The following is a 144,179-nucleotide window of genomic DNA, read 5'->3' as shown; positions in this document are numbered from 1 at the left end:
TATAGGAAGTCCGCTCATTGCGTCTGTTTGGGGATTAACAGGACATTTCAGACATTTCATCAATGACTTTGCCGTCAAAACAAGGCCGCTAGTGCGCATAACGCAGAAACAAGTTCCTATTGAGTTAAATGACGAAATTGAGAGAGTCTACCGAGATGTGGAACACAATCTCTCTGCTGACCATATTCTACGAAAACGAGATTTCGCTTTACCTTTTAAACTCAGTGCCGACGCCTCACACTATGGGACAGGTGCAGTCTTGTATCAGAAATGGCGTCTATAATTGATTCTTAAGTGCAACCGGTGGAGCTGAAATTTAGCTTATCAGCAAGTACGAGTATACAGCAACTTGAATACAAGGTATCAAACCCATTATTCCTTAAAAATGTTTCGCGATTTGCACCTGCTAGCAGGAATTAACAATGCTATATTACGAGCTATGCCATCAAAAGAAATTGTTGATAATTTCCGATACATAGATTGCTCCCATTTGAACAGTCTTGAACAACATTTTCTGGACAATTGCACGATGGCATCTATAGGACACATCACCAGCGCTGTTGATACAACGTCATCGAATTTCAATGCTGTGCTTCGTAGCTTTGTAAACAACCACCTGCTGGCTGAGTGAAAATTCTTCATTTGACGGTGCGCAAACATACCGCCAAAGCTAGCTTATCAAGCAACAGCATATATGTCGCAAGCGACCCCATTGCTTCAGACACTGCTGTGTGGATATGTTGACATGAACTCTTTCCCCTGTGAACTTCTTCAGGCAGTTGAACTTCAGGAAATAATATTTCTAATGAATCTTCGGGTATGTGCGTCAGCACATGGCACGTGCATTAAAGCAACGCTGGGAGCAACTCACCAACAGTGTCATACATGCGAATGCAATGACCTCTTTGATACATCACTTTAGTGGCTACATAGATATATGGCTAACACGTAGAGCTTCGCTAGATTTACGCAAGTCACTGTTTTTCTAGGGCCCCATATATTAGAATTGTATTGATCTCTTACCCATCGGATGAAGAGTAACACAGACTCCTTATTCTGAGGTAGCCCAACCTTCATTGCACGTTTGAGCGCAATTACAACCTTAGTTTTATTAGGAGTCGTAACATCACATCTATGGCATAAATATAGGTGTGGCTACTAAAAGAAAGGAACGGTTGTTTTTTACAAGCACTGAAAAAGTCACAAAAGGAGCCGAATACATTATGGGATGCTTGAAAGGGTCAACAATATGAGGTCGGTTAATAATTTCGAATGGCTGTAAAAGTTCAATATGGTGTTGTCATAAATAGAAAATGTGCACTTCTCACACGCTGCGGCAATGGACGTTATGGGCAGCATTTTCCCAATACCTGGCTACCTAGCATTGTTTGTGGTTCCTAAAAGCTATACTTGGTGTACCAAAGTGCTGATGTACATGTGAGTGGTGTTGTTCACGGGTCTAATGCATACGTGTTTGTAATGAAAGCAGCATAAAGACGGCCCCGCCGCTGCTGATGGTATGATGGCGACGCTTTTATTTTGAAGTTCATGTTGGACCCGTGTTCAGGAAATCGCCACTGTTGATTTCTCTGCATGTAGTGTACGAGCGTAAACGAAAAAAAGCACAGTTCAGGACATTGTGATACAATCGCACCTGCGATTGCGCGATGCAATTATGCGATCCATTATATTCGCGACAAAGCTTCTGTACATATTTTAATTTCTCTGCAATGTGACATATATAATTCGAAATGGGCCAGTTACAAAAAAAAGTGCTTTGATAATTCCGTTGTTAAAGTAAAATTCTTCATATGCATACCTAATCCCCCGCGCCTATACTTCTTATGAGAAAGCAATGATGCTATGAGAAAGCAGTAAGCATTATTGCGAAAGCATTAACGTTAATTGCAGTACCTTCTCCGGAACCCGCAAGAAGCAGCAGCCTCCAGTGCCGACGCCACACGGCAGGGCAGCAGCCTGCGATTGCGAAGGCGTGAAGGTGACGTGTCGACGCTGCCAAGACATTTGCGTGAAGCAACACCTGTAGCGCTAGCGCTACAGCAAGTATTCCGTTTGGCCCTCTCGGCTCCGTCGAGGCGCGCTCGTGATGTGGCAAACTCAATACTTGGCGACGCAGCCAATGGGAATAGAGGTGCTGCTTCGCAACCACCGACACTGGTTTCTGCTTAACTTGAATTTCATGCTATCATCAAATGAAATGCGGACTGGAGAGAACCTCGGGATGAACATATCAAGGTACTTCACTTGGTACCGCAGATTCCGGCTACAAAACTGCCAAACATGGCTGTATGTGTGTGTATCGCCAATGTTAGCGTACGGAATTAAATATGTCAATCTGAAACTTTTCTAAGATGAACAATTACGCAGAGTCCACCTGCCTTCACGCTAGAAAACAAGGGAATGGGGATGTCCTGTGGCCTTTGGTTAGGAAAGCAACCATTCTCCGTAACCAGAGCATAATAACGAGTCGAAAATGTGTGAGAACTGCAAAGGCCTTTATTAGCGGCGTTTGTGACCGACTCTTAGAGCAGGGCACGGGCTCTCAGTACGAGCGGAATTCACAAGCAAAAGCGCTGAAGAGCACGAACCACTAGAATGCGCTGGGGAGGACGACCAACTGTATCGATTCAATCCTTCCCTGCAATTATCAGAGGGAACGGAAAAGGAGCCACCCGGCGACCTAACCGCTTGTCACTATGAGTGGGTCATCGTAGGTCTTGAGGCCATGAACTTTGAGAATGTCTCATCCACGAAGGCGGGCTCGATCTCGTAGTTGACTGGAGATGTGTATTTGATGACGTGGCAGGGGCCTCCACACTAGGGCCGTTGTTTCAACGAGCGCACAGGTGCAGTGCACGAGGGCGAGAGCCACACAAGCGATTGCCAATGCCTCGCCGCAATCTGACGACCAGAAAGTAAGGGGCCCGCTGCTTCCAAGGAGCTTCATGAGGGGCGATATAATGGTGGTGAAGTTTCGCGTGGAGCTTCTAAAGTAGGAACACAGACCTATGCAACTCCGCAGGTATTTGACGGATGTAGGTTTAGGGAATTTGGCAAAGGCCCGGGAAGAATTCCATACTTGAAGACGACGTAACTGAGTATGATCAGCTGCCGGGCTGAAAATCGGAGGTGTTCAAGTTTAGTTGTAGGCCGGCGTTTAGAAAGCACGTCAAAACATGCCGAAACGTCGACAGTGCGCGAGGAAATGCGGAGCGAAAACAAAGACGTCGTCAAGGTAGCACAAGCGCATATTCCATTTCAACTTTGCGCACAACGGTATCCCTCATGCGCTCAAAAATTGCGGGCATATTACAAAGTCCATATAGCACGACGTTAAATTCGCACAAGCGGTCGGGCGTGACAAAATCTGTCTCCGGTCGATCATCGTGTATCATGGGTACCTACCTATGCTCTGTGTGCTGATCAAGGGAAAAGAAATTTTGCTCGTTGTAGGCGGTGAATGACGTCGTCAATTCGTGGTAGCGGGTAAAGGTCCTTGCGTGCAAATTGTTAAGGCACTAAATACACATAGAACCACACAGAAGCCTCTTTTTTCGCAGAAAGGACTACACATGATGCGCATTGACGGTTTGAAGGTCGAATCTCTCCGGCTCAAAGCATGTCGACTTGCTGGTTAATTACATGTCGTTCTGCGGGATACAGGAGATGCAGGCGTTGGTGCAGTGGCATTTCAGAGCCAGTGTCGATGCGATGGGTAAAACTTGACGCTCGGCGAAGGGAAATCTGCCGGGCGTCGCTAGAAAAACGAAATCCTTCTAAAAGGCACACAAGATGGGAACGTTCGGCCGGCGTAAGTTTTAGCGATAATGACCAACAAAATAGATTACAGGGAGACGTAGCAGACCTAAAAATAGCACTGACCGTACTGTAGGAGGCGCAGTGCGTGCCATCGGGCATGTCCATAACTGGCGCGTCTTCGATGGCTTCCATGCTGCCAAAACATTTCCCTTCCACCAGCAACACAGTGCATGGGGGCGGCTTGCTAACAGAGATAGCGCTTGATCCCTCAGTGACTTCTACAGCTGCGAAAAGTAGCAGCAGATCTTTTCGGGCAAAAACGCTTTGATGGAGACAATAATGCAGTGGAGTCGCAGAAGCTCCTGAAAGAGACGGACACAATTGTTGACGAGCTCTGGGGGACTGTGATGTCGTCTTTGTCGAATAGTTTATGCGAAATCGAAGGACTGACGGTCAGCGTCAAGTCTGACAATGGCGAGAGTTCTATTTCGGCACTTGCGCAATAAACCACGGCAGTGACGATGAGAAAATCTCAGCCTCAATGAGGTCATGCGAGCATGAGGAAATCATGAATTCCACGGCGTATAGAACGTCGGCAATTCAGCACGAGCAATGCAAGCCGCCAAAGGGTGAATATTTCGTGACTATACGCCGAAGCTTAGCGTACATAACACATATCTCGGCTACTATGCCTACGAGTGCAGATGCGCGAACACCATCAATAAACACCTCGATTACGTTCGAGGGACTGCGTTGAGGACTTTCACATTTCGTCGTTGTCACAGCCCTCGCCTCTTGCACTGCGACGATTAGTGTTCCTCGCCCCGAGTGACGGCGTGAGACCGTATCGGCGACAGAGAGCGACGGCGAGGACACGGCGAACGGCAGGTAGTTGGCGTGGTGCAGAAAATTGACTGCATAACCCATGAGTAGTCGTTATATGGATGGTTTTGGGGAATGGTCACGCTTACTGCAGCGCTAGGTGGCTACACACGATTACAAAAACGCGCGACGTGAATGGTGTAGGCGCACGCAAAGCATATGGTCTGGTTGTCAGGAGAACGCCACCGATTCAATGGCGTTGGTAGTAGGGGTCCGCTGCTGATATGCCTGAATGGAGGGCTGTAGTTGCGACTTAGCCACGACGTCGGTATTACGGGCATGCATAATTGGAGATAGTTGTTGGGTCCACGTGACGAATTCAGCGTAGGTGAGTGGTGCCGCCACTGCGGACAGTTGGGGCGGTGCAATGACTTCAGCGTAGCTTATTAAAGCTGCCGCAGGAAAATGATGGCGCTGGTCTGATATGACGTCGGTGATTTCCTGCGCAATCGCGCAATGGGACGGATGCAGAAAATTTTAGGCTGTTGTATGCGCGGTGGCTGAGCGAAGGTCATCAAGGAGAGGTACCGTGCAACTTATTCCAGGATGAACGGTCTCATTTCTGCAAGCACCGCTGGCTGGTCGAAGATGGTAGCCAAACGGGCAATGTGTTTGTCGCGCGATAAAGGGCGACGTGTGAACAAGCGCGGCCGGCGTAGCTCCTTGTAGCTTTGCCATAGAGTGACGATGTCGGTCACGGCCTGAGGATTCTTTAGATGAGGCATGATGAAAGCATCATGACGTGTCAGATTTTTTCGGACTCCAACATCGTCGCGTTGACTATCTTACAGAAATCCAGAACATCCTCAATGCAGCTGGTAAATGATTCATCCGGTTGCTGTGCAGGTTCTCGGAAACGCGATCCAGCGCGCAGCTTGCGCACTGCTGGGTGACGAAACACTAATGAGGTCTTGAACGGGGATCCCTTCGGAAAATCGGACACATTTTTTTTGTACAAGACACTGGTCACAACCGCGAGATAGAAAAACACGTTGTTCAGGTTCGTGGGTCGTCCTATTTGTTGTGAGCTCTTACCCTCTCATACGTCGTTAAGGCAGTATTTGACGTCGTTGTCGTCCACGCACCTGAAGATGGCAGGGTCCCCGTGTCAAAGCACACCAAATCACATGATGGAGAGAGGAAGCATTTGCTTGGATGGAGTAGGAGGGGTTTGCTGGTACACGTCTTCAGGGATGGTTGAGCGTAGGGTACGGGATCGGAGTTCCAGGATGGGTGTCGGCTGACGCACCCTTCCAGCTCTTGTAAAGGCGTTTATTAGTCCCCGGTATTTCGGACTGACCGTTAGAGCAAAGCACAGACTCTCAGCACGAGCGGCATTTATGAACAAAAGCCCTGGACAGCCCGACCCACTAAATCGTCCAAATCCTCCTCTACATCATCATCATCATCATCATCATCATCATCATCATCATCATCATCATGGTTACGCCCACTGCAGGGCAAAGGCCTCTCCCATACTTCTCCAACAACCCCGGTCATGTACTAATTGTGGCCATGCCGTCCCTGCAAACTTCTTAATCTCATCCGCCCACCTAACTTTCTGCCGCCCCCTGCTACGCTTCCCTTCCCTTGGGATCCAGTCCGTAACCCTTAATGACCATCGGTTATCTTCCCTCCTCATTACATGTCCTGCCCATGCCCATTTCGTTTTCTTGATTTCAACTAAGATGTCATTAACCCGCGTTTGTTCCCTCACGCAATCTGCTCTTTTCTTATCCCTTAACGTTACACCTATCATTCTTCTTTCCATAACTCGTTGCGTCGTCCTCAATTTCAGTAGAACCCTTTTCGTAAGCCTCCAGGTTTCTGCCCCGTAGGTGAGTACTGGTAAGACACAGCTATTATATGCTTTTCTCTTGAGGGATAATGGCAACCTGCTGTTCATGATCTGAGAATGCCTGCCAAACGCACTCCAGCCCATTCTTATTCTTCTGATTATTTCCGTCTCATGATCCGGATCCGCCGTCACTACCTGCCCTAAGTAGATGTATTCCCTTACGACTTCCAGTGCCTCGCTGCCTATTGCAAATTGCTGTTCCCTTCCCAGAGTGTTAAACATTAGTTTAGTTTTCTGCAGATTAATTCTTAGACCCACTCTTCTGATTTGCCTCTCCAGGTCAGTGAGCATGCATTGCAATTGGTCCCCCGAGTTACTAAGCAAGGCAATATCATCTGCGAATCGCAAGTTACTAAGGTATTCTCCAGTAACTTTTATCCCCAATTCTTCCCACTCCAGGTCTCTGAATAGCTCCTGTAAACACGCTGTGAATAGCATTGGAGAGATCGTATCTCCCTGACTGACGCCTTTCTTTATTGGGATTTTGTTGCTTTCTTTATGGAGGACTACGGTGGCCGTGGAGCTGCTATAGATATCTTTCAGTATTTTTACATACGGCTCGTCTACACCCTGATTCTGTAATGCCTCCATGACTGCTGAGGTTTCGACAGAATCAAACGCTTTCTCGTAATCAATCAAAGCTATAATAAGGGTTGGTTATATTCCGCACATTTCTCTGTCACCTAATTGACAGTGTGAATATGATCTATTGTTGAGTAGCCTTTACGGAATCCTGCCTGGTCCTTTGCTTGACAGAAGTCTAAGGTTAGCCTTTACGGAATCCTGCCTGGTCCTTTGCTTGACAGAAGTCTAAGGTATTCCTGATTCTACTTGCGATTACCTTAGTAAATAGTTTGTAGGCAACGGACAGTAAGCTGATCGGTCTATAATTTTTCAAGTGTTTGGCATCCCCTTTCTTATGGATTAGGATTATGTTAGCGTCCTTCCAAGATTCCGGTACGGTCGAGGTCATGAGGCATTGCGAATACAGGGTGGCCAGTTTCTTTAGAACAATCTGCCCACCATCCTTCAACAAATTTGCTGTTACCTGATCCTCCCCAGCTGCCTTCCCCCTTTGCATATCTCCTAAGGCTTTCCGTACTTCTTCTCCGTACCTCCGTACCTCCTCTACAAAAGTATTGTAAAGAAGGATTTCAAGAAAAAAAGGATTGGAGAAGGAGTTGCTCATCGATGGTGGACGTGTCTTCTTGTCGGAAGTCGTCGAAGCCATCCTCAAAGGGCGCCACATCGTGCACCGCACAACTACTGCTTACCGTGCGCAGAGCAATGGTCTCACACAACGCTTTAACCGTACGCTTGGCGACATCCTCGAAATGTACGTCGCCTGCGACCACAGAAATTGGGATGAAATTATGCCCTTCACAACATGCGCCTGCAATACCATTTGGAGAATCTCGTTTTTCACCATTTTTCTTATTTTACAGGACGGCACCCGTCGCACACAATCGACAAAATCGATAAGACGGATGCATCTCAGTGTGTTCCTAGTTCTGCCACATCCAGGCATGCCGAAGACTGTCGCCACCTCACACGGGTCTTTACTTCAAATGGCCAAGAGACGCATTTTTGCGCCCATGTTGCTCCTCGGAGCGCTGGTGTGGCTTTCAGTCTCTTCCACTCCACCTGGCCTCTCGTCGAAAGCACTACCCACGTATGGAGGCCCCTGCCACGTCGTCGAACGCACATCTCAGGTCAACTACGTGATCGAGCTCGTTGAACCGTCTTCGGATATGCGCTGCCGTAGACGAGACATTCTCAACGTCGACCGCCTCAAGACACATGATGACCCACTCACCGTGACAAACTTTCAGGTCACGTTCGTGGGCTTAATTGCAGCGAAGAATTGGATCGATATTGTGGGTAATCCTCGCCAGCCCTTTCTAGTATATCGTCCTCTTCAGCGCTTTTCCTTCTGAATGCCTCTTGTACTCCGAGCCCGTGCCCTGGTTTAACGGTTGGTCACAAACGCCGATAATAAGCGCCATTACAATTCACTCACATTTACGGCTTGTTATCATGCTCTGGTTACGGAAGATGGCCGTTTCTTAAACGAAAGGCCACAAGACATCCCCATGCCCTCGTTTTGTAACGTGCACTTAGGTGCACTCCGTGGAATAGTTGATGTTACATAAATTTCAAATAAATATATTTCATTCTTTACAGCAGCATAGGACATATGCACACATGCGGCAATGTTTGCCTGTTTTCTTGCGGCAATGTGCGATACCAAGTGCGGTACGTTGATATGTTAATCCCGGCGTTCTCCCTAGTCCACGTTTCATTTGATTACAGCAGCAAATTCAAAGTTGACCAAAAAGCCAGTGTCGGTAGTTGCGAAGCGGCACCTCTATTCCCATTGGCTGCGTCGCCAAGTATAGAGCTTGCCACGTCACGAGCGCGCCTCAACGAAGCCCAGCGGGTGAAACGGAACACTTGCTGTAGCGCTAGCGCTCCAGATGTTGCTTAAGGCATATGTCTTGGCAGCGTCGACATGTCACCTTCACGCCTTCGCAATCACCGGCTGCTGCTCTGCCTTGTGGCGTCGGTACTGGAGACTGTGCTTCTTGCGGGTTCCAGAGAACGTACTGGAATTAACGTTAATGCTTTCTCAATAATGCTTAATGCTTTCTCATATCATCATTGCTTTCTCATAAGAAGTATAGGCGCTGCAGATTAGGTATGCGTATGAAGAATTTTACTTTAACTAAAGAGTTACCAAAACACCTTTTTTTGTAACTTGCACATTCCGATTTATATATGTAACTTTGCATTGAAATTAAGATATATACAGAAGCTTCCTCGCTAATATACTGCGTCGCATATTCATAGACACGTGCGATTGCACAATACCCAGTCCCTCACAAAGTCACGAAATGTGTTTTTCTCGCTTCCGCTCGTCTACTACATGTAGAGAAATAAACAATTGCGATTTCCTAAACACGGGTCAAACATGAGCTGTCAAAATCACCGTGTCGCCACCATACCATCTTCAGCAGAGTCAAGACTCGTGCTGCTTTCATTACAAACAAGTATGCACTCGACCCGTCAACAACACCACTCACTTGTACATAAACACTTTGGTACACCGGGTGCACCACGTACAACATTTAGGAACCACAAACAATGCTAGGTAGCAAGGTATTGGGAAAATGCTTCCCATAACATTCAGCAGGGTGTGAGAAGTGCAGATTTTCGTATTTATGACAGCACCATATTCAACTTTTGGAGCTGTTCGCAATGAATAATTGAGCTCATATTGTTGGCTGTTGCAAGCACCGCATTATGTATTTGGCTCCTTTTGTTACCTTTTAAGTACTTGTAAAAAGCATCCGCTCCTTTCTTTTAGTAGCCATACCTACATTTATGCCATAGATGTGATGTTACGACTCTTAATTAAATGAAGGTTCAAATTGCGCTCAAACGTCCAATGAAGGTTGGGCTAGCTCAGAAAAAGGAGTCTCTCTTATTGTTCATCCGATGAATAAGAGATCAAGCGAATTTTAATATTTGTGTACGCAGGAAAGCAGTGATTTGCGTAAATGTGGTGAAGCTCTGGGTATTAGCCGTGTATCTATGTAGCCACTAAAATAATCTGTCAGAGTAGTCATCGAGATTCTCATGTATGCGACTCATCGTGACTTGCTCCTAGCGTATCTTTAATACACGTGCCTAGTGGTGACGCAAATATCAGATGATTCTCTAGCAATATCATTTGCCGCAGTTCAACAGCCTGAAGGCCGAGAGCTTACGTTAATATATCCACACAGCTGTGTTTGAAACAACGGCGTCACTTTCGACGTATATGCTGTGGTTGAGTGAGCCAGTTTTGGCTTTAACTATGTTGGCATGTCGTCAAAGGAAGAACTGCCTTACTGTAAAGGCGATTGTCATTTTCTCTAGGTCCGCCATGATAAGCTGCAGGTGGAGCAGAGCATTCCATCTCGATGACGTTGTATCAATAGCGCTGGGGATGTGTGCGTTATTTGCTTTCGTGCAATATTTCAGAAACAGCTGTTGAAGACTGTTACATTGTCAGTGAACTTTCTATCGGAAATTATCAACAAGTTATAGCTCGGAATATAGCGTTCGTAATTCCTGGAGGTACAGGCAAATCACCAAAACATATTTAAAGATTAATCAGGTTACATACCTAGTGTTGAAATTGCTTTATGCACCTAGATTTGCTAATAATCTATATTTAGGTTCCTTCGGTTTCACGTAAGAATCAATAATAGATGACATTTCTGATACAAGACTGCACCTGTCCCATATTGTGAGGCATCGGTATTGAGTTCACAAGGTAAAGCAATATCTGGTGTTTATAGAATAGGGTCCATAGAGATATCAAACATCGCGGCAGACTCTCTCACACTCGTCATATCATTCAAAGGGAATTTGTTTCGGCGTTATGCGAACGAGGAACCTTGCTTTGACTGCAAATACATTTATGAAAGCTCGGAATTGTCCTGTTGATCTCCAAACATATGCAATGAGATGACGTCATATGGTTTTACCTGTCAGGATATCTTCTCAACGGAATCTTATGACGAGCGTTTGGCATAACCGCCAAAGACTCTTCCAAGAACTACAATTTTTCTTTGCAAGAATACACCTTTCTAGCAATTAGTCTTCATACGGGCCAAGCTCAAGGAATTACTTCCTGACACATGTGTTTCTGATGCTAGGCGTCTTTAAGGGAAAATGGGATAATTTCGCCTTTGTTCGCGTTAGAAAATACTCCTGTGAAAGACGTCAGCGCTTCGACCATGATCTTCTGGAAGAACGCTGACGAGTTCTTCCAGTCGCAAGGAAGGCGGATATATTCGTAGAAATAGAAGGATGCAGTAAAAGTAGTGGCAATTTTTGTTATTTGGTTAGAGGGATCTCTCAGAAAACTTCTTACAAATCAGTACGTGAAAAGTGTACGACTGAAGGTCCGATTATATCGGCGTCTGGGATCTCACACAATCCCTCCTTATACCATATCTTTCTCTCTATCGACATATTATAAGGCGATTAGAGGAGGACGGCCTTGTCAGCGTGAAAGGGGCGTTGAAGAACTTCCTGTGGACACAAGTTCAGGATAGGTCGTTGCAATATTCCACGTGCACTTGACCACTTCTAGGTTATCTACCCTGCTGTGCCATCGTGCGCATCGTGCCAGAATGCGTTGATTCTTTCTTTATTTACATCTGCTCTGTACAGTAAAGGTAGAAAGTCATGCGTCACACTACCAGCGATATTTCACTCTCTATTTTATGACCTTGGAAATAATGTTTACTAAGGCCCGCAGACAATGCAATGTAACTTTTCCATCGTAACCTTGTATCCATAGCACTGTTCCAGCAGGCAGTTGACCTGAATCCACCTGCTCCACATTTCTTATCGAAACAGAAGCATTGCTGCCTACCAAAGCCATCATAGGCTTTTTTCTCACTTTTACCGGAATGTAGAGTAGGCTAAAGCCAGGTAAAGAAAAAGTCTCTGTTGTCACTGATAGGCGCCAATGCACTAACCCAAGTTATCTGTGCTCCTTTCGATGACGGCGACTCGCAATAAGCTCGGCTCTCGCTGATTGCTACTTAAACAAACCACGTTGACCCCTCTGGACCACGGCTCGGCCGCGCTCGGGGCTATTTGCTTATATTACGGCAACTTTTTTTTACGCTCGGAAATACACTTTTGAGCAGCACTCATTGAGCAGCAGAAATCATTATTGCGAGTTTTTTATGCTGTTCTGCAATTTTGTTATTGGCAATTTTCATCAAATAGTAATGGTTGAGAAGTTTACTATTTATCAAATCAAATCGTGCAATTAGGCGCAATGCAAAAAAAAATAGTCTGAGTACTTCCACACCAGCGCAAGCATCATGCTCTCAAGCAACGTGGCATTTCCATATTTTATAATTCTTTGTGCATGTGTTTTGGGACACCATGTATATAGCGTTTAAGAACGTATCGATACTACAACGACGGTGTGGGAATCAATCCAGCATACGTCGCCAACACCGTCCAGAGTATACTGTATCGTCCAGTGAGTGTTGGGATACCTCAGAAGAAAGGGTCTCCTCTATGGTTCATAGGACGGGTAGGAGATGAAGACTGTTCTAATATCTGTTTACCTAAAGAAAACAGTGATTCGCCTAAGTCCGGTGAAGCTCTCAGCATTAGTCATATATCATTGTAGCCACTAAAGTAGTGTGTAAAAGTGGTCATTGTGATTCGCACGTATGCCACTGATGGAGATTTGGTCCCAGCGTGTCTTTAATGCACGTACAATGTGCTGACACACATATCGGAAGATTCTCTGGAAATATGATTTCCCGAAGTTTAACAGCCAGAACGAGTTCAGAGGGTTCAGTGCTTACGTCAATATATCGACATAGCTGCGTGTGAAGCAATGTTGTCACTTGTGACGCATATGTTGTTGATTGACGAGCTAGTTTTTTGCGCTAAGTATCTCGGCATGCTGTCAAATGAAGAATTGGCTAACTGTAAAAGAAATTATCATTTTCCCGTTGTCAGCCGTGATAATAGGGAGGCGGTTGTTTACAAAGCTACGAAGCACAGCATTCCAACTCAATGACATCGTATCAAGAGCGCTGGTGATGTGTGCGTCATTTGCTTTCGTGCAATAATTGAGAAACAGTTGTTGAAGACTGTTCAAATGTACGAGAACTTTCTATCGGAAATTAATAACAAAACTTTTATGTTATAGCTAGGAATATTGCATTCACAGCTTATGCACTAACATATTTTGAAAATAAAGGACATTGTACATAGAATGTGTGCTTTAGATGTAATAAAAAAATTTCGCGCCTATTCACATAGGAAATTTCACTTGGTGATATTCACCCACTAAATGGGATGGTGATACAATTGTCATGATATCCCCTTTCTTTTCTTTGTTGGGAGTGATGAGCACCCAGAAGAGACTTCCAAGGTTAAAACCTTTAATGAAAAATAATATATTTTGGTGGGGTGAGGCTCACGCAGCACTCACAAATCAGTATGGTAATCTGTTTACAAACAATTGTCGAATGGTGCTATTTCTCACAATAAGATAAATGTGTGCATAATCCGAGTGAAAATGTAGTAGCAGGGAAGGTTACAAAGACTAATTAGATAAAATATTCTTTAATATTAATGAAGATCCCCGGAATAAATATACAGTTAATAATCCGCAACTAGAACTGGCTCCGCCTAACTACCCGCCGCCCTACCTGATATGGATGAAGGTTGTACGCTACCGAATATGTTCCGCTAGGTAAACTTAGCAACACTTCCGGCTTTGGGCTATATATTTGTACACAGGCAGCCTCAAAAAATAAATAGTGCTTGATTTATACTTCTTTGTTTTTAAATCCTGATTTCTTGTTCTTTATCAAATACGATTTGTTGCAAATGATGAACTGTTGGTTTTCATACGTGTTCCCTTATGTTTTTGTTAGGAAGCCATTAGCTGTGACATGCACGTTAGGTTAATGTGCAAACCCGCTATGAACTTCAAGTTCCAGATTATTTCCTGATGAGTTGGTGGGACAAAAATTATAAAAACAAATATCGCCTTCTGGAAAGGTACATCAGTTTTTTGTCTAAGATGTGTACGGGAACGTTCCGTCGGAGCCCTGTTCACATTTGCTTTAATCGTGTATTCAATAAACTAATCTGTCAAAGTAGTCATCGAGATTGTCATGTATGCCACTTATGGTGAGTTGCTCCCAGCGTTTCTTTAATACACGTGCCATGTAGTGACGCACATATCAGGTGATTCTCTAGCAGTATCACTTCCCGAAGTTCAACAGCCTGAAGGCCGAGAGCTTACGTTAATATATCCCCACAGCTGTGCCTGAAACAGTGGCGTCGCTTTCGACGTATATTCTGTTGTTGAGTGAGCCAGTTCTGGCTTTAAGTATGTTGGCATGTCGTCAAAGGAAGAATTGCCTAACTGTAAAGGCGATTGTCCTTTTCACTCCGTGCGCCATGATAAGCTGCAGATGGTTGTTTACAAAGCTACGGAGGACAGCATTCCATCTCGATGACGTTGTATCAATAGCGCTGGTGATGTGTGCGTTATTTGCTTTAGTGCAATAATTCAGAAACAGTTGTTGAAGACTGTTAAATTGTGAGTTAACTTTCTATCGGAAATTATCAACAAAAATTTTTCATGTTATATCTCGGAATATAGCGTTCGTAATTTCTCGGCGTACAGGCAAATCACAAAAACATACTTAAAGATTGATCAGGTTAGATACCTAGTGTTGAAATTGCTCTATGCTCTCAGATTTGCTAATCAGCTTTATTTAGGTTTCTTCGGTTTCACGTACGAATCAATAATAGATGACATTTCTGATAAAAGACTGCACCTGTCCCATAATGTGAGGCATCGGTACTGAGTTCACAATGTAAAGCAATATCTCGTACTCGTAGAATAGGGTCCATAGAGATATCAAACATCGCGGTAGACTCTCTCACACTCATCATTTCATTCAAAGGGAATTTGTTCCGGCGTTATGCGAACGAGGAACCTTGTTTTGACTGCAAAGTCTTTTATGAAAGGTCAGAATTGTCCTGTTGATCCCCAAACACATGCAATGGGATGACGTCATAGGGTTTTACCTGTATGGATACCTTCTCAACGGAATCTTATGACGAGCGTTTGGCTGTACCGCCAAAGACTCTTCCAAGAACTACAATATTTCCTTGCAAGAATCCACTTTTCTTGCAATTAACCTTCATACGGGCCAGGTTCAAGGAATTACTTCCTGACACATGTGTTTCTGATGCTAGGCGTCTTTAAGGGAAAAGGCGATAATTTCGCCTTTGTTCGCGTTAGAAAATACTCCTGTGAAAGACGTCAGCGCTTCGACCATGATCTTCTGGAAGCACGCTGACGAGTTCTTCCAGCCGCAAGAAAGGCGGATATATTCGTAGAAATAGAAGGACACAATCAAAGCAGTTGGAATTTTGGTTATTTGGTTAGAGGGATCTCCCAGAAAACTTCTTACAAATCAATACGTGAAAAAGGAACGACTGAAGGTCAGGTTATATCACCGTCTGGGATCTCATACAATCCCTCCTTATATCACATCTTTCGCTCTCTCGACATATTATAAGGCGATTAGAGGAGGACGGTCTTGTCAATGTGAAAGGGGCGTTGAAGAACTTCCTATGGACAGAAGTTCAGGATAGGTCGTTGCAATATTCTACACGCACGTGGCCACTTCTTGGTTATCTACCCTGCTGTCTCGTCCCTTGGTAGTCATTCGACTAAAAGCGCATGGTGCCAGTATGCATTGATTCTTTTTTTATTTACATGTGCTCTGTACAGTAGAAAGTCATGCGTCACACCACCAGCAATATTTCACTCTATATTTTATGACCTTGGAATTTAATGTTTACTAAGGCCCACAGATAATTCAATGTCACTTTTCCATCGTAACCTTGTATCCATAGCACTGTCCCAGCAGGCAGTTGACCTGAATTCACCAGCTCCACATTTGTTATCGAAACAGAAGCATTCCTGCCTACCAAAGCCATCATAGGTTTTCTTTTTTAACTTTTACCGGAATGTAGAGTAGGCTAAAGTAAGTTAAAGAAAGAGTCTCTGTTGCCGTCTATGGGCCAGAGTCATCACCCTTGCTTATATTTTTTCTTTTTGTCTTATATCTTTTTCTGTATATGTATTCTTTAAATTCTTTGGCGTCGTTCTCGAGGTTATTCACCTGATAGGCGCCAATGCACTAACCCAAGTTATCTGTGCTCCTTTCGATGACGGCGACTCGCAATAAGCTCGGCTCTCGCTGATTGCGACTTAAACAAACCACGTTGACCCCTCTGGACCACGGCTCGGCCGACTAGCTGCTCGGAGCTGTTTGCGTATATTACGGCGACTTTCTTTTACGCTCTGAAATACACTTTTAAGGAGCGCGTATCCAGGAGCAGAAATCATTATTGCGAGTTTTTTTGCTGTTCTGCAATTTTGTTATTGGCAATTTTCATGAAATTGTAATGGTTGAGAAGTTTATTACTTATCAAATCAAATCGTGCAATTGGGCGCAATGCAAAAAAATAGTCTGAGTACTTCCACACCAGCGCGAACACCAGGCTCTCCAGCAACGTGGCATTTGCGTATTTTATAAATCTTTGTGCATGTTAGCTGGGATACCCTGTATATAGCGTTTAAGAACGTATCGATACTACAACGACGGTGTGGGAATCTATCCAGTAGACGTCGCCAACACCGTCCATAGTCTACTTTGTCGTCCAGTGAGTGTTGGGATACCTCAGAAGAAAGAGTCTCCTTTATGGTTCATAGGACGGGTAGAAGATGAAGACTATTCTAATATTTGTTTACCTAAAGAAAACAGTGATTCGCCTAAGTCTGGCGAAGCTCTGAGCATTAGTCATATATCATTGTCGCCACTAAAGTAGTGTGTCAAAGCGGTCATATAAATTCGCATGAATGCTACTGATGGAGATTTGGTCCTAGCGTGTCTTTAATGTACGTACAATGTGCTGACGCACATTGGAATATGAAATAATAAATATGGAATCTGGAAATATGATTTCCCCAAGTGTAACAGCCCGAACGAGTTCAGAGGGTTCAGAGCTTACGTCAATATATCCACATAATGCGTTTGAAGCAATGATGTCACTTGTGACGCATATGTTGTTGATTGACGAGCTAGTTTTTTGCGCTAAGTATCTCGGCGTGCCGTCAAATGAAGAATTGGCTAACTGTAAAAGAAATTATCATTTTCCCGTTGTCAGCCGTGATAATAGAGAGGCGGTTATTTACAAAGCTACGAAGCACAGCACTCCAACTCGATGACATCGTATCAAGAGCGCTGGTGATGTGTGCGTCATTTGCTTACGTGCAATAATTCAGACACTGTTGTTGAAGACTGTTCAAATGTACGAGAACTTTCTATCGGAAATTGCTAAAAAAATTTTTATGTTATAGCTTGGAATATTGCGTTCACAGCTTATGCACTAACATAATTTGAAACTGAAGGACCGTGTACATAGAGTGTGTGCTTTAGATGTAATAACAAATTTTCGCGCCTATTCACATGGCAAATTTCGCTTGGTGATATTCACACACTAAATGGGGCGCTGATATCATCCTAATGATATCAGCTTTTTTTGCTTTGCTGGGAGTGATGAACACCCAGAAGAGACTTCCAAGTTTAAAACCTTTAATGAAAAATAAAATATCTTGGTGGTGGGAGGCTCACGCAGCACACACGCACCACAGACGCACCAGTGTATTAATCTGTTGACAAACCATTGTCGAAGGGTGCTATTTCCTACAATATGATAAATGTGTCGATAATGTGAGTGAAAATGTAGTAGCAGGAACGGTTAATAACATTACAAACATGACAAACATTACAAACGTTACAAATCCACCAGAAAAGGTAACAAAAATTAGATAAAATAATCTATAATATTAGCAAGGATCCCCGAGAGAAATATGCAGTTAATAACTCGCAACTAGAACTGGCTCCGCCTAATTACCCATCGCCCTACCTGATATCGATGAAGCTTTTACGCTAACGAATATGCTCCGCTAGGTAAACTTAGCAACAATTCCGGCTTTGGGCTATAAATTTGTACGCAGTTATCCTGAAAAAATAAATAGCGCTTGGTTTATATTTCTTTGTTTTGAAATCCTGATTTCTTGTTCCTCATTAAATAAGGTTTGTTGCAAATGGCGAGGAACTGTTGGTTTTCATACGTGTTGCCTCAATTTTTTTGTTAGGCAGCCATTACCTGTGACATGCGCGTTCGGTTAACGTGAAAACCTGCTATACACTTGAAGTTACACCTAATTTCCTAATAAGGATCTGTATAGTTGGTGTCACAAATATTCTGAAAGCAACTATCGCCTTCTGGAAAGTTACATCAGTTCTTGTCTAAGATGTGTACCTGAACTTTCCGTCGGACTCCTGTTCACATTCGCTCTAATGAACATCAACAATTCTTCCGTTTTTCATCGAACTGCACTAATCTTGAATAGAATTGGCCGTACATGTCCTTTGTTTGAAATGTTCATTCAGCAAATTAATCTAAAAGGGGGAGAATACTTTGCTTTGCTAATCTTTTCAAGGTTGGTTGTGGGAATCTTTCTTACTGTGTTACACAAGTATACTTCTCTAAAAAGCCATTTTTCATTTATTCCTATAGAGGTGAAGAGACGTGAAAAGCTGTGGTACATGCAAATCGCAAAAACATATTTATAAATTAGCAGGGATAGATGCATAATTCGCAATTGCTCTAATCTATTAGATTAGCTGAATAGCTTTTCGGTTTCGCGTAAATATTGATAATAGACGATCCTCACACAGCAAACAAATTTCTCCTAATGCAGATTTTTACTCCTTTCTTGCAAAGTGGGATGGCGTGCTGCGGATTGGAATGAAACCTGGGAATGTCGCAGACCAGGGCAGCATCAAGCACCCGATCCGCCTTCTTGCTCACAACCGCACCACTGAACTCATCGCAACCTGCTTGCACCGGAAGGTCTTTTATGCGCGTGCAGAAACGCCATCGCACAACTCTGAAAGCGCTTGTGTATGACGAAGCCAACGCAGTCCGTAAAAAAAACGATCGGTCAGTGCACTTTGTACGCGTGCTTGATGGCGTCGCTACTTGCTGATCGAGTGAATTTGTGACGAAAAAACCGTTTCATATTACCGGTGTTCATTTTATTGGACCAGTATGCCTGAAAATTGCACACAAATCCTACCTTGCGTTGTTCACATGGGCGGATTGTCTCGATTGTCGGAGTGACATGGATTCTCTTGCGCACAAGGGCCACAGTTTGTTACATGCTTTGTGGCGTTTTCTTGCAGATTGTGGCTTTCTTGAAGGGATTTACTCTGGCAAAGCTGTGTGCTTTAGCCGTGTTTCTCGTGAAAATCGCGATGTATACGATAATTGTGCGGGATTGCCTGTCAGCACATCGTATTACCTGTAAATTCTGTGGTAACCGTGCTTCTGGTGGTGTCGGTTTTGATAGAGTATAGGGCGATAAATTAAAGACCGTCTCAGGAAAGCTCTAGGAAGGTCACTTCTACATAACGATCACATGAGCACGCTTCTAACAGAAGTGGAAGTGATCATGAAAAGTAGACCAGGGACGTCTTCACATTGTCGCCAAGAGGAACCAGAAGGCATGACCCTTGTCCAGTTATCGCATGGTAAGCGACTGACGGCCCTTACCGACACACAAACTGTACCGCAAATTGAGATTTAATGGTTCATATTGGGGAGTGCAAAGGCTGAGCTCTTCATTGTGCTCCACTTTATTCGCTAGTATTTTCCATCAGATGATATCTAAGGATGAACACGAGCACTAATACACAGAAACATTGACATTTCCTCATTTCACGTGGGGTCTTGCGTCTTTGTTATGAAATTGGACGCGACAAATTTCCGATGGAGGCTTGTAAATATCGTTCGCAATCGTTTTCACAGAATAATAAAACGATTGCGCACAAAGACCGCGTGCTGTTGAGCAGTAGAGGAAAAAAAGGAAACGACCAGCTGATCAGCAACAATTAGACTAGAATTTGGACTAGACCAGAGATTTATTTCTATTTAACCTATACTGCAGTCAAGAAGACGATGCAGATGGGGTACATCGGTAGAATGATGTTCCTAATACAATACCAACTGTTGTCACGTGACAAATATATTCTAAAAATTCAGGAAAAACAAACAAAGAAACCGATAACTGGGTCGACCGAAACTTAAGCAGAAAAATTTGTAATGCAATCGAAGTACGTGCAGAAAACATCGGTACGTACAACAATCTTATTTGCGGCAATAAACCCTAAATATTGAATTGCGTGTGTCATTATATTCTAGGGCACGAGTAGTGTTGCGTATGCATAAATTACAAATTGAATGGATTTTTACGCTACATTTGAGGAAACGGTTTTCAACTTTACATATGGTTAAACGGAAGCGCTGAATGGAACGTTTGAGTTAGGAAAAGCCTTTATGGCCCGTGAGCATAACACAACAACACGACAAGCTATCCACAAAGCGAATTAATTGAGAATGTTGTCTAAAGTCCTTACACATGACATGTTATGTTAGAAAGAAGAAATAATCAGAAGAAAACTGGGTATAAGAAAGAGTAATAATAATAAAATAATAATAATAATAATAATAATAATAATAATAATAATAATAATAATAGATAAAAGAAAGCTATGGTGGGGAGGGCGATCGATCAATCTAAAATGGAAATTAATTCGTTTCAATGAGGTAATTTTGTATTGCCAAGCAAACATTTCTGAGACTGAACCCAATAATGGAGGCTCCAAAAGATAGGGTCACAGGCACTGATAAATTTAGACCAATAGTGCGAAGCGGGATTTCGAGTAGTCGTTTTCTTATAACAGAAAAACGCCTGCAAGACAACAAGAAATTGTCTGTTGTCTCCGCTTCGCCACAGAATGAGCATAATGGTGAGGGCACCAGACCAGACCTGTGGAGGTAGAAGTTAGAAGATAGAAGATAGAAGATAGAAGATTTGGACGGCAGCGCAGTCTTGTGATGGACGCTTCAATTTTCCGTCTTCTGCAAAAACCTCTGTGCCAAGGTATAGGAGATGTCGGTAATCCACCGAGTTCATAATTGCGGAGCCTGATACTGCCTGCATAATGGCACTCCTGCGAAATCTAGCAGCATTAACATGAGCAGTCAACGGGCAGTAAGGAAAAATCGGGCCACTTATCGATGCCTTCGTCAGACAATCTGCAATTTCATTTATAATTACCCCTCTATGACCAGGCACTGAAATCAAACGCACGTTTCTCAAGTACCCAGGTATCAATGACTGAAATGTCCTCATCACGCGAGAATCACCAGAAGCAGTAAGGGATGATACCAATGATAACAAATCAGTGACTATCACGGCTGACGTAGGTGACGGTCCTAATTTGCGTAATTCCATCACTACGGCCAAGAATTCGGCTTAGAAGATGGGTATGAAATCTGGCCACGAAGAGAAAATGTCCTATCAAGAATCGAGGAAAACATTCCTACACCTGACTTTTCTTCACATTGTCAAGCATCCGTCGCAATTACAATGTTTGAAGGTTCTTCAGACGAACTTGTAATCTACCGTCTAGAATACTGTATGGAAGTAATTTTGCATTGTTAGGGAAATATCATCGAATAGAATATCCGTTGCAACTGCTCTGTTGGGAATAGGAAGTACATCACATATGCGCACGCCCAAAGAGTCAAATAAATTTTGCACGAATATAATTTGCGGAGTAAGTAGCCACTAAAGAGATCGGTATGAAAGACAATGGGATGTGCATTATGGCACGTATCGGAAAAACGAGAACAGGACATTTGCTGGCATTGAGTATAAAGTGATTAACATCTAACCACCTCTCCAGAGCACAAAGGTAAGATTGCAGTCGTTGGTATACCGTGTGGATGTCGTTTGCAGATGCGAAAAACGCAATATAGTCTACATAAATATAAGTAGTTACTTCTTGATGAAAAGGTGGTGTGCTCATGAGAATATGGTGGGCCGAAACTGGATTCAAGCTCTGGGCGTTCGCCTGCCAAAGTACCCGGAAGTCCACCTGCATGTGGTGCAGAGCTGCCAGGTCTGCCAGGAGCATCATTGAGCCCCGCGTCATGTGGAAAGCACCCCCTGGCCGTTCCCACAGGGACCCTGGTCCCACCTACATGTGGATTTTGCGGGACCCTTAAAGGGACATTACTTCCTTGTGGTGGACGCCTTTTAAAAGTGAGTGGAGGTTCTACCTGTCACCACTCCATCAGCAGGCGCGACCATTGCAGTGCTACGACAGGTCTTCGCCGCCCAGGGGTTGCCGGATGTCATCATGTCCGACAAGGGTGCTGCTTTCGCCAGCACAGAGTACCTGGCCTGGCTGACGAAGAACGGAATCCGCCGGATGGTGGTTCCGCCGTACCACCCTGCTTCAAATGGTGCCGCCGAGCGGGTGGTGCAAACCTTCAAAGACAAGCTCAAGAAGAGCCAGAGTGGGATATTTGCAGATGCAAATTGTCCGGATACTGTTTCAGTACTGGACCACGCCTCACGATGTCACTGGCCATGAGCCCTGTGAGCTCCTGCTGGGTCGGATTGTCAGGACACCCTTGGACGTCTTGCATCCGGACCTCCGGCCCACAGTGCTTTTGAAGCAACTGAAGCAGAAGCTGGCTGCTGACCAAGCGTGCCGTCCCGGGCCTTTGCCAAAGTCGGGAGCTCCAGTTTTCACCAGGAACTTCGGTCATGGACCATTCAGGTCTGCCGGACAGGTGGTGTCTCCTGCCAGCGCCACATCTCTGCGCGTCCGCATGCCAGACGAGGCCATGTGGCACAGACACGCCAACCATGTCAGGCCTCGCCTCGAGACCTGGCCAGCACCCTCGACTGCCACTTCTGAGTTCGAGCCCGCAGGAGGAATAGCGATAGCACCAGTCACTTCCAGCGGAGCGCTACCCACCTCGGATGCGGACCCCGTAGACAGTGGTGCGGCACCCGTTCGACCGGTGTCGAGCCCACCACCACTCATGAGGCCGACCACTACGGACCTTCCGAATGGAGCGAGGCTCGCTCAGGCAGCACCCGGCTTTGCCACACCCAACCCGTCAACACCGGTGCCCACGCGGAGTACTCGACGACGGAGGCCACCAGACCGTTACTCGCCTGGTTAGCAGGCAGCGTCGACCCAGTTAGGGTGGAGGCAGAGCCTCATATTTTGAACATGGAGGTTTGTTTTTTATTTAACAAACACAGTGGGGTAAGGGGGTATAGCAAGCATGTGACGCCCCTTCAGGCATAATGTTTGGTCGCCGCCAGGCTCGGCAGCCTGCTAAGCTCGACAGGCAACACTGGTCACCACACCGCAATAAACGCCGATGAGCACGGCTGCTCAGCGGTCAGTATTCGTTCTGCAACACCACGCTGCGGAGCGTCCGTCTATCGGAGGGTGCCTCGAGCCCTCCCTTGTTCACGAACACGGGTGGATCGCGACAACGAGATTTCGCTTTACCTGTTGAACTCAGTGCCGTAGTCTCAAGCTATGGGACAGGTGCAGTCCCGTATCAGAAATGTCATCTATTATTGATTCTTATGCGGAACCGGTGGAGGCGAAATACAGCTAATCACCGAATCTAAGAGCATACAGCAATTTATACACTAGCTATGTAACCACATTAATACTTAAAGATGTTTTCGCGATTTGCATCTACTGGCAGGAATTAAATATGCTATATTCCGAGCTACACCATGAAAAAATTTTTTTAAATAATTTCTGATAGAAAGTTCGCTCACACTTGAACAGCCATGAACTGTTTCTGAATAATTGCGCGATGGCATCTATAGGAGACATCACCAGCGCTCTTGATACAACGTCATCGAGTTACAGTGCGGTGCTTCGTAGATTTGTAAACAACCACCTGCTGTTTATCATCGCTGACCGAGTGAAAATTCTTCATTTGACGGCGCGCAAACATACTTAACGCCAAAGCTAGATTATCAGAGAACAGCATATATGTCGCACACGATGACATTGCTTCAAACACAGCCGTGTGGATATGTTGACATAAGCTCTCTCCCCTGTGAATGTCATCAAGCCGTGGGACGTGGAAAATATTCCTAATGAATCTTCTGATATGTGCGTCAGCACATGACACGTGCATTAAAGCAATGCTGGGAGCAACTCACCATCAGTGCCACACATGCGAATGCAATGACTTCTTTGATACATTACTTCAGTGGCTACATGGTTATATGGCTAATACCTAGAGCTTCACTAGATTTATGGAAGTCACTGTTTTCTTAGGCCCACAAAATTTAGAATTGTGTTGATCTCTTACCCATCGGATGAACAATAACAGAGACTCCTTATTCTGAGGTAGCCCAACCTTTATTGCACCTTTGGGCGCAATTAGAACCTTCGTTTCATTAAGAGTCGTGACAACACATCTATCACGTAAATATAGGAATGGCTACAAAGAGAAAAGGACGGATGTTTCTTACAAGTATTGAAAAAGTCACAAAAGGAGCCAAATACATAAAGTGGTGCTTGCAACAGTCAACAATATCAGCTCAATTATCAATTGCGAACATCTGGAAAACTTCAACATGGTGTTGCCATAAATCAGAAAATGTGCACTTCTCACACTCTGCGGCAATGGACGTAATGGGCAGCATTTTCCCAATACCTGGCTACCTAGCATTGTTTGTGGTTGCTAAAAGTTGTGCCAGGTGTACCAAAGTGTGCACGTACATGAGAGTGGTGTTGTTCACGGGTCGTGTGCATACGTGTTTGTAATGAAACAGCACAAAGACGGCCCCGCTGCTGAAGATGCCTTGGTGGCGACATGGTTATTTTGATAGTTCATGTTGGAACCTGTTAAGGAAACCGCAATTGTTAATTTCTCTACATAGAGTGGACGAGTGTAAGCGAAAAATAAGCACAGTTCGTGACATGGTCATTCGATCGCATGTACATCTGAATATGTGACGCATAATATTAGCGACAGAGCTTCTGTACATATTTTACTTTCTCTGCAATGTTACATAGATAATTCGGAATATGCCAGTTACGGAAAAAAGAATTTTGATAATTCCGTTGTTAAAGTAAAATTCCAGGCATACATACTTCATCCCCGGCACCTATACCTCATATGAGAAAACAATACTACTGCGAGAAATTCTTTTTAAAATTATGGGGTTTTACGGGCCAAAACCACTTTCTGATTATGAGGCACGCCGCAGTGGAGGACTCCGAAAATTTCGACGATCTGGGGATCTTTAACGTGCACCTAAATCTAAGTACACAGGTGTTTTAGCATTTCGCATCCATCGAAATGCGGCCGCCAATGCCGGGATTCGATCCCGCGACCTCGTGCTCAGCACCATAGCCACTGAGCAACCACAGAAGTGTACTGCGAGAAAGCATCAAGCATTATTGAGAAAGCACTAACGTCAATTGCAACGCGTTCTCCGGAACCCGCAAGAAGCAGCAGTCTCCAGTGCCGACGCCACATGGCAGAGCAGCAGCCGGCAATTGCGAAGGCGTGAAGTTGGCATAACGAAGCTGCCATGACATTTGGCTGAAGCAACATCTGCAGCGCTAGCGATAGAGCAAAGGTTCCGTTTTGCCCGCTCTCTGCTGCGTCGAGACATGCTCCTGGCGTGGCAAACTCTATACTTGGCGACGCAGCCAATGTGGATAGAGGTGCCACTTCGCAACTACCAACGCTGCTTTCTTTTGCTGAATCGTGAATTTCATACTATAATCAAATTAAATGCGCACTGGGGAGAACGCCAGGATGAACATATCAACGCACTGCACTTGGTACCGCACATTCCCGCGACAAAACTGTCAAATATGGCTGTATGTGTGCGTAGGTCCGATGTTGCTGTAAAGAACGAAATATGTTTATTTGAAGTTGATGTAACATCAACTATTCCACGGAGTCCATCTGAGTGCAGGTTAGAAAACCAGGGAATGGGGATGTCTTGTGGATATTGGTTAGGAAAACGGCCATCTTCCGTAACCAGAGCATGGCAACGAATCCTAAATGTGTGTGAATTGTAGAGGGGTTTATTAGCGGCATTTGTGACCGACGGTGACCGAGTACGGCACGGGCTCTCAGGACGAGCTGAATTCACAAGGAAAAGCGGTGGAGAGCAGGAACCACTAGAAAGCGCTGGGGAGGACGATCCAATCCTTTCCAGCAATTAAGACAGGGAACGGAAAGGGAGCCACCCGGCGACCTAACCGCTGGTCACTATGAGTGGGCCATCCTAGGTCTTGAGCCCGTCGATGTTGACGATGTCTCATCCCCGACGGCGGGCTCGATCCCGTAGTTGACCGGAGATGTGCATTGGACGACGTGGTAGGGGCTTCCATACTAGGGCAGTTGTTTCGATGAAAGCACAGGAGCAATGCATGAGGCCGAGAGCCACACAAGCGATTACGAACGCCTCGTCACACTCTAACGACCAGAAAGTAAGGGGCCCGCTGCTTCCAAGGAGCTTCGATAGGGGCGATGCGATGATGGCGAAGACAGGCAAGTTATGGACGTGCCTGATGACACATGAGGGATACCGTTCTGCGCAACTTGGAATGCGCTACATGCTTGTGCTACCTTGAAGGCGTCACTGTTTACTCTCGGATCTTTCCCACGCACTTGTAACGCTTATGACGAGTTCTGTCGTGCTTGAGAAACGCCGGCTTACAACTGGATTTAAAGACCTGCCGATTTGCTGCCCGGCAGATGATCATATTCGATTACGAAGTCTCCAATGATTGAATTCCCCCTGGGCCGCTGGCTAATTCCCTAAACCTACATCCCTCAAAGACCTGCTCAGTTGTTTAGGTCTTTGTTCCTCCTTCAGACGCTTCACCTGAAACTTCGTCACCATCATGTGACTCCTGACAAAGCTCCTTGGAAGTATTGGGAAGTATTTTCTGGTCGTCGTAGTGCCACGAGGCGTTCGCAATCCTGTCCCATTCGCTGACGTCACATCTATTGTTGCCGCACCACGACTCGATGACCCATACAATGCTGCACACTCATGCCAGCGGTCTCAGCCTTGGCGCAGTACTTGTGCAGCGCAACAACGTGTTCCTTAGTACATTGTGGCTTATGCAAGTTGCACGCTTACGAAAGCCGATGTTTGGTGATCATCTGGGCTCTTATTAGGTTCGGGCCATAATTTTGTGGCTAAGGACTTCACCTCGTCACGTAGCATCGTGCAGTTTGTTGGTTGAAGTCACTGAAGCACTTCTCAGGCCGCCTTGCCCGTTGGGCACTTCGCCTGCAGAACTACGATATTTGCCCGCCCTACCGTAGCGGCGGCCAGCAGTCTGAATCCGACGCCCTCTAGCGCTCTCGTTTGCCCGCCGAGAATGCCCGCTGCAACGCATTCGAGCTTGTAATTTGTTCCACCGACCATCGCACCATGAATTCCAAACGGCACAATCACCACGGGATTGCCTCGCTGATAGACTGGCTCTCTGATCCATTGGCACAACCAACCGCCCGCGCCTTACTTCCTCAAGGCCACCATTTCACCGTTAGTGACGACCTATACTCATCCGGCGCTAATACACCGCCGATGGCCGCAATGGTTGCTAGTAGTACCCAGCAACCTGTGTTCCGAAATATACGCGTCAATGCACGCTGAACTTCAGTGTGCACACTCGGGAATATTCAAAAATTACCAGCGCATTCGACAGCGGTGCTGGTGGCGCGCGATGTACAGCTGCGTTCAGAAGATCGTTCGCTCGTACCCGGACTTTCAGCGCCGGAAATCTGCACCGTACCTCTCGCCAGCCGGTCTGCAGCGGTTACCTTGCTCTACCCGGCCGTTATAGCGCGTCGGCATTGATTTGTATAGGGCGCTTCCCCTGACATCTGGTGGTAACCATTGGGCCATCGTGGATATTGACCATCTCAGGGGATACGCCAAAACTGCCACTATCGCAGGGGCTACAACGCGCGATATTGCCTCCTTCCGGCTCGCAGATTCATACTGCGTCATGCTCCACCAAAGGAGTTGCTCATCGATCGCGGATGTGTGTTCTTTTCGGAAGTCGTCGAAGCCATCCTCAAAGGGTGCCACGTCGCGCTGCGCGCAAATACTGCTTACCATGCGCAGACGATGGTCTCACAGAACGCTTTACCCGTACGCTTGGCGACATCGACCCTCCGACCAAACAAATTGGGATGGAATTCTGCCCTTCGGAACCTACGCCTACAATACCGCCATTTGGAGAATCTCTCATTTTTCACCATTTTTCTTATTTTCCGGCCGGCACCCGTCGCACACAATCCACAAAACCGATAAGTAGAAGACGGATGCATCTGAGTGTGTGCCTCTTTCTGCCACATCCAGGCATGCCGAATTGTGTCGCCACCTCGCACGGGCTTTACTTCCAATGGCCAAGAGCGCTAGAAGAATGTTCACGGTGACAACATATTTGAGCCCACTTTCCTCCCCGGAGCATTTTTGTGGCTCTCGGTCGCTTCCAGTGCACCTGGGCTCTCGTCGAAAGCACTGCCCACGTATGGAGGCACCTACCACGTCGTCGAACGCACATCTCAGGGCAACTACGTGATGGAGCCCATTGAACCGTCTTCGGATATGCGCCGCCGTAGACAAGACATTGTCAACGTCGACCGCCTCAAGACATACGATGACCAACTCAAAGTGACAAGCTGTTAGGTCACCGGGTGGCTCCCTTTTCTTTCTTGGCCCTAATTGCAGAGAATTGGATCGATATATTGGGTCGTCCTCTCCAGCGCTTTCGAGTGGGTCATCCTCTTCACCACTTTTAGTTGTGAATTCCGATCTTATTGAGAGCCCGCGCCCTACACTAACAGTCGGTCACAGACGCCGCTAATAAACCCCTTTACAATTCACGCACATTTACGACTCGTTACCATGCTTTCGTTACGGAAGATGGCCGTTGTCTTAACCAAAGGCCACAAGACATCCCCCATGCCCTGGTTTTCTAACCTGCTCTTAGATGAACTCCGTGAGATAGCTGATGTTACATAAATTTCAAATAAATACATATCATTCTTTACAGCAACATAGGATATCTGCACACATACAGCCATATTTCACAGTTTCGTTGCGGGAATGTGCGGTACCAAGCGCAGTGTGTTGATATGTTCATCCCGGCGTTCTCACTAGCGCGCATTTAATTTGATTATAGTATGAAATTCACTATTCAGCAAAAAAAAGCAGTGTTGGTAGTTGCGAAGTGGCACCTCTATTCACATTGGCTGCGTCGCCAAGTATAAAGTTTGCCACGTCAGGAGCATGTCTCGACGCAGCAGAGAGCGGGCAAAACGGAACCTTTGCTCTAACGCTAGCGCTCCAGATGTTGCTTCAGGCAAATGTCATGGCAGCTTCGTTACGCCAACTTCAAGCCTTCGCAATTGCCGGCTGCTGCTCTGCCACGTAGCGTCGGTACTGGAGACTGCTGCTTCTTGTTGGTTCCGGAGAACGCGCTGCAATTAACGTTAGTGCTTTCTCAATAATGCTTGGTGCTTTCTCGCAGTAGTATTCTTTTCTGATATGAAGCATAGGTGCCGAGGATGACGTATGTATGCCTAGAATTTTACTTTAGCACCGGAATTATCAAAACACTTTTTTCCGTAACTGGCATATTCCGAATTATCTATGTAACATTGCAGAGAAAGTAAAATATGTACAGAAGCTCTGTCGCCAATATTATGCGTCACATATTCAGATGTACATGCGATTGAATGACAATGTCACGAACTGTGCTTATTTTTCACTTACGCTCGTCCACTGTATGTAGAGAATTTAACAATTGCGATTTCCAAAACACGTTTCCAACATGAGCTGTCAAAATAACCACGTCGCCACCAAAGCATCTTAAGCAGCGGGGCCGTCTTTGTGCTGCTTTCATTACAAACACGTATGCACACGACCCGTGAATAACACCACTCTCATGTACATGCACACTTTGGTACACCTGGCACAACTTTTAGCAACCACAAACAATGCTAGGTAGCCAGGTATTGGTAAAATGCTTCCAATAACATCCATTGCCGCAGGGTATGATAAGTACACATTTTCTTCTTTATGACATCATATTGAACTTTTAGAGCTGTTCGCAATGAATAATTGAGCTGATATTGTTGGCTGTTGCAAACACTTCATTATGTATTTGGCTACTTTTGTGACTTTTTCAATACTTGTAAGAAACATCCGTCCTTTTCTCTTTGTAGCCATACCTCTATTTACGTGATAGATGTGTTGTCACGACTCTTAATGAAACGAAGGTCCTAATTGCGCCCAAAGGTGCAATAAAGTTTGGGCTACCTCAGAATAAGGAGTCTCTGTTATTGTTCATCCGATGGGTAAGAGATCAATGGAATTCTAATATTTGTGGGCCTAGGAAAGCATTGATTTGCGTCAATCTGGCGAAGCTCCGGGTATTAGCCGTGTATCCGTGTAGCCACTAAAGTAATCTGTCAAAGTAGTCATCGAAATTCTCATGTATGCCACTGCTAGTGAGTTGCTCCCAGCGTTTCTATAATACACGTGCCATGTGGTGACGCACATATCAGATGATTCTCTAGCAATATCATTCCCCGAAGTTGAACACCCTGAAGGGTGAGAGCTTACTTTAACATATTCACACAGCTGTATTTGAACCAATGTTGTCGCTTTAGACGTATATGCTGTTGCTGAATGAGCCAGTTTTGGCTTTAAGTATGTTGGCATGCCGTCAAAGGAAAACTGTAAAGGTGACTGTCATTTTCACTCGGTCCGCCATGATAAGCTGCAGGTGGTTGTTCACAAAGCTACGAAGCCCAGCATTCCCTCTCGATGACGTTGTATCAAGAGCGCTGGTGATGTGTGCGTTAATTGCCTTCGTGCAATAATTCAGAACCATTTCTTGAAGACTGTTAAATTGTGAGCGAACATTCCATTGGAAGTTATCAACAAAATTTCGTGATGTTGTAGCTCGGAATATAGCGCTCGTAATTCCTCCTGGTACATGCAAATCACGAAAACATATATAACAATTAACCGGGTTAGACACCTGGTAATAATATTGCTCTATGCGATAAGATTTGCTAATGAGCTATATTTAGGCTTCTTCGGTTTCACGTAAGAATCAATAGATGACACTTCGGATACAAGACTGCACCTGTCCTATAGTGTCAGGCATCGGTACTGAGTTCACAAGGTAAAGCAAAATCTCGTATTCGTAGAATAGGATCAGCAGAGACATCAAACATTGCGGTAGACTCTCTCACACTCGTCATTTCAGTCAAAGGGAATTTTTCGTTGCGTTATGCGCACGAGGAACCTAGTTTTGAATGCAAAGTCTTTTATGACAGGACGGAATTGTCCTGTTAACCCCCAAACACATGCAATGAGTGGACGTCATATGGTTTTAGCTGTCTGGATATCTTCTCAGCGGAATCTTATAACGAGCGTTTGGCAGTACCGCCAAGGACTCTTCCAAGAACCACAATTTTTGTTTGCAAGAATTCATTTTTCTTGCAGTTAACCTTCATACGGGCCAAGCTCAAGGAATTACCACCTGACCCAGGTTCTTCTGATGCTAGGCGTCTTTAAGGCAAAAGGCGATAATTTCGCCTTCCTTCGTGTTAGAAAATACACCTGTGAAAGGCGTCAGCGCTTCGACGATGATCTTCTGGAAGCACACTGACGAGTTCTTCCAGTCGAAAGGAAGGCGAATATATTCGTAGAAATAGAAGGATGCAATAAAGCAGTGGGAGCTTTTGTTATTTGGTTACAGGGATCTCCCAGAAAACTTCTAACAAATCAATACGTGAAAAATGTCTCCGACTACCAGCGGCATGCATAGATATGTCTATATCTGGCGCGGCAAATGGCTCGAGTTCTGTCAGACGATTGAAAACCCTGTTGTCAGTGCACAGCCTGAAAGATCCATTTTGCTTCGGCACAATTGGTTTGGGACAGGATAATGGTGATACTGAAGGTCGTATTATATCGGCGTCTAGCATCTCCTGCACACCTTCCTTATACCATATCTTTCGCTCTCTCCACATATTATAAGGCTATTTAAGGAGGACGGTCTTGTGAGTGTGAAAGGGGCGTTGTGCAACTTGATCGCGTATGAAGAACTTCCTATGGACAAAAGTTCAGGATAGGTCGTTACACGCACTTGACCACTTTTAGGTTATCTACCCTGCTGTGGCTCGTCCCTTGGTAGTCATTCGACTAAAATCGCATCGTGCCAGTATACGTTGATTCTTTATTTATTTACGTCTGGTCTGTAAAGCAGGAAGTTATGCGTCACACTAACAGCACTATCTCACTCTATACTTTATGACCTTGGAATTTAATGTTTGCGAACACAATTTAATGTCCACAGATAATGCAATGTCACTTTTCCATCGTAACCTTGTATCTACAGCCCTGTCCCAGCGCGCAGTTGACCTGCATCCACCTGCTTCGCTTTTGTTATCGACGCAGAAGCATTGCTGCCTACTAAAGCCATCATAGGTATTTATTTTTCACTTTTACTGGAATGTAGAGTAGGCTAAAGCAAGTTAAATAAAGAGTCTCTGTTGTAGTCTTTGGGTCAGAGTCATCACCCTTGTTTATATTTTTTTCTCGTTGGAAATTCTTTGACGTCCTTGTCAAGGTTATTCACCCGACAGGCGCCAACGCGCCAACCCAAGTTTTCTGTGCTGCTTTCGTTGTGGCTCGGCTCTCGCTGATTGCCACTCAAACAAACCACGTTGACCCCTCTGGACGACGGCTCGGCCGACTAGCCGCTCGGGGCTGTTTGCGTATATTACGTCGACTTTTTTAGGGTCGGAAATACACTTTTAAGGAGCATGTATTGAACAGGAGAAAGCATTATTGCGAGTTTTCCACGCTCTTCTGCAATTTTATGATTGGCGCTTTTCATCAAATGGTAATAGTTGAGAAGTTTATTACTTATCAAATCAAATCGTGTAATTAGGCGCAATGCAAGAAATAGTCTAAGTACTTCCACACCATGGCAAGCCCCATTCTGTCCAGCAACGTGGCATTTGCGTGTTTTTAAAATCATTGTGCATGTTAGTTGGGATACCCTGTATATAGCGTTCAAGAACGCATCGATACTACAACGACGGTGTCGGAATCTAGCCAGCAGACATCGCCCATGCCATCGATAGTCTAGTGTATCGTCCAGTGAGTGTTGGGATACGTCAGAAGAAACAGTCTCGGTTATTCTTCATACGACGGTGTAGGAGATGACTATTATAATATTTGTGTGCCTAAAAAACTGTCATTTGCCGAAGCCTGGTGAAGCTCTGAGAATTAGCCATATATCATTGTAGCCACTAAAGTACTTTGTCAAAGTAGTCATTTAAATTCGCATGTATGCCACTGATAGAGATTTGGTCCCAGCCTGTCTTTAATGCACGTACAATGTGATGACGCAGATGTCGGAAGATTCTCGGGAAATATGATTTCCCAAAGTTTAACAGCTTGAAGGAGTTCAGAGGGTTGAGAGCTTACGTATATATCCACATAGCTGCGTTTGAAGCAATGATGTCGCTTGTGACGTATATGTCGTTGATTGACGAGCCAGTTTTTTGGGCTAAGTATCTCGGCATGCCATCAAATGAAGAATTGACTAACTGTAAAAAAAATTATCATATTCACTTTGTCAGCCGTGATAATTGGGAGGCGGTTGTTTACAAAGCTACGAAACACAGCATTCCAACTCGATGACGTTGTATGAAGAGCGCTGGTGATGTGTGCGTCATTTGCTTTCGTGCAATAATTCTGAAACTGTTGTTGAAGACTTTTCAAGTGTACGAAGACTTTCTATGGGAAATTAACAAGAAAACTTTTTATGGTATAGCTTGGAATATTGCGTTCCAAGCTTATTCACTAACATAATTTGAAACTCAAGGACATTGTACATAGAGTGTGTGCTTTAGATGTAAGAACAAATTTTGGCGCCTATTCACATAGCGAATTTCGTTTGGGGGTATTCACACACTAAATGGGATGCTGATGCGATCCTCATGATATCACCTTTCTTTGCTGTGTTGGGAGTGATGAACACCCTCAAGAGACTTCCAACTTTAAAACCATTTAATAAAAAATAAAACATTTTGGTGGTGGGAGGCTCACGCAGCACGCACGTACCGGTATATTAATCTGTTGACAAAGCATTGTCGAAGGGTGTTATTTGATAGAATAAGATAAATTGTGCATAATTAGAGTGAAAATGTAGTAGCAGGGAAGGTTACAAACAATAATTAGATAAAATAATCTTGTATATTAATGAAGATCCCAGGAAGAAATATACAGTTAATAATCCGCAACTAGAACTTGCTCCACCTAACTACCCACCGCCCTACCTGATATGGATGAAGGTTTTACGCTAACGAATATGTTCCGCTAGGTAAACTTAGCAACACTTCCGGCTTTGGGCTATATATTTGCACACAGGCAGCCTCAAAAAATAAATAGTGCTTGATTTATACTTCTTTGTTTTGAAATCCTGATTTCTTGTTCTTTATCAAATAATATTTGTTGCAAATGATGAACTGTTGGTTTTCATACGTGTTCCCTTATGTTTTTGTTAGGAAGCCATTAGCTGTGACATGCACGTTAGGTTAATGTGGAAACCCGCTATACACTTCAAGTTCCAGATTATTTCCTGATGAGTTGGTGGGACAAAAATTATGAAAACAAATATCGCCTTCTGGAAAGTTACATCAGTTTTTTGTCTAAGATGTGTACGTGAACGTTCTGTCGGAGCCCTGTTCACATTTGCTTTAGTGAACACCAAGAATTTTTCATAGAACTCCATTAATCTGGAATACAATTGGCCTTACATACCCTTTGTTTGTAAAGTTCATTCAGCAAATCAATCCGCAAAGGGAGGATTCTTTGCATTGCTAATCTTTTCGAGGATTCTTTTGGAAATTTTTGTTATTGTGGTACACAATTCTCCTCCTCTAGACAAGCCATTTTGCCTTTATTCCTGTAGAGGTGAAGAGACGTGAATTGCTGCTGATGCATGCAAATCGCAAAAATCATAGTTAAAAATTAGTGGAGTTAGATACATAATTTCCAATTGCTCTAACCTCTTAGATTCGCTGATGAGCTATATTTAGGCTGCTTCGGTTTCGCATAAATATCGATAATAGGTGATTGTTACACAGCAAATAATTTCACTTGATGCAGATTTGTACTCCTTTCTTGCGGAGTGGGATGAAATGCTGTGGATAGGAACGAAACTTGGGAATGTCGCGGACCAGGATGGCATCAAGCACCCGATCCTCTTTGCTGTTCACGACCGCGCCACTGAACTCATCGCTACTAATTCGCACCGGAAGGTTTCTTACGCGGGAGTAGCGACGTCAATCTCATAACTCTGAAATCACGAAGCCAAAGCAGTGCGTGAAAAGAGCGATCGGGCAGTGTACTTTGCACGCGCGCTTAATTTCGTCGCTACCTGCGGACTCAGTGAGCGTGACAAAACCGCTTCCCACGGCGGGTGTTCATTTTATTGGACCAGTATAGCTGAAAATTGAGAGTACACACAAATCCTACCTCGCGTTGTTCGCATAGGTCGCATTTCATGCTATTCAGCTGTGGAATGTCTTGCACTCAAGGACCACAGTTTCTTAGATGCTTTCCGGCGTTTTCTCGCACAATGTCGATTTCCTGAAGTGATTTACTCTGGCAACGCTGTGTGCTTTAGGCGTGTTTCTAGTAAAAATCGCGATGTACGTGATATATGTGGCGGATTGCTTGTGAGCTCATCGCATCAACTGTGAATTTTTTGGTGACCGTGCTTCTGGTAATGTCGGTTTTGATAGAGTATGGTGCGATAAGCTAAAGACCGTTTGAGGCAAGCTTTAGGAAGGTCACTTCTACATGACGATCACACGAGCACGCTTCTAAAGGAAATGGAAGTGCTCATGAACAGTAGACCAGGGACGTCTTCAAATCGTCGCCAAGAGGAACCAGAAAGCCTGACCCCAGTCCAGGTATATCATAGCAGGTTACTGACGGCCCTTCCCGACATACAAATTGTAGCCACATATTGAGATTTAATGGTTCATATTGGAGGGTGCAAAGGCTCAGCGCTTCTCTGTGCTCCACCTTATTCTGTGGTATCTTCCACTCACTTATATCTAATGATGAACACTTGTTTCTCAATTTTAGCGGAAAAAGCATTCCAATTCCGATTTTTCTAACACGCAACACTACTCGTCCCTAGAATATAATGATAGAAGGAGCTTGAACTTCAGGGTATATTCCCTCGTGTAAGCGTGTTGTACTTACCCAAGATTTCTGCACGTATTTCCATTACATTACAAATTTTCTATTCATGTTGCGGTCAATCTAATTATGAGGTTTTTTAAAATTTTTCCTGAATTTTTGAAATATATTTGTCAGGCTAGAACACATTGCAATGTTTTCGATGAAAGAAACATAATCTCATTCTACCAATGTATCCCACCTACATATCCTTTGCCGCGGTACGTCCTAAATACAAATAAATAAATATACGGTCCACAATTTTATTTAGAACAAGGCTACTACGATGCACTAAGGCAAATATTGACATGTATGCCGAGATTCTACGTTATCTTGACTAGCTATGTGTTTCATGGAGGCGCCGGTTTTTGTACTAGTAGTGTTTTTTTTCTCGCAAACATGCGTTTGGCGTATTCATCTACAAGACACAAGTTCTTATCCATTATGCGACGACTCATCTATTATGCGACGCATTCCTCTACGTAGCATGAAAGCGCGAAAAATAAAGTCTTAATGTACTGTCTCCGAGAGTGAAATTGAGCTCAGCGCAGTTTGTTCTATGAGTAAAAATACAACAATAAAATGCTCTGTGGAATTTAAGAGTGCTCTGCGCAAGACGTCAGTACGACAACAAACTTAGTGACAATATTTTCCGTGGTATCATACAGTGTCAAAGGGGGTACCTAAATATCATGTGAGCAGCTGCTTAACAACCTGATGAGAAAAATTGAGAAAAAACTGCCCCAGCATAGAGAAGACATGAAAATAAATTGCTGTATTTAAGGAAGAAAAATAATGCAGGGAGGTAAAGTTAAAAGCTACCATAGACGGCTACGACTTATTAGTAGTCGTAACCAGTTTTATTAAGATGGAACGGCCATCTAGGCAAAATGTTTTTACTGAAGAATCTTGAAACATTGCAGATGCTCGCAAAAGCTTACAGTAAGGTCTGATCCTTAGAAAACAAAACTCCGGCAGAAAAAGAGTGTGAACGCTAGTGCGATTAGCCTTAAATCAATGTACCCATGCACGATATTGCAATAATATTCCCTGCTGTGTAGCAGGCTCCTCCCCCCCCCCTTCAGTTTGCTGTTTCATACATGTTCCTTACTTCTCAGTTGCTAAATACTTCTCGACCAGGACATGAAACGGTTCCATTTTGCCGATGCACTTTTTCTCGGCGCTCGGCTGCTTCTCATGCCCAGGAAGAGGAAATAACTTTATTGAGTCCTTAGGGACTCCTCCTCACCCACTCTTGGTTTAGTGGTAGGCAGGGGTCGCGGGCTGCAGCCACGTTGGAACGGGAAACCCGTGAGCCTCCGCCCTTTCGTGAGCCCTCTGGACGGCCCGGAGCTGGGTCTGGTGGTCGTCGCTTCGCAGGACGTCCACGCAGTCTTCTTTACTGAACACCGTGCCGCTTAACGCGGAGCATTGGCAGAGCATGTGCGCTAGCGAGCAGTACGATTCGCCACAATCCGGACTATGCGGTTCTACTTCTGGTGAATAAAGGCTGAGTCTGCCTCTCGAGGGGAACGACCTTGTCTGAAGCATTCTAAATATAGACGACTGTGGTCTAGAGAGTTTAGCGTGGGGGAGTGGGAAGGTCCTCCTCGACAGCTGATAGTGCGTTTTTATTTCGTTGATATTGAGTAGCCGACATGTACGTTTTTGAGTAGCGACTCTTTTAGTACTGTTCCCTTTTCCAACTGCCTATACGAGCACCTACCCTGTATTGAATTTTTTTCTAGAGTAGATGACTTGTCGAGAAAATAAATAAACATTTTTCCAAAACGATCTTGATATCGTGAGGCGTGAGGCTACATTTGACGCCGGCTGTGTTATAGAGAGTGTCTGCAGGGAATCTCCTTATTTTCAAATGAAATAAAGAATGAACTATGTTACATATATTCCTGCTGTTTGTGACATTGCCTTAATCAACTTAAAATACATGTGGTTTCCATAGAAATGTATTGTCAAAAATTTTGTAGAACAGCAATCGGTCAATTTGTTTTCGCATGCTACATCAGATATCGGGTTCCATCTTGAAGTGTTCAGCACCTAAAGCGAAACAAAAGGTCAGAAAAAAATAAACAAATGACTCCGTCAATTGCTCTAAATGGTGCAACCAGCTACAGGCTTTTATTCATCACAGTTTTCTTTATATAATTTTGAATTAAAGTAGCTGTCATGTGGGCACCCTGAATACCAAGGCATTAGCGTTGCCATGACCACTTTTGCCTGTGTCCAGTTTCATTATTTGAAAATGATAAGCACTCTTACTGACTCACCGCATGTAATGAAACATGTACTTTATGTTTTCCGGTGGCTATTTCTCATCCGCTCACAAATCATGAATAGGAGTCACTTAGCGCTTATCGAAACTTTCTCAAATGTTTTGGCCCATTTTATACCGACAGAGCTCTTTATCTGAATATTTTCCATGCGTCCACAAAATAGCACTGGTGCTCATTCTCGAAGTACGTGAGTGCTAACGATTGTGCTGCAATGTTTGCTGAGTAACGTAAAATAGACGACATGTTTGACCAGTACAATACATTTCGATGATCAATGGCTCTGCTCACAGCTATCGTTCGTTTGCATGTGCTGCTCGCTTTGTAGGGCATATTTGCAGTAAGTAAGAAGCTGAATTCCTTAAAATCGTTTTGGCAGGTCTGTTCTTTACCATCGCTACATTTTCGCTAATATTGGCGACGTTGATATTATCGAGTATACTGGTGTTGTATACAATTACATTACATTACAATTTTCGTCGTGTTTCTTAATATATGTGTATTATTCGAGACTACAGGCACCCTACAGTTAACCAAATGGTGGCCACGGTATAGCTCTTTCGTGAACGATGCTAGTGCGTGAAGGAAGACTGCTGCGTATAAAAAAGCGAACTAAGTTTCCATGCATTCGAAGTGAGAGACATGTCTCATTGCTTAATTTAAGCTGTGCAATACTTTTTAAGAACACATAAATTGCAACCCAATAATTGCTAAATTTTTCTTCGTAATAACTGTTTAACATGAGACGGCAGCCTTTTCGAACAATGGCATCCACATTATGACTGGCCTGAATCTGCCGCTACGGAAGAATTCTAGCGCATTTAATTTTCTTAGAACTTGGGTAGCGCCACGAACATGCGCATGAAAAGATCGGTAGTTGTGATAGCACGTGCTTATACAACCGCCAACGTATGCCATGAATATCTTCACGTGGTATAGGCTCATTTTGCGAAATTGCAACACTTTGTGTCACACATTTCTAACGAAAATATACCAGGAAAGTTTTATTTAGGAAAGACATGGTCAACATCATTTAGGATCATTTAAACTAATTTTCAGCACTACAAAAATAAAAAAAAGATCAAGTAAAAGAAAATTCTGCATACAAACAATGCCTCGTAACAGCATTCAGAGCACCAAGCAACAGGGCCTCATAAGATGCACTTTCGTATGTTGGTGGCACAGGGATGCATATATAGACACATGCACATTGTTGCATTTCTGGCTCACATCCTCACATCGCTTACATCCTTCGCAATCAGAAGCATCACTGTCCATAACACCTTTTGTTTTTTAAGCTTTGGATTATCGGGCGGTCAAATTTTCCCCAATATTTCGCGACTGTTGCATTATGAAAAATTAGACATGTGGTCACTTTTGGCCCTACGATGATTTCTAGCCATTACGGCAAGCGTTGTGATATGCACAGATCGCATAAACAGGAACTCTATTAACACTCTACGACTCCAGATAAAATCCGTGAGGCAGCCCCCGCGTCCCTTGAAATTTGGAATTGGCCGTAGTTCTGATAATGGTTCGCAGTAAGAGGCAGGCGTAAAGTAGCTAGTCTAATATGATCAATAAATGCCGCTAGTACAGGGTAGTTGTAGGTGAAAGAAAGGGAAGAATAAGGCGGAGTGTCGAGGGATGCTTCTCGTGATAAAATGTTAGATGTTGAACAAGCGTTCTTAAAGCACATTTTAGGATCCTTGCTATCGAGTTTCAGAAGAATCCTCAAGCATGAAAGTCACCGTGCTCAAACGATAGGTGAGGCGCTTTGGCACTTGAAATCATAGCAAGAACTTTGTAGCAAGCCCAAAAGCGTGAACCGTGCCTGGAATACAAAGGAGGCCGCCAGGCTCCTAAAGGGGTAAACGCAGACTTGGTATTCATGCTTATTGGCTAAGTCTTAGTATAGGCAGTTGTCGACTGGCGCCGAGGCCCTGTTGGACTATATTACGCAGGGGGTGGGTGTTAACTGTATGACCATTCGGAACGCCGTACAAAAAGTCCACACAATGCAATGTGTGTGTGTGTGATAACTTTATTTGGAATCCGGCGATTGGGAGGCCCGGGCCTGGGGCCGGTGTTGATCGATATAGAAGCGAGCGTAGAGCGGCCTGGTTTTATCGTGTTTTGCCTCATTTATGGGAAAGTCTTCATCAGAAAGGAAGCATGGCAAGCGTTATCGAAACAAGTGAATGTTTTACAGAGATCGCGCTTTGTCCTCTCAGTGAGGCTTTGCAATGCGCGATTCTCTGAGGGTACAGGCTTTCCTTATTAAGGACTTCCTTTCCTATGATTTCCACATTTTCACGGCCGCAAGCAACCCTTCCTACGGTATTTTGGCTTACCTAAGGCAGAACAGCGAAGATGCACACGTAAATATGCTCATGACAAAAGCCCTAGTTGCTCCACTAAAAAACTTTTCACTTCTACGGTTCTAGCTTACTGGAGTTTTACTGGACGCCCGAACTGCGAAATTTATACGTGTGACACTCGAAATTGCTCTTTCAAAATACCTTTTTAGACAGATTCAACGGTGGCTCCTGGTTGGATCCAAGGTGCTGTGAATAGGCGGCAGCGGTTTGTCAGAAACAGGTTGACTTAAATTCAAGACTGTACATACTCTTCTCAGTGGAAGAGCTTTTCTGAATAAGAAAACCCAGTGGTCCTAGTTTCTGGGTGCACTTCATTCTAGTCTCCGATCGACAGCGAAATTTTCATGCAAAGGACTGGCTTCGTGAGGTCAGGACTCGAAGGATGGCCCAAGCATTAGGCTACCAATAAGACTATTATACAATTTGAGCAGCAAGAGTAGGCATCGATACGACCCATACTTCAGCTATATTGGTGCACCCTCTATTAGACTTGTGAAGACATAGTACTTGGTTGCGAGAGCTCAGGGTCATCGCTTGAATTCTGAGGTTTGTACAGCCTGGCAGTTCCTAAATAACACCTAAATTCAGACAAGCTTGCAGCTTCTGAAATTTTTTTATTTCCATTGTCCGAAAGTAGCGAGTCTGCCTTGAATTATTAGCCTTCCATGCTGAACGTAGCCTCCACAAGACGACTAAAATGAGATATTTGTACCCGTTTGCCTGCTGAAGGGGACGACATACGGCGAGTTCGAATGAGACTTGGGAAAGACGCCGACCAGGATGGCATCAAGCACCCGATCCATCTTCCCGTTCACGACCGTGCCACTAAACACATCGCAACATACTTGCACGAGAACCTTTTTAACGCGAGAACAGCAACGTGCATCGCACAGCCCCGAGACCGCTTCTGCGTGAGGATGTCGAAGCAGTGCATGAAAAGAGCAATCGGTCAATGCACTTGCGGTGCACGCTTAAAGGCGAAGCCTGTGGCGGCTCCAATGGCGTCGCTGCCTGTGGATTTAGTAAATGTGTGTCGAAACCGTTTAACATTGTTGGCGTGCATTTTACTTCACCATTATACCTGAAAAGTGAGGCTACACATAAATCCTACATCGTGTTGTTTACGTGAACGGAAGTTCGTGCTACTCACCTAGATATTGTCCTGCGCGCAAGGGCCGCAGAATCTTTGTGTTTTCCAGTGTTTTCTTGCACGTTGTGGATTTTCTGTTGTGACTTACTCCGAGAACGCTCTGTGCTTTAAGCATGCTGCTCGTGAAGTTCGCGATGTATATGACAATGGCCGGGTAATTGTGGTTGGCGATTACTTGCCAGCTCATCACATTCCGTGTAAATTCTGTGGTGACCGTGTTTCTGGTGGGGTGGATTTTGGGAGTGCATTGTGCGATAAGATAAAGACAGATTGAGGAAAACTCTAGCAAGGTCACACGTAGATTATTATCTCATGGGCACACTGCTTACAGGAACGGAAGTCATCATGAACAGTAGACAAGTGACGTATTTAACTTGTCACCAAGAGGAAGCCGAAATCTTGACACCTGCCCAATTATTGCAACGAAAGAGACTGACGGCACTTCCTGACCTTCAATATGTAGCCGCAGATTGAGACTTAAAGTGATATTGGTGCGTGCAAAGGCTCAGCTCTTCTTACTGCTCCTCTTCGTTCGCTGGTTGCTTCCATTCAACTATACGTAAGGATGAACACCTTTTTCTCCAATGTAGAGTAAAAATCATTCCATTTTCCCTTTATCGCACACGCAACACTACTCGCGCCCTAGAATATAATGATACACGCTGATCGAACTTTAGGGTTTATTCCCTCAAATAAATTTGTTTTACGTCGCCGAGGTTTCTGCACGAGCTTCCATTGCATAACAAATTTTTCTATTTATGTTGCAGTCGAACTATTTATCAGGTTCTTAACTTATCCGTTAACTAGTAGAACATTTTTGTCAGGTTACAGCAGTTGGTTACACCAGTTTTACAAAAAAGAAAAACAATGGCTATATACCGATGTAGCCCACCTGCATCGTCTTCTTGACTGCAGTATATCCTAAATAGAAATAAATCTCTAGTCCAGAATTTTATTTAAAACTAATCTCGTGCGATGCACTAAGGTAATAATTGAGATGTTTGCCGAGATTCTGCGTTTTCACGAGTAGCTATCTGCTTCATGCAGGCGTCGATTTTTCTTATGGTAGTGTTTTTTTTTCTTGCAAGAAGGCGTTTCACTTCTTCATCTACAAGGCACAAGTTCGTATATCCACGATGATAAATTATCCATGATGCGACGCATTCCTCTCCCTAGAATGAACGCGCAAAAGTAAATTCTTGATGTACTGTCTCCACGAATGAAATTCAGCTCAGTGTAGTTTATTCTTGGAAGAAAAATTCGACAACACATTTACTGGGTATTTCGTTCGCTCTGTGCAAGACGCCAGTACGACAACAAGCTGACTAACAATGATTTACCCGCTATCATAGAATGTCAAAGGCGGTACGTTACAAAACTTGGGAGATACTGCTTGGCGACCCGATGACAAAAGTTTCCGAGAAGCAATGACGCACAATAGACAACACGCGACGATGATATTGCTTGACTTGAGAAAAAATACTGCATCAACATAAAAATTTCTAAAGATACCATCGACGACGATTTTACTAAACGAAGCTGCCATATATCCAATTCTTTTGGGGGGGGAAGGACATTCAAACATTGCAGATGTTCCCCAAAGTTTATAGAAAAATCTGCTTTTTAGCAAACAAAACTCCGGCAGAACCCACATTAAGTTAGCGTGGAATCTTATGCGACGAACCTTGAAGCAATGTACCCCACACGACATTGCAAAAAATATTCACTGCGGTGCAGCAGACAATTATCTGTTATCGACAAAATCCTTAATTTTCTGTAGTTAAACCTTTCTCGCTTAGGTAATGGTTGGGTTCCATTCTGTCAATTCACTTTTTTCTCCGCGCTCGGCTGCTTCCTATGCCGACATAAGAAGGTCCCGCAACAACACATACCTTTTTTCGGTACTCACGCTTGTCGAAAACGCGGTGAGCGATCGCCAAGAGTACTAACACGGGAGTATATTGCTTGCATTGGCAGAACGTCCAAAAGCTAACTACAAGAAGCTCAAACATCAGGAACTTGTAACTAAACAACTCTGTCTTCTGAACCACTGGAAAAAGGCGTTGCACACGCCCACTGATCTTGATTGCGAGTAGAAGGAATTATGCGAGCGTCTAGCATGGTCTGGTTCAGGGCCTGTGCTGTGCATCTTAGAACGACAGAAAGCTGAGCTAGTTGGTAAAGATTCATCATGCAAAAAAGAGGTGAGGTGTGCAGACAGGACATAAGAGTAGAGAAGTGGACAACACGGCCCCCTCTGTGCATACATAGCGCACTATCGCGTCAGCTCGAACCAGGTTCTCTTGGAAACACGCTGTCAGCTGCTTATTTGTGATCTTAATGTCGAGGAAATAAGGCCTGTAAATTTGGTAATGTTTAGAAATCGGGTGTGTTCATGATATGTTATGAATGGTATTGCTTGGAATGAGTCGGGTATTTTCTACGCCATGCATATAAAAACAAATTGCTTTTGTTTGTAATCTCACGGATTCACTACTTTCACACGTTTCGCCTCTACACGCAATATTTCTATACGGTGTTAATGCCAAAATGACACATGCTTGTAATTTACACTTTTTTTTCTGCTGACGTCATCCGGCGGATCTTCCTACGGGAACTACTGCTGCTTAAGGGGTGCCGCAACGTTGGACGAATGCCCAGAAAACTCCGAACGAGCATTTATATAGAGTAATATTGACATTTGCTCATTTCGCGTGGCATCTTGCGTCTTCTTTATAATATTGGACTCGACAAATATCCGATGGACGCTTGTAAATATCGTTCGCAATCATTTTCACTGAATAATAAAACGATTGCGCACAAGGACAGCGCGCTGTTGGCCAGTAGAGGAAAAAAAAGAAATGCCGCGCTGATCCGCGACAATTAGACTAGAATTTAGACTAGACTATTTGGACTAGATTTATTTCTATTGAACATATACTGTGGCGAAGAAGACGATGCAGGTGGGGTACATCGGTAGAATGACATTGTTTTTCTTCTTTCCTAATACAATACCAGCTGTTGTAACGTGACAAATATACTCTACAAATTCAGGAAAAAACCAACAAAGAACCCAATAATTGGATCTACCGTAACATGAGCAGAAAAATTCGGAATTAAATGGAAGTACGTGCAGAAGACGTCTGGACGTACAACAATCTTATATTTGGGCAATAAACCGTAAAGTTCGAGCAGCGTGTACCATTATATTCAAGGGCACGAGTAGTGTTGCGTATTGGATAAATTGGTGATTGAATGCTCTTTACGCTACATTTGAGAAAAAGGTGTTCATGATTACATATAGTTGAACTATAGCACTGAATGGAACGTTTGAGTTTAGCAAAGTTTTTATGGGGCGTGAGCTTAAGAAAAATATATATATCAAGAAAGCACGTGTCACTAACCGAATAACAAAAAAGAACCAAAACACGAAACACTATCTACAAAGTGAATTAATTGAGAATGTTGTCTGAAGTCCTTACACAGAACGTGTTATGAAGTTGAAAATATTTACATCAATTCCGTCGACGTAGGCACGGCGCCTAGTTGTCGCTGCTTCCGACGACACGTAGTTGGGCCTGCCGATCAGTCGTGCACTCAATGTCGCTGCGTCCGACGTTCGGCCCATGGACGACCGGGACAGTGAGTCAGAGTAATGGGACGACGGAGTCGCCTGGATCGCCTGCTCGACTCCGCATAACCTGCGGATCGTAGCCGCAGGTAGTCTGATAAAGGGCTCCGTCACTCGGTAGCTGCGCGGTCTCTGATGGAGCACCCGCTCAGCTCGCGAGTCCCGGCCGTGGCAGCTGAAGAGCAGCTTTGAGTGGGTCACTGCCGTCTTCGCGGTCCGCCTGCCTGTACGCCCTCCAGCTTTTTCTGCCCCTCGTCGTTCCAGAGCGTAGCTGGTCCGCTCTCCTCGGTTACGTGTCTCTTTTTCCCATTGGCCGCGTCTCTCCGAGCGCACTTTTGCACTCGTTGTTCCTTCATATATTGCATTCTTTTTATTACGACGCTCTAATTTTGTAACTTCTTCTTTTTCTTTTTTTTCCACCGGCTCCTCGTGCTTTCTTGTCTTCTTCTTATCTTCTGCTCTTTCTTTTTCTTCTTTCGTTCTTTATTGGGTAATGCCGGAGTGACAACAGGAGACTGGAACGCAGCCGGATCCTGGAACTTGTTGACAAGGAAGTGGCAGATCAGTTGAATGAACAAGATGTCCTGAATGTCAATTTAGAATTCCCGGACACCTTACAACCACGGACGCAGGCCGGACTGCGTGAAGCCACGTCACTTGCCTTGTCAGAGTCGGTACGCTGACGCTGGTTTGGCGGCGCTGGATCGTCCAGGTGACCAGCTTGTGGGTTGATTTGTATGCCTGAGCTTGGTCGAGCGGGTCACCAATATGTGGGAAGGCTGCGCGTAGAGATAGCCGCCGTTGTCACGATCTATTTAGGCCGGCCAGCCATGGTGCCGTGGGATCTCGGGAGCAGCCGACACTACGGTCGCTCATCTCGAGTGTGGCGGCGTGCTTTATTCTAGCGCTTCCTGTACGTGAGCCCATCTTCTTCACCTGCTTTGGAGGCGATAGTTGGGCTGCTATATTCCCACCATTAGCTCCCATCCCACAATGAAAGGATATGCTAATTGGTCCTATATTGGATTACCTCTCAGATTCGTCGGTACGCCCACGGTCTCCAGCATTGTGTTGACATTCTGCTCAGTTCGTCATTCATGGTGGAATCCTAAATGGCCGCAAAAGCGACCTTACGACCGCAAGTGGTTGTTAAAGTTGTTCCCGGAAAACTGTGCTGCTTATCATGTCAATCCTCAGGGAGCACACACAGGGTAGTTCAAAAGTTACGCGAAGCTCCGTGTTAAAATTTGTGGAACCTAATGTACACTCTCGTGCAAAAAAGTTCGGTCTCGCACAGTCGGTCAGCACCTTAAACATGCCCATTGATAATCCACGGCAGCGTCATCCGGGCCCCTCGGGACCATTTAATGGGCTTGGCATACATCTTCAAGAACCAATTCTATACACAACTGCTGGAAATCTCTTCGTTAATTTGTCCACAGACCAACACCCTGGATATGCAGGAGCGGCCACTACGCCCGTTGCAACGACATGTGAGGTCTCCTTCTTCCCGTTTCAAAACATCTTACGGTGCATTACGGTGATTCGTGCAAACTTCTGAGTGACCGAATCCATGTGTTCATTCAAGATGTCATTAACAAACTTCTTCTTCAATGTCGTGTTGTTCACCGAGGTATCTCAGCACATCACCACAACCAGCTGCTTCACAGAGCACTTCAGGTTTACTCTTGCGGACATGCTTTCGATGTATGTCCTGTGTTATAAGACCACCCTGTCGCAGTGTTCCTGGCACTTGAGCTGAATTTTTCCAAGAGGTGGACATTACTAGCCCTAAGATCTAAACACATAATGAACAAATATACCAGTCGCTAATTTACTTTTGAATAAAACATGTCGGGGCCCATATTGTTGTTTACCAAATGTAGCCTGTGAGTTTGTAAGACCAAGTCACTTGAAATGAATCCACATTACGGCACCAGTTTGGAGATATTGTTTCCGAAAGTATCGGACAAAATACGTGGACATTCCAGTTACTGTTAGCCTTTGTTAGAGCATTGAGTCAAGGAAGTAAGTTAAACAACAGTGCAACTTCATAGCGTTTTTGATGGCCCTTATCTCAAGACTGGGGTGCCATAGCGCGAACTTTTTGCCAACTTTTCTATTCGAATTCTACAAGCAGCTCTCCATGATTGATAAAAAATTTTCGGTGATCCTCCACCTCTGTCGGTCCCGCCCTGCTGCCACTATGTCAAACGCCGAAGGGAGAGGCAACTAAAGCTTTGCTTGAAAAATAACTTCAATAATATTGCGTTTTAGCTTGTCGCCATGCTGGGAACATTACAAGAGGCAAGCATTTCCTTTTTCTTGGGTGGAAGCGCTGAGTTGGGAGTTAGGAAGACTATATGCAACACTTTCATTGATGCTTACTTTGAGACTCTGAAACATTGTACCAGTAACCGCAGGGAATGTGGTGCTTTCTACTCCTGCAATGCATAATTCCTGTCCTGACATTTTGCATCTATAATTGAATTACGTAATATCAGCCTCAGGTGTGCTCGAGAATAAAAACTTTGAATTATAATGGAATGTAACTTATGCAGCAAAATTATTTTCCGATATTCATGTGAATACTTTTCGCTTTTTAACAAATAAATATAAAATGTTACTTGAAGCAAGCCTGGTAAGAACTGAAGTTATCTAATATTTGAAATATTTGAATGTCATATGCAAATACACGTCTACCGAACAGAGGCGCCTACAAGTAAAAGTATGCTACTGAAATGTGATCATGTCCAGTGAACGGTGACAGTGACAATAACCTAAGCTTGCAATAGCACGTGAAAAGTTCATATGTAGGAATCGTGTTTGGTGAAAAACTGGCTGAAATACTACCGCAAATGCTTGGAGAGGGATGCAAGAACAGTCAGAGTGGCTAAATAATAAATTGTTTCGCCATAATCAAGAGAAAAGATTTGTGGTCTGTCTCGGTAAGATACATGCTTGTTTGCCTATTGTAAAGAAACACAGATGAGGTTATCTGTTCAATTCGTGAGCTGAAAAGTGCTCCTTAGATTTTGCGAGCAGCGCTACCACTCCTAACAATGGTTGCTTGCGTCAACATTTTCCCTCGATTTCAAATAGCTTGTCATTCCTTATTTTACAAAAGAAGGAAATATTCGACAGCATTCTATACGTCACTGTAGTATAAGCGAGCCACGATAATATTAATCCATTTCAGAATTTAGCATGTTTGTACACCCCCAGCAATGCATAAATGTTCTATATCTAATAAGCACTATTCTTGCTCCAATTTCGGTAACTTTGCGGCAGAACGCCGGAAGAAACGACAAAGATGCAAATAGCGCGAGTGTTGTTTTGTCCTTACTAATTATTGCTGCCACTCATAATAAATAAGCATGAACCAGTTAAGATGCAGTTTCTTTCCGCCGTAAATTTTGTCTGTAAGTAAATATCGTGTCGAACACTTCATGGTTTTTCTCCCACATACATGCCATATCAATGAAATTTTCTACTTTGCCTTCTATTCTGTTTCGCAGCGTAATCTAATGCTCAGTGAGTTTTCATTAAAGTATTCATAATATCTGCATGCGACTTGAAAGCGCATATACCTTTTGTAAATGAGAAACGCACACATGCTGGAGCACATTGAAGAAATAGAAAGGACTGAAGCGGCGGCGTCTCTGTAGCTGTGAATGCCCTTTGCCAATCCCCGTTAGTAGGTGTGAGCTCACCTCATCAATGACATTATCATGATCATATAGCCAGCGTTACATTATCTATAAAACAACAGAAATTACTAACCGACCGGCATGCAATGACACATGTCAATCAAGTCAGATCAAGAAACGTTGCTAAATAAGAAATGCCAGACTGCGAGCAAGAGAGAAAACAAGGAGCTTTGGGCATCAGGAAAATATAGGTGCAGATTTTTTAAAGTTCACGTTTCAAACATCTGTTGATGTCGCGGTACGTGGAAAGACAAAGAGCAATCAACTCGACAAAACTACAATGCAAGTTTTATTTCTAAGAAGAAATGCAAACGAAGAACCTCAAGTGCGTCCTCTCACGTAAATCAATTGTGGGCGGTGGAGCACTATAAAAACTTCAACGTTAGGGATAATTTCATTAGCACTTGCCGCGCCTCTGTTGAAAAGCAGCATGGAGCGAAACCTCTTCTACTTCCACGCCACCTGTGTTGCGCTCCTGTTAGCGTTCTCGGCATTTATAGCTGAAGGCCAGATGTTTAAATCTCCTGCTGTAGTAAGTATTCCCTTTTGAAGTAGCGGATAGCATGCATGGGTATAAAATGAACGGGTCTGCTTAATTATTTTGGACTTTATTTAAGGAAACACTACAAGTCTAAACGCGAGACTTTAGGCAGGGGTGAGCGGTGCATTTTAATTACCATACCAATCGAAATGCAGAAGCAAAAAGAAACAGTATGAAATGTAGAGCTTATCTGACTGCAGTAAAAAAAAAGAAACAAGTAATTACCGTATAGAATGAAAGTACGAATGAAACACAAATCAAAACAGCAATACCAATTAACACCACATAATCACCACAGGAGTAGCAACTGCCACTAATGTAATGTACTAACAGTGGTCGAACCGATACACCTACCGTACAAAAAGATAATGTCCAATACCAAGTAGAAGAACTTCCCTAGTTATCCTCGCCGACAAAAGCAAGGCCAGATGCCACGGACAGTGCAGCATATAATGTCCAGAGCAATAATATAAATAAAGGCGGTCATATTTAATTTTAAAAACGACAAGTTAAGTAGCAACAAAGCAGCCACTCCAAGTGCAATGGGGCCATAACTAAGTAAACTGTAGAAATAAATCGCAGTGGAATTCTTAGTAAGACGGTGGAGGCAACGCACAAATGACCAATTTCAGATCGGCGCTCTCGAGAACCTAGGGTGGTAAATCATTCCACTCGTTAGTCAAACGGCGCAAGTAGGAATACATGTGTATATTGGTATTGCAGAGTTGTTGAGCAAGTTTTGTTTTTGATGAGACGAATGCGTTCCGCGGCGCAAGATTCGCTTCATGTACTTGCTTTTTTCATTTGATAACTTGCTATCATATATAATACAAAATAGATTCAGTCCTTCACGATACCGTCTCTATTCTACTGGTTCTTATTTTGCGCTTCCCAAAAGAGCTGTTGGCGATGTATGGCGTTGGAAAGTAATATATGTAATTATTATAGCTTTCTTCTGTGCTGATTGAAGTTCTCCTATGTGAACTTGGTGTGAGGGTTTTTAGTTTAATATGTTTTTCAGATAAGTAGTTGAATTTCGTGGGTTGCTTTGTCTTAAGTGTCCTAGTTTTGTTAGTCATTTTTTACTTTATAATTCACGTTCATTGCATTTTAAATCAGGTGTGATAACAAGCCAAGGTACGCATATGCTGAAACAAGAGACAAGCAATGCTTGCTCTGGATTTATAGGAATTTTAAGGGGTCTTTCCTACAGTTTTTTCCTGGTTAATGTTCATTTGCCATGTCGAGAACCATTTTTCAGTTTTAGATACGGAGTTATCTAAAAGAACTTGGTCACTGTAGGCGTTAGCTTCCTCATAAAGGACACATTCGACAGCGAAAAGCCATATCTTGACCCGAATATCATAGACAATATCAATAATGAAAACCAAAAAGAACAGAGGCGTGAGGGTAGATGCTGTGGTATGCGGGATTGAACGGGCGCAGATGGCAAATTACTGCCATTAACCGTGACGCACTGATGCCTGCAGTTTAGATATGCTTCGATCCAAGCTAATAAAGAGTCGTTTTTCAGAAATGATTTATTTTGAGTTGAAACCACGGTGTAAGAACAATATAGACAGGTGCTGACACTCTGCCCTGAATGCTCGCGAAAAAGCTTCCCTCGCGCGGCCAGATTATGATGGGCTCGGTTGCAGCTCGGTCGGCGCCGTCGTAGAGGGCGCTGCGAAATGCGGGCACAGTCTCGGGGGCAAGACACGTGCTGCGTCATTGTGCTTGCATGTGAGTTTTGAAGGCGTGCTTTTTCTTCACGTGCGCTTCATGTGCTTGGAACCATGGGACTGCTATCGAACAACCGTAGCGCGATATGCTGCGCACATTGAAAACGAACGCAACAAAGAGCTGAATTCGCTTTGAACTTGACTGGCGTTAACTAGTGTCAATCCATTTCGATGCAGCGGCGGCGGCAGGAAATATAAGAAACTGGCCCGAGCGCCAGCCTCGCTGCAGTGCACATTTTCTTGGAACCCACGCGATGGCCTTCTGCCAATGGAAGGGCGAGCGGCGTTGATCAAACAGACGCGTAACTCTGCTACCTAGGACAGCATATACAGTAATTCTACGCCGGTACAGCTCGCTCGCCACCGTCGTAGAGGGCGCTGCGAGATGCGGTCCCAGTCTCGGCGTGGGCAAACATAATATGGACGAACTCGCACGCGCGGTGTCAACACCTGAATATATTTTCTTGCACTGTTGTTGAAATGCGGCCAAATGCATTTTTAGAAATCGAGGATTAAGATATCAGTGTGGCTCAGCTTGTCCATGCCAATGGCAAAGTCGGGAACCAACGCCTGTCCATTAAACCATCACTTTCTATGAACGTGGAAATGTGCTTGAATATTATGTACTCCTGTACTTTAACACGTGCGCGTAATAGCGATATATGCCTATACATGGATGGCATGGACTGGTTGGGCTTTCTTGGTATGGGAGTCAGTTTGTTGCGACGCCAGTCGTAGTGAAATTATTCTCGAGCAATAGATTTCTGAAATATTAAATTCAAGTATTTAGGACACGATTCGCTCATCTTAGGAAGAAGGCAGTTGGTATGTTGCCGATCCCGCGGGATTTCTTATTATCTAGCTTGACCAAAAGGGAAAACACGCCCTCCTCTTCTATGTTTATATGGTCAATTGGCGCTAATTCATGGAAAGAAACCCAGGGTCTGTACCGTTCTCACTAGCAAAAACCATGCACAAGAATTCATTAAGAACACACGCAATTTCTTTGCTGGCAGTCACAGCAGTTTGTTGATAACGAGATCTTGCAAGTACTGATTTCTTTCTTTTGTGAGAGATATATCCAAAATTTTGCCCGGGGTGAAGAAATCAAATTTTTAGTTTTGTAGGGAGCTTTGGTAGGGAGCATTATGGTAGCGAGCTTTGGCACCGGCAATGAAAATCTTTCAGCTGTAATCTCAGTGCGTATATCTGACTGCTTGGGGATGCCATTTTACGTCGCTTCAATTTTCGTTTTCATTTTTTCAGTCTTCGTACCGTGCGTATAATTTCGTTTGGCATCCAGGGGTTTACATTCCGAGTTACTTTCCACTTATGTGGTACAAAGTCGCCAATGTATTTGATCCCAAGGTTCTTGAATAAGTTCCACAGCTTATCAACTGAATGCCTATCCGACTCGTAGATGGAGACAAAGTGTCGAAATGAGCTGGCTAGTACATCTAATGCGCCCACATCGCTTGCACAAGAAAATGCAGGCACGTACGATTGTTGTTTTACCATTTTACAGACATTTCTTGCATTTTGAGGCATACAATATTACGGTCCGATATGCCCTCGAGGATATGGAGAGTAAAATTACACTAAAATATCCTGTGGTTGACCAAGAATAGGTCTAAGACCAATTGTCTGGTACTTTGAACACGAGTCGGTACTTTAAGCAGTTGCATTACAATATGAAACCGCATAACATCAAGAAGATAGTCCTAGGCATCATGGACAAGGTTGTAGTCTCCAACAAGCATTAAATTACAGTAGTGATACCTTTAAAACAATAAGATGTTATTAAGTCTTTCGTAGAAGATCTTCTTGGACCTCGGCGCCATATAGAAAGCTGCAATTATCCAAGCACATTCTTTCAAGATGATTTTAACCATGACACGTTCAAGTCCTACAATGTCAGCCTGTCTTAACGCCTCTAACGAGTTTTGAGCATAACCGCAACTCTACCAACTCGCAAATCTCTGCCATTTCTATGGATGCTGAAACCCGGGCGTACAATTTCAAAGTCATTAATGTCGCTGTTTAACAATGTTTCAGTAAGCAACATGGTTTCTGGACTATGCGAGATGACAATACTCCCCGAATCAGTGGTCTTGTTAACAATGCTGCTAGTGTTCCTACTTAGTCAAGTGAAATGTTCTGTGCTATTCCTTGGTCATTCATCTCTCTGCCTCATCCTACCTGGATTTCTCGACACTGGTACTCTTGCTATTTCTTCTACATTTCATTAAAACAATTCGTTATCAACCTTAATTTTATCGTTAATGAGCCTTACTTTCTTTCCCGATTCGCGTAGCTTGCCTGTACTATCTCTCAGCTGCTTCCTTAGTTGCCTAGTGATAGCGGAAAACTTTCACACACAGACATGCGTTTTCTTTTTATTTTGGAACAATTCTTAAGTACACTTATTCTTTTCACGATGATCGAACAACTTCAGTATCACAGGGCAAAGTTTTTTTGGCTAACGACGCCCTATTCTGTGTGTTCTTTCTATTGAGCACACATTAGCGCCAAATGTATTTTGAAAAATATCAATGACGACCTTGTCATTAAAAGTATCGATTGTTTCGTTCTCGCTTTTTCGTAATAACCAAAACCATGAGGTTGTTGCGTCTGGTTCGATTTTCTAAATCCACAGGCATTCTTTACAGGCTTGTGGATATGCTGTCTATATATTTTTTTTCAAATTAGATTCAGTAGCGTCAAGCATATCTTGTGTGCATATATGGCTGTAAAATAAGTGCTTGTGAAGTTCTTGGGCACTCCATCCTGGATTAAGCTAATGTCCCCCCACAACATCGGCCCAGACAAAACAAGATTCCGCACACTAATCAAGAGCGCATGCAGGCAGCCTGGGCACGCCAGCTGATAAAACAACGATCCAATGTTGAAACAAGGTTTAAACTGTAGAATAATTGTTACTGACCTGTACAAAGAATAGTAACGGGTTTGACACGACGTCACTCCGATGCCCGGTGATGTGCCCACTGAGGGGATGCTGGCGTAGCAAGCTTTCTTTTAACCACGGCCGACGTAGTCAAGGTGCCCTCATATTGAGTCGCAAGATTCCGCACGTGTCGTTGCTGGTTGGGATTACATTGCTCATGCGGAAGTGCAGAAGGAATTCGTCTGATGAGCCGATGCACTGGCCGTAGCAGACAGCACAGGTAGGAACACCTGTAGAAAGATTAGTAACGGGTTTGACGTGACGCCGCTTCGATGCTAGATGATGTGCCCACTGTCAATAATTTGTGTCAACACCTTTGAACAGTTTCGTGAAGTACAAAGACTGTTAAGCATTACTTTAGTTTTCTGCAGATTAATTTTTAGACCCACTCTTCTGCTTTGCCTCTCCAGGTCAGTGAGCATGCATTGCAATTGGTCCCCTGAGTTACTAAGCAAGGCAATATCATCAGCGAATCGCAAGTTACTAAGGTATTCTCCATTAACTTTTATCCCCAATTCTTCCCAATCCACGTCTTTGAATACCTCCTGTAAACATGCTATTCACAGCGTGCTTACAGGAGGTATTCAAAGACCTGGATTGGGAGGAATAAAAAATTGGGAGGAATAAAACCTACGGGGCAGAAACCTGGAGGCTTACGAAAAGGGTTATACTCAAATTGAGGACGACGCAGCGAGTTATGAAAAGAAGAATGATAGGTGTAACGTTAAGGGATAAGAAAAGAGCAGATTGGCTGAGGGAACAAACGCGAGGTAATGACATCTTAGTTAAAATCAAGAAAAAGAAATGGGCATGGGCAGGACATGTAATGAGGAGGGAAGATAACCGATGGTCATTAAGGGTTACGGACTGCATCCCAAGGCAACGGAAGCGTAGCAGGGGGCGGCAGAAAGTTAGGTGGGCGGATGAGATTAAGAAGTTTGCAGGCATGGCATGGCCACAATTAGTACATGACCGGGGTTGTTGGAGAAGTATGGGAGAGGCCTTTGCCCTGCAGTGGGCGTAACCAGGCTGGTGATGATGATGATGATGAAAACACCTCTGGTTTAGATGAGATCACCAATCGCTTCGTGTTAGCCCCTATTGCATCCGATAGATGCATTCGGGATTTTTAAAGCGCTTGACTAATTCCGCGAAGCTGAGTTTCGCCGTCACCTCGAATTTGACCTTCATTTGACCGCAGCTGCGTCGTAACCTTGGCAACGCATCATGTGACTCGCCGCGCCGAGCTCCGGCGCCGCCGCGTGCGCTAGGTGCCACCTGACCACGTGACTCGCCGCGAGCCTTCCTACGAGGAGCGCCGCGCTCGCCTAGTCAGGTCGAGCCTGGGCTTGGCTGAGAGCGAGGCCGGGCCTTCTTCTCTGAGCATTGCGCGGGAGCGGGAGGCTTTCAGCCTTAGTCGAACAAGCGGCGTCTAACCACCCCGCGGACATCGCCCGGCGAACTGCTTCACTGGAGTGTGTCCGGAAAGCAACAGGCGTCGCACCATGGAGATCAATGTAGCGACCACGTTCGCGCCCTGTCCGTCGGTGTTTCGAACATGCGCATATTCGCCGTGTCTCTTTGCATGCCTAGCGCTTGCGCTTTCCCTGTGGGACAAGAGGCCTCGCATATTTGAACCACGCGTGTCTACCCAAGCTAAATCACAGTCATGTCTAGCCACCGACTTTGCACAGGCTTCATACCTGGCTTAATAATGATTCTATACCTTAGTATAATATTTACAATTAAATTAAAGATTAATCAAGTTAAACCAAGATTTAAGCAGGCTAAACCAAGCTTTCACTCTGCATATCCGTGCTTAGCCGGGTTAAGACAGAGCCAAGATTTTTTTTTTTCATTTCACTTGTGTTTCCAGCGACAGTTTCATGTAGAGTGGCTAGCTTGAATACCCTTTTATACAAACTCTTAAATAAACTCTTCTTCAAAAAGACAAGTAAGCTGATGAAAGTCAGTCAACAGAAGTCTGGCAGATATAGCATAATACAAGTACTTGAGCACTGCAGTCAAGACACAGCTTAAAGGCACGACGATCATCAGTGTGCATTGTCACTGTCCGCAGGACATGGCTGCCTAACCGCTTCATAACTTCAGACTCGCATGTTTAAAATAGCGCTTCGACTGTACATGAAGCAAAGCATCAATTGTTTTTATTGTGATATCAATTGTGTGGTCCCTCCAGGCGCATTTCTGCCGTCGGCATCACCGTCGCCGTGAGGTTCCGTATGAGTGAAAGCGTGTGAGGGTGAGCCGGTTGACCACGGTTAAATCTCGCGTGCGCAAGCAGAGAACGTGGCCAGGATGCGTGCCTTCTCCTGTGGCGCGCCAAGCAGTAGGGTGAGGCGAGGGTGGAGGGGTGCTATTCTCTGGCGACTGCTACGGTGCCTCAATGTCCTCCTCGCCCGCTGCTCCGTGCAGAGCGGAGACAATCGCGGCATCTGCTACGGCGTTGGCCACATGATTCGCGGACGCCGTAGTAAACGCTTTTTGCCGACGCCGTAGGAATGTGTTTCCGGCGCTGTGTGTCGTGAAAATGGTCGGCGATGTGGCTAAAGTGCGCGCCAGCGCGGGCTTCATTTTCGAAGCAATCTGCCATGTTTATATTGTGCGCGTAGTACCTGTAACGTCGTATGCGCTTTGCTTTCGACGTTTCCAACACTAATTCTAATGTCGAAGCGACGGACGCACGGAGGTCAATTGGCTCGCGGCTGCTGCCGCAATTCCTAACTCCATTTTCACAGACAGCTTCCGCTGCCGTCGTGCAGTGTGCGTTGATGTTTACATGTGCGCGCGTGACACCATGCTCGTTAATTTAGTTAGAAAACATTGAGGGGCTAGTTGGTTTGAATCACTGATAGAATGCGTAAGCGCGACTAAGAAAAGACGTAGAAAGAAGCAGGCACACAAAGACAGTGCTGAGGCTCCGTGTGTCTGTTTCTTTCTACGTCCTCGTTGAGTGACGCTTAAACAATTTGTCATTCCTAATTTAATTAGAAAGCGAACATTTACAAGTTTCTACGGCCGATAAACCTATTACCCTTACTTCGTACAGCTGCCTACTAATTTGCTATCGCAATCGGTGCTTCGCCTTTCCGGAAGAACTCCGATTTTTTTTTAATTTGTCGACCACCAGGAAAAGGTATTCAACGTGCGCGCCAGCCACACACCGTGAAGAACGCACCTCCTAACATCATGTGCAATAATTACAGGCACGTACTGCATCTCTTCATGAGAAAAACCCAATTCAAGGCCATATACATAGTTAATTCTGATGTTAGCGCTTTCAGGGAAGTTGTGGTATTTACTAGTGGCATGTTTTGCTAGCAATGAATAATGTTTTCCCAAACTGTGAAGCAGACCATCCTTAATGGGCACAGACAACTGAATTATATATGTTAAGGAAACGGTCATAAAGTACCACATATTTTGAATATATTATCGGTACTGCACCTTCGGCAACAGTTGCGAACATTGCGTGGTGACGGCACTCGTCATTTGCACTCTGGCACCTGTCCCATTTTTCCCTGTGGTGCAGTGGTGAAAAACGCACGCTGAACTTTTTTGCATTTAGGTTGTTATACATACTGCCACTAGCACTTTTCTACATTAAGGCAACTTTTTCCTTTGAAAGGCCTCCGCACGTCAGTTGTACGGGATATAAAATTCTAAAAACTGGAAGATGAGCAAAACTAGAACAACTCAAAAGTTGGAGCCAGCGTTCCTACAAGTGGACTTGTCTTTTTCAAGCCAACTGTATCTTAAAGGAGGCATCGTATATGCGCTGTCCCAGCATACAGAAAGGCTGCTTCCATGGTCGCCTGGTTAACGCGTGGCTCAGAACCATATTTTTCTGGTGACCCATCTCACCACTCTTAGGGTTTGCTCGTGAGCGAAATGTTCGGCATATTTTTCGGTTTAGGTATATGCCAATGCACCCTTCTCACAACTGAAGATTTTGCTCGGCACAGCATATACACATCTTAGTGTATGCGTCTAATAGGGAGAGGCGGCTGGGTGCGGCAACGACCGAAGGTGTGTTAGCGGCGACGGTGTAGAATTGAGTATAAAGGGGTGCTGTGGACAAGGCCGACGACACTCCCGCGTGTCAACGGGTGTATCAACTGGCCTGCGCACAGCACCCCTCTATTATCTGCTTTGCTAGAGGTCACCGGCCATCGTGTCTCTGAAAGAAATAATAAAATGAACAGCACAAAACAGTCCTCGTGAAAGAAAATTACTGAAGTGGAATAAAGATATAAATAAAAAAAGAAATCAAAGGAGTAAAAAACCACTAAGCAACCGAAGTAAGTGTTGTTTCCTACAGGATGAAATTTAGCATAGCGTATATATTCTAAAGCGCCCTTTGAAACGTTTATGCCTATTGGTTGCAATGTCTTGAAGTTATGGATAAGGTATGATTCTCCGTATTTTCTTTCTCGTTCAGAGTGGAAATGTGACTGTAAGATGTAGAGTTTAAGTTCATCAAAGTTATGCCCGTGTTGGTTGAAATACCCGGCGATGGCTTTCGGAAGCTTTTTGGCTGCGTCCGCGTGAGGTCCGTTTAATCTTATCTTCATTGATTGTTCCGTTTCACCAATATATTGTTTCTTACAGATGGAACGTTCAGGTATATGAATCACAAGCGAACTGGTACAAGTAAAGGCAGTCTTCACTTCGTGTGTATAACTTATGGTGGTGCTTTAATTTTGGTGTCACATTGAAGGTGCCGGCATGTTTCGCACCTGGGGCGACAACATGCTATTATTACGGGGGAATGATGTTGACTGACTTTTGCATCAACTAACATATCTTTAATGTTTCTCTTGCGGCGACAAGCAACCCTTAGTACATCCGGAAACACTTTTCTCAGATGCTCATTACTTGATAAGGTTGGGTTGTATTTTCATAGGATGTTGTTTATGTTTGGGAGGACATCAGAATATTTGTTCAAAGCTGGCGGTCTCTAATATTCTAGTGTAGGCTGTTTGTTAGCTAACTCCGACTGTCGGTCCAATCTCGACGTGACATCACAAGCTTATTCGAGAGCAACTTCTGGATAGTTTCTTTCTGCTAGCGTTGCTTTAAGGTCACTTGGGTAGTGGATGCAATTGCTGTCTTCGCTGAAGATTGATCTTATTCGGTTCACTTGTGCGACAAAAGTTTCTTGCTTGCTGTGTCGCGGGTGATGGGTGTTGTAGCCTTGATATTGCTGGTTCACAGTAGGAATTGGTAAAATATTGATATCAATTTTCAGTTTTCCATGTTGACCGTAGTGTCGAGCCAGTTATCTGACTAGGAGAGTTGTGAGCAATCAATTTATTACTCGGGTTAAAGCGACTGAAATGGTTAATAAAGCCTGTTCACGCACTTGTGTTGTGTTCTCATATTATATCTATGTCGTCCATCTAACGCAGCTCGGGCTGTGGTTTCAAAAGATAGGATATGAATAGGTTTGCTTGAAGCTGTCCTGTGAAATTATTCGCACACATGAGAGCGAATGATGTTCTCCATGCTAGTGGCAATAGTTTGCAGGTAGTCGATAGAATGCAATTGGAAATAGTTGAGCTTGAGAACTAACCCAAGAAGTGACAGGTAAACTTCAAGAGCATGCGTTTGGTGATTGGCTGCGAGAGATTTCGGTACTGCTTGAATTCCTGCACTCATTGGTATGCTAGTGTAAAGGGCAAAAACATCCAAAATGACTTGAATAGCGTGGTCGGAAAGTAATTGGTTGGCGTTGATGCCGTTGATAATCCGAAGGAAGTGCGGCGTGTCTTGAAGAAAAGATGGGAGGGTGGTAGGGATGATTCACAGGTGGTGATTTAAGAATTTAGATACTGACTCGGCGGGTATGCAGTTATTAGACACTATAGGCCCCGACCTGCGATTTCCGCTATAAATAAATCTTCTACGGGAACCTTGTGCATTTTTAGAAGGTAAAAGTGACTGGCTTCCTTGTTCTTGGGCATCATGAAGTGATATTAAGATTGCGCGATTTCTTCCGTTACAGGAGCTCCGCTATTGTTTTTCACAGTATTGCTGTAGTCTGAAGTCGATTTAGAGTCAAGTTTCCTGTAATGGGTGTGGTTGCTAAGTTGTTTGGAGGGCTTATTCTTGTACATTTCTATAGGCGAGATTACGATAGTGCCACCTTTTTCAGCTGGTTTTCTTACAATACAAATGCTTTCCGCAGGTTCTTTAAGGATTTGGTGCTGAGCGGGGGACAAAGTTTTGTGTTTCCGGCAGTGCCGCGCTGACTCTAGAATTTCCGTTCAGATAAGTTTTATGTACCAATCCAAGTCAAGGCACTGTTCGGTTTCCGGTGTCCACGAGCTAGGTGGTCTAAGATAGTCTCTTTATTGTTTTCCTGCGTCTGGGCCATCGAGAAAGAACTCCTTGATGCTCATGCGTCTTAAAAACTCTGTTATATCTTTGTGGAGTTCGTATTCGTTTACTGCGTTTTTGGTGCGACAAAGCTTTAGACCACGCTTCAGGACATCAACTTAATCAGGGCTTGGACTCTTGAATATGTCTACTACATTGCTGCAGTGCCGCTTTGTTGCAGTTCAGATGCGATTTATATGCTGGAATGTTCCTTCTGTAGGAAACAATATATCGGTGAAACGGAACAATAAAGGTTAAACTGAGATCGCGCGGACACAGCTGAAAGGCTTTCCAAAGCCGTCGTTCATCATTTCAACCAACCAGGTCACAACCTCAATGAACCGAAACTCTACATCTTGCAGTGGAATTTCCGTTCTGAACGAGACAGATTATACAGACAGTCACATTCTCCATAAGTTCAACACATTGCAACCAATAGGTTTAAACGTCTGAAAGTGAGCTTTAGGATCTATTCGCTATGCTAAATTGCAAGCAATAGGCAGCAACACTTCGTTTGGTTGCTTAGTGGTTTTTTTCCTTCCGTTTTCTTTTATTTATATATTTATTACATTTCAGCAATTTTTTTCACGAGCACCATTTTTTGCCACTCCTTTTATTATTTCTTTCCGAGAGACGATGGCCGACCACTTCCAGCGAAGCAGATAAAAGAGGGCTGCCGTTCACTCGCCGGCTGACAAACAGCCCTGTCCTCAGCCTAGTGCACAGTACTCCTTTATTTTCAATTCCACACCCTCGCTGCGAACACACCTTCGGTCGTTGCCGTACCCACCCGCCATACAATCTATAGCCTTTAGAAGAAGACTACCTATGTATACTGTGCCGAGGAAAGCACATGTCGCCTTAAAAAATACAAGTCCACTTGTCGAAACACTCGCTCCTGCTTTTACCTGGTTCTCGTTTGCTCATCGTCTTGAATTTGCATCTCCCGCCTTCGTTGTGTTTGCCCTGTAAAACTGGACGGTAGCACGTAGAGAGTACGGAAATACATACCATTTTCGCAAACGCAAACACTGCAGTTGGTGTTTCTTGTTGAAAGATGAAGCCCGGAGCGAAAGTCATGGTGTCACTTCATCACTTGAACTAATTAGAAGGCTGGAATAGAGTAGCAAAATCCAAGTTGAGCGACAACTCAGAATACATGAGCACATAAAAGGAAACACATATGATGGAAACTCCCTGGTTTGCTAAAGCTTCATGATTTTTGCTTTACAAGGCGAGGCTGTGTTTTCGAAATAACACAACTAGTATCCTTAGCGCCCTCCTTTTTCTCAACAATGAAAATTCTTGGTTTGCTTACGGAGAACAACGCTGAAAATATCTTGTCATTTTTATGACAAAAAGTTGTTTTTCGCCAGCTTGATAGATTTCTTTGCAAGAGAACGCTGTATAGAGGCCGTATTTTTTATCATATAATTGTGGAACACTAGCCAAGTGTTTTATGTTAGAGCTGATCATTCAATACGTGCAATAATGTTTTTCTTTGGATGTGCCAAAGCAATTTATCAAATTAGGCTGCGCAATGATATTCCACGCCTAAAAAACCTACTGGGACTATGTAAACGTTAACTGCCTTTCCTATAGTCTGCGACAATTACCGTCATAATAATTCAAATCTCTATTTATGGTTTCATTGCAGCGTAGATATTATAAACACAAATGTGAGTTCACCAACCATTGCGATTATGGGTTGTGCTGCTTGAACAAAGACGGCCATAGTACTTGTCAACATGAGGCAAAGCTGGGTCAACCTTGCACGAACGCAGCCTCTGGTGGAGTCTACACAAATGCCTGCCCCTGTGGGAGCGGTCAAGGTAATTTAAAAACCTATTGGTTTCCCATACCACCTTCGCTGTGTGCGTGTCGCAAAAGTGGCTCTTTAGTTGATGCAAGGCATAGCGGTAAATGGGCCACCGTTCGCAGGAATCATTTGTCGAGAATTTCACACATGAATCTAAGTACAAAGAAACATCTCCGGAAATTTTGCGGCCTGATAGGGAGAAGTTAACTGTCTCTATCTCCAAATCTTACAGGACAGACATTTTTGAAGTAATTTATTTGTGAGAATGTTAATCTGAATTATTATGGCTAATGCAATTCACTGCTCAAGATAACTAAAATTCATGGCACTAGAGTACAGGGTGTTAAGAATTACGCTTTATGCTTTTGGTAAATTTAGGCACTGGGAGGTACGCGAAGCCCACCTGTGTAAATAAATTATGCGGCCAGGGGGACACAAAATGAAATGATAATTATCGCTGTCAGCAGCCCAATTAACTAAAATTTAATAATTATCTTTTTGTTGACGGCAGTAGGTGGGTATGTTTGTATGGAAAAAATAGAGGCAGCCGTGTTTCTGTATAGCATCAGTTGGAAGAATTCTTCCAGCGTGTCTGTGCTCCGAGATACCCGACTCCAAATTTTGATTATCGTTCTCATGATTACGCATGCAAGAGAGTTATGATGGGCGCAAGGCTGCCCCCTAATGTAACGTGGCTTTTGCATTAGTCGTTTAGTCTGACACAGTGTGGAGGCAGTGGCAACGATAACTGTTCCGCTTCCCCTCTCGGCTGGCGAAATAAAAAAAAAATCGAAGAACCCGGAACCGCTGTCGTAACACGCGAGTGCGCAGCCTGTAACGATGGCGGCAGCTGCCATGCCGAGTTAATGGCGCCAGCAGAGAAGCCGGAGTGCAGTGCGCGTGCGTAGTGGTGACTTGACGAGCGGACATGGTGCTTGCCTGGTCTACGCAAATAACGTGACTGCAAAGTTCCAAGTATTTTCAGTTTTGTTGAAATCAACAGCAACAACTGGCACGGCACACTACGCTGTCATATCTTGATATGAGAGAAAATTTCACCGCTAACTGCCACCTATAAACTTGTTTCTGAAAATTGGACTTATATACATATAATGCCTTTTGACGTCCATGGTAATCATGCACACAGCCCTTGTTGTACACCTGATATTTTACCGGTGGCCTGGCAACTTAGCATTGCAAATGCAATAAACCTATTAGAGCTAATGCCAAGAAAAAAAACATATCTATTCTTTGAGGGCCATAAATAGAAGCAAAACAAAAAGTACTCTAGAAATCGTGATCACCCTCTCGGCATCTTATTTCGTGCCAACTTGCTGACAGCTTTACCATTTAAGCCAGTTTATTTATGGGTGACCTCTGAGTCAGTGCCTACGAGGAACTGAGTCTTGCGCCTTTGCTGATATATGTACTTTCAGAGCCCTTGGCTATCAGCTTGTCAGCCTATATAAGAAATATACCGAAACCACTATGGTCACTTGAGTGTTGATGTGTCAATTAAGGTTCTCCGAGTTAACGCTCAGCTCACTCCAAGAACCACAAAAACCAGGACTTCGTTATTCGATTAGTGAGCGAACATATGTTGTAGTACCTACGATGCCGACGACGCTCGCTGATGTCACCCGGACTATCTTACGTCTTCTATGCACGTGAATGCGTTGCAAATACCTGTATATCTATTTGAAATTCTCCCTGTAACATTTTGGTGGAGGTTGCAGGCTCTTCAATGCGCACGACGGATTTACGGAGTGGGCGTTACTTGCATACATCGTAAAGGCCACTTTATTGCTAGAAGGCTTCGCGCACCTTGCCACCCGCGCCGACCGTCATCGTGGCATAACCGCGCTACCCGGGAACCTTTTCTGATAGGCATAATACCGACGTTGAAGATTTGCTTCAAATATAAGAACGGGTCCCCGTGAGCAATCACTGGGACGAGACCGTCATGCTTGCTAACCTGATCTTTCACCCCATGGGCATGGCCCGCGTCAGCTTTGAGACCCACCAAGACGAAGTCGCTAGCTGCAATTTGTGCAAACAAAAGCTTACTGATTTGCTTGGCAAACTTGTTTGCTGCCATATTTCCGCGCAGAAAGACATTTCGTGCCGAGTTCAGGCTTGTACTGACTCTTATGTGACATATATCCCGCACGCGCTTGTGCTTTGTCGGAAGGTTGACGAGAAGATGCCGGAAGCGGTGAAGGTCACCCATATCCTTAAAGGAATCACTAACGACGTGTTTACTCTTCTGGTCTTCAAGAACTTTTCGACAGCGCAGCACATTGTTGCTGAGTGGCATCGCTTTGAGGAAGCAACAGCCGTCGCACTGCCCCCCGCTTTTTTCGCCTTCCTAATACGGCTGCAACACCAACCTGCAGGATTGTAGTTGACGACATGGACCGTGAAAAGACCACTTTTCTCCTACCTGATGGCCTTTATCGATTTAAAGTGAAGCCGTTCGGCTTATGTAATGCCCTGGATACACATGAACGTATTATTTACGTGCTCCTATACGCCTTTGAATAATCAGTCTGCCTGTGCTACCTCGATGCAGTTACCGTATTTTCGCCAACAATTGCCACGCACCTAGATCGTGTTACGAGAATTGTTTCCCTTTCCCGCAATTTGAGCTAAATTCGTCCAAATGTAACTTCGACCGCCGGCAACTTATGGTGCTCTGTCACCTCGTAGATTCTTCCTGCGTCTGTGTTGATCGCGAGAAGGTTCGCTCCATCAAGAATTTCCCCGTGCTGTTTTGTGCCAACGTCATTCGAACCTTTGTGGGCCTCTGCTCGTACTTCCGCCGGTTCCAACGCAATTTCGCTAATGTTGCACGCCCTCTCAAGGAACTTCTCATGAAAGACGCAACTTTTGTCTGAGGTCAGGAACAAGCTACTGCGTTCACTGAGCTTACTATACGGCTCATTTCACCACCAGTTCTCGCCCATTTTGACGCGACCGCATGAATTGAAGTTAGCCCCAATGCCAGTGGTGATGGAGTCGGCGCTGTTTGGGCTCAGCGCCAAGATGGTTCCGACCATAATATTGCGTACGCTAAGCGTCTTCCGTCTCAAGCCGAATGCGATTACTCTAACTGAATGCAAGTGCCTTGCCCTCCTTTGATCAGTGGGTAAACTTCACTCCCACTTGTACGACCGGGAGTTCACAGTTGTCACCGACCATCAAGTATCATGCTGGCTTTCAATCCTGAAGAATCCCATTGGACTTCTCCGTCGGTGGCCCCTACGATTCCGAGAATACTTATAAATGTTGTGCATAAGTGCGTCTGATTGCAAGAAGACGCTGATTGCATGTCGCGCCGACCGCCAGATCTCGTTTTGCTGTAGCGCAAGCTGAACAAGGACAACGGGGGTGCAATAACGTAAAACTATTCCAAACTTTTTTATTCCATTTCTGCAATCAGCCCTCCGCCATTGGTCAAAAACATTTTCGGACCACCAACACTTCACCTGTCTGTCACGCGACGTTATAGAAACCGCGATAGCTCCACATCTGATATGACATGTATTCACTGATTATGCATAATTTGAGCAAACAAAACAAATATACTTATTTCTGATTCGACGCCTTTTGGCAATTAGCCCTCGGCTATTGGTAAAAAGTTTTCGGGCTACACCCACTTCACCTGCCTCCTACGCGACGTCACAAAACCGCAACAACTTACCGCGTCAAAGTGACGTGTATGCGTTAGAGATGCATTAATATGCCGAACAAAACTGAATTTTCTTCTGAATAGCCGCAGGCTGCCCCGTTCCGAATGAAATAAAAGATGGTGGCCGCTGATCGCTCAGGCACTGGCTACTCGCGCTTGCCGGAGAGCATGGGTTTATTTGCTTGTAATAAAACATTTTCGGTGGTCGAGTAACCTTTTCGAGCCCTTTCGGCACGTTTACGACCTCGTTCTGCCAACTCTTCTTTGCTGAGGATCGGTTTTAGCGTGATTCGCAAGCTTCTGTTGCATGCCGCCGCGATGTCGTCGAGCCAGCGGAAGCTATGTAAGGGAAAGCGAACGAAGCGTAGACGTCGGCAGCACCCTCTTCATATGATTATAGATTTTCAGTGCAGTGGCTCGGCCCCATTGAATCCCTATACCCTTGGGCGGGCTGCTCGCCTCTTGTGAGTCAATTAGATAAGACAAGCCGCTCAGTGTAGGAAATGTTATTCGCTTTTCAAGCAAACAAGAGTGACCTCCTTGAACGAGGAGAGCGTTTGATTGGTCTGTTGAGACAATCCTGCAGGTGATCCCGCGATGCTCTCGTCGGCGGTTACGCAAATTTGACGTCAGGAGACTGGAATAAAAACATATTGGTATAATTTTACGTCATAGGGCGCCAGAAAGGGACATCTGACGCACACAGCGCTAACTTTCAATAATTTATTTCCTGTTCTCGTCGCTATATATACACCCTAGAAACGTCATACAACACGTGGAAAATTTCTGTAAAAACGAACACGAAAGAAAACACAAAAAGAAAAGAAAACAATAAACACAGAAGCAGAGCCACCGAAGCTTCCCGACAGCGGCGAGTATACCTACGTATTGTCGCTTACTGCGTTTGAGAACATCGGAGAGGAGCAAAGCCGTGACCGCTACTTGCAAGATGTCATTTTTCGGTTGACTTCTGAGACACCTCCCACTTCTCTGCTGACGTTTGTGCTGTAGGATGGCGCCTTGTACCGTTACAACATGCACGCCAGTGGTCCCAAACTACTCTTGGTTACTCCCACTCATATGTGTGACACTGTCCCTCCAAAGCTACAGGATGTTCCTACCGCAGGTCACCTCGGTGTCCTTTGGACTTATGACTGTGGTCGGCATCGTTTCTTTTGACGTGGTATGGACCGTTCTATCGACCGTTACGTCACTTCCTGTGAACAATGCCAGCGCCACAAGAAACCAGCAGTACTCCTAGCTGGCCGCATTAAGAGGGCGCTTTAGCTCGGGCCAAACTCCAACGCGGCCTATTCAAATACATGTAAAACGCAAAAACAGTTTTCTGAGATAACCCCAGCACGGTTTTAATAAAATTTGCTGCATTTGAGAGATAATGTATAATTATAGTGACTGTGGGAAGCGAAATTTTGATTTATGGCTGAATTTTCTTAAAAAAGATTTTCAAAAATTCTCTAGTCTGAAAAAAATAGAAGCACGAAGTTTACAAACTTAATTTTTCTGTATCAAGAACAGATATCGCGGTTCTGTAAACGGTATCCGCAATATCATTGAAAGCGGACAAGTTTGATATGTCACTTTATATCTTATGTGAAATTGTTATGTTTTGGGCAAGGGTTTGGAAAATCTGTATTTCGATATACTAGATTTTTGAGATTAATTTGTATCATATAAATTTTGTCCGCTTTAGATATACTCTCAGATGCAATTCACAGAATTGTGATACTATACTTCCTTGCTAAGGTACATAGTTGTAAACTTGATAGTTTAGTTTCCTGAAAATTCTCATTTTTTGCAAATTTGTAATGAAAAATTGTCGACCTAAACCAAAAGTTTAAACCAGCTATCACTAGATTATAATTTTTTTGTTTTAAATGCCACAAACCCCGTCAAATTTGGCACAGTGTTTGCCGAGAAAAACGAATTCTCTTTCTATATGTATTTAGGATGGAGCACCCGAGCTAACGCTTAGTCTTAAGCCCCTTGAAGTACCATCCGTTCGTGTTGTCCTGTACCATTTCCCACTATCTGCCTGCAAAAATAAGCGGAAATAAGTGACTCCATAAGCCTGTACGGGTTCACGGGCGCTCCCCCAACCAGCTGTTCAACCGAAGTTGCCGACTTACCACAGTGCTCCGCGACAACTCCTCACCGACCGGGTCCGCTATTTCATATCAATGGTCGTCGAGGGCCTCTGGCACTCCTGCGCTAAAAAACGCAGTTTGACAATAACCTGCCACCTTTAGACCAATGGCCTCACAGAGCGTCTTAATAGAACTATCAAGGACATGCTTGCTGTGTATGTTTCGACTATAGTCGCTGGGACGTCACTTTGCCCTTCGTAAAATTTGCCTACGATTCCCCCCAACATGACTCTGCGGGCTTATTCCGTTTTACGTCTTGTGTGGAAGAAGCACCACGATGCCATTTCACACGCTCCTTGCTGCCATTCTTGAAATGCTGTCATAATACGCCCGTGATGCAATCTTAAGAGCTGTAGTGGTACGGCAGATTGGCCGCCTGCGCCTAACCACGTTGCAGGAGTAGCAACGACGCTTCTGTGATGCCCACCACGGGGATGTCCAGATGAACCCTGGTCATATGGTACTTTTTTGGACACTGTCACGGCGAGTTGGCCGTTGTGAAAAGTTTATTTCGCCTTACTCTCGCCAGTACCGTGTTTTACGCCAAGTAGCTGCCGTCAGGCATAAAATTGCGCCTCTGTGTTCCACCATGTCTTGACCTCCCAGCGATCTCGCCCACGTCACCAACCTTGAGCGATACCCCTCGGACAACCTAGCACGCATTGGAACGGCGCCTTCGCTGCCTGGGGTCATCATTACCAAGCACTGCCAAAGACGGAAGCTAAGGGCAGTAGAGAATAGGACGATGGCCGATGACGTCGCGCACACTGTCTTCCATCTTGTGTGCCAGCGAATGGGTTGGCATTATCTGTGAATATATTTCAACATCTCTTCTCCCTGTAACAAGATCGTTACCTTTGAGACTTGAGTGAATTGTTTTTAAAAGTCAGAATGCCGCATATGAAGGTAGCGGGAGAAAGTCATAAGGAATTCAAAATGTATTCATTATATTTTGATGCTGATAAAAATGACGGCATATTGTCATATCGTCTGAAATATTGGCAGAACGTACAACTATTCCTGACTTATGCAAAGCCAGATGACATGGTATGCTTTTGGTTCAGTCAATCTGTAGTTTATACACGTATAGAACTTACTTGCTCTTAATATGTACTTTCTTTACAAATAGTCATATGGATTTCAATCAACGAGAATCCCTCTATAATGAGAAAAATTTTAATCTTTTTCTACTGCAGTGTCGTGATTTTGTTATTAGAGATGCTTTTATTTTTGCTCTTATGCTTAAACTAGGCGAGAGGAGTAGTCCAAGTAAACTATGACATTCTTCAGCCTGATTGCATTAGGCTTCATTATTTGAACAGGCGGAACACTGTTCTGTAACTATCAAACGCACCCTTTCACACTTTGGCGCCCCAGGAACTGCTTTCAACAAAGGACGCGCACAGAATTTTTTGCGTCTGAATATCCTGCATATGGTGGTGCCATTGAAGTTAAGGACGCGCTTTCCATGTATTGGTTACACTGCCGTAGAGTTGAAAGTATCACAGGCAATACTTCAGCTACTGGCGAAATCTCTCTGCCATAAATAATGAGAGACAAGACCGCTGGTAAATAAAGCTCATTTTCCTGGTGCCGCTCGTTATTATTGCATCAGGGCAATAAATGATAAATTTTAAGATATATTGTGTTGCTTAGAGTGTGGAAACTGCCAAGAAACCTAAACCATACTGCACAGTTTAGTTTTTAGCTGCTTGATGTCGCACGTGAGTCATGTCGTAAAGCTAAGCGCAAAATTTTCCTTATTTCCTCATCTGTGAGGCAGTATTCAGATATTAGTGTTTGTTGATAATTTTGTCAAGAACAGTATAGTGAAAATGATGGTTTTTATTTTAAAGGAAAGATATATAGGAGAATATAAAATACGTTATTTTGTGTTTGTTCATTTTCAGTGTGGGTGTTGCTGATGTTAAAAATTTAAATTTCTTTCATTTTACAGGAAGATGCCATAATCGTGTGTGCACAGCATACAGTGGTTAGCCTGCAGTATAAAATCATGACATTTTATTATGAACAAATAAAAGATAACCATGAGTCCCATTGTTTGCATAAACGAAGGCTTCTTTCAATGACTCTTTTTGTTGACACAAACCCTTTCTTTTTGGCCTTGTTCTGTTGACAATAAGAAAGACTGTACTGTCCACTCTAGTATTCCGTACATCTCATTCGAAGGCTGATGATGAATCTTGCGTCTCATATTATTTTAAGTAAAAGAACAATGTGGATGATTCTACGTATTGTGAGACTTTATATGTTGGTGGGCATTGCCGTGAATACACCTATAGCTACGAGTCATGCGTGTTAAAAATAAGAGTATAAATTCCACACACGCCACACAAGTCTTACTGTCTTTATTTTTCAATACTGTCCGCTCATCACTCGCCAAGCATGGGGCACTAAAAGCCGCTGTAGGCGACAGGAGGCGTCCTGTAAAACATTCCCTGCTGTGAAAACAAAGTATCGTCTTTACAGCATTAATGTCCGAGAATTGGTTTCACACTGTAGGTTTGTCTGTGTTGTGTTCTTGTGCCTGCATTGGTGCGTTGCGTGTCCCGAGAAATCATTCATGGAAAAATATTGCTCTCGCTCTGGAGTTGGCAGTTCCGGATGGCACAAGTTTAAAGGTAGCCCGCTTATGAGAAGCCACATGACGTTATTGGCTGACTTGTCGTTCTCATGTGTGGTGATTTCTGAGCTTCCGGCGATCGCTCGTGGCCACAAAAGTGTAGTATATTTCTGACTCTACGCCTTCAGGATAAATTGCGGTGAAATAATGAAGCTCGTACGAAGATGATCCTCGCTTTATAACAATCGTCTTTTGTGAAGAAAGCTGTGGAACAATTTAAAATAATTTAAAAACCCTTCTGCGCCCACGCTGAACCTAAGCTTCCTACCACTATATTTATTGCCAGTGGTAATCATTCCGCTGAATAGTTTAATAGCGAAAGTAAAGTCTTGTCAAATTCATAGGCAGAACCCCTTGGACGTTTCTGAATGTGGAGGCTGCTATTGATGCTGTACTACCAATTGGCGCATGTGCAGGATAGCACTCATATTATGAATTGGCTTCCATGTAGCCCGATGTGTGCTACCGGGCGTGCATACTTCTAGACGCGGGCTCTATTGTATTGGTGTTCGCTTAATGAAGAGAGGTTCAAGCTTTATTGGTATACACAAGATCATTAAGCGAAGCGTGAACATGGTATAGACTTCATATGCATTTGAGGTATAAAAATGGCGACCAGGTATTATGCCTAATCGGAGAAAAGCAGCTACAGGCTTGGGCGCGTGATTGTCGAAGAGGAAAATTAGAAATAGAAATCTTACATGTGCCAAACAATCGCTGTCCGTCATGGTTCTTGTTTGCCCTGTTTAGTTAACAAAAATGCAGGCTCTATTACATACAGCAGTGGTGCGTATAACAGGCGTACGTGACGCTTGCCCATAAAGAAACTATGGGTTGGGTTGAGTTGAGTAGTTGCAGGCTACTTGTGGGATTAGCCTTGCAGATGCTACCGCCAATCGCTCCACCGTAGTGACACTTAAATAAATCACAGAAATCAGACACAGACCTCACAATTACAAATAGTCCCTCCTAAGGTCACCATGTGGAGGCCAAATCCGTGTCCTGCAGGTAATTTGAAAGAAGGCGAGAAACCTCCTTCATACACAATTGGTTCCCGCGTGGGAAAACAATGTCTTGAAGAGAACTGTGAGGAATTCCTGTCTTCTTGAGGGACCCGAATAACACACTCCTTTCCGCGTTATACAGAGTACAGCACATAAGGTAATGTTCTATGTCAGCGCACACACCACACGTTGAACATAATGGAGACAACGCCAGGCCCGTCTTATACATCCACGCAGGGGTACGAGCAGAGCCCTTGCGAATGCGGAGCAGTAAAGTGGCTTGGTTTCTTTTGAGACCCTTGGCCACACATGGCTTGTGAGGCGAGCTGCGCGAAGAAGTGAAGTGGCACAACACCACTTCTCTGAAGAGTCTCTTGTCCTCTTGAGGCAATTTTCTCAATGGATTCCCAGACAGCGATCTATCGGTGAGGCATTGCAAGCATCTCTAGCTGTGTCGATTACTGTACTGCGATGGGATGTTCTCAAAATTCCTGCGCTACTCTAGTGATACCACAGAGTCTATTATTACAAGTGTAAACACGCCGTCGTTTCTTAGGTAAATCTCTATTGTGTCAATACAGAAAGAAAGTCCGTGCAACGTGGCATGCGTAAAACATTATGCGCATTTTGAACGAGTAATACGAGCAGTGACCTAATTGCAAGCAGCGCCTGCAGCTTCTTTGCGTAAGCTGCGCCATGGAAAACGACGTTTGGTGCATTCAGCAACACGAGCAACTTTGGTAGTTGCAAAATCAGCTTTTTTGCTAGCTTCTCCAAGTCTATGCGATATACAATAGATGCCATTCACGATGCATAGCCACCTGGCAACGCTGTCAACATCCGCTATCTTTGTTACGGCGCAGATATGTGTAGGAAAGAGAAAAGTTGAAAGTCACTTTAGCTTACGCTAAAGACGACAAAGGCGAAAGGATTGCTGCGTTGCTACTTCCTATTACTTGTTTTCTCACAGCCAAAGTCGTGGGTTCCTGTGGCTTAATTACATATGTCCTAATTACTATGCCCTAATAAACACGGCAATCAACGCCAATTGTCATGGGCTCGGGTGAAGTATTTAACTCTAGCCTAATAACTGTTTCTCAGTTAACATAGTCTTCATTACCAAAAGCCGCGGCTCCATTTACATATAGCCCTGAAGTAATCAGCCAAGCTGTTTTAAGTAAACTTCAAGCACCTCCCAATAACGAGCTCATCTATGCTTGAGCGCTTTCCTTACGAACAGCTGCACAACTATAGCTGAAGTTTAATGAACTCGCTAAACCAACACGCCCCGTTCTTGTTCCTAGCTTCGTACTTATACACGGGACACGCCAACATTTCTTCGTTCTGTGCCCGTATATGGGCGCTTTTATTATTTTTTTTCCTTCTTAGGCACCGGCTAGAGCGTTTCTCGTAAGAAACCCCATTCAATATAATGTTGCGCCACTGTAGGCTTCAGTTCGGCCGGCGACATTTGTCAAGCGTGGTCTACGCCAGCGCCGCCGCATCATCTCACGCTGAAAGGCCCGCTCCCAGGAAACCGCTCGCACCACTAGAGAACCTTCTAGTGCACTGTAGCGAGTGTGTTTGTAGTCTCGTTAGCAATAAGTAAAAAAATAACTAAAGTTATATTGAAGTCGGAGTAAGGAGTTCCTTATTAAGAAATTTTTTTCATGGCTAACGTTACAAGTAATTAACATGCCACACTGCAAGAAATAGCGAGAATCCACTGTAGCTCTTGGCCTGTTTATGGCCACGCCGGGTTATGGCACCACAGTTGCTTGGGGGAAAGCATCGGTTTACTAATACTCGCCAAGTCGCCGTTGCTGCCGTCGCTTGTTTGTAAATGGTCTTTCTAAGTATAACGCAGCCTTTTGGCGTGGTGCGTCACCACGTACCCGAGCACACGAGGGTTGGACCCTCCCGCGCGTAGCCGTGCGTGGCTTAGCCGTGTCTGGGGAAAAGGGGATCCTGGGGGTTGAGCTGATGCTGGGCGTTTGGACCTTTAAGGCCCCTTGGTGGAGGCAACACATCCCATTGGCCTCTGCTTCACATAGAAGGCACCCCCGGACTGACCTACATGGGGGAAATCCGCAGTCGCCTTTTCCTGTGCCCCTCTTCAATCTTTTCCTGTCTCTCTCACTTTCAATCTTTACTGTCTTCTATTCTCTTATTCCTACTTCCGTATTTCTGGGCGACAAGGGTTAACCGTTTGTAATATATTCAACCTTGTGTCTGTACATCAGGTCATAGTGGCGGTGTATAGCTGGCGTCTACAGGTTTATTGGATCCTGCAGCGTCCCTTTGTTGGGCTCGGTGGCGGGTGGCAAGCACGGCTGCCGAATTTTCAAGCCATCCAACGGCAGAAGCGTTGCCGCGACTTTCAGATCGGCCTGTGAAAATAGGTCGCACCGAAGCAACTTTCCAGTGCTCTTTAAAACCAACCGAAGACTCATTTCCAAAATACCACGTTCTTCACAGTGAACGCAACACAGCCGTCAGAAAAGTGTCCCAATTCATAGTTTCGAAATGCCTAGCAAACAGAATTGGAGCTGGTTACAAAGCCTCGAAGATGGCTAGCGGAGACCTCCTCCTTGAACTGACCAAAAAAGATCAACTAGAAAAGCTCGCCGAACTCACCAATATCGGTGCCATCAAGGTGACAATCTCTCCACACCGCTCACTGAACACAAGCAGAGGAGGTATATCAGAACAAGACTTCCTGAACCTCAGTGATGAAGAGCTCCTCGAAGGATTTCAGGAGCAAAACGTAATTAAGGTACAGAGAATCACACTACGACGCAGTGAGCAACAGGTCCCGACGAAACCTGTGATATTGACATTTGGTAGCAGCACTGTCCCTAGTTCACTCGATGCAGGATATTTGAAAATCAACGTCAGACCGTACATACCGAACACGAGGCGGTGTTTCAATTGCCAGAGGTTCGGGCACGGTTCACAATCATGCCGAGGCAAAGAAACATGTCCGAAATATAGTGCCAATGACCTTGCTTCTGATAACTGCAATGCTCCCGCACTATGTGTCAATTGCAAGGGCGATCATTCTGCTTACTCGCGGAGCTGCCCTTTATTTATTTATTTATTTATTTATTTAGTCATACTGTTAACCCTCACTTGAGGGTCGTTACAGGGAGGGTCGGTAATTGAATTGTACATAGAACAAACACTCAAGATCATTTGTAGGAGAACATTTGTAATACATAGAACATTTGTAGAAAAAAAAGAGAAAAAGAAATAATCGCAATCATAGTAAAGGAGAGCATTTCATTCTACGAAGCAAGGAAAAAGCTAGGGCACTTACCTCAAGCAAGCTATGCCAGTGTGACACGGCAGGGGGCAGCGCCACATCGGTTACAGGGGTCTACAGGCTCCATGTCTGGTACTTCTCTAGAAAATCCAAACGATCCATTGGTGGCTGCTGCAAGTGCTGCTCCATCATGATCATCGAATTTGGGCCTGCAGACCTCGGTTCCGCAAGTCACAAAGCTAAACCGAACTACACTGCTTGGGAAGCAAGTTTCGGCGCCTAGTTCACGATCCTCCAGAACCTCAGAGAAGGTCATGGAGGTCGATCAAAGAACCCCGGTATCATCGACGCCGAAAGATCAGCGCTCTCACGAGCGCGTTAGAAGAGATAAAATTCCTTTAACTACTCTGAGAAAGGGACCGGTAACCTAAATGGTTAGTGCCCTTGTATACATGTCCATCTATCTTTACCATGTGCTCTTGTACACAGACAACAAAAACCTCCCTCGATATGGCTTGACAAATAATTCAGTGGAATGCCAGGGGCCTATTTCGCAATCTAGATGATATCAAAGATCTACTAGAGGAGTATAAGCCACGACTGTTCTGTGTTCAAGAAACACATTTAAAGTCGACACATGAGAACTTCTTAAAACAATACAGTTTTCCGTAAAGATAGAAATAATGGCAATTCTTCTTCAGGTGGTGTGGCAATAATAGCCCAAAAGTCAGTAGCATGCCAGCATGTATCACTACAGAGGTCAATTGAAGTAGAGGCTGTTCGGGCTATATTGTTCAATCAACTTATAACGATTTGCTCCAAACATATATCGCCTGATGAGCGGTTTGATATTGCAGAATTTGAAAAGCTGATTGACCAGCTTCCTGAACCCTATATAGTAAGTGGAGATTTTAATGCTCACAGCCCTTTTTGGGGGACTCAAGATGTGATGTGAGAGGACGGGCCATAGAAAAGTTCCTTCTTTCATATGGAGCCTGTCTATTTAACAAGACAAAGAGAACTTTTTACAGACCTACACAACACGTATTTATGTATAGACTGAGCCATAGGGTAAGCATCACTTCTTCCATACTAGGAATGGAGAGTTATTAGAATCCGTATGGGAGCGATCACTTCCCAACACTCCTTGAAACAACAAAGTGGCGCGATTGACCAGCTTACTCCTGAAAATCGTGACTTCATAGTGCATACTGGTCGAAATTTAGAAACATAAGTAAGCTGTACCTGGAAGAAGTGGACAATCTAGATGTAGAGGAACTGGCCAGCTACATCACTGAACACATCCTCTGTTCTATACGAAACTGCATACCGCAGTCCTGTTCATATAAAGTCAATCCAAACGTGTTGGAACAAAGATTCTGAAATTGCAAAGAAACGCCAGAACAAAGCATGGAGCAGATTTTCACGCTACCCAACAACAGAAAATGTAATTAATTTTAGGCGGTGCAAAGCAAATGGCCGCCGTATCCGCCGAATATCCAAAAGAGAAATCTGTACACGCTACGTATCATCAATAAACTCATACGCGGATCTTAGCAAAGTATACAACAGGGTACGTAAACTAAAAGGACAACGTCGAAATCCTTTTCCTCTCGTCACTGGCTCTGGTGGTAAAATAGAGGATCAAGCGAACAGTCTTGGCGACCACTCTGAGAGGGTATCAAGCTCAGAAAATTATTCCGAAATGTTCTTACGCCACAGAAGAATAGCTGAAAATATTCCTCTACGTCCAAACAAGTCGTCAGGAGGATACAACAAACCACTAACATTTCATGAACTCAAGCTTGCCCTAAGCTCTTGCGGCAGCTTGGCTCCAGGTGCTGCCAGAATAACATATGAAATAATAATCTCCCTTGTGAGGCCCTAAACTGCATCTTAGGTCTTTACAATAAGATTTTCGCAACTGGTCATATACCTTTATCTTGGAAGAAGGCAATAGTCCCGCCAATACTCAAGCACGGCAAAGACCCTTCGTTAGTTTTTAATAGTTACAGACGAATTGCACTCACTAGCTGTTTACTTAAGATTTTTGAAAAAATTATTAACCGTCACCTTGTGTTCTTTTTGGAATATTTATTTATTTATTTGCAATACTGCTAGTCTCAGTGAGACAAAAGCAGGGGGGCACAGTTTTACAAAAAAAACAAACAGGTCATTATATATGGTACACTAAAAGAAAGAAAAGAAAGACAAAGAGCTTTCTTAACTACTGTAGAAATCACCAATGACGATGTGAAGTACAATACTTTTGGTTGGTACAACAATATGGCCATAACACTATAACAGTATAGTTGGTATAACAATATAGTATTACTAGAATTTATGTAAAAATTAGAGAATAAATGACCCATGTAAGATTGCAGAAGCAATAAAGCTAACATAACCGTGCAGAAGGGGCCAGTTTGGGGGTTGAAATGCAGACGTTCCACGCACAGAAGTAAGTATTACAGGTCAGTATATGTGGATGCGTTAAGTGGCGTCTTCTCCATTGAATGTGTCTAGTAGATTGATAAATGATGAAAGTGACGGAGAAGAAACTATGTCTGAGTGGAGGAGATTCCATTCTTTGATCACACGTGGGAAAATTGAAAACTTGAACGTGTCATTGCGAACACTGTACTCGTTTAGTGTTGATGCATAATTTTTTTCGCTATAGACGTGATGTAGACAAAGTAATGTACTTAGCTCGATCTATCTTATAACTGCCATGCATTAGTTGGTAGATGAATTTTAAGCGGGCTTCTCTGGCCCTAACAGATAGTGTATTAAGACCTGCGTTGGGGAGTCATAGGGCTGTATTTGTTAAAAATGAACCTCACAGATTTTCTTTGTACCTTTTCTAGTTTTGATATGTTAGTTGATGTGTGCGGGAACCAGATGATGTTAGAGTATTCTAAGCTAGGGCGAACAAAACTTGTATAGGCTAGTAGTCTGGTGTGCTTCGGCGCAAGGCGTAAGCATCGTCTAAGAAAAAAAAAAGCTTGCGTAATGCGACTGAGGTAATATTATCAATATGTAAGTTCCATGAAAGGTCAAAGAGAATGTCAAACCTAGGTATTTGTGGTTATTTACTTTATTCAGGCAAGTGCCACCGAGGGCGTAAGTAAATTCCGAAGGCTTCTTTTTTGTTGTAATGGGCATACATACAGATTCACTGGTGTTAATTGATATTTGCCATTCTTTACACCAATTGGGCACCAAATCGAGTGCTCTGTTTATTAATAAGTGGTCTGCGTAACTGACAATTTCTTTATAAATAATGCAATCATCCACGAAGAGCTTAATGTCAAATTCAATGTTAGCAGCAATGTCGTTGATAAAGATCAGAAATAGCAATGGGCCCAGTACTGACCCTTGGGGAACACCGGAGGTGACAGCTACCGACCTGGAAGGGGTGCTATCTACAATAACGTGCTGTGTTCGATGTGATAAGAAGTTCTTGATCCATGCAGTAGATTACTGCATCCCCGATTGTTGCCCCTAGTTTTGCAACTAATTTTACATGGCTTACACAATGAAATGCTTTACTGAAGTCGAGGAGGATCATGTCTGTCTGGCTTCGGCTGTTTAGGTTGAGCGCGAGGTCATGCAGTACTGCGGTTAGCTGTGTGACCGTTGAGAGGGCACTTCTAAAGCCGTGTTGTTGAGGTATTAATATTTGTTCTTGCGCGTGAAATATAGTAATGTGTTTGAAGATAATGTGTTCCAATATTTTACAAGACGTGCTGGTAAGTGAGATTGGCCTGTAGTTAGAAGGTTCGTTGCTGTCGCCAGATTTATGCATAGGAATCACTTTCGCTTTTTTCCAGTCATCTGGTAGTTGTGCGGACGCAAGTGATTTACAGTATATAATGGCAAGGTATTGGCTACACCATTCTGCATACGTTTTTAAAACTCATTCCGGATATTATCTGTCCCGTTAGCTTTCTTGATGTCGAGATTAAGCAACAGATTAAGAACTACGGCATTGGTAATGCTTAATGAATCGATGGTTTTAGGTGGATGTGGTAGGGAGGGAATTAAGCCATTATCTGAAGTGAAAACCGAAAAGACAAAGTTATTGAATGTGTTTGCTCGAGCCGTTTTCTCTTCTATAGATCGTTCAGGTGACAGTTGAACACTGGCGAAAGTATTTCCAAAACCTGCGTGGATTGTTGGTAATGAAGTCGGGGAATATTATGCTGAAATAACGATGATTTGTACTTTTTAAGTTTCCTCTGAAGTCGGCTAGAGCGGAGGTCAGTTTGTCTTTCAGAGATTCATTCGACCTTTTTCTTTTAATAGTATGTCTAGGTCTTTTTACTTTACGCTTCGCTTGAAGGACCTCCGCGATATCCATGGGTTTTTCTTTTGTGGTTTGCAACTCTTCATCGGGAGGAAGTTTGTTGTGCAGTGTTGCACGATTGACCTTAATTGATGCCAAGAATTGTTGACGTTACAACACGGTTCTGAAGCTGCTCGGAAAAAATCATCAAACTCGTGCGACAGCTGAATGAGAATACAGTCATGAGCTGCTCTACGAAAATCAAGTACAGTATGCTCCAGGCTTAGCTTCTTTATGTTGCCTTCAAGCGAGAGCTTACATTTAGGTATTTCGTGGTCCGATATACCACCGATTATTGCCATCTCAATTGCATGAAGTGGGAAATGGCTACTTATGAGTATGAGATCAAGTATGCTATTCGTAGAGCCTTGTGAGCGAGTTGGCTGGTCGACTACTTAGCAAAGGTTCAAATTTAGCATTAGATCCATAAGTGCTGAGGATGTGGCTGTAGTGTTGTGCATGGTACTCCAGTTCAGGTCTGGTAAATTGAAGTCCCCCATGAGGATTACTCTGCTGCTACGAACGTGGAACTGCATATACTCCTGCAAGGCAAGCAAGCCTTCGGATCCACTAATAGGGCTTCGACAGACGCAACCAGCAAATATACCGGTGTAACTGTACGGTATTTTACAAAATACAGCCTCCGCGTTGGAGACCTCAGGGAGTGCAACGAATGGAATATCATTCTTAAGGAGCAGGGCCATGCCGCCACCACGAAACAGCCTATCTTTACGAATAACAGAGTAACCTGGTGGAGATATCTCGTGATTGAAGATATCTGGGGATAGCCAGGTTTCAGTGATGGCCACTATATCGGGATTGTGTTCTAGTAACAGTCCTTCCAGGAGTTCCACTTTGTTTACTATGCTTCTCCCATTTATATTAAGCACTGTTAGGGACTCAAGTTTCTTTGTTAGGGTCTCACGCTTGTTTCACTTCGGGTTGATGGACGGTTTCTTTCTGTTTTTTTATAGTGACACCTTTTCATTTTTTCGTGATCCCAAATAAATACGCGATCATTAATGTAGAGCTTGTCATATGATAGACTTTTTCGTGTTTTTCCCGATTCGGTTTTGCACTTTCCCAGAGTACTTTTCTAGTCTCCCGCATTTTCCGGCTGAAATCCTCTCCGAGAGAGAAGTTGGAGCCTTTGAGCTCGTAGCCTTTTCGTAATATTTGAGTCTTCTGTCTAGGGTCAAGAAGCCTTGATATGACTGGTCTGCTTTTATTTCTGGGGTATTTACCTAAACGGTGGATGCGCTCAATACCACGGGTTCCAGACCAAGAGTGTTCTTAATTATGTTGTCGTTTACAGCCGCTTCTAGGCTTTCACTGCTTTCTCCCTCTTTTTCAGGGAGGCCATATACTAATAGATTCGCTCGTCTGCTCCGATATTCGAGGTCTTCGGCTCTCCCTTCAAGTCTTTGTAACCGCACATTCATATCTGTTATTTCACTTTCAAAGAATGACACCTTTGCCTCGATTGCTGTTAACGCGTCTAATTTTTGGTCCATCTGAACGAGGCGTCCTTCTTTAATATCTTCAATATCAGCTGCTATGTCCTTAAGTTGTTTGGCGATGTGGTTTATGTCAGGTTTCGGGTTAGATTCTACATCGCCGCACAACAATAACAGTTCTCTCAAATACAATGTGATGACGATGCAAATCAATATACAACCGATTCAATCAACGGAAAGGCAAGACCGTGGGCATGGCAGCTATAGCAGAAATGGGTCGTTTGACCGAAAACATAAACCATATCGTCTCACCTGCACGACGAAGACGAAAGGGTTAGATGCGACCATCGCAACTGCGCTGCCGTGCCCAATGAAGCCATTGTGCCGGGGGAGGCCTTTTATACGGGTGCTGTGGTGAGGCGCTCCTTGTTGGCCGTGCAGCTACGCAGGCGCTGTCGAGTGACGTATCCTGCAGTCCCACGGCGAATCGCGAAGACCATCTTGCACGTGCAAATCTTCGACCTCGATAGCTTGCGCTCTGGTCTGGTTGGTCTGCGCGAAGCTGGCGTGTTCAGGATGGTCCGTGCGCACCCCTGCCACGGAACACAGCAGGACGAAGCAAAGCTGCGCGCCGAAGACGAAAGGGTTAGATGCGACCATCACAACTGCGCTGCTAGTATATTGGACCCTCACCATCTGGCTGACGAAGAGCGAGGTTGACAACCGATAATCTTGTTCTGCTTGAGTCATATATACGTGATGCATTTGTACACAGCCAATACTGTCTATCTGTACTCTTTGATCTTGAGACGGCATATGATACTGCCTGGCGATACGGTATTCTACAAGACCTGTCGTCCTATGAAAATTGTGGTAGTATGATGGACGTTTTGCAAGATTACCTATCTGAAAGGAAGTTCCGCGTAAGAATTGGCAATGTACTATCGCGCACTTTTGTTCAAGAAAATGGTGTACTACAGGGAGGAGTGCTAAGTTGCTCACTTTATAATTAGATGAACTCTCTTCGCTCTGTTATACCATCCATGGTGTCCTATTCTGTCTATGCGGACGACATCCAAATCAGCTTTAAATCTTGCAACCTGTCCATATGTGAACGCGAGATACAATTAAGTGCTAATCGGTTCGCGAAATTGGCAGATGAAAGCAGGTTTAGATTCAGTGCAGAAAGGCTTCATGTGGGCTGTTTTCTAGACGAAGAGGGGTATGTCCTGACCCTTGCATTAGAATGAATGGGAAAAGCCTGGTAAACCGACAAGAACAAAAATTTCTGGTTGTAATATTTGATACTAAGCTAAACTTCATGCAGCATATAAAACAGTTAAAGCTGAAATGTCTTAAAACTATGAACCTTTTAAAGATTTTATCTTATCAGTCGTGGGGACCAGATAGGTGTTGCCTTCTATCTCTCTTTAAAAGCCTTTTGTTGTCACGCATAGACTACGGATGTATTGTTTACCAGTCAGCTTCAAAGACAACACTTAAGCTACTCGGTCCTGTTTATAACTTAGGTATCCGCCTAGCACTTGGTGCCTTTCGTACGAGCCCCGTCCAAAGTCTATATGCAGAATCGGATAAGTGGTCGCTGGATTATCAACGTACATATCTGGGAGTCACCTATGAATAAGAACGATGCCGCTAAAACAGCATCCATGCAAAGCACTCATAAGTGATCTGTCCACAAATCAGTTGTATTTAAACAGGCCTTCATACGCCCCGCTGTTCCCGTTAGCAGTAAAATCTGTTGCAGAAAAACTCAGACTGGTTTTTACAGATCTGCAAGAAAACGACAATCCTGCACCCGTCCCACCTTGGGAGCAATGCACAGTTACCTGTGGCTTGTCCTTTACAGAACTTAACAAAAAAGTAGTCCAAGTGCCCTCATCCAACAAAACTTTTTGGCCCTTGAAGACAAGTATAAATCTATGGGATTTTTCACTGATGCTTCAAAGTCTGCAACTTCGGTATCATGTGCGGCCCCCATGGCCCAAACTTCTCCAACTCTAAAACCTTGCATAATCATAGCAGCATCTTTACAGCGGAAGTGTACGGTATCCTGATCACTGTTAAGTACGTAGTACAACAGAAGATACAGAAGTCTATAATATACGCAGATTCCTTAAGCGTCGTCACAGCCCTGTCCTGTGGCAACACAAGCCGGAACCCTATAATTAACCAGCTCCATAAACACATTCAAGTGGCGCATAAACAAAACCTTGCTCTTGTTGTATGCTGCGTGCCAAACAATTAAAGCAATTTTTTTAAATGCAGGTTAAACATGACTTGTCCCAGGAGGTCGATATTTAGTAAGCGATAATAATAATTCCAGGTGTTGGAGAGTAAATGAAGACTGTGCACTTCTTTTGAAATAGTCGGTAATTTATGTGATACAAAGGTACTTTTATATTTAAATATCTTATATGCATCGTTTACACCTGAACTCAAGTGAAAACTCACTTATACAGAAAGTAAGCATTTCGAGCTTGCCCGCGTTGAAGGAACGATGGCACAGTGAATCCATGGCCAGAAGAAAATCTTGCGCTTGCCCAACCCCTTCTCGTTTCTCATTTAGCTCGGCAAAATCGAGATTTACAAATGCAAAGGCACGTTTAGATGAATAACAGAAATTAAAAACAGGACACACGGCAAGAACCACATACACAGTGTGCTGTTATGGGCCTTGTAGCAGGGCATTCTCATGGCGTCCATAGGCTGCTTATATTTAACTTTGCTGACTTGACAAATACGGCTTGATTGAACGCACTTCTTCCCTTTTTCCTTAATGTTAGGCCACATAACTATCTAAACTAGTTTGTTGTAGGTGCGCTGGAATTCCTAACATCGTAGAGATTCTGGGCGGTCGGGGCACAACCAAAGCACCCTTTAAACGAGCGTTGGTGCGACTTCGTACCAACACTTTGCTTCATTGATTGCTTCCAATAGTTCTTTGGTGAATTGTTTCAACAGCGTATACAAAGCATCTGCATCAGTTCAAAGTTCTCTATGACGGTGGGCGATGGTAAACTAAAAGTGTTGGAAGTAGTTACCCATCTTACGATACGCCCTTTAGGTTAGGCACTATTGACGAGATGAGTAAGGACCTTGTGTTGGGTCAAGAATGGGAACTTTATTCCTATTCGGTGGCTTGAGGCAGCTTGAACGTATAAACACAGTAACCCGCTACTTGTCGCTGTTCTTGGCCGGCTGCTTCTGGACATTTCTGGTACAAGACTGCAATGTCCCAGACTGTTAGGCGTCGGTATTCAATTCAAACGGTAATTCAAAATCTAGTATTTGTAGAATAGGGTGAGCAGAGATTTTGAGCACCACATCGCGGTAGCGTCTGTCACATTCCCCATTCCACTCAAAGGGAACTTCTTTATGCCTTATGCGCCTGAGGGACCTAGTTTTGACGTCAAAGTCATTTATGAGAGGTATGAAATGTCCGGCAAATCAATAAATACATGCAATTAGTGGACGTCCGATGGTTTTACCAGTCGGGGGATCTTCACTGCCAATTAATACTTTTATCTTTTGCTCGTACCACCAAAGAGTTTTCCAAGAACCACAATTTTTCTTTGAAAGAATCCACTTTTTTGCAATTAAACTTCAGGCCTGCCAAGCTCAAGGCATTTAATATCTGAGACAAGTGTTTCTGATGTTCGGCGTCTCTAAGAGAAAAGACGATAATGTCGCCAATGTACGCTTTGAAAAATACACCTATGAAAGGTTTCAGGGCTCCGAACGTGATCTTCTGGAAGCTCACTGACGAGTACTTCAAGACAAAAGGAGGGCGGTTAAACTCGTGCAAATTGAAGAGTGTGATTAATGCAGTGTGGATTTTTGTTTATTTGGTTAGAGGGATGTGCGAGAAACTTTCTCACATATCAATACGTTAAATATGTCTGGAACCGCCCGTCTCATGTATAATTATGCCTATCTTTGGCTTTACAAAAGGTTTAAGTTGTGTCAGACTATTGAGAACCCTGTAGTCTGCGCAGAGTCTGAAAGTTGCATCTTGCTTCGGCGCAATTGTTATGGGAGAGGCGAAAGGTGATACTGAAGGTCGGACTACATCGACGTCTAGCATCTAGAGCAATCCCTCCTGCCAGTCATAGAGGTAACGGAAGAATTGCTTACATGCACGACTCTAAAGGTTTCACCGACGAAATCCGAACTCCTTCGGTACAGGCAGTCCAGGCTGGGCGTTAGCAACCTCAAGCCTCCCGAAACACTGCAAGTGAAAATTACGACACGAGAAGGGCACCGCATTCCGTGGGTGAACTCCATCATCAGTTTAGCACATCTAATCAACGTCAAAGGCTGTACTGCACAAGCTCTAAACAAGCTAGGCGCGCAGGCAAACAATATACTGAAACTCATCACTATAATCGCAAGCACAAGGGGAGGACACAGGAAGCACATCCTACTCAGGGTCTTCCAAGCTTTTTTCATCAGTCATATTACTTTCACGGCACCGTTTCTCAAATATAGCAAACTCGAAAAGAACAAACTCGACACGTTCATCTTGTCCGGCGTCCAAAGACTATTCAGTATTAAACAGTGCGCTAGCATGCTAAACCTACTCCGACTTAGAATTCGCAACACCACAAACGAATTAATCGAAGCACAGTTTATTGCAGACATTTCCAGGCTCTCGTCAACTAAGTGGGTTATTAAGATTCTTGATGAAGCGGGTATACTCCCCATATAGGCACTGCTGGACGGATACTCCCTTTCTAAATTATCTCGGGAGCTTATAAAGGTAGTAGCCGTAACGAGGAACCTCCAACCGATATATAGACAAGGTCGCAGAAGAGCGGGGGCCAGAGCCATCCTTCAATAAATCGGTCCTTACGGGGCAGATTCATTCTTTGTCGACGCCGCCAAATACGGCAGCGCAGGCATATTTGCAATCTCGGTCGTGGACCCGCGAGGAGCACTTATCAGTACTGCATCAGTCTACACTAAACACGCAAACGAGGTGGAGGAAACCGCGATAACCTTTACTCTTCAAGCCGCAAAAGGCCTGACAAGCATTTTCTCCGACTCGCCTACGGCGGTCAGAACTTTTTTGTCTGTTCTAGTTTCCAAACACGCGGCCGGTACCGTCAACAGATAATTTCGCAGTACTACGGGCGAGGACACTGGAGGTCATAGCATACCGTCGTTCGCAGCCCACGTGAACGATATAAAGAAGCATGGTGCAATCGTAAGGAGCGGGACAAGTGGTGGCGTGTGAATTCAGGATCCGAGCGCGAGCTAACGGTCCGGCTCTCCCACAGGATCTCTTACCACCTTTCAAGAAAATACGTCGTGTTTTTTGGCACCAGAGGCGGCAACAGAAGCCGACACTTCTTCATCATCACCATCAGCCTGGCTACGCGCACTGAAGGCCAATGGCCTCTCCCATACTGCTCCAACTACGCCGGTCATGTGATAATTGTAGCCATTTTGATCCTGCAAACTCATTAATCTCATGCGCCCGCCTAACTTGCTGCCGCCCCTGCTACGCTTCCCTTCTCTTGGAATCCAGTTTATAACCCTAATGATCATCGGTTATCTTCCCTCCTCAATACATGCCCTGCCAATGCCGATTTCTTTTTCTTGATTTCAACTATGATGTCATTAACTCCCGTTTGTTCCATCACCCAACCTGCTCTTTTCTTATCCCTTAACGTTACACCCATCATCCTTCTTTCCATAGCTCGTTGGGTCGTCCTCAATTTAAGTGGAACCCTTTTCGTAAGCCCCCAGGTTTCTGCCCCGTACGTGAGTACTGGTAAGACACATCTGTTATTCACTTTGGTCTTGAGGGATAACGGCAACCCAGTGTTCACGATCTGAGAATGCCTGCAAAACGCACCCCCGCCCATTCTTATTCTTCTGACTACTTCAGTCTCATGATCCGGATCCGCGGTCACAACCTGCCCTAAGTAGATGTATTCCCTTACCACTTCCACTGCTTCGCTACCTATCGTAAGCTGCTATTCGCTTCCAAGACTGTTAAACATTACTTTAGTTTTCTGCTGATTAATTTTTAGACCCACCCTTCTGCTTTGCCTTTTCATGTCAGTGAGCATGCATTTCAATTGGTCCCCTGAGTTACTAAGCAAGGCAATATCATCAGCGAATCGCAAGTTACTAAGGTATTCTCCATTAGCTCTTACCCCACATTCTTCAAAATTCAGGTCTCTCAATACCTCCTGCAAACACGCTGTGAATAGCATTGGAGAGATCTTATCTCCCTGCCTGACGCCTGTCTTTATTGGGGTTTTGCCGACACTTACCTTTAATCTATTCCGCATATATTGCAGACGCTCAACGACTTTCAAGAAGAGGGTGGGAGGTTGCATCATAGCTTAACTGCAACGGCACCGACGCACCCAGCGGCCGCATCGCTGCCTGCCTGGACTGCCTACTATTGATTGCGGGAACCACGTTACGTCGGTTGCTCTGCAAGCCCTTCATGAGAAGCATTGCTGGCCATCGTCGACATTTTGGCAGCAGAGACAGCAGCATGAGCTGACCTTTACCTTTCACCTATTCTGCCGGTTTAAAACGTTTTTTTTATTTTTATTACGTATAGTCGGCTTTTCTGATTCGCTGCCCTGCTGCCAACTTTTGTTTGAGGTGCTCGTACTTTGTGTGTTTGCCGCGTGTTTCTGGTGCTGCTCAAAATGGGAAATGATGAATTTCAACGGGAAATTGCGGATCTCAAACGTGAGTTCCGTAAGGAACCTCGAGAATTCAGGCAAAGTAAAGAATTCACTAGTGAGCAGAAAGGAGAATGTGAGGCAATCAGAAAAGAAATGCCGACCTAAAAGTTGCACAAGAGCTTCTTGCGCAAGAAATTGAGAAGCTAAGAAAGCAAGCGTGTCACAACTCATTTAGGATAGTGACACTGGATCGATATTCGAGAAACAGGAACATTGATGCGAAAGGTGTTCCTTGCTTGCAGAATGAGAACCTTGGGAACGTTCTGCAGAAGATCGGGGAAGTGCTTGGCTTATCGATAACTGAGCAAGATATCGATGCTTGCCATCGCGATCCTTTGCAGAATTCTGATACTGATAAGAACATAGTCGTGTCTTTCAATCGTCGGTTGAAACGTGATGCTGTGATCGAAAAAGTGTGAAAAGGAAGCATCACCGCAGAAGAGGTCAGTTTTTCTTCAAAACAATCTGTCTTCGTAAACGAGCATTTGTGCCCTCATCTAAAGCAACTTCTTGGCATGACTGTGGCAAAGAAAAAGCAAATTAAATGGCACTTTGTATGGGTGATGGACGGAAAAGTGTTGGCGCGAAAAACGGAAGAGTCTGGTGTTGTTAAAATTACATGTGAGACATACCTAGGTAAAATCTGCTAGTGATGATATGCAACGAACACTTTTTATATAATATTTTGCTATGATCATGCACGCAACCTTGTCCGTCCTGGTTACGCCGACTCTCTTACCTTTCTGAAGTTTATTGTTCAGTCTCCCGTAATAAACACGATCAGATAGAAGCATTCTTCACGAATTCTCGTTCAGTTTTGACATAATAATGATAAGTGATACATGGTACAACCAAAGCTTCTTTCCAATAGGCCAAACCGCTGTGGCGGACGTGGGATGCAGATGGTGTTTAGGAGGCTTTCATGTGACTTGATTGCAGATCTCCCCAAAACCACACCAGACTACGAAGGCCTTACAGTACAAAGTGCACGCTATGTTTGTGCTGTTTGGCTGATGTCATTGCTGATATGTTTACTGTTTTTGCTCATGGTAATAGTTAAGTTTTCTAGTCTTTTTAGAACAATTACCATGTTATGCTTATCGGAATACACTGCGCCTAAAAATAGGCGGTGACTGTTATATAAACTTACTGCAATCGAACAGAGTGTTCCGCAATCCGATCTTATTCCTTGATTCTGTTGGTTGTGAGAATGTGATAAAAACCCCCACTCGAGTGACATGCCTTCCTGAATCCCTTATCAACTTATTTATTACGAACAGTCGAATGCAAGATATCAATGCTGGTATCATTGTTGCCGATCTCGGTGATCACTTGACGATATGCATGTTTTCTAAACAAAATAACACACTTAAAACTAGACGAAACCAATGTAAATCTTTCGTCATGCAGGAAATAAATCCAAGAACAATGAATGACTTTCGAAACCAACTTTGAAGTGTCAACTGGACACCCGTATATGAGTGTAACGATGCTAATGCGCCCTACGATAGGTTCCTGCGTATCATAAAAATATAGGTACACTAGTTGTTTTAAATTAAAATAGGTAAAGGCATATAGAAAGATACCCAAAACTTGGTTAACAAATGAGTGTTCATAGCGAATTTGTAAAATAAACAACAATCATTCTCTCGCTTTATGCAGACATGAAACCCTGATGATCTTATTGCATGTAAGAACTACCGAAACTTTGTAACTAAGTTTCTTGGACATTCAGAAAAAGAGTACCTGGAAAAACTATTTAGTCATGCGGATACAAAAGGAGACCTAGTTTGGAGTGCGCTTAATAAGCTCCTAAATCGCGACAGAACTCCTTATGAAGAACTCGAGATTACAGATAGTGTGAAACAGCTAAATGTTATAGAATTAGCAAATCATCTCAATGAAGACTTTACAAATTTAGTGATAAGCGCTCACAATATAGATGCTTTCAATTATTTTCGTGCGCCCAGTGTAAATACAGCGTTTTTGAGCCTACGACAACTGACGAAGTTTACTCTGCGTTTATATCCTAAAGAACAGTAAGGCACGTGACATTGATGGTCTCCAGATTAAACCAATTGAATTTGCAATAGACTTGTTAGTGCCTGCTTTCGCCCACACATTCTATGTTTACCTGTCTACTGAAGTTTTCCCTACAAGAATGCCACAGGGAAAGGTTACTGCTCTGTTCAAATGAGTGGACAGAAATGACATGTCAAATTATGGGCCAGTGTCAGTGCTCCCTGTCATAACAAAAGGCTTAGAGAAGTTATGCTTGAGAAGGGAGTTGTGTCGTTTCGTGAAAAATATCAATTCTTATCTCCGCATTCGTTTAGGTTTCGTAGGGACCGATCGACTGAATTACTTCTATTAACACAGACGGATTTATCCTTGAGCCGCTATGAAGAAAAAAATTAGCATTAGGCGTAACTACCGATTTTTCCAAAGCCTTTGCCACGATCAATCATATATCTCCACTAAAAAACTCGAACATTACGGTTTCAGCGGTTTAGCCCTGGACATTCTAAGGTAATACTTAAACTACAGGAAATAATGCGTTTACATCTCAGGAGAATACTCAGATTCCCTGAATTTAGAAGCTGGTGTTATCCAAGGGAGCATATTAGAGACTATATTGTTCAATATCTATATGAATGATTTAACAAACATCAGTAACTTACCACACTATATATTATGCGCCCATGACACCAGTCTTTTTTTCCAATCATTTAATGCTGATAACATGTCACAACTAGCAAACACCGTCCTTGATAAACTATATTGGTGGAGTAAATTCTTTACAGATTAACTCTAAAAAATAAAAGCTGTTCGTTTTAGCACCCGCCCAAAAACATGTAAATTACAATGTAAACATATTCTATCGATCAGACCGAATTGATGCGACCGCGGACGTGAAAGCACTTGCAGTAATTTTTGATCACCACTTAAGGTGGGACAAACACGAAGAACGCGTGGCAACAAGTATGGAAAAAGCATGCGGTGCGCTTTGTAGGCTTCAAGATGTCCTTCCGTTAAAACTACGGCTATTGCTGTATAGCACCATGTTTATTTCTCATGCAAATTATTGTAGTCTCGTAGGGGGGACAACGTCACAAAAAATTCAGGCGTTATCTCTTTTACAAAAAAAAAATGCGTTGCGCCATGTTGCTTCCATTTCTTACGGCAGTCATACAAGTAATTTGTTTTCTGATTTTCAAGTTCTCCTATTTAATTACAATTATCAGTTCAAGCTTGCTATGAAATCTAAAGAAAGCGTAGAACGAGGCCACACGGTATTTTCTGGTCTTTGTAATCTAAGCAAAGCTCATCACCTCAAATGCGACATTCGGCAACGAGAAACTTGGGCCGTGTCTTTTTCACGAACTGATCCTGGAAATTACAGACAACCGTGCCGAATATCGGCATTACTCAACAGTCTTGAAAAGCAAAATATGGATCATAAGACGAACGTCGCATTCTGAAGGAATATTTCATAAGCCGTGCGCTTGCATGTGAATGGTGCAAGTTGTATTTCCGCTTCCTTTTCTTGCTCGTACCTTAAGTATGAAATAATTTTGAATTTTTCTTGTTTGTCAAAAACGAGAAGAAAGTGGACAAACCGTGGGGCCCGATGTTCATTAGTCTAAGAAGCCAACAAGTACTGACACCAAGGGCAACATAGGGGAAATTACTTGTGCTTAAAAATGAAGTATAGAGTAAATTACTTGTGCCTAATAAGTGAAATATAGGGGTAATTACTTGTGCTTAATAAATGAAATATAGGGGAAATTACTAGTGCTTAATAAATTTTATTTATCAAGCAAAAGTAATTTCCCCCTATGTTCTCCTTGGTGTCAGTGTTTGTTCGCTTTTGATGATATGTCTTGTATGTGAAAGTAGTTTGAGATATTCTTATGTGCCTGGGAAGAATGTATTGTATCCCCCTGTTACATAAATCTGTAATTTTTGTTAGGAGAAGGCATGCATTGTTGATAAAAAAGAATGTTGGTTATAGTAAACGTAAGCACATGTTATTATGCCTTTAGAAATGTTTTCAAAATATATTTTATGTATCGACGTATTGTTGCGTGAAAAGAGTTCCCAAATCGTCGCATGCCAAATGCTGTATGGGCAGGGGCATTTGTCAGGTCGCCTAAACTAGCTACTTTTTGTTCCTTTCCTAGCATTTGTACATTTAAAGATGAATGCTGAGATAAAGTAATGAATGAATGAATGAATGAATGAATGAATGAATGAATTACCGACAAAGAAGGAGAAAATGCCCTCCCGCCCCCAAACTGAACAGGGCTCAGGCCGTTGCTTTTAGACTCATACAGTCTGGATTGTACCTAACCCCCCAAAGCGCTTAGTTGGATAGACCCCAACTTCCCCCAGTGGTGCTTCAAATGCGGTCAAGCGTGCTATTCCTTTGACAGCCTGCTCTGGCTGTGCCCTTACAACGGTGGCTCCGAACTTCAATACAAGTCCAAGTGGGACGCTTTGCTGAAGAGCTCGGAATTCACGCACCAACTACATGCCCCCCTGGTCTCCTGGTCCTCCGGGTCCAGTCGTGGGCGGAACCGCCAACTTGACTGGGGAGCGTAATCATGTTCACCAGGACACTTCAATTGGCGGCCTTTCGCTGTCCCGAGATATTATCAGGCGATATGAGGATGACTGTCTTGTCAGTTTGAAAGCGGCGTTGTGCGACTTCATCTCTTATGAATAGCTTGTTATGGACGAAAGTTCGGGGTTGGTCGTTGCAATATTGTACGCCCACTTGGCCACTTGTAGGTTATCTGCCTACCCTGCTGTGTGTCGTCTCTTGGTGGTCCTTCCACTAAAAGCGAGTCGTTCCAGTATACGTTGATTCTCTCTTTACTTATATCTGGTCCGTATAGCAGAAAGTCATGCGTGCACTATCACAAATACTTGACTCTCTATTTTAGAACTTGGCACTCAAGGTTTACTTTGGCCCACTGCTTACGCAATGTCATTTTTCCAGCGTAACTTTGTATCTGTAGCACTGTCCCAGCACGCAGGTGATCTCTGTCGACCCCCTTCGCCTTCTTTATCGGCGCAGAAGCACCATTGCTTACAAAAGCCATCATAGGTATTTTTTTCCCTTTGACCTGAATGTGGTGTAGGTGAAGGCAGGTTAAAAAAAGTCTCTTGCAGTCATCGGCTCAGAGTCATCACCCTTCTTAATATATTTTTTCATCGGAAATTCACCCAACCGTCGCCAGTGCGCCTACACAATTTCTCTGTGCTGATTTCAATGTGACTCACTTCTGGCTGATTGCGTCTTAAACAAACCGCGTTGGCACCTCGGCACCGAGGCTCGGCCGACTAGCCGCTCGGGGCAGTTTGCGTTTATTACGCCGGTCTTTTTAGCCTCCGAAGTACACTTTCTTTAGCACGTATTGAGCAACAGAAAGCATTATTGGCAGTTCCGCATCTTGTTCCACAAGTTTATTATTGGCATCTGTCATCAAATTGTAATACTTCAGAAGTTGGTCATCTATCAAACCTAATTCTGTAGTTAGACCCAATGCAAAAAAATAGTCTGAGTAATTCCACGTTACCGGAAGCGCCATTCCATGCAGCAACATGACATTTGCATTTTTTTTCAAGATTTGTGCATGTTAGATGGCACATCCTGCATATAGCGTTCAAGAACGTATCGATACTACAACGACCATGCCGAACTCTATCATCAGACTGTTGCCAAAATTATTCCGTCTTCTCTGGTTGTCTTCGCAAGCATGATGCCCTTGTTTCCAACTGTACGGCTGAGCATGACATCTATGGCTGGCTGTCTTCTTAGAAACATGTGAGGTTACAAAATTGGTTGGACGATACCAGCCTGGTTGGATAATAACGTCTTCCACCTGGCACCTTCACTTATTCTCAAGGTGTGTGTTCATCTGGTCGTATCGTTTGTAAGGATTGAAGTGATAAAGAACAAAAAAAGCTGGAAGCCGGAGAACCTTACATGCATGCCACACTTCCAATGCGGCTGGCTTGTGGCTACACTGCCTCCTTGGAAGATGTGGCGCAAGTTGTCTGTGCTCTTTTATTCATTATATATATATATATATATGCTCGTTATACGCCTTCCAACAACAGCTAGGAGCAGCATTGGTTCTTTTACTTGTGATAGGTGCACAAGACGAAGTTGAGGGGAATGAAAGCGACAGAAGTAACTTCCTAGAGCGGCTAAGCGAACCCATATCTCCGCATAACACGAGCCATCGTTTTGCTAATTGTGCCGCGGTGGCCCCCTTCTCCTAAAGAAAGGTTCGGGAAAACCATTATTTTAAATAGGGCCCTTCAGGCCCTATTCAATAATTGAGGGATTGGAAAGATTTAGTGGGTAGTACTCTCCAGCGCTGTTGCTCTCGAATGCTGCTCGTGCTGACAGTCCATGCCCTGGTCTATTGGTCAATCTCAAATTCCGGTGTCTAATAAACGCCCTTACAAGAGCTGGAGGGTGCTTTGGCCTACAACGGCCATCCTGGAACTGCGATCCCGTACCCTACACTCAACCATGCCTCAAGACGCATACCAGCAAACCCCTCCTATTCCATCTAAACAAGTGCTTCCTCGGTGAATCATTGGCTCTAGTGTGCTTTCACACAGGGACACTGCCATTTTCAGCGGCTTGGACAGTGACGTCGAGGACTGGCTTAACAACGTACGAGATGGTAAGAGCCAACAACAAATGGGACGACCCCGCGAAACTGACCAACGTGGTCTCCTATCTCGCGGGTGTGGCCAGTCTCTGATACAACAACCAGGAGTCCGGGTTTCCTAAGTGGTCCTCATTGAAGACCTCTTTAGTGGCTGTTTTTGGTCGCCCAGCCATGCGCAAGCTGCGTGCTAATCGCGTTTGCGAGAATGTGCACGCAACCGGGTGAATCATTTACCAGCTGCAATGAGTATGTTCTGGACTTCTGTAAGAGAGTCAACGTGACGATGATGGAGTCCGACAAAATCCGATGTGTCATGGTGCCTTCAGCATGCCTCATCTTATTTTTTTTATTCTACCCTCAAAACCGAAGTATTACAGAGGAGAATGGTTAAAAACAGACACGTAAATAAACAAAGCAGCAAGAAATGGTTAGTTATTACAGCAAAGTTCATTAGTTAATTGTATCCGGGAGTCATGGTCTGATAACGCCGAACGAAACTTTGAGTTGTCCTCGAATGCGACAACTGCGCCGGGAAGGTGGTTCCATTCCTGAGAGGTCCTAGGCATAAATGATTCGTTACAGGTTCCGGTGCGGCACTGAATGATTCCAACCTTATGGCTATGGTCAATGCGAGAGCAAATGTAGGTAGGAGATGGTATTAGATTCTCGCGCAGATACGATTTGTGGAAATATAGTTTATTCTAATGAATCCTCATTCCATAACCAATATCGTCACTCTATGGCAAAGGTAAAAGGACCTATGCAGGCACTGCTCGTTGAGACGTCGTCCTTCATCGCGCGACGAACACATTGCTGGTTTGGCTACCAGCTCTGACCAGTTAGGCTGCTTGAAGAAATGAAAGCGTTCGTCCGGGAAGAAGTTCCACGCCAGCTCTCCTTGATGACCTTCCCACAGCCGCCGCGTACACAACAGTCTGCCTTGAATTTTATGCATCCGTCCCACTGCCCGATTCCGCAGCAAACCGACGAGGTCTAATCAGACCAGCGCCATCGTTTTCCCATGGCTGCTCCAATAAGCTGCGCTGAAATGGTTGCGCCACCCCAACTGGTCACTGTGGCTGCACGACTCAGCTACGCTGAAGTCATCGCGCGGAGTCAACCACTCTCTCCAAATATACCTGCCCGTTATGTCGACGTCGTGGCTAGGCCGCAACTGCAGCCCGCCATTAAGTCATATCAGCAGCTTCCCCCTACTATGCATCCTGTGACATGGATGGGACCAACACCAGTTAATCGGTGGCGTACTCCAGACAAGTAGCCCATATGCTTTGCCTGCGCCTACGCCATTCACGTTGCACGTTTTTGTAATCGTGTGCAGCCGCTCAGCGGCGCACCCCCGTGACCATCCACCCAAAGCGTCCATATAACCACCACTCATCCGCTCTGTCGCCGACTCTGCGCATGACGAAAACTAGACGCCGTTCGCCGGGTCCTCGCCGCCGCTCTCTGTCGCTTTGTGCGACCTCGCCCCGTCACTCTGGATCATGAAAACTAATCGTCGTAGTCCAAGAGACGAGGGCTGCGACACCGACGAAATGTTAAAGTCCTAACGCAGTTCCTGGAACGTAATCGAGGTGTTTAATGACGAAGGTAGCGCCGTTGCACTCGTAGACACAGGAGCCGCCATACGTATTACGTATGCTAAGCTTTGGCGTATAGTACGGAAAGGCGCGGCGCCATTTTCTGGGCTGTGCCTCCGCCGGACAGCCAGTGCTGAGAATATTGACCCCTTGGCAGTTTGCACTGGTCGTGTTGTCACTGCCGACATTCTATACTATGTCGAATTCGTGATTTCCTCAAGCCTGCATGATCTCAACTCTGGCTACATTTTCTCTCCCACCACAATGCCGTGATTTATGGCGCAAACGCCGAAATAGAACTCTCGCCATTGTCGTACCTGACGCTGGCCGACAGTCCTTCGACTTCGCACAAGCTACTCGTCAAAGACGACGCCACTCAAGACGACGAACTCATCAGCAATTGGGTCCGTTTATTGCAGCAGCTCCTCCTACTCCATTGCACAAACTGTGTTCATCCGACTGAATTTGTGCCCGAGAAGGTCTACTGCTACCTTTCGCGACCGTATCAGTCACTGAGGGATCAAGCACTATCCGTGTTAGCAACCCATCTCCATGCGCTGTGTTGCTGCTGTAAGGGTCTGTGACTTGCCAGGATGGAAGCCATTGAAGCCGCGCAAGTTCTGGACGTGCCCGATGAGACGCACTGCTCCACTTAAAGTACACTCAGGGCTATTTCTACGTCTGCTCCGTCTCACTGTAATGTATTTGGCTTCTTCATTGCTGATAAACCTTACGCCGGCGGAACGTTCCCAGCCTGGGTGCCTGATAAAAGAAGTTCTTTCTTCTTTCAATGTCGGGCAAGCTTCGCTGGAATGAACGTCCACTCTTACCCATCGCATCGGCACTGGCTCCCACCTGCTGCTTCGCTAACGCCCATATTGCGTGTCCCCCAAAAAACGAGGAGTAATTAAACCGAAAGTCCACATGCTTCGACCCAAAGTGATTCGACCTTGGAACAGTCCGTGGGCATCACCTGTAGTCCTTGCTGCGAAAAAAGAGCGTTCTGTATGGTTATGTTGGACTTTCGGTGCCCTAACAATATTACAGACAAGCACGTTTACCCACTACAGCGAATTGAGGACGCCATTGACAACCTACAAGGAGCAGGATTGTTTTCTTCTCTTGATCAGTGCTTAGAGTATTGGCATGTAGTCGTGGGAGACGACGATCGACCGAAGACAGCTTTTATAACGCCCGACGGCTTGTACGAATTTAACGTCATGCCGTATGGAGTTTGTAATGCGCCCGCTACTTTTGAGCGCATGAGGGATATTGTTCTGCGCAACTTGAAACGGGATATATGCTTGGTCTACCTTGAAGACGTCATTGTTTTCGCTCCTGATTTCCCTACGCATTTTGAACGCCTCCGGCGTGTTGTGACGTGCTTGTGAAACGCGGGCCCAAACAAAATTTAGAGACCGGCCGATTTGAAGCCCGGCAGCTGATCATACTCGGTTACGTCATCTCCAAGGATGGAATTCTCACCGGTTAATTGCGAAATTACTTAAACCTACATTCATCAAAGATCTGCACAGTTGCGTAGGTCTGTGCTCCTGCTTGAGACGGTTCACCCGAAACTTCGCCACCGTGATATAGCCCCTGACAAAGCTCCTTGGAAGCAGCGTGCCCCTTTCCTTCTGGTCGTCAGATTGTAACGAGGTGCTCGCGATTTTGCGCTGCTTGCAGACGTCATCTCCATTGCTGCCTCACGGCCACCCGACGGCCCCTACAGAGGTGCACACTGATGCCAACAGTCTCGGCCTAGGCGCAACCCTTGCGCAGCGTAAGCACGGATTTCATGAATACTTTGTGGCTTATGTAATTCACACGCTGAAGTAAGCAGATGTTTGGCGATCATCTGGGCTCTTCATAGGTTTCGATCATATTTGCGCGGCCACCCATTTGACCTCGTCACGGACCACCGCGCAGTTGGTGTTTCTCACTGAAGGACTCGTCAGGCCGCCTTGCGTGTCGGCCACTTCGCCTGCGGAAATGCGATATTTTCGTGCCATACGACAGCGGCCGCCAGCACTCTGAAGCCGACGCCCTGCAGCGCTCTCGCTTGCTAGACAACAATGCCCGCTGCTCCGCATCCGAGCATACCATTTCTACCATCGACCTTCGCCCCATCACTTCCAAACGGCGCCATCACCACTGGATCGGCTCGATGATAGACTTGCTCTCTGATCAATTGGCCCAACCAGCCACTCGCGAATTAAGTCGTCAAGGCGACCATTTCGTCATTTGCGACGACCTACTCCACGGGCGCTATTACACCCCCGATTGCCGCAAGTGGTTGCTAGTAGTACCCCGCAGTCTGCGTTTTCAAATATGCGCGTCAATACACTCTGAACTCCGGTGTGTACTTTCGGGAGTAATCAAAAATCACTAGCGCAATCAACCGCAGTACTGCTGGCCCGGAAGGTACAGCTGCGTTCAGAAGTTCGTTCGCCCTTGCCCTGATTGACAGCGCTGGTAAACTTCACGCACCTCGCAGCAGCCGGTCTGCAACGATAACCTTCCCCTACCTGGCCGTTCGGGTGCGTCGGAATTCATTCGTATGGGCCACTTCCGCAGACATCTTGTGGTAACCACTTGGCTATCGCGGCTATTGACCACCTCATGCGATACGCCGAAACTGTCGCTCTCCCAGCCGCTACGGCCCGCGATGTTGCCTCCTTCATGCTCGCCGATTCATACTGAGTGGTGCTCCACCACAGGACTTGCTCATCGATCGGGGATGTCTAGTGTCGGAAATTGTCGAAGCCATCCTCGAGAAGTGCCACGTGGTGCTCTGCACAACTACTGCTTACCTAATACAGACCAGTAGCCTCACAGAACCCTTTAACCGTAAGCTTGGAGATATGCTCGCAATGAACGTAGCCTCTGACCACACAAATGGAGATGCAAATCTACCCTTAGCAACCAACGCCTACAATACCGCCACTAAGAGCGCCAATGGTTTTTCACTGTTTTTTCTTATTCTGCGGCCTGCCCCCGTCACACACCAATCCAAACAATCCTTCGCTACAGTCCAGATGCATCTGAGTGTGCTCCCATTTCTGCCACATCCAGGCGTGCCGAAGAGTGTCGCGATCTCGCGCGTGCTTTTACTTTTAACGACCAAGAGCGCCAGAAGAGCGTTCACGGTGACACCATTTCTTCGCCCATGTTCCTCCCTGGAGCGCTTGTGTGGGTCGCGGTCTCTTCCACTGCACCTGGGCAGTAGTCGAAACCAGTGCTCAATTATGGAGGCCCCTACCACGTCGTTGAACGCACATCTCCGGTCAACTACGCGATCGAACCCGTTAAACCGTCTTCGAATATGCGCAGTCATGGACGAGACATTGTCAACGTCGGCCGCCTAAAGACCTAGGATGACCTACTCATAGTGACAAGCTAGCGAAAGGAACACCTGCTCTAGCGCTAGGGTGCCAAATGTTCCTTCAGGCAGTAGTCATGGCAACGTCGTCACGTCACCTGCACGCCTCTCGCAATTACCGACGGCTGCTATCCCATGTGGCGTGGGCACTGACGACTCCTGCTGTTTCCGGGTGCCGGAGAATGTACTACAGTTAGTGTTAATGCTTTCTCTATATTGCTTGATGCTTTCTCATAAGATTATTGCTTTCTCATAAGAAGTATAGGCGCTGGGGATTAATTATGTATATGTAGAACTTTACTTTTACAAGGGAATTATAAAAATACTTTTTTTCGTAAATGACGCATTCCGACTGATCTATGCAGCATTGCATAGACAGAACGACAGACAAAATAACTTTGTTTACGAGGTCTTGAGAAGCTCTGCCTGAGGGAAGAGCTGCGAAGCACTCCCACGTGGGGACTGGTAGGCGGAGTCTTACCGCCGCATCTCTCTGGAGAGCCCAAGTTTGCTGTGAGAGTTCGGCGAAATAAAAATATGTACAAATGCTTTGTCGCCAATATAATGCGTCACAAGCTCATAGGCACGTGCGAATGCATAACACCCAGTCCCTCACAATCTCACGAACTGTGCTTTTCTCACTTACGCTCATCCACTACACGTAGAAAAATCAACAATTCTGATTTCCTAAATACGAGGCCAACGTGAGCTGTCAAAATAACAACGTCGCCACCATACCATCGTTAAAAGGGGGGCCCTCTTCGTGCTGCTTTCATTACAAACACGTATGAACTCGACCCGTGAACAACACCACTCACATGTGCATAAACACTTTGGTGCACACGGTATAACTGTTAGGAACTACAAACGTTGCTAGACAGCTAGGTAATTGGAAAATGTTTCCCATAACATCCATTCTGCAGGGTGTGGGATGTGAGCATTTTTTTTATTTAAGACAACACAATATTTAAACTTTACAGCCGTTCACAATAAATGATTGAGCTAATATTGTTGCCCATTGGAAGCTGTGAATTTTTGTTGTTTCATTAGAGGGATCTCCAAAAAACTTTCGCACATATCTTTACGTGAAAAATGTAGGAAACCACCAGTTTCATGTATAGTTATGTCTATCGTCGGGACTGCAAATGGGTTGAGTTCTGACAAATGATCGAAAACCCCGTACTCTGTGCACAGTCTGAAAGCTCCATCTTGCTTCGGTACAACTGCTATGGGAGAAGCGAATGGTGATACTGAAGGTCGGATTATATCGGCGTCTAGCATCTCCTGCAGTCTTTCCTTAGGCTATACCTTTAGCCTCTCGACATATTGTGAGGCGATTTGGGGATGACTGTCTAGTCAGTTTGAAAGGAGCATAGTGCGACTTCATCGCTTATGAAGAACCTCCTATGGATACAAATTCAGGGTAGGTCGTTGCAATATTCTAAGCGCACTTGGCCACTTATTATCTGTCTACCCTCCAGTGTCTCGTCCCTTGGTAGTCATTCAACTAAAAGCGCTTCATCCCAGTATACGTTGATTCTCGGTTTATTTACGTCTAGTCTGCACAGAAGAATGTTAAGAGTCACACAATCACCAATACTTCATTCTCTGTTTTGAGACCTGGGAACCCAATGTTTTCTAAGGCCCACTTATTGTGCAATGTGACGTTCCCATCGTAACCTTGTATTTTTGGCAGTGTCCCAGCACGCACGCGATCTGGATCCACCTGCTTCACATTTGTCATCGATTTAGATGAGAGAGAGAGAGAGAGACAACTTCATGTAGTCTCTTCAAGTTAGGGAGCGTTCATTTAGATGAACGGCTCCCTAACAACGCTCCCATAAGTCTTATTTTTCACTTTGACTGGAAGGTACAGTAGGCCAAAGCAAGTTATATAAACAGTCTCTGTTGTAGTCATCGGGGGCAGAGTCATCATCCTTGTTTATATCTTTTTTTGCCGCCGGCAATCCTTCGGCATCGTTGTCAAAATTCTTCACCCGACCGGCGCAAGCACGCCAACCGAACTTCTCTATGCTGCTTTCAATGCGGCTTAGCTACCGCTGATAGCGTCTTAAACAATACGAGTTGGCCCCTCCGGACCACTGGTCAGCCGTCTAGCCGCTCTGGTCAGTTTTCGTGTATTACGCCGGCTGTATTAAGGTTCGGCAATATACCTTTATCTAGAACGTATAGCTCAAAAGAAAGGACTGTTGGTAGTTCTTTATGCCCTTCTAGAATATTAATATTGGCGCTCTTTACGAAACTGTAATATTGGAGAAGTAGATAATTTATCAAATCACATCATTCAATAGGCGGAATCCAAAAGGAATCTGAGTACATCCACGTGACGGCAAGCACCATTCTGTTGCATATTTGTTTTCAAGACTTTGTACACGTTAGCTAGGACAACCTGTACGTAGCGTTCAAGAACGTATCGATAATAGAACGACCATGTCAGACTCACTCCACCAGACGTCGCCAACACCGTCCATAATGTACTCTGCCGTCAAATGAAAGTGGAGCTACCTCAGAAAAAAGAGGCTCTGTTATTGTTCATATATGAGCAGGTGATGAAATTAATTCTCGTATTTCTGTGCCTATAAGAACAATGATTTGCGTAAGTATGGCCAAGTTACGGGTACCAGCAATATGTCCACGTAGCCAATAAAGTAATGTGTCAATGTAGTCATCGACATACGCAGGAGTGCCACTGATGGTGACCTGCTCCCAGCGTTTCTTTCTGTTCAGCCATCAAATGAAGAATTTGCTGACTGTAAAGGCGATTTTCATTTTTACTCGGCAAGTCATGATAAGCAGCACGTGGTTTTTACAAAGCTACCAAGCACAGCATAGTGACTCAGTGACGTTATATCAACAGCGCTGGTGATATGTTCGTCAGATGCCATCGCACAATAATTCAGAAAGAGTCATGGAAGAATGCACAAATTATCAAAAACTTTTTTCATGTCATTGATCGGAATATATAGTACATAATTTTTGCTGGTACATGGAAATTGCGAAAAGATATTACAAGATTAATCAAATGAAATACCTAGTATTCAAATACCTCTATGCTTTCAGATTTGCTGAAGAAATCTATTTAGGCTGCTTCAAATTTATGTAAACCTGAATAATAGATTACGTTTCTGAAACAACACGGCACATGTACCGTTGTGGAGGGGTGGGTTGGTATTACATTCAAAAGGTAAAGCAAAATCTAGTATGCGCAGAATAGGGCCAGACGAGATATTGTGTACCACAAAGCGGCACATTATTTCACACTTGTTATTTCAATCAAAGGAACTTTGCCGCTGCGTTATTCGCTCGAGGGACATAGTTTTGATTGCAAAATTATTTATGAAAGGTCTGATATTATCTACTAATCCCTGAACACACACAATGCGTGGACGTCATATGGTTTTACGTATCGGGAGATCTCTACGGTGCCTTATGTCGAGCCTTTGCCAGTAACGCCAGACTCTTCCAAGAACCACAATTTTTTTTCAAGAATCCACTTTCCTTGGAATTAACCTTGAGGCGTGCCAAGTCCAAGGAATTTATAGCTGAGACAGGCGTTCCTCATCCTCGGTGTGTCGAATGCAAAAAAAATATAATGTCGCCTATGTAGGCGTTGGCAAATACACCCATGAAAGGCTTCAGGGCTTCGACAGCGATCTTCTGGAAACACACTCACGAGTACTTCTACTCGAAAGGAAGACGTATATATTCGTACAAATCGAAGGATGTAAGAAAATTAGTGTGAAGCTTTCTTGTTTTGTTAGAGGGATCTCCCTGAAGCCTTCGCATAAATCAATTCGTGTAAAGTGCAGGCAACCGCCTGAGTCGTGTATAGATATGCCTATCGTCGGGACGGGAAATGGGTTTATTTATTTCAGACGATTGAAAACCGTGTATTCTATGCACAGCCTGAAATCTCAATCTTGCTTCGGCACAATTGGCGAATGGTGGTACTGAATGCCAGATTATATCGGCGTCTAAAATCGCCTGCAATCCTTTCTTAGACCACATCTTTCGCTTTCCGCACATATTTCAGGTGGTTTGAGGATGACTGTTTTGTCAGTTTGAAAGGGGCGTTGTGCGACTTGATCGCTTATGAAGAACTTCCTAGGGACACAAGTTCGGGGTAGGTAGTTGCAATATTCTACGCGCACTTGACCATTTGTAAATAAACTGTCCACCCTGCTGTGTCTCTTCTCTTGGTAATATAGGAGAAGAAAGCGGGTTAGCAGAAGCGCTCGATTTTTCTTAGTCATATGAAAAGGAGCCAACAAACTCTGACACAAGGGAACTCTTAAGGGAAAGTACTTGCGCTGAATAAACGAAGTAAATAAATGATAACCTAATGGAATCGAAAGTGGATGAAAAAACAACTCGCCGCGCAGGTGACGAACGATCCCAGAAACTTTCCATTTCGGGTGCGATGCTCTACTAATCGAGTTAACGAGGCTTGCCCTCCCACTGTCTTGCGCATTTATGTTTCTGAGTAGAACACTGGGAGTGTTAGCCAGCGCCGCCACGCAGAGACCTTGGCGGCAGATATGGAACATCATTTCTGCCGGATGCGTAACCAGAACGTGATATTTTTTTGGTGAAGGGAACCGGTCAATCAACCCACGCAGGCCACCTGTAGGTATCAATGTTGCCGGATTTGAGACCCTCGGTATGTAATAAACGAGGAGAAAATGAGTTAACCAGGGGAGCGATTTTTATTTGTCATATCATAAGAACCAACCAACACTGACACGAGGGACAACTTAGGGGAAATTACTTGTGTTTAATAAAAGAAATAAAGAAATTATAATTTAATGGAAACGAAAGTGGACGAAAAATCATACTGCCGCAGGTGGGGAACGTCCCTTGAAGGTCATTCGGCTAAAAACGCGGCGTCCATGTATACATTAATTCTCTGTTTATTTACATCTGGTCTGTGTTGAAGAAAGTCATGCGTCACACCCTCACCAATACTTCACTCTCTATTTTATGACCTTGGAACTCAAAGTTTACCAAGACCCACGTATTATGCGATGTCACCTTTCCATCATAATCTTGCATCTGTAGCGCTGTCCCAGTAGGCAGGTTACCTGAATACACCTGCTTCGTCTTTGTATTCGACACAGAAGCACCGCTGCCTACCAGAGGGATCATACGGCTTTTTTTTTCAATTTAGCCGGATGGAGGAGTATGCTAAAGCTAGTTAAATAAACAGTCTCTGTTGTAGTCATCGGGTCAGAGTCATCACCCTTGTTTATATTTTTTTGTCGCCGAAAATTCTTGGGCGTCGTTGTAATGATAATTCACTCCACCGCAAGCAGCACGCCAAGCAAGTTTTTTGTGCTGCTTTCCATGTCGCTTAGCTGTCGCTGATAGTGTCTTAAACAATCCGAGTTGGCCCTTCTGAACTGCGGCCCGGCCGTCTATGCACTCGGGTCAGTTTGCGTACTTTGCGCCTGCTCTTTCTAGGGTCGGAAATACACCTTTAAATTAAAATAATTATGGGCTTTTACGACCCAAAACCACTTTCTGATTATGAGGTACGCCGTAGTGGAGGACTCCGCAAATTTTGACCACCTGGGGTTCTTTAACGTGCACCTAAATCGAAGTACACGGGTGTTTCAGCATTTCGCCGCAAGGTGATGCGGCCGCCGAGGCCGGGATTCGATCGGATGACCTCGTGCTCAGCAGCCCAATACCATAGCCACTGAAAAACCACGGCTGCTATACATCTCTATCTAGCACGTATGCAGCAATAGAAAGAACTATTGGGAGGTTTTCATGCTCTTCTACAATTTACTATTGGCACTTTTCATCAAATTGTAATATTTGAGAAGTTGCTTACTTATCAAATCAAATAACTAATTAAACGCAAGCAAAAATTAGTCTTAATACTTCCGCTCGACGACAAGCACCATTCGGTCCCACAACTTCGTATTTGGATATTTGTTTTTGAATCTTTGTACACGTTAGCTATGACAACGTGTACACAGCCTTGAAGAACGTATCGATACTTCAACGACGGTGTCGGACTCTCTCCTGGAGACGTCGCCAACGCCGTCCATAGTCTACTGTGTCGTCCAATGAAAGTTGAGCTACCTCAGAAATAGGAGGCTATCTTAATGTTCATTCGATGGGTAGGCGATGAAGGCAATTCTAATATTTGTGTGCCTATGAGAACAGCGACTTGCGTAAGTCTGACGAAGGTATGGGCATTATCGATATATTCATGTAGCCACTAAAGTAATGTGTCGAGGTAGTCATCGACAAACGTAGGAGTGCCACTGATGGTGAGGTGCTCCCAGCTTTTCTTCGATGCACGTACCATGCGCTGACTCGCATACCAAAAGAGTCTCTAGAAATATCATTTCTCGAAGTTCAACTGCTTGCATACAATCAAAGGGGGTAGAGCTTACGCCAATGTATCCACACAGCTGTGTTTGAAGCAATGAATTCACTTGCAACGTATATGCAGTTTTTTGAAGAGCCACTTTTGGCGTTAAGTATGGTGTTCTGCCATCAAATGAAGAATTGCCTGACTGCAAAGGCGATTGTCATTTTTACTCGGAGAGTCATGATAACCAGGAGGCGGCTTTTTACGAAGCTACCAAACACAGCATTGGGATTTAATGACGTTGTATTAACAGCGCTGGTGTAATGTCCGTTAGATGCCATCGCAGAATATTTCAGAAACAATTATTGAAGACCGTTCAAATTTGAGCGAACTTTGTATCGGAAATTATCAAAAACTTTTTCATGTCATAGATCGGAATAAAGAGTTCATGATTGTGGCTGGTACATGGAAATTGCAAAAACATATTTGAAGAATAATCAGATTAGATACCTATTATTTAAAAAGCTTTATTATCTCATATTTGCTGAAGAACTATGTGTTGGCTGCTTTAATTTTTCGTAAAACTGAATAATAGATTACTTTTCTGATACAAGACGGAACATGTACCGTTGTGGGGGGTTTCGCTATTGAGTTCAACAGGTAAAGCGAAATCTAGTATGCGTAGGATAGGGTCAGACGAGATGTTGTGTACCACATTGCGGCACAATACTTCACATTTGTGATTTTAATCAAAGGGGGCTTGTCGGTGCGGTATGCGCTCGAGGGACGTAGTCTTGATTGCAGAATAATTTATGAAATGTCTGATATTGCCTGCTAATCCCTGAACACACGGAATGAGTGGACCTCATATGGTTTTACGTGTCGGGAGATCTCTATGGAGCCTCACGTGGTGAGATTACCAGTAATGCCAAAGGTTCTTTCAAGAACCACAATTTTACTTTTCAAGAATCAACTTTTCATGCAATTAACTTTGATGCGCGCCAAGTCCAAGCACTTTATACCTGAGACAGGCGTTTCTCATCCTCGCTGTCTCGAAGGCAAAAAACAATAATGTCGCCTATGTACGCATTGGCAACTACACCTATGAAAGGCTTCAGGGCTTCGACAGCGATCTTCTGGAAACACACTTACGAGTACTTCTACCCGAAAGGCAGATGTATATATTCGTACAAATCGAAGGATGTAATAAAATTAGTGTAAAGCTTTCTTGTTTTGTTAGAGAGATCTCCCGGAAGCCTTCGCGCAACTTAATACGTGACAAGTTCAGGTAACCAACTGTGTCATGTACAGAATTCCTATCATCGGGACGGCAAAGGGGTTGATTTATGTCAGACGATCGAAAACCCTGTTTTCTATGCACATTCTAAAATCTCAATCTTGCTTCGGCACAATTGTTAGGGGGGAAGCGAATGGTGGTACTGATTGTAGGATTATATCGGCGTCTAACAATTCCTGCAATCCTGCCTTAGACCACATCTTTGGCTATCTGCACACATTGTCAGGAGATTTGAGGATGACTGCCTTTTCAGTTTGAAAGGGGCGTTGTGCGACTTGATCACTTATGAAGAACTTCCTAGGGAGACAAGTTCGGGGTAGGTCGTGGGAATATTGTACGAGCACTTGACCACTTGTAAATAATCTGTTCACCCTGCTGTTTCTCTTCTCTTGGCAATATACGAGCCGAAAGCGGGGTAACCGAAGCACTCGATTTTTTGTAGTCATATCAATAGGAGATAACAAACACCGACACCAGGGACCACTTAGGGTAAAGTACTTGCATTGAATAAACGAAGTAAATAAATGATAATTTAGTAGAAATGAAAGTGGATGAAGAACAACTTGCCGCAGGTGGTGAACGATCCCAACCCCTTCGCATTTCGCGTGCGATGCTCTACTAATCGAGTTAACGCGGCTTGCACTCCCACTTTCTTGCGCATTTATGTTTCTGAGAAGAACACTGGGAGTGTTATCCAGCGCCACCACGCCCAGGCCTTGGTGGCGGATGTGGAACATGCTTTCTGGCGGATGCGTAACAAGAACGTGATCTTTTTGGTCAAGACAACCGGTCAGTTAATCCACACCTGCTACCTGTAGGTATCAATGTTGCCGGATTTGAGGCCCTCGGTATGTAATAAACGAGGAGAATAGGAGTTAAGCAGGGGCGCGATTTTTATTTGTCATATCATAAGAACCAACCAGCACTGACACGACGGACAACACAGGGGAAATACCTCATGTTTAATAACAGAACTAAAGAAATTTTAATTTAATTGAAATGAAAGTTGACGAAAAATCAAACTGCCGCCGGTGGGGAACGTCCCTTGAACGTCATTCGGCTAAAAACGCAGCGTCCCTGTATACGCTGATTCTCCGTTTATTTGCAACTGGTCTGCATTGAAGAAAGTCATGCGTCACTGCATCACCAATACTTCAGTCTCAATTTTATGACCTTGGAACTCAAAGTTTACCAAGACCCACGTAATATGCAATGTCACGTTTCCATCATAATCTTGTATCTGTAGCACGGTCCCACTAGGCAGGTGAATTGAATACACACGCTTCGCCTTTGTTTTGGACACAGAAGCACCGCTGCCTACCAAAGGGATCATAGGGCTTTTTAACAATTTAACCCGATGGAGGAGCATGCTAAAGCTAGTTAAATAAACATTCTCTGGTGTCGTCATCGGGTCAGCGTCATCACCCTTGCTTATATCTTTTTTTTGTCGCCGAAAATTCTTAGGCGTCGTTATAATGACTATTCACTCCACTGCAACCAGCACGCCAAGCAAGTTTTCTGTGCTGCTTTCAATGCCGCTTAGCTGTCGCTGATAGCATCTTAAAGAATTCGAGTTGGCCGCTCTGGACTGCGGCTCGGCCGTCTGTGCACTCGGGTCAGTTTGCGTACATTGTGCCTGCTCTTTCTAGGGTCGTAAATACTCCTTTAAATTAAAATAATTATGGGCTTTTACGAGCCAAAACTAGTTTCTGATTATGAGGTACGCCGTAGTGGAGGACTCCGCAAATTTTGACAACCTGGGGTTCTTTAGCGTGCACCAAAATCTAAGTACACGGGTGTTTACGCATTTCGCCGTATGGTGATGCGGCCGCCGAGGCCGCGATTCGATCGGAGGACCTCGTGCTCAGCAGCCCGACACCATAGCCACTGAAAAACCACGGCGGCTACACATCTTTATCTAGCACGTATAGAGCTATAGAAAGAACTATTGGGAGGTTTTCATACTCTTCTATAATTTATTATCTTCACTTTTCATCAAATTGTAATATTTGAGAATTTGCTTACTTACCAAATCAAATCATTAAAAACGCAAGCAAAATTTAGTCTTAATACTTCCACTCGACGGAAAGCACCATTCAGTCCAACAACTTCCTATTTGCGTTTTTATTTTTGATTCATTGTACATGTTAGCTAGCACAACCTGTACATAACGTTCAAGAACGTATCGATACTACAACGACGGTGTAGGACTCTCTCCAGCAGACGTCGCCAACACCGTGCATAGTCTACTCTATCGTCCAATGAAAGTTGAGCTACCTCAGAAATAGGAGGCTCTTTTATTGTTCATTCGATGGGTAGGCGACGAAGGCAATTCAAATATTTGTGTGCCTACGGAAACAGCGATTTGCGCAAGTCTGGCGAAGGTATGGGCATTAGTGATATATTCATGTAGCCCCTAAAGTAATGTGTATAAGTAGTCAGCGACAGACGTAGGAGTGTCACTGATGGTGAGGTGCTCCCAGCGTTTCTGCTATACACGTACCATGCGCTGACTCGCATACCAGTAGAGTCTGTAGAAATATCATTTCTCGAAGTTCAACTGCTTGTATACAATCAAAGGGGGAAGAGCTTACGTCAATGCATCCACACAGCTGTGCTTGAAGCATAGGCTTCGTTTGCAACGTATATGCTGTTGTTTGAAGGGACAGTTTTGGCGTTAAGTATGGTGTTCTTCCATCAAATGAATATTTGCCTGACTGGAAAGGCGATTGTCATTTTTACTCGGAGAGCCATGATAACCAGGAGGCGGCTTTTTACGTAGCTACCAAGTACAGCATTGTGAGTTAATGACATTGTATCAACAGCGCTGGTCATGTGTCCGTTAGATGCCGTGGCAGAATAATTCTGACACAGTTATTGAGGATTGCTCAAATTTGATCGAACTTTCTGTCGGAAATTATCAAAAACTTTTTCATGTCATAGATCGGAATAAAGAGTTCATAATTGTGGCTGGCACATGCAAATTGCGAAAACATATTTGAAGATTATTCAGATTAGATACCTATTATTTAAAAAGCTCTATTATTTCAGATTTGCTGAAGAACTTTATTTTGGCTGCAATTTTCGGTAAAACTGAATAATAGAATACTTTTCTGATACAAGACGGCACATGTACCGTTGTGGGGGGTTTCGGTATTGAGTTCGAAAGGTAAAGCAAAATCTAGTATGCGTAGAATAGGGTCGGACGAGATGTTGTGTACCACATTGTGGCACAATACTTAACATTTGTTATTTCAATCAAAGGGGCCTTGTCGGTGCTGTATGCGCTCGAGGGACGTAGTTTCGATTGCAGAATAATTTATGGTATGTCTGATATTACCTGCTAATCCCTGAGCACACGCAATGTGTGGACGTCATATGGTTTTACTTGTCAGGAGATCTCTATGGAGCCTGATGTCGTGACATTGCCAGTAACGCCAAAGACTCATCCAAGAACCACAATTTTTCTTTTCAAGAATCCACTTTTCTTGCAATTAACCTTGAGGCGTGCCAAGCCCAAGCACTTTATACCTGAGACAGGCGTTTCTCATCCTCGGTGTCTCCGAGGCAAAAAACAATAATGTCGCCTATGTACGCATTGGCACATCCACCTATGAAAGGCTTCAGGGCTTCGACAGCGATCTTCTGGAAACACACTGACGAGTACTTCTACCCGGAAGGAAGATGTATATATTCGTACAAATCGAAGGATGTAATAAAATTAGTGTAAAGCTTTCTTGTTTTCTTAGAGGGATATCCCGGAAGCCCTCGCGCAACTCAGTACGTGACAAGTGCAGGTAACCAACTGTGTCATGTACAGAGTTCCTATCGTCGGGACGGGAAATGGGTTGATTTATGTCAGACGATTCAAACCCTGTATTCTATGCACATTCTAAAACCTCAATCTTGCTTCGACACAATTGTTATGGGGGAAGCGAATGGTGGTACTCATTGTCGGATTATATCGGCGTCTAATATCTCCTGCAATCCTTCCTTAGACCGCATCTTTCGCTCGCTCCACATATTGTCAGCTGATTTGAGAATGACTGTCTTTTCAGTTTGAAAGGGGCGTTGTGCGACTTGATCGCTTATGAAGAACTTCCTAGGGACACAAGTTCGGAGTAGGTCGTTGGAATATTGTACGAGCACTTGATCACTTGTAAATAACCTGTCCACCCTGCTGTTTCTCTTCTCTTGGTAATATACGAGCAGAAAGCGGGGTAACAGAAGCGCTCGATTTATTTAGTCATATCAATAGGAGATAACAAACACCGACACCAGGGACCACTTAGGGTAAAGTACTTGCATTGAATAAACGAAGTAAATAAATGATAATTTAGTAGAAATGAAAGTGGATGAAGAACAACTTGCCGCGCAGGTGGTGAGCGGTCCCATAACCTTCTCATTTCGCGTGCGATGCTCTACTAATCGAGTTAACCCGGCTTGCCCTCCCACTTTCTTGTGCATTTATGTTTCTGAGTAGAACAGTGGGAGTGTTATCCAGCGCCACTACGCCCAGGCCTTGGCGGCGGATGTGGGACATCCTTTCTGGCGGATGCGTAACCAGAACTTGATCTCATTTGGTTAAGGCAACCGGTCAATAAATCCACAGATGCTACCTGTAGGTATCAATGTTGCCGGATTTGAGACCCTCGGTAGGTAATAATTGAGGAGAAAAGGAGTTAACCAGGGGCGCGATTTTCATTTGTCATATCATAAGAACCAACCAACACTGACACGAGGGCCAACATAGGGGAAATTACTCGTGTTTAATAAAATAAATAAATAAATCATAATTTGATGGAAATGAAACTCGACGAAAAATCAAACTGCCGCAGGTGGGGAACGTCCCTTGAACGTCATTCGGCTAAAAACGCAGCGTCCCTGTATACGCTGATTCTCCGTTTATTTGTATCTGGTCTGTGTTGAAGAAAGTCATGCGTCACTCCATCGCCAATACTTCACTCTCTATTTTATGACCTTGGAACTCAACGTTAACCAAGACCCACGTAATATGCAATGTCACGTTTCCATCATAATCTTGTATCTGTGGCACTGTCCCAGTAGGCAGGTTACCTGAATACACGTGCTTTGCCTATGTTTTCGACACAGAAGCACCGCTGCCTACGAAAGGGATCATAGGGCTTTTTTACAATTTAACCGGATGGAGGAGTATGCTAAAGCTAGTTAAATAAACAGTGTCTGTTGTAGTCATCAGGTCAGAGTCATCACCCTTTTTTATATTTTTTTAGTCGCCGAGAATTCTTGGGCGTCGTTGTAATGATTATTCACTCCATTGCAACCAGCACGCCAAACAAGTTTTCTGTGCTGCTTTCAATGCCGCTTAGCTGTCGCTGATAGCGTCTTAAACAATCCGAGTTGGCCTCTCTGGACTGCGGCTCGGCCGTCTATGCACTCGGGTCTGTTTGTGTACATTGCGCCTGCTCTTTCTAGGGTCATAAATATACTTTAAATTAAAATAATTATGGGCCTTTACGAGCCAAAACCACTTTCTGATTATGAGGTACGCCGTAGTGGAGGACTCTGCAAATTTTGACAACCTGGGGTTCTTTAGCGTGCACCTAAATCTAAGTAAACGGGTGTTTTCGCATTTCGCTGCATGGTGATGCGGCCGCCGAGGCTGCGATTCGATCGGATGACCTCGTGCTCAGCAGCCCACCACCATAGCCATTGAGAAACCACGGCGGCTACACATCTTTATCTAGCACGTATAGAGCTATAGAAAGAACCATTGGGAGGTTTTCATGCTCTTCTACAATTTATTATTTTCACTTTTTATCACAATGTAATATTTGAGAAGTTGCTTACTTATCATATCAAATCATTAATTAAACGCAAGCAAAAATTAGTCTTAATACTTCCGTTTGACGGAAAGCACCATTCGGTCCAACAACTTCGTAATTGCATATTTCTTTTTGAATCTTTGTACATGTTAGCTAGGACAACCTGTACATAACGTTCAAGAACGCATCGATACTACAACGACGGTGTCGGACTTTCTCCAGCAGACGTCGCCAACGCCGTGCATAGTCTACTCTATCGTCCAATGAAAGCTGAGCTACCTCAGAAATAGGAGGCTCTTTTATTGTTCATTCGATGGGTAGGCGACGAAGGCAATTCAAATATTTGTGTGCTTACGGAAACAGCGATTTGAGTAAGTCTGGCAAAGGTATGGGCATAAGCGATATATTCATGTAGCCACTAAAGTAATGTTTCCAGGTTGTCATCGACAGACGTAGGAGTGCCACTGATGGTGAGGTGCTCCCAGCGTTTCTTCGATACACGTAGTATGCGCTGACTCGCATACCAGTAGAGTCTGTAGAAATATCATTTCCTGAAGTTCAACTGCTTGCATACAATGAAAGGGGGGAGAGCTTACGTCAATGCATCCGCATAGCTCTGCTTGAAGCAATGGCTTCATTTGCAATGTATATGCTGTTGTTTGAAGGGAGAGTTTTTGCGTTAAGTATGCTGTTCTGCCATCGAATAAATAATTGCCTGACTAGAAATGTGATTGTCATTTTTACTCGGAGAGTCATGATAACCAGGAGGCGGCTTTTTACGAAGCTACCAAGCACTGCATTGTGACTTAGTGACATTATATCAAAAGCACTGGTGATGTGTCCGTTAGATGCCGTGGCAGAATAATTCTAAAACAGTTATTGAGGGTTGCTCAAATTTGATCGAACTTTCTGTCGCAAATTATCACGACCTATTTTCATGTCATAGATCGGACTAAAGAGTTCATAATTGTAGCTGGCCCACGCAAATTGCGAAAACATATTTGAAGAATAATCATATTAGATACCTATTAATTAAAAAGCTCTAATATCTCAGAGTTGCTGATGCACTATATTTTGGCTGGAATTTTGAGTAAAACTGAACAATAGATTACTTTTCTTATACAAGACTGAACATGTACCGTTGTGGGGGGTTTATGTATTGAGTTCGAAAGGTAAAGCAAAATCTAGTGTGCGTAGGATAGGGTCAGACGAGATGTTGTGTACCACATTGCGGCACAATACTTCATATTTGTTATTTCAATCAAAGGGGCCTTGTCGGTGCGGTATGCGCTCGAGTGACGTAAATGTCTGATATTACCTGCTAATCCCTGAACACACGCAATGATTGGACCTCATATGCTTTTACTTGTCGGGAGATCTCTATGGAGCCTCATGTCCTGACATTACCAGTAATGCCAAATGTTCTTCCAAGAACCTCAATTTTACTTTTGAAGAATCCACTTTTCTCTAAAATAACTTTGAGTCGTGCCAAGTCCAAGCACTTTCTATCTGAGACAGGCGTTTCTCATCGTCGGTGTCTCGAAGGCAAAAAACAATAATGTCGCCTATGTACGCATTGGCAAATACACCGATGAAAGGTTTCAGGGCTTCGACAGCGATCTTCTGGAAACACCCTGACGAGTACTTCTACCCGAAAGGAAGATGTATATATTCGTACAAATCGAAGGACGTAATAAAATTAGTGTAAAGCTTTCTTGTTTTGTTAGACGGATCCCCCGGAAGCATTCGCGCAACTCAATACGTGACAGGTGCAGGTAACCAACTGTGTCATGTACAGAATTCCTATAGTCGGAACGGATAATAGGTTGATTTATGTCAGACAATCGAAAACCCTGTATTCTATGCACAGTCTAAAATCTCAATCTTTCTTCTGGACATTTGTTAGGGGGGAAGCGAATGGAGGCACTGATTGTCTGATTATATCGGCGTTTAAGAACTCCTGAAATCCTTCCTTAGACCACCTCTTTGGCTATCTGCACATATTGTCAGGAGATTTGACGATGACTGCCTTTTCACTTTGAAAGGGGCGTTGTGCGACTTCATCGCTTATGAAGAACTTCCTAGGGAAACAAGATCGGGGTAGGTCGTTGGAATATTCTACGAGCACTTGACGACTTGTAAATAATCTGTCCACCCTGCTGTTTCTCTTCTCTTGGTAATATACGAACAGAAAGCGGGTTAGCAGAAGCGCTCGATTTTTTTTTGTCATATCAATAGGAGACAACAAACACTGACACCAGGGACCACTTAGGGTGAAGTACTTGTGTTGAATAAACAATGTAAATAAAATATAATTTAAGGGAAATGAAAGCGGATGAAAAAACAACTTGCCGGAGGCGGAGAACGATCCCACAACCTTCGCATTTCGCGTGCGATGCTCTACTAATGGAGTTAACGGGGCTTGCCGTCCCACTTTCTTGCGCATTTATGTTTCTGAGTAGAACACTGCGAGAGTTATCCAGCGCCACCCCGCCGAGGCCTTGGCGGCGGATGTGGAACATCCTTTCTGGCGGATGCGTAACCAGAATGCGATTTTTTTTGTCAAGGCAACCGGTCAATTAATCCACACATGCTACCTGTAGGTATCTATGTTGCCGTACTTGAGACCATCGGTATGGAATAAACGAGGAGAATAGGAGTTAAGCAGGGGCGCGATTTTTATTTGTCATATCATAAGAACCAACCAACACTGACACGAGGGACAACATAGGGGAAATTACTCGTGTTTAATAAAAGAACTAAAGAAATCATAATTTAATGCAAATGAAAGTGGACGAAAAATCAAACTGCCGCAGGTGGGGAGCGTCCCTTGAAAGTCATTCGGCTAAAAACGGAGCGTCCCCGTATACGCTGATTCTCCGCTTATTTACATCTGGTCAGTATTGAAGAAAGTCGTGCGTGACACAATCACCTATACTTCACTCTCTATTTTATGACCTTGGAACTCAACGTTTACCAAGACCCACGTAATATGCAATGTCACGTTTCCATCATAATCTTATATCTGTAGCACTGTCCCACTGGGCAGGTGAATTGAATACACACGCTTCGCCTTTGTTTTGGACACAGAAGCACCGCTGCCTACCAAAGGGATCATAGGGCTTTTTTACAATTTAATCGGATGGAGTAGTATGGTAAAGCTGTTTAAATAAACAGTCTCTGTTGTAGTCATCGGATCAGAGTCATCACCCTTGTTTATATATTTTTTTTGTCGGCGAAACTTTTCGGGCGTCGTTGTAATGATTATTCACTCCACTGCAACTAGCACGCCAAGCAAGTTTTCTGTGCTGCTTTCAATGCCGCTTAGCTGTCGCTGATAGCGTCTTAAACAATCCGAGTTGGCCTCTCTGGACTGCGGCTCGGCCGTCTACGCACTCGGGTCAGATTGCGTACCTTGCGGCTGCTCTTTCTGGGGTCGTAAATACACCATTATATTAAAATAAGTATGGACTTTGATGATGCAAAACCACTTTCTGATTATGAGGTACGCCGTAGTGAAGGACTCCGCAAATTTTGACAACCTGGGGTTCTTTAGCGTGCACCTAAATCTAAACACACCGGTGTTTTCGCATGTCGCCGCATGGTGATGCGGCCGCCGAGGCCGGGATTCGATCGGATGACCTCGTGCTCAGCAGCCACACACCATAGCCATTGAAAAACCACGGCGGCTACACATATTTATCTAGCACGTATAGAGCAATAGAAAGAACTATAGGGAAGTTTTCATGCTCTTCTACAATTTATTATTTTCACTTTTTATCAAAATGTTATATTTGAGAAGTTGCTTACTTATCATATCAAATCATTAATTAAACGCAAGCAAAAATTAGTCCTAATACTTCCGCTCGACGGAAAGCACCTTTCGGTTCAACAACTTCGTAATTGCATATTTGTTTTTAAATCTTTGTACACGTTAGCTAGGACAACCTGTACATAACGTTCAAGAACGCATCGATACTACAACGACGGTGTCGGACTCTCTCTAGCAGACGTCGCCAACACCGTGCATAGTCTACTCTATCGTCCAATGAAAGTTGAGCTACCTCAGAAATAGGAGGCTCTTTTAATGTTCATTCGATGGGCAGGCGACGAAGGCAATTCAAATATTTGTGTGCCTACGGAAACAGCGATTTACTTAAGTCTGGCGAAGGTATGGGCATTAGAGATATATTCATGTAGCCACTAAAGTAATGTGTATAAGTAGTCATCGACAGACGTAGGAGTGCCACTGATGGTGAGGTGCTCCCAGCGTTTCTGCGATACACGTACCATGCGCTGACTCGCATACCAGTAGAGTCTGTAGAAATAGCATTTCGCGAAGTTCAACTGCTTGCTTACAATGAAGGGGGGGAGAGCTTACGTCAATGCATCCACACAGCTGTGCTTGTACACGTTAGCTAGGACAACCTGTACGTAGCTTTCAAGATCGTATTGATTCTAGACAGACGATATCAGACAGTCCAGCAGAAGTCGCCAACACCGCCTAATATACTCTGCCGTCAAATGAAAGTTGAGCTACCTCAGAAAAACAGGCTCTGTTATAGTTCATATATGGGCAGGTGATGAAATTAATTCTCATATTTCTGTGTCTCTGAGAACAGTGATTTGAGTAAGTCTGGCCAAGCTACGGGTACCAGCAATATATCCATGTTGCTACTAAAGTAATGTGTTAAAGTAGTCATCGACATAGGGAGGAGTGCCACTGATGGTGGCTTGCTCCCAGCGTTTCTTTGATACACGAACCATGTGCTTACTGACATACTAGAAGAGTCTCTAGAAATATCATTTCCCGAAGCTCAACTGCTTGCATACGAATGCAAGCATGCATTCATGCAATGCACAAAGCTTACGTCACTGTATCCACACAGCTGCGATTGAAGAAATGGCTTCGCTTGCAACGTATATCGTGTAGTTTGGAGAGCCACTTTTGGCGTTAAGTATGCTGTGCAGCCATCGAATGAAGAATTTCCTGACTGTAAAGGCTATTGTCATTTTTACTCGGCATGTCATGATCAGCAGCAGGTGGCTTTTTGCAAAGCTACCAAGTACAGCATTTTGACTCAATGACGTTGTATCAACAGCGCTGGTGATGTGTTCGTTAGATGTCATCGTACAAGAATTAAGAAACAGTAATCGAAAACTGTTCAAATTTGAGCAACTTTCTATCGGAAATTATCACCAACTTTTTTCATGTAATAGATCGGAATATAGAGTTCATAATTGTGGCTGGGAGACGCAAATTGCGAAAAAACACATTTAAAGAATAATCACATTGGATCTCCAGTATTCAAAGAGCTCTATACTCTCAGAATAGCTGATGAACTATAATTAGGCTCCTTCAATTTCACGTAAAACTGAATAATAGATTACTTTTCTGATACAAGACGGCACATGTACCATTGTGGGGGCTTTCGGTATTGAGTCCAACAGGTAAAGCAAAATCTAGTATGCGTACAATAGGGTCAGACGATATGTTGTGCACCACATTGCGGCACAATACTTCACATTTGTTATTTCAATCAAAGGGGCCTTGTCGGTGCGGTATGCGCTCGAGGGACGTAGTCTTGATTGCGAAACAATTTATGAAATGTCTGATATTTCCTGCTCATCCCTGAACACACGCAATGAGTGGACCTCATATTCTTTTACGTGTCGGGAGATGTCTATGGAGCTTGATGTCGTGACATTACCAGTAACGCCAAAGGTTCTTCAAAGAACCACAATTTTTCTTTTCAGGAATCCACTTTTCTTGCAGTTACCCTTGAGACGTGCCAAGTCCAAGCACTTTATACCTGAGACAGGCGTTTCTCATCCTCGGTGTCTCGAAGGCAAAAAAAACAATAATGTCGCCTTTGTACGCATGGGCAAAGACACCTATAAAAGGCTTCAGGGCTTCGAAAGCGATCTTCTGGAAACACACTGACGAGTACTTCTACCCGAAAGGAAGACGTATATATACGTACAAATCGAAGGATGTAAGAAAATCAGTGTGAAGCTTTCTTGTTTTGTTAGAGGGATCTGCCTGAACCTTCGCATAAATCATTTCGTGTAAAGTGCAGGCAACCGCCTGAGTCGTGTATAGATATGCCTATCGTCGGGACGGGAAATGGGTTTATTTATTTCAGACGATTGAAAACCGTGTATTCTATGCACAGCCTGAAATCTCAATCTCGCTTTGGCACAATTGTTATGGGGGAGGCCAATGGTGGCACTTATTGTCGGATTATATCGCCGTCTAATTTCTCCTGCAATCCTTATCTAAACCATATCTTTCGCTCTCTGCACATATTGTCGAGTGATTTCAGGATGAATATCTTGGCAGTTTGAAAGGAGCGTAGTGCGACTTCATCGCTTATGAAGAACTTCCTATGGACACAAATTCAGGGAAGGTCGTTGCAATATTGTAAGCGCACTTGGCCACTTACTGATTGTCTGTCTACCCTCCAGTTTCTCGTCCCTTGGTAGTCATTCAAATAAAACCGCATCACCCCGGTATATGTTGCCTCTCGGTTAATTTACAACTCGTCTTTACAGAAGAATGTCATGAGTCACACATTCACCAATACTTCATTGTCTATTTTGAGACTTTGGAACCCAATGTTTACTAAGGCCCACTTATTATGCAATGCCACGTTTCCATCGGAACCTTTTATGTTTAGCAGTGTCCCAGCACGCACGCGATCTGCATCCACCTGCTTCACATTTGTCATCGACCTAGATGCACGGCTCCTAACAAAGCGCCCATAAGTCTTACTTTTCACTTTGACTGGAAGGTACAGTAGGCCAAAGGAAGTCAAATAAAGAGACTCTGCTGTAGTCATCGGGGCGGTGTCATCATCCTTGTTTATATATTCTTTTGCCGCCGGAAATTCTTCGGCATCGTTGTCAAAATTCTTCGCACGACCGGCGCCAGCGCGCCAACCGAACTTCTCTGTGCTGCTTTCAATGCACCTTAGCTGCCGCTTATAGCGTCTTAAACAATCCGAGTTGGCCCATCCGGACAACTGCTCGGCCATCTAGCCGCTCCCGTCAGTTTTCGTATATTACGCCGGCTATATTAAGGCTCGGAAATACACCTTTATCTAGCACGTATAGATCAATAGAAAGGACTGTTGGTAGTTCTTTATGCCCTTCTACAATGTTAATATTGGCACTCTTTATGAATATGTGCTATTAGAGAAGTAGATATTTTGTCGAATCACATCATTAAATAGGTAGAATCCAAAAGGAACCTGAGTACATCCACGTGACGGCAAGCACCATTCTGTTGCATATTTGTCTATAAATCTTTGTACACGTTAGCTAGGACAACCTGTACGTAGCGTTCAAGAACGTATCGATACTAGAAAGACGATGTCAGACTCTCCAGCAGAAGTCGCCAACAGCGTCTAATATACTCTGCCGTCAAATGAAAGTTGAGGTACCTCAGAAAAACGGGCTCTGTTATAGTTCATATATGGGCAGGTGATGAAATCAATTCTCATATTTCTGTGCCTCTGAGAACAGTGATTTGCGTAAGTCTGGCCAAGCTACGGGTACCAGCAATGTATCCATGTAGCCACTAAAGTAATGTGTCAAAGTATACATCGACATAGGGAGGAGTGCCACTGATGGTGGCCTGCTCCCAGCGTTTCTTTGATACACGAACCATGTGCTGACTGACATACCAGAAGAGTCTCTAGAAATATCATTTCCCGAAGCTCAACTGCTTGCATGCGAATGCAAGTATGCATTCATGCAAAGCACAGAGCTTACGTCAATGTATCCACACAGCTGCGCTTGAAGAAATCGGTTCGCTTACAAAGTATATGGTGTAGTTTGAAGAGCCACTTTTGGCGTTAAGTATGCTGTGCAGCCATCGAATGAAGAATTTCCTGACTGTAAAGGCTATTGTCATTTTTAGTCGGCAAGTCAAGATCAGCAGCAGGTGGCTTTTTGCAAAGCTACCAAGCACAGCATTTTGACTCAATGATGTTGTATCAATAGCGCTGGTGATGTGTTCGTTAGATGCCATCGTACAATTATTAAGAAACAGTAATCGAAAACTGTTCAGATTTGAGCGAACTTTCTATCGGAAATTATCAAAAACTTTTTTCATGTCATAGATTGGAATATCCAGTTGATAATTTTTGCTGGTTCATACAAATTGCAAAACATATTTGAAGAATAATCAAATTAGATGCCTAGTATTGAAATAGCTCTATACTCTCAGATTTGCTGAAGAAATATATTTAGGCTGCTTCAATTTTACGTAATACTGAATAATAGATTACTTTTCTGATACAAGACGGCACATATACAGTTGTAGGGGTCTCGGTATTGAGTTCAAAAGGTTAAGCAAAATCTAGTATGCGTAGAATAGGTTTAGACGAGATATTGTGTACCACATGGCGGCACAATACTTCACATTTGTCATTTCAATCATAGGGGCCTTGTCGGTGCGTTATGCGCTCGAGGGACGCAGTTTTGATTGTAGAATAATTTATGAACGGTCTGATATTACTTCCTAATCCCTGAACACGCGCGATGAGTGGACGTCATATGGTTTTATGTGTCGCGAGATCTCTACGGAGCCCTATGACGAGCTTTGCCAGTAACGCCAAAGACCCTTCCAAGAACCACAATTTTACTTTTCAAGAATGCACTTTTCTGGCAATTAACGTTGAGGCGTACCAAGTCCAAGCACTTTATACCTGAGACAGGCGTTTCTCATCCTCGGTGTCTCGAAGGAAAAAAAACAATAATGTCGCCTATGTACGCGTTGGCAAATACACATATGAAAGGCTTTAGTGCTTCGACAGCGATCTTCTGGAAACACACTGACGAGTACTTCTACCTCAAAGGAAGATGCATGTATTCGTACGAATCGAAGGACGTGCTAAAATTAGTGTGTAGCTTTGTTGTTTTGTTAGAGGGATCTCCCGGAAACCTTCGCACAACTCAATACGTGACAAGTGCAGGTAACCAACTGTGTCATCTACAGATATGCCTATCGTCGGGACGAGAAATGTGTTGATTTATGTCTGACGATTGAAACCCTGTATTCTATGCACAGTCTGAAATCACAATCTTGCTTCGGCACAATTGTTATGGGGGAGGCGAATGGTGGTACTGATTGTCGGATTATATCGGCGTCTAATATCTCCTGCAGTCCTTCCTTAGACCACATCTTCGCTCTCTTCACATATTGTCAGGTGATTTGAGGATGACTGCCTAGTCAGTTTGAAAGGGGCGTTGTGCGACTTGATCGCTTATGAAGAACTACCCAAGGACACAAGTTCGGTGTAGATCGTTGCAAGATTCTACGTACACTTGATCACTTGTAAATAATCTGTCCGCCGTGCTGTTTCTCTTCTCTTGGTAATATACGATCAGAAAGCGGGTTAGGAGAAGCGCTCAATTTTTTTTAGTCATATCAATAGGAGACAACAAACACTGACACCACGGACCACTTAGGGTATAGTACTTGTGTAGAATAAACGATCTAAATAAATGATAATTTAAAGGAAATGAAAGTGGATGAAGAACAACTTGCCGCGCAGGTGGTGAACGATCCCACAACCTCCGCATTTCGCGTCCTATGCTCCACTAATCGAGTTAACGCGGCTTGACCTCCCGCTTTCTTGGGCATTTATGTTTGTGAGTAGAACACTGGGAGTGTTATCCTGCGCCACCACACCCAGGCCTTGGCGGCGGATGTGGAACATCCTTTCTGGCGGGTGCGTAACCAGAATGGGATCTTTTTAGGTCAAGGCAACCTGTCAATTAAACCACACATGCTACCTGTGGGTATCAATGTTGCCGGATTTGAGACCCTCGGTATGTTATAAACGAGGAGAATAGGAGATAAGCAGGGGCGCGATTTTTATTTGTCGTATCATAAGAACCAACCAACACTGACACGAGGGACAACATAGGGGAAATTACTCGTGTTTAATACAAGAACTAAAGAAATCATAATTTAATGCAAATGAAAGTGGACGAAAAATCAAACTGCCGCAGGTGGGGAACGTCCCTTGAACGTCATTCGGCTAAAAACGCAGCGTCCATGTATACGCTGACTCTCTGTTTATTTCCATCTGGTCTGTATTGAAGAAATTCATGCGTCACACCATCACCAATACTTCACTCTCTCTTTTATGACCTTGGAACTCTAAGTTTACCAATACCCACGTATTATGCAATGTCACGTTTCCATCATAATCTTGTATCTGTAGCACTGTCCCAGTAGGCAGGTGACCTGAATACACGTGCTTCGGCTTTGTTTTCGACACAGCAGCACCGCTGCCTACCAAAGGGATAATAGGGCTTTTGTACAATATAACCGGATAGAGGAGTGTGCTAAAGCTAGTTAAATAAACAGTCTCTGTTGTAGTCATCGGGTTAGAGTCATGACCCTTGTTTATATCTTTTTGTCGCCAAAAATTCTTGGGCGTCGTTGTAATGATTATTCACTCCACCGCAACCAGCACGCCAAGCAAGTTTTCTGCGCTGCTTGCAATGCCGCTTGGCTTTCGCTGATAGCGTCTTAAACAATCCGAGTTGGCCTCTCTGGACTGCGGCTCGGCCGTCTCTGCACTCGGGTCAGTTTGCGTACATTGTGCCTGCTCTTTCTAGGGTCGGAAATACACCTTTAATTTAAAATAAATATATGCTTTTACGAGCCAAAACCACTTTCTGATTATGAGGTACGCCATAGTGGAGGACTCCTCAAATTTTGACCACCTGGGGTTCTTTAACGTGCACCTAAATCTAAGTACACGGGTGTTTTCGCATTGCGCCGTAAGCTGATGCGGCCGCCGAGGCAGGGATTCAATCGGATGACCTCGTCCTCAGCAGCCCGACACCATAGCCACTGAAAAACCCCGGCTGCTATACATCTTTATCTAGCACGTATAGAGCAATAGAAAGAAGTATTGGGAGGTTTTCATGCTCTGCTACAATTTATTATTTGCACTTTTCATCAAATTGTAATATTTGAGAAGTTGCTTACTTATCAAACTAAATGACTAATTAAACACAAGCAAAAATTAGTCTTAATACTTCCGCTCGACCACAAGCATTATTCGGGCCAACAACTTCGTATTTGCATACTTGTTTTTGAATCTTTGTACACGTTAGCTAGGACAACCTGTACATAACGTTTAAGAACGTATCGATACTACAACGATGGTGTCGGACTCTCTCTTGGAGATGTCGTCAACACCGTCCATAGTCTAGTCTGTCGTCCAAGGAAAGTTGAGCTACTCAGAAATAGGAGACTCTTTTATTGTTCATACGATGGGTAGGCGATGAAGGCAATTCTAATATTTGTGTGCCTACGAAAACAGCGATTTGCGTAAGTCTGACGAATGTATGGGCATTAGCAGTATATTCATGTAGCCAATAAAGTAAGGTTTCGAGGTAGTCATCGACAGACGTAGGAGTGCCACTGATGGTGAGGTGATCCCAGCGTTTCTTCAATACACGTAGCATGCGCTGACTCGCATACCAAAAGTGTTTCTAGAAATATCATTTCACGAAGTTCAACTGCTTGCATACAATCAAAGGGGGGAGAGCTTACGTCAATGCATCGACACAGGTGTGCTTGGAGCAATGGCTTCGTTTGCGACGTATATGCTGTTGTTTGAAGGGACAGTTTTGGCGTTAAGTATGCTGTTCTGCCATCAAATGAATAATTGCCTGACTGGAAAGGCGATTGTCATTTTTACTCGGAGAGTCATGATAACCAGGAGGCGGCTTTTTACGAAGCTACCAAACACAGCTTTGTGACTTAATGACGTTGGATCAACAGCGCTGGTGATGTGTCCGTTAGATGTCATGGGAGAATAATTCTGAAACAGTTATTGAAGACTGTTCAAATTTGAGCAACTTTCTATCGGAAATTATCACCAACTTTTTTCATGTCATAGATCGGAATATAGAGTTCATAATTGTGGCTGGTAGACGCAAATTGCGAAAACACATTTAAAGAATAATCCCATTGGATCTCCAGTATTCAAAGAGTTCTATACTCTCAGAATAGCTGATGAACTATGATTAGGCTCCTTCAATTTCACGTAAAACTGAATAATAGATCACTTTTCTGATACAAGACGGCACATGTACCATTGTGGGGGGTTTCGGTATTGAGTCCAACAGGTAAAGCAAAATCTAGTATGCGTAGTATAGGGTCAGACGATATGTTGTGCACCACATTGCGGCACAATACTTCACATTTGTTATTTCAATCAAAGGGGCCTTGTCGGTGCGGTATGCGCTCGAGGGACGTAGTCTTGATTGCGAAATAATTTATGAAATGTCTGATATTACCTGCTCATCCCTGAACACACGCAATGAGTGGACCTCATATTCTTTTACGTGTAGGGAGATGTCTATGGAGCCTGATGTCGTGACATTACCAGTAACGCCAAAGGTTCTTCAAAGAACCACAATTTTTCTTTTCAGGAATCCAATTTTCTTGCAGTTACCCTTGAGGCGTGCCAAACCCAAGCACTTTATACCTGAGACAGGCGTTTCTCATCCTCGGTGTCTCGAAGGCAAAAAAAAAACAATAATGTCGCCTTGGTACGCATGGGCAAAGACACCTATGAAAGGCTTCAGGGCTTCGAAAGCGATCTTCTGGAAACACACTGACGAGTACTTCTACCCGAAAGGAAGACGTATACATACGTGCAAATCGAAGGATGTATTAAAATCAGTGTGAAGCTTTCATGTTTTGTTAGAGAGATCTCCCTGAAGCCTTCGCATAAATCATTTCGTGTAAAGTGTAGGCAACCGCCTGAGTCGTGTATAGATATGCCTATCGTCGGGACGGGAAATGGGTTTATTTATTTCAGACTATTGAAAACCGTGTATTCTATGCACAGCCTGAAATCATAATCTTGCTTTGGCACAATTGTTATGGGGGAGGCCAACGGTGGCACTTATTGTCGGATTATATCGCCGTCTAGTTTCTCCTGCAATCCTTACTTAAACCATATCTTTCGCTCTGTGCACATATTGTCGAGCGATTTGAGGATGAATATCTTGTGAGTTCGAAAGGGGCGTTGTGCGACTTCATCGCTTATGCAGAACTTCCTATAAACACAAATTTAGGGTAGGTCTTTGCAATATTCTAAGCGCACTTGGCCACTTACTGATTGTCTGTCTACCCTCCAGTTTCTCATCCCTTGGTAGTCTTTCGAATAAAACCGCATCACCCCAGTATATGTTGCCTCCGGGTAATTTACAACTCGTCTTTACAGAAGAATGTCATGAGTCGCACATTCACCAATACTTCATTGTCTATTTTGAGACTTTGGAACCCAATGCTTACTAAGGCGCATTTATTATGCAATGTCACGTTTCCATCGTAACATTTTATATTTAGCAGTGTCCCAGCACGCACGCGATCTGCATCCACCTGCTTAACATTTGTCATAGACCTACATGCACGGCTCCCTAAGAAAGCGCCCATAAGTCTTATTTTTCACTTTAACTGGAAGGTACAGTAGGCCAAAGGAAGTCAAATAAACAGACTCTGCTGTAGACATCGGGGCAGGCTCATCATCCTTGTCTATATATTTTTTTTTGCCGCCGGAAATTCTTCGGCATCGTTGTCAAAATTCTTCACACGGCCGGCGCCAGCGCGCCAACCGAACTTCTCTGTGCTGCTGTCAATGCACCTTAGCTGCCGCTTATAGCGTCTTAAAAAATCCGAGTTGGCCCATCCGGACAACTGCTCGGCCATCTAGCCGCTCCCGTCAGTTTTCGTATATTACGCCGGCTATATTAAGGCTCGGAAATACACCTTTATCTAGCACGTCTAGATCAATAGAAAGGACTGTTGGTAGTTCTTTATGCCCTTCTACAATATTAATATTGGTACTCTTTATGAATATGTGATATTAGAGAAGTAGATATTTTGTCGAATCACATCATAAAATAGGCAGAATCCAAAAGGAACCTGAGTACATCCACGTGACGTCAAGCACTATTCTGTTGCATATTTGTCTATAAATCTTTGTACACGTTAGCTAGGACAACCTATACGTAGCGTTCAAGAACGTATCGACACTAGAAAGATGATGTCAGACTCTCCAGCAGAAGTCGCCAACACCGTCTAATATACTCTGCCGTCAAATGAAAGTTGAGGTACCTCAGAAAAACAGCCTCTGTTATAGTTCATATATGGGCAGGTGATGAAATCAATTCTCATATTTCTGTGCCTCTGAGAACAGTGATTTGCGTAAGTCTGGCCAAGCTACGGGTACCAGCAATGTATCCATGTAGCCACTAAAGTAATGTGTCAAAGTAGCCATCGACATAGGGAGGAGTGCCACTGATGGTGGCCTGCTCCCAGCGTTTCTTTGATACACGAACCATGTGCTGACTGACATACCAGAAGAGTCTCTAGAAATATCATTTTCCGAAGCTCAACTGCTTGCATACGAATGCAAGCATGCATTCATGCAATGCACAGAGCTTACGTCAATGTATCCACACAGCTGCGCTCTAAGAAATGGCTTCGCTTGCAACGTATATGGTGTAGATTGAAGAGCCACTTTTGGCGTTAAGTATGCTGTGCAGCCATCGAATGAAGAATTTCCTGACTGTAAAGGCTATTGTAAGTTTTACTCGGCAAGTCAATATCACCAGCTGGTGGCTTTTTGAAAAGCTACCAAGCACAGCATTTTGACTCAATGATGTTGTATCAATAGCGCTGGTGATGTGTTCGTTAGATGATATCGTACAATTATTAAGAAACAGTAATCGAAAACTGTTCAAATTTGAGCGAACTTTCTATCGGAAATTATCAAAAACTTTTTTCATGTCATAGATTGGAATATCCAGTTGATAATTTTTGCTGGTTCATACAAATTGCAAAACATATTTGAAGAATAATCAAATTAGATGCCTAGTATTGAAATAGCTCTATACTCTCAGATTTGCTGAAGAAATATATTTAGGCTGCTTCAATTTTACGTAAAACTGAATAATAGATTACTTTTCTGATACAAGACGGCAGATGTACAGTTGTAGGGGTCTCGGTATTGAGTTCAAAAGGTTAAGCAAAATCTAGTATGCGTAGAATAGGTTTAGACGAAATATTGTGTACCACATGGCGGCACAATACTTCACATTTGTCATTTCAATCATAGGGGCCTTGTCGGTGCGTTATGCGCTCGAGGGACGCAGTTTTGATTGTAGAATAATTTATGAACGGTCTGATATTACTTCAAAATCCCTGAACACGCGCGATGAGTGGACGTCATATTCTTTTATGTGTCGCGAGATCTCTACGGAGCCCTATGACGAGCTTTGCCAGTAACGCCAAAGACCCTTCCAAGAACCACAATTTTCCTTTTCAAGAATACACTTTTCTGGCAATTAACGTTGAGGCGTGCCAAGTCCAAGCACTTTATACCTGAGACAGGCGTTTCTCATCCTCGGTGTCTCGAAGGGAAAAAAAACAATAATGTCGCCTATGTACGCGTTGGCTAATACACATATGAAAGGCTTTAGTGCTTCGACAGCGATCTTCTGGAAACACACTGACGAATACTTCTACCTCAAAGGAAGATGCATATATTCGTACGAATCGAAGGACGTGCTAAAATCAGTGTGTAGCTTTGTTGTTTTGTTAGAGGGATCTCCCGGAAACCTTCGCACAACTCAATACGTGACAAGTGCAGGTAACCAACTGTGTCATCTACAGATATGCCTATCGTCGGGACGAGAAATGTGTTGATTTATGTCTGACGATTGAAACCCTGTATTCTATGCACAGTCTGAAATCACAATCTTGCTTCGGCACAATTGTTATGGGGGAGGCGAATGGTGGTACTGATTGTCGGATTATATCGGCGTCTAATATCTCCTGCAGTCCTTCCTTAGACCACATCTTCGCTCTCTTCACATATTGTCAGGTGATTTGAGGATGACTGCCTAGTCAGTTTGAAAGGGGCGTTGTGCGACTTGATCGCTTATGAAGAACTACCCAAGGACACAAGTTCGGTGTAGGTCGTTGCAATATTCTATGCACACTTCATCACTTGTAAATAATCTGTCCACCCTGCTGTTTCTCTTCTCTTGGTAATATACGATCAGAAAGCGGGTTAAGAGAAGCGCTCGATTTTTTTTAGTCATATCAATATGAGACAACAAACACTGACACCAGGGACCACTTAGGGTATAGTACTTGTGTAGAATAAACGATCTAAATAAATGATAATTTAAAGGAAATGAAAGTGGATGAAGAACAACTTGCCGCGCAGGTGGTGAACGATCCCACAACCTTCGCATTTCGCGTGCGATGCTCCACTAATCGAGTTAACGCGGCTTGACCACCCGCTTTCTTGGGCATTTATGTTTGTGAGTAGAACACTGGGAGTGTTATCCTGCGCCACCACGCCCAGGCCTTGGCGGCGGATGTGGAACATCCTTTCTGGTGGATGCGCAACCAGAATGGGATCTTTTTTGGTCAAGGCAACCTGTCAATTATTCCACACATGCTACCTGTAGGTATCAATGTTGCCGGAATTGAGACCCTCGGTATGTAATAAACGAGGAGAATAGGAGTTAAGCAGGGGCGCGGTTTTTATTTGCCGTATCATAAGAACCAACCAACACTGACACGAGGGACAACATAGGGGAAATTACTCGTGTTTAATAAAAGAACTAAATAAATCATAATTTAATGCAAATGAAAGTGGACGAAAAATCAAACTGCCGCAGGTGGGGAACGTCCCTTGAAAGTCATTCGGCTAAAAACGCAGCGTCCCTGTATACGCTGACTCTCTGTTTATTTCCATCTGGTCTGTATTGAACAAATTCATGCGTCACGCCATCACCAATACTTCACTCTCTCTTTTATGACCTTGGAACTCTAAGTTTACCAATACCCACGTATTATGCAATGTCACGTTTCCATCATAATCTTGTATCTGTAGCACTGTCCCAGTAGGCAGGTGACCTGAATACACGTGCTTCGCCTTTGTTTTCGACACAGAAGCACCGCTGCCTACCAAAGGGATCATAGGGCTTTTGTACAATTTAACCTGATGGAGGAGTGTGCTATAGCTAGTTAAATAAACAGTCTCTGTTGTAGTCATCGGGTTAGAGTCATGACCCTTGTTTACATCTTTTTGTCGCCGAAAATTCTTGGGCGTCGTTGTAATGATTATTCACTCCACCGCAAAGAGCACGCTAAGCAAGTTTTCTACGCTGCTTGCAATGCCGCTTGGCTTTCGCTGATAGCGTCTTAAACAATCCGAGTTGGCCTCTCTGGACTGCGGCTCGGCCGTCTATGCACTGGGGTCAGTTTGCGTACATTGTGCCTGCTCTTTCTAGGGTCGGAAATACACCTTTAAATTAAAATAATTATAGGCTTTTACTAGCCAAAACCACTTTCTGATCATGAGGTACGCCTTAGTGGAGGACTCCTCAAATTTTGACCACCTGGGGTTCTTTAACGTGCACCTAAATCTAAGTACACGGGTGTTTTCGCATTTCGCCGTAAGGTGATGCGGCCGCCGAGGCAGGGATTCGATCGGATGACCTCGGCCTCAGCAAACCGACACCATAGCCACTGAAAAACCCCGGCTGCCATACATCTTTATCTAGCACGTATAGAGCAATAGAAAGAACTATTGGGAGGTTTTCATGCTCTGCTACAATTTATTATTTGCACTTTTCATCAAATTGTAATATTTGAGAAGTTGCTTACTTATCAAATCAAATGACTAATTAAACGCAAGCAAAAATTAGTCTTAATACTTCCGCTCGACCACAAGCTTTATTCGGGCCAACAACTTCGTATTTGCATATTTGTTTTTGAATCTTTGTGCACGTTAGCTACGACAACGTGTACATAACGCTCAAGAACGTATCGATACCACAACGACGGTGTCGGACTCTCTCCTGGAGATGTCGTCAACACCGTCCATAGTCTACTCTGTCGTCCAATGAAAGTTGAGCTGCCTCAGAAATAGGAGACTCTTTTATTGTTCATACGATGGGTAGGCGATGAAGGCAATTCTAATATTTGTGTGCCTACGAAAACAGCGATTTGCGTAAGTCTGACGAAGGTATAGGCATTAGCAATATATTCATGTAGCCACTAAAGTAATGTTTCGAGGTAGTCATCGACAGACGTAGGAGTGCCACTGATGGTGAGGTGCTCCCAGCGTTTCTTCGATACACGTACCATGCTCTGACTCGCATACCAAAACAGTCTCTAGAAATATCATTTCCCGAAGTTCAACTGCTTGCATACAATCAAAGGGGGGAGAGCTTACGTCAATGCATCGACACAGCTGTGCTTGGAGCAATGGCATCGTTTGCAACGTATATGCTGTTGTTTGAAGGGACAGTTTTGGCGTTAAGTATGCTGTTCTGCCATCAAATGAAGAATTGCCTGACTGCAAAGGCGATTGTCATTTTTACTATGAGAGTCATGATAACCAGGAGGCGGCTTTTTACGAAGCTACCAAACACTGCTTTGTGACTTAATGACGTTGTATCAACAGCGCTGGTGATGTGTCCGTTAGATGCCATGGCAGAATAATTCTGAAACAGTTATTGAAGACTGTTCAAATTTGAGCAACTTTCTATCGGAAATTATCACCAACTTTTTTCATGTCATAGATCGGAATATAGAGTTCATAATTGTGGCTGGTAGACGCAAATTGCGAAAAACACATTTAAAGAATAATCACATTGGATCTCCAGTATTCAAAGAGCTCTATACTCTCAGAATAGCTGATGAACTGTAATTAGGCTCCTTCAATTTCACGTAAAACTGAATAATAGATTACTTTTCTGATACAAGACGGCACATGTACCATTGTGTGGGGTTTCGGTATTGAGTCCAACAGGTAAAGCAAAATCTAGTATGCGTAGAATAGCGTCAGACGATATGTTGTGCACCACATTGCGGCACAATACTTCACATTTGTTATTTCAATCAAAGGGGCCTTGTCGTTGCGGTATGCGCTCGAGGGACGTAGTCTTGATTGCGAAATAATTTATGAAATGTCTGATATTACCTGCTCATCCTTGAACACACGCAATGAGTGGACCTCATATTCTTTTACGTGTCGGGAGATGTCTATGGAGCCTGATGTCGTGACATTACCAGTAACGCCAAAGGTTCTTCAAAGAACCACAATTTTTCTTTTCAGGAATTCACTTTTCTTGCAGTTATCCTTGAGGCGTGTCAAGTCCAAGCACTTTATACCTGAGACAGGCGTTTCCCATCCTCGGTGTCTCGAAGGCAAAAAAAAAACAACAATAATGTCGCCTTTGTACGCATGGGCAAAGACACCTATGAAAGGCTTCAGGGCTTCGAAAGCGATCTTCTGGAAACACACTGACGTGTACTTCTACCCGAAAGGAAGACGTATATATACGTACAAATCGAACGATGTATTAAAACCGGTGTGAAGCTTTCATGTTTTGTTAGCGAGATCTCCCTGAAGCCTTCGCATAAATCATTTCGTGTAAAGTGCAGGCAACCGCCTGAGTCGTGTATAGATATGCCTATCGTCGGGACGGGAAATGGGTTTATTTATTTCAGACGATTGAAAACCGTGTATTCTATGCAAAGCCTGAGATCTCAATCTTGCTTTGGCACAATTATTATGGGGGAGGCCAATGGTGGTACTTATTGTCGGATTATATCGCCGTCTAGTTTCTCCTGCAATCCTTGCTTAAACCATATCTTTCGCTCTCTGCACATATTGTCGAGTGATTTGAGGATGACTATCTTGTCAGTTCGAAAGGGGCGTTATGCGACTTCATCGCTTATGCATAACTTCCTATGGACACAAATTCAGGGTAGGTCGTTGCAATATACTAAGTGCACTTGGCCACTTACTGATTGTTTGTCTACCCTCCAGTTTCTCGTCCCTTGGTAGTCATCGAATAAAACCGCATCACCCCAGTATATGTTGCCTCTCGGTTAATTTTAATTTACAACTCGTCTTTACAGAAGAATGTCATGAGTCACACGTTCACCAATACTTCAGTGTCTATTTTGAGACTTTGGAACCCAATGTTTACTAAGGCCCATTTATTATGCAATGTCACGTTTCCATCGTAACATGTTATGTTTAGCAGTGTCCCAGCACGCACGCGATCTGCATCCACCTGCTTCACATTTGTCATCGACCTACGTGGACGGCTCCGTAAGAAAGCACCCATAAGTCTTGTTTTTCACTTTGACTGGAAGGTACAGTGCGCCAAAGGAAGTCAAATAAATTGACTCTGCTGTAGTCATCGGGGCAGACTCATCATCCTTGCTTATATATCTTTTTTGCCGCCAGAAATTCTTCGGCATTGTTGTCAAAATTCTTCACAAGGCCGTCGCCAGCACAATAACCGAACTTCTCTGTGGTGCTTTCAATGCACCTTAGCTGCCGCTTATAGCGTCTTAAACAATCCGATTTGGCCCATCCGGACAACTGCTCGGCCATCTAGCCGCTCCCGTCAGTTTTCGTATATTACGCCGGCTATATTAAGGCTCGGAAATACACCTTTATCTAGCACGTATAGATCAATAGAAAGGACTGTTGGTAGTTCTTTATGCCCTTCTACAATGTTAATATTGGCACTCTTTATGAATATGTGCTATGAGAGAAGTAGATATTTTGTCGAATTACATCATTAAATAGGTAGAATCCAAAAGGAACCTGAGTACATCCACGTGAAGGCAAGCACCATTCTGTTGCATATTTGTCTATAAATCTTTGTACACGTTAGCTAGGACAACCTGTGCGTAGCGTTCAAGAACGTATCGATACTAGAAAGACGCTGTCAGACTCTCCAGCAGAAGTCGCCAACAGCGTCTAATATACTCTGCCGTCAAATGAAAGTTGAGGTACCTCAGAAAAACAGGCTCTGTTATAGTTCATATATGGGCAGGTGATTCAATCAATTCTCATATCTCTGTCCCTCTGAGAACAGTGATTTGCGTAAGTCTGGCCAAGCTACGGGTACCAGCAATGTATCCACGTAACCACTAAAGTAATGTGTCAAAGTAGTCATCGACATAGGGAGGAGTGCCACTGATGGTGGCCTGCTCCCAGCGTTTCTTTGATACACGACCCATGTGCTGACTGACATACCAGAAGAGTCTCTAGAAATATCATTTCCCGAAGCTCAGCTGCTTGCATACGAATGCAAGCATGCATTCATGCAGTGCACAGAGCTTACGCCAATGTATCCACACAGCTGCGCTTGAAGAAATGGCTTCGCTTGCAACGTATATGGTGTAGTTTGAAGAGCCACTTTTGGCGTTAAGTATGCTGTGCAGCCATCGAATGAAGAATTTCCTAACTGTAAAGGCTATTGTCATTTTTACTCGACAAATCAATATCACCAGCAGGTGGCTTTTTGCAAAGCTACCAAGCACAGTATTTTGACTCAATGACGTTGTATCAATAGCGCTGGTGATGTGTTCGTTAGATGCCATCGTACAATTATTAAGAAACAGTAATCAAAAAGTGTTCAAATTTGAGCGAACTTTCTATCGGAAATTATCAAAAACTTTTTTCATGTCATAGATTGGAATATAGAGTTGATAATTTTTGCTGGTTCATGCAAATTGCAAAACATATTTGAAGAATAATCAAATTAGATGCCTAGTATTGAAATAGCTCTATACTCTCAGATTTGCTGAAGAAATATATTTATGCTGCTTCAATTTTACGTAAAACTGAATAATAGATTACTTTTCTGATACAAGACGGCACATGTACTGTTGTAGGGGTTTCGGTATTGAGTTCAAAAGGTAAAGCAAAATCTAGTATGCGTAGAATAGGGTTAGACGAAATATTGTGTACCACATGGCGGCACAATACTTCACATTTGTCATTTCAATCATAGGGGCCTTTTCGGTGCGTTATGCGTTCGAGGGACGCAGTTTTGATTGTAGAATAATTTATGAAAGGTCTGATATTACCTCCTAATCTCTGAACACGCGCGATGAGTGGACGTCATATGCTTTTATGTGTCGCGAGATCTCTACGGAGCCCTATGACGAGCTTTGCCAGTAACGCCAAAGGTTCTTCAAAGAACCACAATTTTTCTTTTCAGGAATCCACTTTTCTTGCAGTTACCCTTGAGGCGTGCCAAGTCCAAGCACTTTATACCTGAGACAGGCGTTTCTCATCCTCGGTGTCTCGAAGGAAAAAAAACAATAACGTCGCCTATGTACGCGCTGGCAAATACACATATAAAAGGCTTTAGTGCTTCGACAGCGATCTTCTGGAAACACACTGAGGAGTACCTCTACCTCAAAGGAAGATGTATATATTCGTACGAATCAAAGGATGTGCTAAAATCAGTGTGTAGCTTTGTTGTTTTGTTAGAGGGATCTCCCGGAAACCTTCGCACAACTCAATACGTGACAAGGGCAGGTAACCAACTGTGTCATCTACAGATATGCCTATCGTAGGGACGAGAAATGGGTTGATTTATGTCTGACGATTGAAACCCTGTATTGTATGCACAGTCTGAAATCACAATCTTGCTTCGGCACAATTGTTATGGGGGAGGCGAATGGTGGTACTGATTGTCGGATTATATCGGCGTCTAATATCTCCTGCAGTCCTTCCTTAGACCACATCTTCGCTCTCTTCACATATTGTCAGGTGATTTGAGGATGACTGCCTAGTCAGTTTGAAAGGGGCGTTGTGCGACTTGATCGCTTATGAAGAACTACCCAAGGACACAAGTTCGGTGTAGGTCGTTGCAATATTCTATGCACACTTCATCACTTGTAAATAATCTGTCCACCCTGCTGTTTCTCTTCTCTTGGTAATATACGATCAGAAAGCGGGGTAAGAGAAGCGCTCAATTTTTTTAGTCATATCAATAGGAGACAACAAACACTGACACGAGGGACCACTTAGGGTATAGTACTTGTGTAGAATAAACGATCTAAATAAATGATAATTTAAAGGAAATGAAAGTGGATGAAGAACAACTTGCCGCGCAGGTGGTGAACGATCCCACAACCTTCGCATTTCGCGTCCGATGCTCCACTAATCGAGTTAACGCGGCTTGGCCTCCCGCTTTCTTGGGCATTTATGTTTGTGAGTAGAACACTGGGAGTGTTATCCTGCGCCACCACACCCAGGCCTTGGCGGCGGATGTGGAACATCCTTTCTGGCGGGTGCGTAACCAGAATGGGATCTTTTTAGGTCAAGGCAACCTGTCAATTAAACCACACATGCTACCTTTGGGTATCAATGTTGCCGGATTTGAGACCCTCGGTATGTAATAAACGAGGAGAATAGGAGATAAGCAGGGGCGCGATTTTTATTTGTCGTATCATAAGAACCAACCAACACTGACACGAGGGACAACATAGGGGAAATTACTCGTGTTTAAGACAAGAACTAAAGAAATCATAATTTAATGCAAATGAAAGTGGACGAAAAATCAAACTGCCGCAGGTGGGGAACGTCCCTTGAACGTCATTCGGCTAAAAACGCAGCGTCCATGTATACGCTGACTCTCTGTTTATTTCCATCTGGTCTGTATTGAAGAAATTCATGCGTCACACCATCACCAATACTTCACTCTCTCTTTTATGACCTTGGAACTCTAAGTTTACCAATACCCACGTATTATGCAATGTCACGTTTCCATCATAATCTTGTATCTGTAGCACTGTCCCAGTAGGCAGGTGACCTGAATACACGTGCTTCGGCTTTGTTTTCGACACAGAAGCACCGCTGCCTACCAAAGGGATAATAGGGCTTTTGTACAATATAACCGGATGGAGGAGTGTGCTAAAGCTAGTTAAATAAACAGTCTCTGTTGTAGTCATCGGGCTAGAGTCATGACCCTTGTTTATATCTTTTTGTCGCCAAAAATTCTTGGGCGTCGTTGTAATGATTATTCACTCCACCGCAACCAGCACGCCAAGCAAGTTTTCTACGCTGCTTGCAATGCCGCTTGGCTTTCGGTGATAGCGTCTTAAACAATCAGAGTTGGCCTCTCTGGACAGCGGCTCGGCCGTCTATGCACTCGGGTCAGTTTGCGTACATTGTGCCTGCTCTTTCTAGGGTCGGAAATACACCTTTAATTTAAAATAAATATAGGCTTTTACGAGCCAAAACCACTTTCTGATTATGAGGTACGCCATAGTGGAGGACTCCTCAAATTTTGACCACCTGGGGTTCTTTAACGTGCACCTAAATCTAAGTACACGGGTGTTTTCGCATTTCGCCGTAAGCTGATGCGGCCGCCGAGGCAGGGATTCAATCGGATGACCTCGTCCTCAGCAGCCCGACACCATAGCCACTGAAAAACCCCGGCTGCTATACATCTTTATCTAGCACGTATAGAGCAATAGAAAGAAGTATTGGGAGGTTTTCATACTCTGCTACAATTTATTATTCGCAATTTTCATCAAATTGTAATATTTGAGAAGTTGCTTACTTATCAAACCAAATGACTAATTAAACACAAGCAAAAATTAGTCTTAATACTTCCGCTCGACCACAAGCATTATTCGGGCCAACAACTTCGTATTTGCATACTTGTTTTTGAATCTTTGTACACGTTAGCTAGGACAACCTGTACATAACGTTTAAGAACGTATCGATACTACAACGATGGTGTCGGACTCTCTCCTGGAGATGTCGTCAACACCGTCCATAGTCTAGTCTGTCGTCCAAGGAAAGTTCAGCTACTCAGAAATAGGAGACTCTTTTATTGTTCATACGATGGGTAGGCGATGAAGGCAATTCTAATATTTGTGTGCCTACGAAAACAGCGATTTGCGTAAGTCTGACGAATGTATGGGCATTAGCAGTATATTCATGTAGCCAATAAAGTAAGGTTTCGAGGTAGTCATCGACAGACGTAGGAGTGCCACTGATGGTGAGGTGATCCCAGCGTTTCTTCAATACACGTAGCATGCGCTGACTCGCATACCAAAAGTGTTTCTAGAAATATCATTTCACGAAGTTCAACTGCTTGCATACAATCAAAGGGGGGAGAGCTTACGTCAATGCATCGACACAGGTGTGCTTGGAGCAATGGCTTCGTTTGCGACGTATATGCTGTTGTTTGAAGGGACAGTTTTGGCGTTAAGTATGCTGTTCTGCCATCAAATGAATAATTGCCTGACTGGAAAGGCGATTGTCATTTTTACTCGGAGAGTCATGATAACCAGGAGGCGGCTTTTTACGAAGCTACCAAACACAGCTTTGTGACTTAATGACGTTGGATCAACAGCGCTGGTGATGTGTCCGTTAGATGCCATGGGAGAATAATTCTGAAACAGTTATTGAAGACTGTTCAAATTTGAGCAACTTTCTATCGGAAATTATCACCAACTTTTTCATGTCATAGATCGGAATATAGAGTTCATAATTGTGGCTGGTAGACGGAAATTGCGAAAAACACATTTAAAGAATAATCCCATTGGTTCTCCAGTATTCAAAGAGTTCTATACTCTCAGAATAGCTGATGAACTATAATTAGGCTCCTTCAATTTCACGTAAAACTGAATAATAGATCACTTTTCTGATACAAGACGGCACATGTACCATTGTGGGGGGTTTCGGTATTGAGTCCAACAGGTAAAGCAAAATCTAGTATGCGTAGTATAGGGTCAGACGATATGTTGTGCACCACATTGCGGCACAATACTTCACATTTGTTATTTCAATCAAAGGGGCCTTGTCGGTGCGGTATGCGCTCGAGGGACGTAGTCTTGATTGCGAAATAATTTATGAAATGTCTGATATTACCTGCTCATCCCTGAACACACGCAATGAGTGGACCTCATATTCTTTTACGTGTAGGGAGATGTCTATGGAGCCTGATGTCGTGACATTACCAGTAACGCCAAAGGTTCTTCAAAGAACCACAATTTTTCTTTTCAGGAATCCAATTTTCTTGCAGTTACCCTTGAGGCGTGCCAAACCCAAGCACTTTATACCTGAGACAGGCGTTTCTCATCCTCGGTGTCTCGAAGGCAAAAAAAAAACAATAATGTCGCCTTGGTACGCATGGGCAAAGACACCTATGAAAGGCTTCAGGGCTTTGAAAGCGATCTTCTGGAAACACACTGACGAGTACTTCTACCCGAAAGGAAGACGTATACATACGTGCAAATCGAAGGATGTATTAAAATCAGTGTGAAGCTTTCATGTTTTGTTAGAGAGATCTCCCTGAAGCCTTCGCATAAATCATTTCGTGTAAAGTGTAGGCAACCGCCTGAGTCGTGTATAGATATGCCTATCGTCGGGACGGGAAATGGGTTTATTTATTTCAGACTATTGAAAACCGTGTATTCTATGCACAGCCTGAAATCATAATCTTGCTTTGGCACAATTGTTATGGGGGAGGCCAACGGTGGCACTTATTGTCGGATTATATCGCCGTCTAGTTTCTCCTGCAATCCTTACTTAAACCATATCTTTCGCTCTCTGCACATATTGTCGAGCGATTTGAGGATGAATATCTTGTGAGTTCGAAAGGGGCGTTGTGCGACTTCATCGCTTATGCAGAACTTCCTATAAACACAAATTTAGGGTAGGTCTTTGCAATATTCTAAGCGCACTTGGCCACTTACTGATTGTCTGTCTACCCTCCAGTTTCTCATCCCTTGGTAGTCTTTCGAATAAAACCGCATCACCCCAGTATATGTTGCCTCCGGGTAATTTACAACTCGTCTTTACAGAAGAATGTCATGAGTCGCACATTCACCAATACTTCATTGTCTATTTTGAGACTTTGGAACCCAATGTTTACTAAGGCGCATTTATTATGCAATGTCACGTTTCCATCGTAACATTTTATATTTAGCAGTGTCCCAGCACGCACGCGATCTGCATCCACCTGCTTAACATTTGTCATAGACCTACATGCACGGCTCCCTAAGAAAGCGCCCATAAGTCTTATTTTTCACTTTAACTGGAAGGTACAGTAGGCCAAAGGAAGTCAAATAAACAGACTCTGCTGTAGTCATCGGGGCAGGCTCATCATCCTTGTCTATATATTTTTTTTGCCGCCGGAAATTCTTCGGCATCGTTGTCAAAATTCTTCACACGGCCGGCGCAAGCGCGCCAACCGAACTTCTCTGTGCTGCTGTCAATGCACCTTAGCTGCCGCTAATAGCGTCTTAAAAAATCCGAGTTGGCCCATCCGGACAACTGCTCGGCCATCTAGCCGCTCCCGTCAGTTTTCGTATATTACGCCGGCTATATTAAGGCTCGGAAATACACCTTTATCTAGCACGTCTAGATCAATAGAAAGGACTGTTGGTAGTTCTTTATGCCCTTCTAGAATATTAATATTGGTACTCTTTATGAATATGTGATATTAGAGAAGTAGATATTTTGTCGAATCACATCATAAAATAGGCAGAATCCAAAAGGAACCTGAGTACATCCACGTGACGTCAAGCACTATTCTGTTGCATATTTGTCTATAAATCTTTGTACACGTTAGCTAGGACAACCTATACGTAGCGTTCAAGAACGTATCGACACTAGAAAGATGATGTCAGACTCTCCAGCAGAAGTCGCCAACACCGTCTAATATACTCTGCCGTCAAATGAAAGTTGAGGTACCTCAGAAAAACAGCCTCTGTTATAGTTCATATATGGGCAGGTGATGAAATTAATTCTCATATTTCTGTGCCTCTGAGAACAGTGATTTGCGTAAGTCTGGCCAAGCTACGGGTACCAGCAATGTATCCATGTAGCCACTAAAGTAATGTGTCAAAGTAGTCATCGACATAGGGAGGAGTGCCACTGATGGTGGCCTGCTCCCAGCGTTTCTTTGATACACGAACCATGTGCTGACTGACATACCAGAAGAGTCTCTAGTAATATCATTTTCCGAAGCTCAACTGCTTGCATACGAATGCAAGCATGCATTCATGCAATGCACAGAGCTTACGTCAATGTATCCACACAGCTGCGCTTGAAGAAATGGCTTCGCTTGCAACGTATATGGTGTAGATTGAAGAGCCACTTTTGGCGTTAAGTATGCTGTGCAGCCATCGAATGAAGAATTTCCTGACTGTAAAGGCTATTGTAAGTTTTACTCGGCAAGTCAATATCACCAGCTGGTGGCTTTTTGAAAAGCTGCCAAGCACAGCATTTTGACTCAATGATGTTGTATCAATAGCGCTGGTGATGTGTTCGTTAGATGATATCGTACAATTATTAAGAAACAGTAATCGAAAACTGTTCAAATTTGAGCGAACTTTCTATCGGAAATTATCAAAAACTTTTTTCATGTCATAGATTGGAATATCCAGTTGATAATTTTTGCTGGTTCATACAAATTGCAAAACATATTTGAAGAATAATCAAATTAGATGCCTAGTATTGAAATAGCTCTATACTCTCAGATTTGCTGAAGAAATATATTTAGGCTGCTTCAATTTTACGTAAAACTGAATAATAGATTACTTTTCTGATACAAGACGGCAGATGTACAGTTGTAGGGGTCTCGGTATTGAGTTCAAAAGGTTAAGCAAAATCTAGTATGCGTAGAATAGGTTTAGACGAAATATTGTGTACCACATGGCGGCACAATACTTCACATTTGTCATTTCAATCATAGGGGCCTTGTCGGTGCGTTATGCGCTCGAGGGACGCAGTTTTGATTGTAGAATAATTTATGAACGGTCTGATATTACTTCAAAATCCCTGAACACGCGCGATGAGTGGACGTCATATTCTTTTATGTGTCGCGAGATCTCTACGGAGCCCTATGACGAGCTTTGCCAGTAACGCCAAAGACCCTTCCAAGAACCACAATTTTCCTTTTCAAGAATACACTTTTCTGGCAATTAACGTTGAGGCGTGCCAAGTCCAAGCACTTTATACCTGAGACAGGCGTTTCTCATCCTCGGTGTCTCGAAGGGAAAAAAAACAATAATGTCGCCTATGTACGCGTTGGCTAATACACATATGAAAGGCTTTAGTGCTTCGACAGCGATCTTCTGGAAACACACTGACGAGTACTTCTACCTCAAAGGAAGATGCATATATTCGTACGAATCGAAGGACGTGCTAAAATCAGTGTGTAGCTTTGTTGTTTTGTTAGAGGGATCTCCCGGAAACCTTCGCACAACTCAATACGTGACAAGTGCAGGTAACCAACTGTGTCATCTACAGATATGCCTATCGTCGGGACGAGCAATGTGTTGATTTATGTCTGACGATTGAAACCCTGTATTCTATGCACAGTCTGAAATCACAATCTTGCTTCGGCACAATTGTTATGGGGGAGGCGAATGGTGGTACTGATTGTCGGATTATATCGGCGTCTAATATCTCCTGCAGTCCTTCCTTAGACCACATCTTCGCTCTCTTCACATATTGTCCGGTGATTTGAGGATGACTGCCTAGTGAGTTTGAAAGGGGCGTTGTGCGACTTGATCGCTTATGAAGAACTACCCAAGGACACAAGTTCGGTGTAGGTCGTTGCAATATTCTATGCACACTTCATCACTTGTAAATAATCTGTCCACCCTGCTGTTTCTCTTCTCTTGGTAATATACGATCAGAAAGCGGGTTAAGAGAAGCGCTCGATTTTTTTTAGTCATATCAATATGAGACAACAAACACTGACACCAGGGACCACTTAGGGTATAGTACTTGTGTAGAATAAACGATCTAAATAAATGATAATTTAAAGGAAATGAAAGTGGATGAAGAACAACTTGCCGCGCAGGTGGTGAACGATCCCACAACCTTCGCATTTCGCGTGCGATGCTCCACTAATCGAGTTAACGCGGCTTGACCACCCGCTTTCTTGGGCATTTATGTTTGTGAGCAGAACACTGGGAGTGTTATCCTGCGCCACCATGCCCAGGCCTTGGCGGCGGATGTGGAACATCCTTTCTGGTGGATGCGCAACCAGAATGGGATCTTTTTTGGTCAAGGCAACCTGTCAATTATTCCACACATGCTACCTGTAGGTATCAATGTTGCCGGATTTGAGACCCTCGGTATGTAATAAACGAGGAGAATAGGAGTTAAGCAGGGGCGCGGTTTTTATTTGCCGTATCATAAGAACCAACCAACACTGACACGAGGGACAACATAGGGGAAATTACTCGTGTTTAAGACAAGAACTAAAGAAATCATAATTTAATGCAAATGAAAGTGGACGAAAAATCAAACTGCCGCAGGTGGGGAACGTCCCTTGAAAGTCATTCGGCTAAAAACGCAGCGTCCCTGTATACGCTGACTCTCTGTTTATTTCCATCTGGTCTGTATTGAACAAATTCATGCGTCACGCCATCACCAATACTTCACTCTCTCTTTTATGACCTTGGAACTCTAAGTTTACCAATACCCTCGTATTATGCAATGTCACGTTTCCATCATAATCTTGTATCTCTAGCACTGTCCCAGTAGGCAGGTGACCTGAATACACGTGCTTCGCCTTTGTTTTCGACACAGAAGCACCGCTGCCTACCAAAGGGATCATAGGGCTTTTGTACAACTTAACCTGATGGAGGAGTGTGCTAAAACTTGTTAAATAAACAGTCTCTGTTGTAGTCATCGGGTTAGAGTCATGACCCTTGTTTGCATCATTTTGTCGCCGAAAATTCTTGGGCGTCGTTGTAATGATTATTCACTCCACCGCAACCAGCACGCCGAGCAAGTTTTCTACGCTGCTTGCAATGCCGCTTGGCTTTCGCTGATAGCGTCTTAAACAATCCGAGTTGG

The 144,179-nt window shown here is 44.0% G+C and overlaps 1 long non-coding RNA gene across 1 annotated transcript; it reads right to left on the bottom strand.

Moving 5' to 3' along the window:
* Nucleotides 1-54,977: 54,977 nt before the first annotated feature.
* On the bottom strand, nt 54,978-114,796 carry LOC142586928 (uncharacterized). Its single transcript, XR_012829299.1, has 4 exons — nt 114,773-114,796; nt 68,860-68,936; nt 62,214-62,315; nt 54,978-55,030 (listed from the first exon to the last, which is right to left on the bottom strand). It is a non-coding gene; the product is annotated as an uncharacterized LOC142586928 (long non-coding RNA).
* Between the last annotated feature and the right edge of the window lie 29,383 nt (nt 114,797-144,179).

This window comes from Dermacentor variabilis, chromosome 7 (assembly GCF_050947875.1).
Source record: "Dermacentor variabilis isolate Ectoservices chromosome 7, ASM5094787v1, whole genome shotgun sequence".
Classification (NCBI taxonomy): domain Eukaryota; kingdom Metazoa; phylum Arthropoda; class Arachnida; order Ixodida; family Ixodidae; genus Dermacentor; species Dermacentor variabilis.
This window is presented reverse-complemented; position numbering and strand designations above follow the sequence as displayed.